General features: G+C 37.6%; 4 protein-coding genes and 1 pseudogene across 5 annotated transcripts; 2 read left to right on the plus strand and 3 right to left on the minus strand.

The window, feature by feature from the left end:
* Positions 1-33,245: 33,245 nt before the first annotated feature.
* LOC308655718 (uncharacterized protein) lies at positions 33,246-86,211 on the minus strand. Its single transcript, XM_081305899.1, has 11 exons — positions 86,066-86,211; positions 83,184-83,380; positions 80,404-80,578; positions 77,622-77,796; positions 74,841-75,015; positions 72,058-72,232; positions 69,277-69,451; positions 66,496-66,670; positions 62,349-62,460; positions 35,221-35,318; positions 33,246-33,462 (listed from the first exon to the last, which is right to left on the minus strand). The coding sequence occupies exons 6-11, from the start codon at positions 72,105-72,107 to the stop codon at positions 33,389-33,391; spliced, it is 684 nt and encodes a 227-aa protein (XP_081162025.1). The 5' UTR covers positions 72,108-72,232; positions 74,841-75,015; positions 77,622-77,796; positions 80,404-80,578; positions 83,184-83,380; positions 86,066-86,211; the 3' UTR covers positions 33,246-33,388.
* Positions 86,212-90,985: 4,774 nt separating this feature from the next.
* LOC308655466 (vomeronasal type-1 receptor 90-like) lies at positions 90,986-91,918 on the plus strand (the record flags this gene model as incomplete). Its single annotated transcript, XM_081305582.1, has 1 exon — positions 90,986-91,918. The coding sequence occupies one exon, from the start codon at positions 90,986-90,988 to the stop codon at positions 91,916-91,918; it is 933 nt and encodes a 310-aa protein (XP_081161708.1).
* Positions 91,919-97,372: 5,454 nt separating this feature from the next.
* LOC308655467 (protein FAM220A-like) lies at positions 97,373-105,386 on the minus strand (annotated as a pseudogene). Its single transcript has one exon. The product of its transcript is annotated as a protein FAM220A-like (transcript).
* LOC308655720 (small integral membrane protein 10-like protein 3) lies at positions 99,700-105,740 on the minus strand. Its single transcript, XM_081305901.1, has one exon. It carries the CDS (start codon positions 105,621-105,623, stop codon positions 105,417-105,419), a length of 207 nt encoding a protein of 68 aa, XP_081162027.1. The 5' UTR covers positions 105,624-105,740; the 3' UTR covers positions 99,700-105,416.
* Positions 105,741-123,029: 17,289 nt separating this feature from the next.
* On the plus strand, positions 123,030-123,968 carry LOC308655468 (putative vomeronasal receptor-like protein 4; the record flags this gene model as incomplete). Its single annotated transcript, XM_081305583.1, has 1 exon — positions 123,030-123,968. The coding sequence occupies one exon, from the start codon at positions 123,030-123,032 to the stop codon at positions 123,966-123,968; it is 939 nt and encodes a 312-aa protein (XP_081161709.1).
* Positions 123,969-144,179: the final 20,211 nt, after the last annotated feature.

Below are 144,179 nucleotides of genomic sequence, written 5' to 3' on the forward strand. Positions count from 1 at the left end.
GCCAAAACTAGAAAATCAGAGTGGAGGTAGGTTGTGCTTTGGGGAAGGAAGAGATAATAAAAATCAAGCAAAATCAAAGGAGAAACAAACACATTATTAAAGAAAGGAAAACTCATCCTAAGGAATTAAAAAGTATGCATAATAATGATATACTTCATGTATACCCATTATACATGATAAAGCACATGTATAAACAATGTGTAATACACACAAGAGGGATCTCTATATTTATCCGATGGACAACTGCTCCTTTGGGCTCTTGATTCCACCTGTGCATGGGAAACTTGCATCTATGATATGTATGGGCTCCCATGTCCACTCAAAGGCCCTTGGGCCTTCTCTGAGGAAGTTGAAAGGAAAAGAGGGTTCAGTAACAATCCCAATTCTTCCTTTGCTAACCACTCCTGGAAAACCCATTTTTTATGTCCCCGCAAATTGACCCAACCTAGCGACCCAGGCACAGTGACAGAAATCATGTGTCCAATGGACATGTCATCTTTTGTACATGTGCCTAGGTATTCTTGGGTGGGTGGTGCCCATACAAAAGTTCCTAAAATAAAGTAATCCAATTGACAAAGAGGGCTTTGAAGTAACAATGTGTTACAGCAGAAGGAGCTACATCCTCATAGAGAAAGCTAAAATGGGAAAGTGCATCCCAGAGCCACAGAAGCTGTCACCACTCTACCTGAAGCTTGAAGTGCTGGGAATCTGCATGCCACTCTCCACTTGCAGAAGAGTTGTTTTCTTTTCATGATCTTCTCTTTCAGGACACTCATGGTATCAGTGAGGACATGCAGCTCACATCCAGGTGTTTTGACAGCCAGGCCCCCAAGGGCATCACCCTCAAGCTTGGGAAGGTTCTGCAGTTCAATGCAAGTATCCAAATTCAGTTCTGAAAATAAAACAGGAACTATTACCCTGTGACATACCTATTGACCCCAAAGAGTCACCTAATCAAGAAAGCAGCCTTGCACAAGAAAGTCTAAGTATGGATGTGTAGCTTATAGAGACTGATACTTTCAGGGCTGGGGTTGTAGCTTGGAGTTAGAGCACTTGCCTCAAATGCATGAGGCCCTGGGTTCTATCCTCACTACCACATAAAAATAAAGACATTGGGACTGATACTTTCATTTTGTTGATGATTCTGGCATATCCAGTATGATAAACTTGACAGGAGGCAAGTGTGCTTCCAATTCTTGAAAATATTCAAGAAATATGGAAGTTATAGACACCTATAGCTCCCCAATATAAAAGGCAATAATAACACACACATGTATTGCTCAGCCATGAAGAAGAATAACTTTATGGTATTTGCCAATATATGGATGAATCTGGAGACTACCATGCTAAGTGAATTAAGTCAATCTCCCCAAATACAAATATGAAATGTTTTCTCTGACATTCGGAAGCTAATCTACACTAAGGAGGGAAGAGGGGAAGAATACAAGTTCCAGGTATTAGACAAAGGGAAATGAAGGAAAAAGAGTACGGTAAGGAAAGGAAATGAATGGTAAGAAAAGGAATGAACCTGACATAATTTTGCTGTGTACATATAGGAACACAATGCAGAGAATGTCACCTTTATGTACATCAAAAGCCTGGGGTCCTAATTAGATTAAGATATATTCCATGCTTCTACATGATATCAAAATGGGCTCTACTCTCACGAATAACTAAAAAGTAATAAAAAACATAATAAAAAATGACACTTTAATTTGCATGTTTAAGTTAACAATCCAGGGGGCTGGGTTTGTGCCTTAGTGGTAGAGCACTCGCCTCGCATGTACAAGACCCTGGGTTCGATCTTCAGCACCACATAAAAATAAATAAGTGAAATAGAGGCATTATGTCCAACTACAACTAAAAAAAATATTAACAAAAGATAACAACCCAGGTTTGAGTTAGACTTGTTCCCTATGAAAACCCCCAGAGAGAGATCCATGTGCTAGTAACTTAGGAAAGACTCATTCCCAGCAGAAAGAGGTATTGAAGTCAAGGAAATCAGGTACAGAAGGCAAAAAAGTCTAGAAAGTATAGAATTTAAGGGAAGGTAGCATGTGTCTGAAAGATGCTCTTCATAAGGTTGGGACCCTAATCTGACTGGGCTTCCCTGTGTCAGTAATCAAGAATATTAGGAGACCAGGTGGGAGAACAGAGCAGAGTTCAGAATGTAAACAGGAAGTGTAGATGGAAGGGCAGGTCAGGGCTACAAGGCCATGGGAAATACAGATAAGACCCAACAGAGGCTCCATCTGCTGTTGGAGACAAGCACAGGTGAAGAGAAATCACTGCAGAAGGATGAGCTCCAGTCTTATAGAGTTAAAAGGAGTCAAGTGCATCCCAGAGCCAACATACCTGAAGCCTGAAGGCCAGGGAATCTGCATGCTAGTTTCCTCTTGCTCATCAGAATTTTTCTTACAATTATCCTTTGTTTGCAGACAACTGTGGCATCATTGAGGACATGCCCTGTAAGTATGTGCAAGAAAGACAGGATTTGTAAAATCCAATAGCACCCAGATATATTTGCCAAAACTAGAAAATCAGAGTGGAGGTAGGTTGTGCTTTGGGGAAGGAAGAGATAATAAAAATCAAGCAAAATCAAAGGAGAAACAAACACATTATTAAAGAAAGGAAAACTCATCCTAAGGAATTAAAAAGTATGCATAATAATGATATACTTCATGTATACCCATTATACATGATAAAGCACATGTATAAACAATGTGTAATACACACAAGAGGGATCTCTATATTTATCCGATGGACAACTGCTCCTTTGGGCTCTTGATTCCACCTGTGCATGGGAAACTTGCATCTATGATATGTATGGGCTCCCATGTCCACTCAAAGGCCCTTGGGCCTTCTCTGAGGAAGTTGAAAGGAAAAGAGGGTTCAGTAACAATCCCAATTCTTCCTTTGCTAACCACTCCTGGAAAACCCATTTTTTATGTCCCCGCAAATTGACCCAACCTAGCGACCCAGGCACAGTGACAGAAATCATGTGTCCAATGGACATGTCATCTTTTGTACATGTGCCTAGGTATTCTTGGGTGGGTGGTGCCCATACAAAAGTTCCTAAAATAAAGTAATCCAATTGACAAAGAGGGCTTTGAAGTAACAATGTGTTACAGCAGAAGGAGCTACATCCTCATAGAGAAAGCTAAAATGGGAAAGTGCATCCCAGAGCCACAGAAGCTGTCACCACTCTACCTGAAGCTTGAAGTGCTGGGAATCTGCATGCCACTCTCCACTTGCAGAAGAGTTGTTTTCTTTTCATGATCTTCTCTTTCAGGACACTCATGGTATCAGAGAGGACATGCAGCTCACATCCAGGTGTTTTGACAGCCAGGCCCCCAAGGGCATCACCCTCAAGCTTGGGAAGGTTCTGCAGTTCAATGCAAGTATCCAAATTCAGTTCTGCAAATAAAACAGGAACTATTACCCTGTGACATACCTATTGACCCCAAAGAGTCACCTAATCAAGAAAGCAGCCTTGCACAAGAAAGTCTAAGTATGGATGTGTAGCTTATAGAGACTGATACTTTCAGGGCTGGGGTTGTAGCTTGGAGTTAGAGCACTTGCCTCAAATGCATGAGGCCCTGGGTTCTATCCTCACTACCACATAAAAATAAAGACATTGGGACTGATACTTTCATTTTGTTGATGATTCTGGCATATCCAGTATGATAAACTTGACAGGAGGCAAGTGTGCTTCCAATTCTTGAAAATATTCAAGAAATATGGAAGTTATAGACACCTATAGCTCCCCAATATAAAAGGCAATAATAACACACACATGTATTGCTCAGCCATGAAGAAGAATAACTTTATGGTATTTGCCAATATATGGATGAATCTGGAGACTACCATGCTAAGTGAATTAAGTCAATCTCCCCAAATACAAATATGAAATGTTTTCTCTGACATTCGGAAGCTAATCTACACTAAGGAGGGAAGAGGGGAAGAATACAAGTTCCAGGTATTAGACAAAGGGAAATGAAGGAAAAAGAGTACGGTAAGGAAAGGAAATGAATGGTAAGAAAAGGAATGAACCTGACATAATTTTGCTGTGTACATATAGGAACACAATGCAGAGAATGTCACCTTTATGTACATCAAAAGCCTGGGGTCCTAATTAGATTAAGATATATTCCATGCTTCTACATGATATCAAAATGGGCTCTACTCTCACGAATAACTAAAAAGTAATAAAAAACATAATAAAAAATGACACTTTAATTTGCATGTTTAAGTTAACAATCCAGGGGGCTGGGTTTGTGCCTTAGTGGTAGAGCACTCGCCTCGCATGTACAAGACCCTGGGTTCGATCTTCAGCACCACATAAAAATAAATAAGTGAAATAGAGGCATTATGTCCAACTACAACTAAAAAAAATATTAAAAAAAGATAACAACCCAGGTTTGAGTTAGACTTGTTCCCTATGAAAACCCCCAGAGAGAGATCCATGTGCTAGTAACTTAGGAAAGACTCATTCCCAGCAGAAAGAGGTAATGAAGTCAAGGAAATCAGGTACAGAAGGCAAAAAAGTCTAGAAAGTATAGAATTTAAGGGAAGGTAGCATGTGTCTGAAAGATGCTCTTCATAAGGTTGGGACCCTAATCTGACTGGGCTTCCCTGTGTCAGTAATCAAGAATATTAGGAGACCAGGTGTGAGAACAGAGCAGAGTTCAGAATGTAAACAGGAAGTGTAGATGGAAGGGCAGGTCAGGGCTACAAGGCCATGGGGAATACAGATAAGACCCAACAGAGGCTCCATCTGCTGTTGGAGACAAGCACAGGTGAAGAGAAATCACTGCAGAAGGATGAGCTCCAGTCTTATAGAGTTAAAAGGAGTCAAGTGCATCCCAGAGCCAACATACCTGAAGCCTGAAGGCCAGGGAATCTGCATGCTAGTTTCCTCTTGCTCATCAGAATTTTTCTTACAATTATCCTTTGTTTGCAGACAACTGTGGCATCATTGAGGACATGCCCTGTAAGTATGTGCAAGAAAGACAGGATTTGTAAAATCCAATAGCACCCAGATATATTTGCCAAAACTAGAAAATCAGAGTGGAGGTAGGTTGTGCTTTGGGGAAGGAAGAGATAATAAAAATCAAGCAAAATCAAAGGAGAAACAAACACATTATTAAAGAAAGGAAAACTCATCCTAAGGAATTAAAAAGTATGCATAATAATGATATACTTCATGTATACCCATTATACATGATAAAGCACATGTATAAACAATGTGTAATACACACAAGAGGGATCTCTATATTTATCCGATGGACAACTGCTCCTTTGGGCTCTTGATTCCACCTGTGCATGGGAAACTTGCATCTATGATATGTATGGGCTCCCATGTCCACTCAAAGGCCCTTGGGCCTTCTCTGAGGAAGTTGAAAGGAAAAGAGGGTTCAGTAACAATCCCAATTCTTCCTTTGCTAACCACTCCTGGAAAACCCATTTTTTATGTCCCCGCAAATTGACCCAACCTAGCGACCCAGGCACAGTGACAGAAATCATGTGTCCAATGGACATGTCATCTTTTGTACATGTGCCTAGGTATTCTTGGGTGGGTGGTGCCCATACAAAAGTTCCTAAAATAAAGTAATCCAATTGACAAAGAGGGCTTTGAAGTAACAATGTGTTACAGCAGAAGGAGCTACATCCTCATAGAGAAAGCTAAAATGGGAAAGTGCATCCCAGAGCCACAGAAGCTGTCACCACTCTACCTGAAGCTTGAAGTGCTGGGAATCTGCATGCCACTCTCCACTTGCAGAAGAGTTGTTTTCTTTTCATGATCTTCTCTTTCAGGACACTCATGGTATCAGTGAGGACATGCAGCTCACATCCAGGTGTTTTGACAGCCAGGCCCCCAAGGGCATCACCCTCAAGCTTGGGAAGGTTCTGCAGTTCAATGCAAGTATCCAAATTCAGTTCTGAAAATAAAACAGGAACTATTACCCTGTGACATACCTATTGACCCCAAAGAGTCACCTAATCAAGAAAGCAGCCTTGCACAAGAAAGTCTAAGTATGGATGTGTAGCTTATAGAGACTGATACTTTCAGGGCTGGGGTTGTAGCTTGGAGTTAGAGCACTTGCCTCAAATGCATGAGGCCCTGGGTTCTATCCTCACTACCACATAAAAATAAAGACATTGGGACTGATACTTTCATTTTGTTGATGATTCTGGCATATCCAGTATGATAAACTTGACAGGAGGCAAGTGTGCTTCCAATTCTTGAAAATATTCAAGAAATATGGAAGTTATAGACACCTATAGCTCCCCAATATAAAAGGCAATAATAACACACACATGTATTGCTCAGCCATGAAGAAGAATAACTTTATGGTATTTGCCAATATATGGATGAATCTGGAGACTACCATGCTAAGTGAATTAAGTCAATCTCCCCAAATACAAATATGAAATGTTTTCTCTGACATTCGGAAGCTAATCTACACTAAGGAGGGAAGAGGGGAAGAATACAAGTTCCAGGTATTAGACAAAGGGAAATGAAGGAAAAAGAGTACGGTAAGGAAAGGAAATGAATGGTAAGAAAAGGAATGAACCTGACATAATTTTGCTGTGTACATATAGGAACACAATGCAGAGAATGTCACCTTTATGTACATCAAAAGCCTGGGGTCCTAATTAGATTAAGATATATTCCATGCTTCTACATGATATCAAAATGGGCTCTACTCTCACGAATAACTAAAAAGTAATAAAAAACATAATAAAAAATGACACTTTAATTTGCATGTTTAAGTTAACAATCCAGGGGGCTGGGTTTGTGCCTTAGTGGTAGAGCACTCGCCTCGCATGTACAAGACCCTGGGTTCGATCTTCAGCACCACATAAAAATAAATAAGTGAAATAGAGGCATTATGTCCAACTACAACTAAAAAAAATATTAACAAAAGATAACAACCCAGGTTTGAGTTAGACTTGTTCCCTATGAAAACCCCCAGAGAGAGATCCATGTGCTAGTAACTTAGGAAAGACTCATTCCCAGCAGAAAGAGGTATTGAAGTCAAGGAAATCAGGTACAGAAGGCAAAAAAGTCTAGAAAGTATAGAATTTAAGGGAAGGTAGCATGTGTCTGAAAGATGCTCTTCATAAGGTTGGGACCCTAATCTGACTGGGCTTCCCTGTGTCAGTAATCAAGAATATTAGGAGACCAGGTGGGAGAACAGAGCAGAGTTCAGAATGTAAACAGGAAGTGTAGATGGAAGGGCAGGTCAGGGCTACAAGGCCATGGGAAATACAGATAAGACCCAACAGAGGCTCCATCTGCTGTTGGAGACAAGCACAGGTGAAGAGAAATCACTGCAGAAGGATGAGCTCCAGTCTTATAGAGTTAAAAGGAGTCAAGTGCATCCCAGAGCCAACATACCTGAAGCCTGAAGGCCAGGGAATCTGCATGCTAGTTTCCTCTTGCTCATCAGAATTTTTCTTACAATTATCCTTTGTTTGCAGACAACTGTGGCATCATTGAGGACATGCCCTGTAAGTATGTGCAAGAAAGACAGGATTTGTAAAATCCAATAGCACCCAGATATATTTGCCAAAACTAGAAAATCAGAGTGGAGGTAGGTTGTGCTTTGGGGAAGGAAGAGATAATAAAAATCAAGCAAAATCAAAGGAGAAACAAACACATTATTAAAGAAAGGAAAACTCATCCTAAGGAATTAAAAAGTATGCATAATAATGATATACTTCATGTATACCCATTATACATGATAAAGCACATGTATAAACAATGTGTAATACACACAAGAGGGATCTCTATATTTATCCGATGGACAACTGCTCCTTTGGGCTCTTGATTCCACCTGTGCATGGGAAACTTGCATCTATGATATGTATGGGCTCCCATGTCCACTCAAAGGCCCTTGGGCCTTCTCTGAGGAAGTTGAAAGGAAAAGAGGGTTCAGTAACAATCCCAATTCTTCCTTTGCTAACCACTCCTGGAAAACCCATTTTTTATGTCCCCGCAAATTGACCCAACCTAGCGACCCAGGCACAGTGACAGAAATCATGTGTCCAATGGACATGTCATCTTTTGTACATGTGCCTAGGTATTCTTGGGTGGGTGGTGCCCATACAAAAGTTCCTAAAATAAAGTAATCCAATTGACAAAGAGGGCTTTGAAGTAACAATGTGTTACAGCAGAAGGAGCTACATCCTCATAGAGAAAGCTAAAATGGGAAAGTGCATCCCAGAGCCACAGAAGCTGTCACCACTCTACCTGAAGCTTGAAGTGCTGGGAATCTGCATGCCACTCTCCACTTGCAGAAGAGTTGTTTTCTTTTCATGATCTTCTCTTTCAGGACACTCATGGTATCAGAGAGGACATGCAGCTCACATCCAGGTGTTTTGACAGCCAGGCCCCCAAGGGCATCACCCTCAAGCTTGGGAAGGTTCTGCAGTTCAATGCAAGTATCCAAATTCAGTTCTGCAAATAAAACAGGAACTATTACCCTGTGACATACCTATTGACCCCAAAGAGTCACCTAATCAAGAAAGCAGCCTTGCACAAGAAAGTCTAAGTATGGATGTGTAGCTTATAGAGACTGATACTTTCAGGGCTGGGGTTGTAGCTTGGAGTTAGAGCACTTGCCTCAAATGCATGAGGCCCTGGGTTCTATCCTCACTACCACATAAAAATAAAGACATTGGGACTGATACTTTCATTTTGTTGATGATTCTGGCATATCCAGTATGATAAACTTGACAGGAGGCAAGTGTGCTTCCAATTCTTGAAAATATTCAAGAAATATGGAAGTTATAGACACCTATAGCTCCCCAATATAAAAGGCAATAATAACACACACATGTATTGCTCAGCCATGAAGAAGAATAACTTTATGGTATTTGCCAATATATGGATGAATCTGGAGACTACCATGCTAAGTGAATTAAGTCAATCTCCCCAAATACAAATATGAAATGTTTTCTCTGACATTCGGAAGCTAATCTACACTAAGGAGGGAAGAGGGGAAGAATACAAGTTCCAGGTATTAGACAAAGGGAAATGAAGGAAAAAGAGTACGGTAAGGAAAGGAAATGAATGGTAAGAAAAGGAATGAACCTGACATAATTTTGCTGTGTACATATAGGAACACAATGCAGAGAATGTCACCTTTATGTACATCAAAAGCCTGGGGTCCTAATTAGATTAAGATATATTCCATGCTTCTACATGATATCAAAATGGGCTCTACTCTCACGAATAACTAAAAAGTAATAAAAAACATAATAAAAAATGACACTTTAATTTGCATGTTTAAGTTAACAATCCAGGGGGCTGGGTTTGTGCCTTAGTGGTAGAGCACTCGCCTCGCATGTACAAGACCCTGGGTTCGATCTTCAGCACCACATAAAAATAAATAAGTGAAATAGAGGCATTATGTCCAACTACAACTAAAAAAAATATTAAAAAAAGATAACAACCCAGGTTTGAGTTAGACTTGTTCCCTATGAAAACCCCCAGAGAGAGATCCATGTGCTAGTAACTTAGGAAAGACTCATTCCCAGCAGAAAGAGGTAATGAAGTCAAGGAAATCAGGTACAGAAGGCAAAAAAGTCTAGAAAGTATAGAATTTAAGGGAAGGTAGCATGTGTCTGAAAGATGCTCTTCATAAGGTTGGGACCCTAATCTGACTGGGCTTCCCTGTGTCAGTAATCAAGAATATTAGGAGACCAGGTGTGAGAACAGAGCAGAGTTCAGAATGTAAACAGGAAGTGTAGATGGAAGGGCAGGTCAGGGCTACAAGGCCATGGGGAATACAGATAAGACCCAACAGAGGCTCCATCTGCTGTTGGAGACAAGCACAGGTGAAGAGAAATCACTGCAGAAGGATGAGCTCCAGTCTTATAGAGTTAAAAGGAGTCAAGTGCATCCCAGAGCCAACATACCTGAAGCCTGAAGGCCAGGGAATCTGCATGCTAGTTTCCTCTTGCTCATCAGAATTTTTCTTACAATTATCCTTTGTTTGCAGACAACTGTGGCATCATTGAGGACATGCCCTGTAAGTATGTGCAAGAAAGACAGGATTTGTAAAATCCAATAGCACCCAGATATATTTGCCAAAACTAGAAAATCAGAGTGGAGGTAGGTTGTGCTTTGGGGAAGGAAGAGATAATAAAAATCAAGCAAAATCAAAGGAGAAACAAACACATTATTAAAGAAAGGAAAACTCATCCTAAGGAATTAAAAAGTATGCATAATAATGATATACTTCATGTATACCCATTATACATGATAAAGCACATGTATAAACAATGTGTAATACACACAAGAGGGATCTCTATATTTATCCGATGGACAACTGCTCCTTTGGGCTCTTGATTCCACCTGTGCATGGGAAACTTGCATCTATGATATGTATGGGCTCCCATGTCCACTCAAAGGCCCTTGGGCCTTCTCTGAGGAAGTTGAAAGGAAAAGAGGGTTCAGTAACAATCCCAATTCTTCCTTTGCTAACCACTCCTGGAAAACCCATTTTTTATGTCCCCGCAAATTGACCCAACCTAGCGACCCAGGCACAGTGACAGAAATCATGTGTCCAATGGACATGTCATCTTTTGTACATGTGCCTAGGTATTCTTGGGTGGGTGGTGCCCATACAAAAGTTCCTAAAATAAAGTAATCCAATTGACAAAGAGGGCTTTGAAGTAACAATGTGTTACAGCAGAAGGAGCTACATCCTCATAGAGAAAGCTAAAATGGGAAAGTGCATCCCAGAGCCACAGAAGCTGTCACCACTCTACCTGAAGCTTGAAGTGCTGGGAATCTGCATGCCACTCTCCACTTGCAGAAGAGTTGTTTTCTTTTCATGATCTTCTCTTTCAGGACACTCATGGTATCAGAGAGGACATGCAGCTCACATCCAGGTGTTTTGACAGCCAGGCCCCCAAGGGCATCACCCTCAAGCTTGGGAAGGTTCTGCAGTTCAATGCAAGTATCCAAATTCAGTTCTGAAAATAAAACAGGAACTATTACCCTGTGACATACCTATTGACCCCAAAGAGTCACCTAATCAAGAAAGCAGCCTTGCACAAGAAAGTCTAAGTATGGATGTGTAGCTTATAGAGACTGATACTTTCAGGGCTGGGGTTGTAGCTTGGAGTTAGAGCACTTGCCTCAAATGCATGAGGCCCTGGGTTCTATCCTCACTACCACATAAAAATAAAGACATTGGGACTGATACTTTCATTTTGTTGATGATTCTGGCATATCCAGTATGATAAACTTGACAGGAGGCAAGTGTGCTTCCAATTCTTGAAAATATTCAAGAAATATGGAAGTTATAGACACCTATAGCTCCCCAATATAAAAGGCAATTATAACACACACATGTATTGCTCAGCCATGAAGAAGAATAACTTTATGGTATTTGCCAATATATGGATGAATCTGGAGACTACCATGCTAAGTGAATTAAGTCAATCTCCCCAAATACAAATATGAAATGTTTTCTCTGACATTCGGAAGCTAATCTACACTAAGGAGGGAAGAGGGGAAGAATACAAGTTCCAGGTATTAGACAAAGGGAAATGAAGGAAAAAGAGTACGGTAAGGAAAGGAAATGAATGGTAAGAAAAGGAATGAACCTGACATAATTTTGCTGTGTACATATAGGAACACAATGCAGAGAATGTCACCTTTATGTACATCAAAAGCCTGGGGTCCTAATTAGATTAAGATATATTCCATGCTTCTACATGATATCAAAATGGGCTCTACTCTCACGAATAACTAAAAAGTAATAAAAAACATAATAAAAAATGACACTTTAATTTGCATGTTTAAGTTAACAATCCAGGGGGCTGGGTTTGTGCCTTAGTGGTAGAGCACTCGCCTCGCATGTACAAGACCCTGGGTTCGATCTTCAGCACCACATAAAAATAAATAAGTGAAATAGAGGCATTATGTCCAACTACAACTAAAAAAAATATTAAAAAAAGATAACAACCCAGGTTTGAGTTAGACTTGTTCCCTATGAAAACCCCCAGAGAGAGATCCATGTGCTAGTAACTTAGGAAAGACTCATTCCCAGCAGAAAGAGGTAATGAAGTCAAGGAAATCAGGTACAGAAGGCAAAAAAGTCTAGAAAGTATAGAATTTAAGGGAAGGTAGCATGTGTCTGAAAGATGCTCTTCATAAGGTTGGGACCCTAATCTGACTGGGCTTCCCTGTGTCAGTAATCAAGAATATTAGGAGACCAGGTGTGAGAACAGAGCAGAGTTCAGAATGTAAACAGGAAGTGTAGATGGAAGGGCAGGTCAGGGCTACAAGGCCATGGGGAATACAGATAAGACCCAACAGAGGCTCCATCTGCTGTTGGAGACAAGCACAGGTGAAGAGAAATCACTGCAGAAGGATGAGCTCCAGTCCTATAGAGTTAAAAGGAGTCAAGTGCATCCCAGAGCCAACATACCTGAAGCCTGAAGGCCAGGGAATCTGCATGCTAGTTTCCTCTTGCTCATCAGAATTTTTCTTACAATTATCCTTTGTTTGCAGACAACTGTGGCATCATTGAGGACATGCCCTGTAAGTATGTGCAAGAAAGACAGGATTTGTAAAATCCAATAGCACCCAGATATATTTGCCAAAACTAGAAAATCAGAGTGGAGGTAGGTTGTGCTTTGGGGAAGGAAGAGATAATAAAAATCAAGCAAAATCAAAGGAGAAACAAACACATTATTAAAGAAAGGAAAACTCATCCTAAGGAATTAAAAAGTATGCATAATAATGATATACTTCATGTATACCCATTATACATGATAAAGCACATGTATAAACAATGTGTAATACACACAAGAGGGATCTCTATATTTATCCGATGGACAACTGCTCCTTTGGGCTCTTGATTCCACCTGTGCATGGGAAACTTGCATCTATGATATGTATGGGCTCCCATGTCCACTCAAAGGCCCTTGGGCCTTCTCTGAGGAAGTTGAAAGGAAAAGAGGGTTCAGTAACAATCCCAATTCTTCCTTTGCTAACCACTCCTGGAAAACCCATTTTTTATGTCCCCGCAAATTGACCCAACCTAGCGACCCAGGCACAGTGACAGAAATCATGTGTCCAATGGACATGTCATCTTTTGTACATGTGCCTAGGTATTCTTGGGTGGGTGGTGCCCATACAAAAGTTCCTAAAATAAAGTAATCCAATTGACAAAGAGGGCTTTGAAGTAACAATGTGTTACAGCAGAAGGAGCTACATCCTCATAGAGAAAGCTAAAATGGGAAAGTGCATCCCAGAGCCACAGAAGCTGTCACCACTCTACCTGAAGCTTGAAGTGCTGGGAATCTGCATGCCACTCTCCACTTGCAGAAGAGTTGTTTTCTTTTCATGATCTTCTCTTTCAGGACACTCATGGTATCAGAGAGGACATGCAGCTCACATCCAGGTGTTTTGACAGCCAGGCCCCCAAGGGCATCACCCTCAAGCTTGGGAAGGTTCTGCAGTTCAATGCAAGTATCCAAATTCAGTTCTGCAAATAAAACAGGAACTATTACCCTGTGACATACCTATTGACCCCAAAGAGTCACCTAATCAAGAAAGCAGCCTTGCACAAGAAAGTCTAAGTATGGATGTGTAGCTTATAGAGACTGATACTTTCAGGGCTGGGGTTGTAGCTTGGAGTTAGAGCACTTGCCTCAAATGCATGAGGCCCTGGGTTCTATCCTCACTACCACATAAAAATAAAGACATTGGGACTGATACTTTCATTTTGTTGATGATTCTGGCATATCCAGTATGATAAACTTGACAGGAGGCAAGTGTGCTTCCAATTCTTGAAAATATTCAAGAAATATGGAAGTTATAGACACCTATAGCTCCCCAATATAAAAGGCAATAATAACACACACATGTATTGCTCAGCCATGAAGAAGAATAACTTTATGGTATTTGCCAATATATGGATGAATCTGGAGACTACCATGCTAAGTGAATTAAGTCAATCTCCCCAAATACAAATATGAAATGTTTTCTCTGACATTCGGAAGCTAATCTACACTAAGGAGGGAAGAGGGGAAGAATACAAGTTCCAGGTATTAGACAAAGGGAAATGAAGGAAAAAGAGTACGGTAAGGAAAGGAAATGAATGGTAAGAAAAGGAATGAACCTGACATAATTTTGCTGTGTACATATAGGAACACAATGCAGAGAATGTCACCTTTATGTACATCAAAAGCCTGGGGTCCTAATTAGATTAAGATATATTCCATGCTTCTACATGATATCAAAATGGGCTCTACTCTCACGAATAACTAAAAAGTAATAAAAAACATAATAAAAAATGACACTTTAATTTGCATGTTTAAGTTAACAATCCAGGGGGCTGGGTTTGTGCCTTAGTGGTAGAGCACTCGCCTCGCATGTACAAGACCCTGGGTTCGATCTTCAGCACCACATAAAAATAAATAAGTGAAATAGAGGCATTATGTCCAACTACAACTAAAAAAAATATTAAAAAAAGATAACAACCCAGGTTTGAGTTAGACTTGTTCCCTATGAAAACCCCCAGAGAGAGATCCATGTGCTAGTAACTTAGGAAAGACTCATTCCCAGCAGAAAGAGGTAATGAAGTCAAGGAAATCAGGTACAGAAGGCAAAAAAGTCTAGAAAGTATAGAATTTAAGGGAAGGTAGCATGTGTCTGAAAGATGCTCTTCATAAGGTTGGGACCCTAATCTGACTGGGCTTCCCTGTGTCAGTAATCAAGAATATTAGGAGACCAGGTGTGAGAACAGAGCAGAGTTCAGAATGTAAACAGGAAGTGTAGATGGAAGGGCAGGTCAGGGCTACAAGGCCATGGGGAATACAGATAAGACCCAACAGAGGCTCCATCTGCTGTTGGAGACAAGCACAGGTGAAGAGAAATCACTGCAGAAGGATGAGCTCCAGTCTTATAGAGTTAAAAGGAGTCAAGTGCATCCCAGAGCCAACATACCTGAAGCCTGAAGGCCAGGGAATCTGCATGCTAGTTTCCTCTTGCTCATCAGAATTTTTCTTACAATTATCCTTTGTTTGCAGACAACTGTGGCATCATTGAGGACATGCCCTGTAAGTATGTGCAAGAAAGACAGGATTTGTAAAATCCAATAGCACCCAGATATATTTGCCAAAACTAGAAAATCAGAGTGGAGGTAGGTTGTGCTTTGGGGAAGGAAGAGATAATAAAAATCAAGCAAAATCAAAGGAGAAACAAACACATTATTAAAGAAAGGAAAACTCATCCTAAGGAATTAAAAAGTATGCATAATAATGATATACTTCATGTATACCCATTATACATGATAAAGCACATGTATAAACAATGTGTAATACACACAAGAGGGATCTCTATATTTATCCGATGGACAACTGCTCCTTTGGGCTCTTGATTCCACCTGTGCATGGGAAACTTGCATCTATGATATGTATGGGCTCCCATGTCCACTCAAAGGCCCTTGGGCCTTCTCTGAGGAAGTTGAAAGGAAAAGAGGGTTCAGTAACAATCCCAATTCTTCCTTTGCTAACCACTCCTGGAAAACCCATTTTTTATGTCCCCGCAAATTGACCCAACCTAGCGACCCAGGCACAGTGACAGAAATCATGTGTCCAATGGACATGTCATCTTTTGTACATGTGCCTAGGTATTCTTGGGTGGGTGGTGCCCATACAAAAGTTCCTAAAATAAAGTAATCCAATTGACAAAGAGGGCTTTGAAGTAACAATGTGTTACAGCAGAAGGAGCTACATCCTCATAGAGAAAGCTAAAATGGGAAAGTGCATCCCAGAGCCACAGAAGCTGTCACCACTCTACCTGAAGCTTGAAGTGCTGGGAATCTGCATGCCACTCTCCACTTGCAGAAGAGTTGTTTTCTTTTCATGATCTTCTCTTTCAGGACACTCATGGTATCAGAGAGGACATGCAGCTCACATCCAGGTGTTTTGACAGCCAGGCCCCCAAGGGCATCACCCTCAAGCTTGGGAAGGTTCTGCAGTTCAATGCAAGTATCCAAATTCAGTTCTGAAAATAAAACAGGAACTATTACCCTGTGACATACCTATTGACCCCAAAGAGTCACCTAATCAAGAAAGCAGCCTTGCACAAGAAAGTCTAAGTATGGATGTGTAGCTTATAGAGACTGATACTTTCAGGGCTGGGGTTGTAGCTTGGAGTTAGAGCACTTGCCTCAAATGCATGAGGCCCTGGGTTCTATCCTCACTACCACATAAAAATAAAGACATTGGGACTGATACTTTCATTTTGTTGATGATTCTGGCATATCCAGTATGATAAACTTGACAGGAGGCAAGTGTGCTTCCAATTCTTGAAAATATTCAAGAAATATGGAAGTTATAGACACCTATAGCTCCCCAATATAAAAGGCAATTATAACACACACATGTATTGCTCAGCCATGAAGAAGAATAACTTTATGGTATTTGCCAATATATGGATGAATCTGGAGACTACCATGCTAAGTGAATTAAGTCAATCTCCCCAAATACAAATATGAAATGTTTTCTCTGACATTCGGAAGCTAATCTACACTAAGGAGGGAAGAGGGGAAGAATACAAGTTCCAGGTATTAGACAAAGGGAAATGAAGGAAAAAGAGTACGGTAAGGAAAGGAAATGAATGGTAAGAAAAGGAATGAACCTGACATAATTTTGCTGTGTACATATAGGAACACAATGCAGAGAATGTCACCTTTATGTACATCAAAAGCCTGGGGTCCTAATTAGATTAAGATATATTCCATGCTTCTACATGATATCAAAATGGGCTCTACTCTCACGAATAACTAAAAAGTAATAAAAAACATAATAAAAAATGACACTTTAATTTGCATGTTTAAGTTAACAATCCAGGGGGCTGGGTTTGTGCCTTAGTGGTAGAGCACTCGCCTCGCATGTACAAGACCCTGGGTTCGATCTTCAGCACCACATAAAAATAAATAAGTGAAATAGAGGCATTATGTCCAACTACAACTAAAAAAAATATTAAAAAAAGATAACAACCCAGGTTTGAGTTAGACTTGTTCCCTATGAAAACCCCCAGAGAGAGATCCATGTGCTAGTAACTTAGGAAAGACTCATTCCCAGCAGAAAGAGGTAATGAAGTCAAGGAAATCAGGTACAGAAGGCAAAAAAGTCTAGAAAGTATAGAATTTAAGGGAAGGTAGCATGTGTCTGAAAGATGCTCTTCATAAGGTTGGGACCCTAATCTGACTGGGCTTCCCTGTGTCAGTAATCAAGAATATTAGGAGACCAGGTGTGAGAACAGAGCAGAGTTCAGAATGTAAACAGGAAGTGTAGATGGAAGGGCAGGTCAGGGCTACAAGGCCATGGGGAATACAGATAAGACCCAACAGAGGCTCCATCTGCTGTTGGAGACAAGCACAGGTGAAGAGAAATCACTGCAGAAGGATGAGCTCCAGTCTTATAGAGTTAAAAGGAGTCAAGTGCATCCCAGAGCCAACATACCTGAAGCCTGAAGGCCAGGGAATCTGCATGCTAGTTTCCTCTTGCTCATCAGAATTTTTCTTACAATTATCCTTTGTTTGCAGACAACTGTGGCATCATTGAGGACATGCCCTGTAAGTATGTGCAAGAAAGACAGGATTTGTAAAATCCAATAGCACCCAGATATATTTGCCAAAACTAGAAAATCAGAGTGGAGGTAGGTTGTGCTTTGGGGAAGGAAGAGATAATAAAAATCAAGCAAAATCAAAGGAGAAACAAACACATTATTAAAGAAAGGAAAACTCATCCTAAGGAATTAAAAAGTATGCATAATAATGATATACTTCATGTATACCCATTATACATGATAAAGCACATGTATAAACAATGTGTAATACACACAAGAGGGATCTCTATATTTATCCGATGGACAACTGCTCCTTTGGGCTCTTGATTCCACCTGTGCATGGGAAACTTGCATCTATGATATGTATGGGCTCCCATGTCCACTCAAAGGCCCTTGGGCCTTCTCTGAGGAAGTTGAAAGGAAAAGAGGGTTCAGTAACAATCCCAATTCTTCCTTTGCTAACCACTCCTGGAAAACCCATTTTTTATGTCCCCGCAAATTGACCCAACCTAGCGACCCAGGCACAGTGACAGAAATCATGTGTCCAATGGACATGTCATCTTTTGTACATGTGCCTAGGTATTCTTGGGTGGGTGGTGCCCATACAAAAGTTCCTAAAATAAAGTAATCCAATTGACAAAGAGGGCTTTGAAGTAACAATGTGTTACAGCAGAAGGAGCTACATCCTCATAGAGAAAGCTAAAATGGGAAAGTGCATCCCAGAGCCACAGAAGCTGTCACCACTCTACCTGAAGCTTGAAGTGCTGGGAATCTGCATGCCACTCTCCACTTGCAGAAGAGTTGTTTTCTTTTCATGATCTTCTCTTTCAGGACACTCATGGTATCAGTGAGGACATGCAGCTCACATCCAGGTGTTTTGACAGCCAGGCCCCCAAGGGCATCACCCTCAAGCTTGGGAAGGTTCTGCAGTTCAATGCAAGTATCCAAATTCAGTTCTGAAAATAAAACAGGAACTATTACCCTGTGACATACCTATTGACCCCAAAGAGTCACCTAATCAAGAAAGCAGCCTTGCACAAGAAAGTCTAAGTATGGATGTGTAGCTTATAGAGACTGATACTTTCAGGGCTGGGGTTGTAGCTTGGAGTTAGAGCACTTGCCTCAAATGCATGAGGCCCTGGGTTCTATCCTCACTACCACATAAAAATAAAGACATTGGGACTGATACTTTCATTTTGTTGATGATTCTGGCATATCCAGTATGATAAACTTGACAGGAGGCAAGTGTGCTTCCAATTCTTGAAAATATTCAAGAAATATGGAAGTTATAGACACCTATAGCTCCCCAATATAAAAGGCAATAATAACACACACATGTATTGCTCAGCCATGAAGAAGAATAACTTTATGGTATTTGCCAATATATGGATGAATCTGGAGACTACCATGCTAAGTGAATTAAGTCAATCTCCCCAAATACAAATATGAAATGTTTTCTCTGACATTCGGAAGCTAATCTACACTAAGGAGGGAAGAGGGGAAGAATACAAGTTCCAGGTATTAGACAAAGGGAAATGAAGGAAAAAGAGTACGGTAAGGAAAGGAAATGAATGGTAAGAAAAGGAATGAACCTGACATAATTTTGCTGTGTACATATAGGAACACAATGCAGAGAATGTCACCTTTATGTACATCAAAAGCCTGGGGTCCTAATTAGATTAAGATATATTCCATGCTTCTACATGATATCAAAATGGGCTCTACTCTCACGAATAACTAAAAAGTAATAAAAAACATAATAAAAAATGACACTTTAATTTGCATGTTTAAGTTAACAATCCAGGGGGCTGGGTTTGTGCCTTAGTGGTAGAGCACTCGCCTCGCATGTACAAGACCCTGGGTTCGATCTTCAGCACCACATAAAAATAAATAAGTGAAATAGAGGCATTATGTCCAACTACAACTAAAAAAAATATTAAAAAAAGATAACAACCCAGGTTTGAGTTAGACTTGTTCCCTATGAAAACCCCCAGAGAGAGATCCATGTGCTAGTAACTTAGGAAAGACTCATTCCCAGCAGAAAGAGGTAATGAAGTCAAGGAAATCAGGTACAGAAGGCAAAAAAGTCTAGAAAGTATAGAATTTAAGGGAAGGTAGCATGTGTCTGAAAGATGCTCTTCATAAGGTTGGGACCCTAATCTGACTGGGCTTCCCTGTGTCAGTAATCAAGAATATTAGGAGACCAGGTGTGAGAACAGAGCAGAGTTCAGAATGTAAACAGGAAGTGTAGATGGAAGGGCAGGTCAGGGCTACAAGGCCATGGGGAATACAGATAAGACCCAACAGAGGCTCCATCTGCTGTTGGAGACAAGCACAGGTGAAGAGAAATCACTGCAGAAGGATGAGCTCCAGTCCTATAGAGTTAAAAGGAGTCAAGTGCATCCCAGAGCCAACATACCTGAAGCCTGAAGGCCAGGGAATCTGCATGCTAGTTTCCTCTTGCTCATCAGAATTTTTCTTACAATTATCCTTTGTTTGCAGACAACTGTGGCATCATTGAGGACATGCCCTGTAAGTATGTGCAAGAAAGACAGGATTTGTAAAATCCAATAGCACCCAGATATATTTGCCAAAACTAGAAAATCAGAGTGGAGGTAGGTTGTGCTTTGGGGAAGGAAGAGATAATAAAAATCAAGCAAAATCAAAGGAGAAACAAACACATTATTAAAGAAAGGAAAACTCATCCTAAGGAATTAAAAAGTATGCATAATAATGATATACTTCATGTATACCCATTATACATGATAAAGCACATGTATAAACAATGTGTAATACACACAAGAGGGATCTCTATATTTATCCGATGGACAACTGCTCCTTTGGGCTCTTGATTCCACCTGTGCATGGGAAACTTGCATCTATGATATGTATGGGCTCCCATGTCCACTCAAAGGCCCTTGGGCCTTCTCTGAGGAAGTTGAAAGGAAAAGAGGGTTCAGTAACAATCCCAATTCTTCCTTTGCTAACCACTCCTGGAAAACCCATTTTTTATGTCCCCGCAAATTGACCCAACCTAGCGACCCAGGCACAGTGACAGAAATCATGTGTCCAATGGACATGTCATCTTTTGTACATGTGCCTAGGTATTCTTGGGTGGGTGGTGCCCATACAAAAGTTCCTAAAATAAAGTAATCCAATTGACAAAGAGGGCTTTGAAGTAACAATGTGTTACAGCAGAAGGAGCTACATCCTCATAGAGAAAGCTAAAATGGGAAAGTGCATCCCAGAGCCACAGAAGCTGTCACCACTCTACCTGAAGCTTGAAGTGCTGGGAATCTGCATGCCACTCTCCACTTGCAGAAGAGTTGTTTTCTTTTCATGATCTTCTCTTTCAGGACACTCATGGTATCAGAGAGGACATGCAGCTCACATCCAGGTGTTTTGACAGCCAGGCCCCCAAGGGCATCACCCTCAAGCTTGGGAAGGTTCTGCAGTTCAATGCAAGTATCCAAATTCAGTTCTGCAAATAAAACAGGAACTATTACCCTGTGACATACCTATTGACCCCAAAGAGTCACCTAATCAAGAAAGCAGCCTTGCACAAGAAAGTCTAAGTATGGATGTGTAGCTTATAGAGACTGATACTTTCAGGGCTGGGGTTGTAGCTTGGAGTTAGAGCACTTGCCTCAAATGCATGAGGCCCTGGGTTCTATCCTCACTACCACATAAAAATAAAGACATTGGGACTGATACTTTCATTTTGTTGATGATTCTGGCATATCCAGTATGATAAACTTGACAGGAGGCAAGTGTGCTTCCAATTCTTGAAAATATTCAAGAAATATGGAAGTTATAGACACCTATAGCTCCCCAATATAAAAGGCAATAATAACACACACATGTATTGCTCAGCCATGAAGAAGAATAACTTTATGGTATTTGCCAATATATGGATGAATCTGGAGACTACCATGCTAAGTGAATTAAGTCAATCTCCCCAAATACAAATATGAAATGTTTTCTCTGACATTCGGAAGCTAATCTACACTAAGGAGGGAAGAGGGGAAGAATACAAGTTCCAGGTATTAGACAAAGGGAAATGAAGGAAAAAGAGTACGGTAAGGAAAGGAAATGAATGGTAAGAAAAGGAATGAACCTGACATAATTTTGCTGTGTACATATAGGAACACAATGCAGAGAATGTCACCTTTATGTACATCAAAAGCCTGGGGTCCTAATTAGATTAAGATATATTCCATGCTTCTACATGATATCAAAATGGGCTCTACTCTCACGAATAACTAAAAAGTAATAAAAAACATAATAAAAAATGACACTTTAATTTGCATGTTTAAGTTAACAATCCAGGGGGCTGGGTTTGTGCCTTAGTGGTAGAGCACTCGCCTCGCATGTACAAGACCCTGGGTTCGATCTTCAGCACCACATAAAAATAAATAAGTGAAATAGAGGCATTATGTCCAACTACAACTAAAAAAAATATTAAAAAAAGATAACAACCCAGGTTTGAGTTAGACTTGTTCCCTATGAAAACCCCCAGAGAGAGATCCATGTGCTAGTAACTTAGGAAAGACTCATTCCCAGCAGAAAGAGGTAATGAAGTCAAGGAAATCAGGTACAGAAGGCAAAAAAGTCTAGAAAGTATAGAATTTAAGGGAAGGTAGCATGTGTCTGAAAGATGCTCTTCATAAGGTTGGGACCCTAATCTGACTGGGCTTCCCTGTGTCAGTAATCAAGAATATTAGGAGACCAGGTGTGAGAACAGAGCAGAGTTCAGAATGTAAACAGGAAGTGTAGATGGAAGGGCAGGTCAGGGCTACAAGGCCATGGGGAATACAGATAAGACCCAACAGAGGCTCCATCTGCTGTTGGAGACAAGCACAGGTGAAGAGAAATCACTGCAGAAGGATGAGCTCCAGTCTTATAGAGTTAAAAGGAGTCAAGTGCATCCCAGAGCCAACATACCTGAAGCCTGAAGGCCAGGGAATCTGCATGCTAGTTTCCTCTTGCTCATCAGAATTTTTCTTACAATTATCCTTTGTTTGCAGACAACTGTGGCATCATTGAGGACATGCCCTGTAAGTATGTGCAAGAAAGACAGGATTTGTAAAATCCAATAGCACCCAGATATATTTGCCAAAACTAGAAAATCAGAGTGGAGGTAGGTTGTGCTTTGGGGAAGGAAGAGATAATAAAAATCAAGCAAAATCAAAGGAGAAACAAACACATTATTAAAGAAAGGAAAACTCATCCTAAGGAATTAAAAAGTATGCATAATAATGATATACTTCATGTATACCCATTATACATGATAAAGCACATGTATAAACAATGTGTAATACACACAAGAGGGATCTCTATATTTATCCGATGGACAACTGCTCCTTTGGGCTCTTGATTCCACCTGTGCATGGGAAACTTGCATCTATGATATGTATGGGCTCCCATGTCCACTCAAAGGCCCTTGGGCCTTCTCTGAGGAAGTTGAAAGGAAAAGAGGGTTCAGTAACAATCCCAATTCTTCCTTTGCTAACCACTCCTGGAAAACCCATTTTTTATGTCCCCGCAAATTGACCCAACCTAGCGACCCAGGCACAGTGACAGAAATCATGTGTCCAATGGACATGTCATCTTTTGTACATGTGCCTAGGTATTCTTGGGTGGGTGGTGCCCATACAAAAGTTCCTAAAATAAAGTAATCCAATTGACAAAGAGGGCTTTGAAGTAACAATGTGTTACAGCAGAAGGAGCTACATCCTCATAGAGAAAGCTAAAATGGGAAAGTGCATCCCAGAGCCACAGAAGCTGTCACCACTCTACCTGAAGCTTGAAGTGCTGGGAATCTGCATGCCACTCTCCACTTGCAGAAGAGTTGTTTTCTTTTCATGATCTTCTCTTTCAGGACACTCATGGTATCAGAGAGGACATGCAGCTCACATCCAGGTGTTTTGACAGCCAGGCCCCCAAGGGCATCACCCTCAAGCTTGGGAAGGTTCTGCAGTTCAATGCAAGTATCCAAATTCAGTTCTGAAAATAAAACAGGAACTATTACCCTGTGACATACCTATTGACCCCAAAGAGTCACCTAATCAAGAAAGCAGCCTTGCACAAGAAAGTCTAAGTATGGATGTGTAGCTTATAGAGACTGATACTTTCAGGGCTGGGGTTGTAGCTTGGAGTTAGAGCACTTGCCTCAAATGCATGAGGCCCTGGGTTCTATCCTCACTACCACATAAAAATAAAGACATTGGGACTGATACTTTCATTTTGTTGATGATTCTGGCATATCCAGTATGATAAACTTGACAGGAGGCAAGTGTGCTTCCAATTCTTGAAAATATTCAAGAAATATGGAAGTTATAGACACCTATAGCTCCCCAATATAAAAGGCAATTATAACACACACATGTATTGCTCAGCCATGAAGAAGAATAACTTTATGGTATTTGCCAATATATGGATGAATCTGGAGACTACCATGCTAAGTGAATTAAGTCAATCTCCCCAAATACAAATATGAAATGTTTTCTCTGACATTCGGAAGCTAATCTACACTAAGGAGGGAAGAGGGGAAGAATACAAGTTCCAGGTATTAGACAAAGGGAAATGAAGGAAAAAGAGTACGGTAAGGAAAGGAAATGAATGGTAAGAAAAGGAATGAACCTGACATAATTTTGCTGTGTACATATAGGAACACAATGCAGAGAATGTCACCTTTATGTACATCAAAAGCCTGGGGTCCTAATTAGATTAAGATATATTCCATGCTTCTACATGATATCAAAATGGGCTCTACTCTCACGAATAACTAAAAAGTAATAAAAAACATAATAAAAAATGACACTTTAATTTGCATGTTTAAGTTAACAATCCAGGGGGCTGGGTTTGTGCCTTAGTGGTAGAGCACTCGCCTCGCATGTACAAGACCCTGGGTTCGATCTTCAGCACCACATAAAAATAAATAAGTGAAATAGAGGCATTATGTCCAACTACAACTAAAAAAAATATTAAAAAAAGATAACAACCCAGGTTTGAGTTAGACTTGTTCCCTATGAAAACCCCCAGAGAGAGATCCATGTGCTAGTAACTTAGGAAAGACTCATTCCCAGCAGAAAGAGGTAATGAAGTCAAGGAAATCAGGTACAGAAGGCAAAAAAGTCTAGAAAGTATAGAATTTAAGGGAAGGTAGCATGTGTCTGAAAGATGCTCTTCATAAGGTTGGGACCCTAATCTGACTGGGCTTCCCTGTGTCAGTAATCAAGAATATTAGGAGACCAGGTGTGAGAACAGAGCAGAGTTCAGAATGTAAACAGGAAGTGTAGATGGAAGGGCAGGTCAGGGCTACAAGGCCATGGGGAATACAGATAAGACCCAACAGAGGCTCCATCTGCTGTTGGAGACAAGCACAGGTGAAGAGAAATCACTGCAGAAGGATGAGCTCCAGTCCTATAGAGTTAAAAGGAGTCAAGTGCATCCCAGAGCCAACATACCTGAAGCCTGAAGGCCAGGGAATCTGCATGCTAGTTTCCTCTTGCTCATCAGAATTTTTCTTACAATTATCCTTTGTTTGCAGACAACTGTGGCATCATTGAGGACATGCCCTGTAAGTATGTGCAAGAAAGACAGGATTTGTAAAATCCAATAGCACCCAGATATATTTGCCAAAACTAGAAAATCAGAGTGGAGGTAGGTTGTGCTTTGGGGAAGGAAGAGATAATAAAAATCAAGCAAAATCAAAGGAGAAACAAACACATTATTAAAGAAAGGAAAACTCATCCTAAGGAATTAAAAAGTATGCATAATAATGATATACTTCATGTATACCCATTATACATGATAAAGCACATGTATAAACAATGTGTAATACACACAAGAGGGATCTCTATATTTATCCGATGGACAACTGCTCCTTTGGGCTCTTGATTCCACCTGTGCATGGGAAACTTGCATCTATGATATGTATGGGCTCCCATGTCCACTCAAAGGCCCTTGGGCCTTCTCTGAGGAAGTTGAAAGGAAAAGAGGGTTCAGTAACAATCCCAATTCTTCCTTTGCTAACCACTCCTGGAAAACCCATTTTTTATGTCCCCGCAAATTGACCCAACCTAGCGACCCAGGCACAGTGACAGAAATCATGTGTCCAATGGACATGTCATCTTTTGTACATGTGCCTAGGTATTCTTGGGTGGGTGGTGCCCATACAAAAGTTCCTAAAATAAAGTAATCCAATTGACAAAGAGGGCTTTGAAGTAACAATGTGTTACAGCAGAAGGAGCTACATCCTCATAGAGAAAGCTAAAATGGGAAAGTGCATCCCAGAGCCACAGAAGCTGTCACCACTCTACCTGAAGCTTGAAGTGCTGGGAATCTGCATGCCACTCTCCACTTGCAGAAGAGTTGTTTTCTTTTCATGATCTTCTCTTTCAGGACACTCATGGTATCAGTGAGGACATGCAGCTCACATCCAGGTGTTTTGACAGCCAGGCCCCCAAGGGCATCACCCTCAAGCTTGGGAAGGTTCTGCAGTTCAATGCAAGTATCCAAATTCAGTTCTGAAAATAAAACAGGAACTATTACCCTGTGACATACCTATTGACCCCAAAGAGTCACCTAATCAAGAAAGCAGCCTTGCACAAGAAAGTCTAAGTATGGATGTGTAGCTTATAGAGACTGATACTTTCAGGGCTGGGGTTGTAGCTTGGAGTTAGAGCACTTGCCTCAAATGCATGAGGCCCTGGGTTCTATCCTCACTACCACATAAAAATAAAGACATTGGGACTGATACTTTCATTTTGTTGATGATTCTGGCATATCCAGTATGATAAACTTGACAGGAGGCAAGTGTGCTTCCAATTCTTGAAAATATTCAAGAAATATGGAAGTTATAGACACCTATAGCTCCCCAATATAAAAGGCAATAATAACACACACATGTATTGCTCAGCCATGAAGAAGAATAACTTTATGGTATTTGCCAATATATGGATGAATCTGGAGACTACCATGCTAAGTGAATTAAGTCAATCTCCCCAAATACAAATATGAAATGTTTTCTCTGACATTCGGAAGCTAATCTACACTAAGGAGGGAAGAGGGGAAGAATACAAGTTCCAGGTATTAGACAAAGGGAAATGAAGGAAAAAGAGTACGGTAAGGAAAGGAAATGAATGGTAAGAAAAGGAATGAACCTGACATAATTTTGCTGTGTACATATAGGAACACAATGCAGAGAATGTCACCTTTATGTACATCAAAAGCCTGGGGTCCTAATTAGATTAAGATATATTCCATGCTTCTACATGATATCAAAATGGGCTCTACTCTCACGAATAACTAAAAAGTAATAAAAAACATAATAAAAAATGACACTTTAATTTGCATGTTTAAGTTAACAATCCAGGGGGCTGGGTTTGTGGCTTAGTGGTAGAGCACTCGCCTCGCATGTACAAGACCCTGGGTTCGATCTTCAGCACCACATAAAAATAAATAAGTGAAACAGAGGCATTATGTCCAACTACAACTAAAAAAAATATTAAAAAAAGATAACAACCCAGGTTTGAGTTAGACTTGTTCCCTATGAAAACCCCCAGAGAGATATCCATGTGCTAGTAACTTAGGAAAGACTCATTCCCAGCAGAAAGAGGTAATGGAGTCAAGGAAATCAGGTACAGAAGGCAAAAAAGTCTAGAAAGTATAGAATTTAAGGGAAGGTAGCATGTGTCTGAAAGATGCTCTTCATAAGGTTGGGACCCTAATCTGACTGGGCTTCCCTGTGTCAGATATCAAGAATATTAGGAGACCAGGTGTGAGAACAGAGCAGCGTTCAGAATGTAAACAGGAAGTGTAGATGGAAGGGCAGGTCAGGGCTACAAGGCCATGGGAAATACAGATAAGACCCAACAGAGGCTCCATCTGCTGTTGGAGACAAGCACAGGTGAAGAGAAATCACTGCAGAAGGATGAGCTCCAGTCCTATAGAGTTAAAAGGAGTCAAGTGCATCCCAGAGCCAACATACCTGAAGCCTGAAGGCCAGGGAATCTGCATGCTAGTTTCCTCTTGCTCATCAGAATTTTTCTTACAATTATCCTTTGTTTGCAGACAACTGTGGCATCATTGAGGACATGCCCTGTAAGTATGTGCAAGAAAGACAGGATTTGTAAAATCCAATAGCACCCAGATATATTTGCCAAAACTAGAAAATCAGAGTGGAGGTAGGTTGTGCTTTGGGGAAGGAAGAGATAATAAAAATCAAGCAAAATCAAAGGAGAAACAAACACATTATTAAAGAAAGGAAAACTCATCCTAAGGAATTAAAAAGTATGCATAATAATGATATACTTCATGTATACCCATTATACATGATAAAGCACATGTATAAACAATGTGTAATACACACAAGAGGGATCTCTATATTTATCCGATGGACAACTGCTCCTTTGGGCTCTTGATTCCACCTGTGCATGGGAAACTTGCATCTATGATATGTATGGGCTCCCATGTCCACTCAAAGGCCCTTGGGCCTTCTCTGAGGAAGTTGAAAGGAAAAGAGGGTTCAGTAACAATCCCAATTCTTCCTTTGCTAACCACTCCTGGAAAACCCATTTTTTATGTCCCCGCAAATTGACCCAACCTAGCGACCCAGGCACAGTGACAGAAATCATGTGTCCAATGGACATGTCATCTTTTGTACATGTGCCTAGGTATTCTTGGGTGGGTGGTGCCCATACAAAAGTTCCTAAAATAAAGTAATCCAATTGACAAAGAGGGCTTTGAAGTAACAATGTGTTACAGCAGAAGGAGCTACATCCTCATAGAGAAAGCTAAAATGGGAAAGTGCATCCCAGAGCCACAGAAGCTGTCACCACTCTACCTGAAGCTTGAAGTGCTGGGAATCTGCATGCCACTCTCCACTTGCAGAAGCGTTGTTTTCTTTTCATGATCTTCTCTTTCAGGACACTCATGGTATCAGAGAGGACATGCAGCTCACATCCAGGTGTTTTGACAGCCAGGCCCCCAAGGGCATCACCCTCAAGCTTGGGAAGGTTCTGCAGTTCAATGCAAGTATCCAAATTCAGTTCTGAAAATAAAACAGGAACTATTACCCTGTGACATACCTATTGACCCCAAAGAGTCACCTAATCAAGAAAGCAGCCTTGCACAAGAAAGTCTAAGTATGGATGTGTAGCTTATAGAGACTGATACTTTCAGGGCTGGGGTTGTAGCTTGGAGTTAGAGCACTTGCCTCAAATGCATGAGGCCCTGGGTTCTATCCTCACTACCACATAAAAATAAAGACATTGGGACTGATACTTTCATTTTGTTGATGATTCTGGCATATCCAGTATGATAAACTTGACAGGAGGCAAGTGTGCTTCCAATTCTTGAAAATATTCAAGAAATATGGAAGTTATAGACACCTATAGCTCCCCAATATAAAAGGCAATAATAACACACACATGTATTGCTCAGCCATGAAGAAGAATAACTTTATGGTATTTGCCAATATATGGATGAATCTGGAGACTACCATGCTAAGTGAATTAAGTCAATCTCCCCAAATACAAATATGAAATGTTTTCTCTGACATTCGGAAGCTAATCTACACTAAGGAGGGAAGAGGGGAAGAATACAAGTTCCAGGTATTAGACAAAGGGAAATGAAGGAAAAAGAGTACGGTAAGGAAAGGAAATGAATGGTAAGAAAAGGAATGAACCTGACATAATTTTGCTGTGTACATATAGGAACACAATGCAGAGAATGTCACCTTTATGTACATCAAAAGCCTGGGGTCCTAATTAGATTAAGATATATTCCATGCTTCTACATGATATCAAAATGGGCTCTACTCTCACGAATAACTAAAAAGTAATAAAAAACATAATAAAAAATGACACTTTAATTTGCATGTTTAAGTTAACAATCCAGGGGGCTGGGTTTGTGGCTTAGTGGTAGAGCACTCGCCTCGCATGTACAAGACCCTGGGTTCGATCTTCAGCACCACATAAAAATAAATAAGTGAAACAGAGGCATTATGTCCAACTACAACTAAAAAAAATATTAAAAAAAGATAACAACCCAGGTTTGAGTTAGACTTGTTCCCTATGAAAACCCCCAGAGAGAGATCCATGTGCTAGTAACTTAGGAAAGACTCATTCCCAGCAGAAAGAGGTAATGGAGTCAAGGAAATCAGGTACAGAAGGCAAAAAAGTCTAGAAAGTATAGAATTTAAGGGAAGGTAGCATGTGTCTGAAAGATGCTCTTCATAAGGTTGGGACCCTAATCTGACTGGGCTTCCCTGTGTCAGATATCAAGAATATTAGGAGACCAGGTGTGAGAACAGAGCAGCGTTCAGAATGTAAACAGGAAATGTAGATGGAAGGGCAGGTCAGGGCTACAAGGCCATGGGAAATACAGATAAGACCCAACAGAGGCTCCATCTGCTGTTGGAGACAAGCACAGGTGAAGAGAAATCACTGCAGAAGGATGAGCTCCAGTCCTATAGAGTTAAAAGGAGTCAAGTGCATCCCAGAGCCAACATACCTGAAGCCTGAAGGCCAGGGAATCTGCATGCTAGTTTCCTCTTGCTCATCAGAATTTTTCTTACAATTATCCTTTGTTTGCAGACAACTGTGGCATCATTGAGGACATGCCCTGTAAGTATGTGCAAGAAAGACAGGATTTGTAAAATCCAATAGCACCCAGATATATTTGCCAAAACTAGAAAATCAGAGTGGAGGTAGGTTGTGCTTTGGGGAAGGAAGAGATAATAAAAATCAAGCAAAATCAAAGGAGAAACAAACACATTATTAAAGAAAGGAAAACTCATCCTAAGGAATTAAAAAGTATGCATAATAATGATATACTTCATGTATACCCATTATACATGATAAAGCACATGTATAAACAATGTGTAATACACACAAGAGGGATCTCTATATTTATCCGATGGACAACTGCTCCTTTGGGCTCTTGATTCCACCTGTGCATGGGAAACTTGCATCTATGATATGTATGGGCTCCCATGTCCACTCAAAGGCCCTTGGGCCTTCTCTGAGGAAGTTGAAAGGAAAAGAGGGTTCAGTAACAATCCCAATTCTTCCTTTGCTAACCACTCCTGGAAAACCCATTTTTTATGTCCCCGCAAATTGACCCAACCTAGCGACCCAGGCACAGTGACAGAAATCATGTGTCCAATGGACATGTCATCTTTTGTACATGTGCCTAGGTATTCTTGGGTGGGTGGTGCCCATACAAAAGTTCCTAAAATAAAGTAATCCAATTGACAAAGAGGGCTTTGAAGTAACAATGTGTTACAGCAGAAGGAGCTACATCCTCATAGAGAAAGCTAAAATGGGAAAGTGCATCCCAGAGCCACAGAAGCTGTCACCACTCTAACTGAAGCTTGAAGTACTGGGAATCTGCATGCCATTCTGCTGTTCACAATATACACATTAGGGTCAGAGAACACACACAGGATGAATATTTGTACAATTAGAATGCTCTTTTTCTTCATTTCAGATTCATGTATAAAGGTGACTGTGTCCAGCTCTATTTGCAGGGAATGGATGAGGCACTGGCTCTTCCCAGGGACAAAGTATACTGATTAATAGCTCAACAACCCATGTGAGAGGCCTTATGAATTCTTTGTTCCAGAGAAGCAATGTCTCTGTTTCTGTTTGAAATTGTCTCAAAAACATTTGTAACATACAGAATTAGGAATGGGTGAACACCCAACCCAGCCTCATCTTTGGAAGAAACAATTTATAGTAGAGGGGGTGGAGAGAGAGAAGGGGAGGGGATGGGAGGGGAGGAGAGGGGGGATAGTGTAGAATGGGATAGACAGCAGAATACATCAGTCACTAGAAAGGCAATTTGTAAATCAATGGAAATGTAACTGATGTGACACAGCAATCTGTATACGGGGTAAAAATGGGAGTTCATAACCCACTTAAATCAATCTGTGAAATATGGTATATTAAGAACTATGTAATGTTTTGAACAACCAACAATAAAATAAAAAAAAAAATAAAATAAAAAAAAAGAGTAAACAAATGGGACTTACTTAAACTAAAAAGTTTTTTCTCAACAAGAGAAACAATAAAAGAGGTAAATACAGAGCCTACATCCTGGGAATAAATTTTTACCCCTCACACCTCAGATAGAGCCCTAATATCCAGAATATACAAAGAACTCAAAAAATTAAACAATAAGATAACAAATAACCCAATCAACAAATGGGCCAAGGACCTGAACAGACACTTCTCAGAGGAGGACATACAATCAATCAACAAGTAAATGAAAAAATGCTCACCATCTCTAGCAATCAGAGAAATGCAAATCAAAACCACCCTAAGATATCATCTCACTCCAGTAAGATTGGCAGCCACTATGAAGTCAAACAACAATAAGTGTTGGCGAGGATGTGGGGAAAAGGGTACACTTGTACACTGCTGGTGGGACTGCAAATTGGTGAGGCCAATTTGGAAAGCAGTATGGAGATTCCTGGGAAAGCTGGGAATGGATCTACCATTTGACCCAGCTATCGCCCTTCTCGGACTATTCCCTGAGGACCTTAAAAGAGCGCACTATAGGGATACGGCCACATCAATGATTATAGCGGCACAATTCACAATAGCTAGACAGTGGAACCAACCTAGATGCCCTTCAATAGATGAATGCATAAAAAAAATGTGGCATCTATACACAATGGAGTATTATGCAGCACTAAGAAATGACAAAATCATAGAATTTGCAGGGAAATGGATGGCATTAGAGCAGATTATGCTAAGTGAAGCTAGCCAAGCCCTAAAAAACAAATGCCAAATGTCTTCTTTGATATAAAGACAGCAACTAAGAACAGAACAGGAAGGAAGAGCATGAGGAAAAGACTAACAGTAAACAAAGACGAATGGGGGGAGAGAAAGGGAGAGAGAAGGGAAAGCATATGGAAATGGTAGGAGACCTTCAATGATACACAAAATTATAAGAGGTTGGGAGGGGCAAGGGGGAGGGAAAAAAAGGGGGGAGAGAATTGAACAACAGCAGAGGAGGTAGAGAGGGAAGATGGGAGGGGAGGGGAGGGGAGGGGGGATAGTAGGGGATAGGAATGGTAGCAGAATACAAGAGTCACTAATATGCCATTATGTGAAAATGTGAGTGTGTAACAGATGTGATTCTGCAATCTGTAATTGGGGTAAAAATGGGAGTTCAAAACCCAATTGAGTCAAATGTATGAAAGATGATATATCATGAGCTCTGTAATGTTTTGAACAATCAATAAAAAAAAATGTGGACCCCCCCCCCCCAAAAAAAAAAAAAAAGAGAATACTGTTAAAAAAGGTTTGAGCTATTCTTGAGGATGAAAAGGCATTTTCATGTCTCCAGTAGAAATCAGTAACTGGGAATTAACCTATGCCCACCCTACACTTCCCTGTAAACTAAAAGTTGCTGTAGTCTTTGTGTTTCATTATTCCATTGTTAGTAAACTGAAGGCAAAATAACAATATCTTTACTTCTGGAAATGATGGATTTCCTTTTGATGAAAGAAAAGAGGAGAAAAAAATTTGGAGACAATCTTTTTCTCAGAGGGGAAACAGACAATCATACCTCACTTTAGTGACCATAAACCTATCTGCAACTTACGATATTTCTGGAACTGGTTGGCAAGGGTATACACGGTAGATTGACATAAGATGAATTTTTCTTCCAGATCTCGGAAATTCAGTTTGTGTTCTTGTAATTCAGCTTGTAGTCCCCGTATGATTTCTTTAAGTTTCATCTGAGGCTCTCCATCAAGGTTCATTTCATCCCCTCCATCAGAGGAAGGGCTGAAGAATACTGCCATGTTTGTACAGTAAATGTACAGCCAGGACCTGCAAAGAAAACCCAAACATGTTTTGGGTTAAAAACAAGAGAATCCAAGAGCTGGCTGCAGTGGCAAACGCCCATAATCTCAGAGGCTCAGAAGGTGAGACAGAAGGATCTAGAGTTAGAAGTCACCTTGAGCAATAGCAAGGTGCTAAGCCACTCAGTGAGATCCTGTCTCTTAATAAAATACAAAAAAGGGCTGCATATGTGGCTAAGTGTTTGAGTGCTTCTGACCCAAATATTTAAAAAAAATAATAAAATAACCCAAGTAGAATTCATCAGGACTAAGGGAAGACAGCAGCTGTCATGATTCACTTACTGTTGAGAAACAAGTACTCAGCAGTCCACAACACTTGAAACTCCTTCACCTTTCAAACAAGGATTCACACACCTGAGTCTACAGCGTGGACTCAAGACAGAAATGAGGAGTTAGGGCTGAGTGCGCTAGGTAACAGTCTAACAGAATTAGAAGGTTGGAGATGTCATGGAATGTGGGAGCCTCTGCCTTCCAATTGGCTCATGATGGCTGATCCACTGGTTTCTTCAGGTCAGTACAGACGTAGACCACCACTCATTGGGCAGTCTCAGTACTTGTGTACCCTCATGCCAATGTTACCAACTTTTCTTTGTTCCCTTCTCCAAACACCATATTTCACATTATCCTATAGGTATATGTTGAGAATCCTTGAAGTAAAAATGGTTTCCCAACAAGTTAAAATTATCTACAGGACTACCCAGTGGTCACCTCATTATTTCCTTAATAATAAAGTGGATCATAAGGTTTTTCCTCAAGGGAACAATGCAAAACTGTCAATGTAATATAGCCATAATGTTCTTCTCTGAATATGTCATTATTTCAAAATCCACTAAAAATACAGAACAAAGAGTAAACCATGAGTGTTTGAAATTGTTTTCTGCACTCTCTCAATATTATTTTGTTATACTCCATTTTTATTGTGGCTTCTTTTCTCTCACTGGGACATCTGTTGGTGTACAGGACTCTGAAGGAATTCCTTACTTATTACAAAAGTTCCAATTGGCTCAGGCAATAGGAACATGGAAAGGAGAATAGAAACATGGAGGGGAGCCATGCTAAGTCTTTGTGAACCCTCAACTGTGGGACGCTCATTGGAAGAAATTTTCCAGATCCCTCTTACTAAGTCCAAAGCAGATAATGTCCAGTGCTGACTCTGCTCTTCATGGCAATCTTCCCTTCACTAGGTCAGGCTACTGGTGTCTGCAATCAATGTTCTCACCTACTGAGAACCATGGCTGAATCTGAAGCAGATACATTAAGCTCTTTTCAGTAAGGATTGGATACCCTTCCTAGCATGCTGCAGGGAAATGAGCCCAGTGCTTTACCTGTCCAAGCTCAGCAAATGCATTCATTTGCTTTAACTCACTTATAATGTAAGTTCTCTATATACATGGAGATTTTACATTTTATACACACCACAGGGTAAACTGAGGAGCAAAGCAGGGGAGTTAGTTTGTTCTGCTTCTATGAACACAAGAGTCATCGACTCTCATCCACTTGAATGTCAGAAAGCCAGGCTTTTAGCCACACCTTCCTCCCTTTGGACTGCAAACCTGAAAATTACTTCAATTATTTACCTGCATTTGAAATGAAGTTTGAGTAAAAACAAGAGTTGAACTTTGAGGAATGACAATATTAGTTTGTTTTGAAGTGGACAGAAAATGCTGAGGTCTAGAGAAAACATCACAATAATCTTCGCAAGGAAGAACTTATGTGTCTTACTTACCCTGCCTCTTTCTCCAGCTGGCCAGAACATACTCAGTATCTATTGATGTCATCAAAATCATCTTCAGATCTTGAGAATATGGATTTCTATGAGCCAAACTGGAGAGCAGGTGTTGGTCTGAGAAGTCATCCATCATTATGCTGGGACCTGTTGGAAACAACTAGTAGGGGGATCAACCTGACTACCAACATTTTTTTGATACAGCACTGGCTACACTCACCAATGAGTCCACTATCAGTTCTTTCACTTGCTGTTTACAAGACTGATAGTTCTGTATAAGCTAAGATCATGTTCGACCCATCTCTGTGTTCACAGTTTCCAGTGAGGCCAAGCACTGAGGCAGGTTACACTCAATGAATGCATAAAAGTGGTCGCATACCACAGTTATTACAATGAAGTCCCTTTACAGTATCATCTAAAGCCTTCTAGTTAGTGTCCCCTTCAATGAGTCCACAAGTGCCACATACAGAGTCCTGCACATGACTCTGCAGATGTGAAGTAAAGAAAACTGTCTTGAGAACAGTTTGTTTCCCACCTATAATCCACATTGCACTCTAGGGTTTGTAATCAGTGCTTCTGTCAGTTTTAATTTGTAAAAAATTTTTAATTTGTATAAAAGTTAAAGGTTGACTGAAGAAAAGACTTACACATTGACTTATGCTTGTCCTAAAAGATAGGTGTTAGAAAAGCATCCATGTGCCAGTGATTTACGAAGACCATGCCTCCCAGGAGAAAGAGGGAGTGGAGCTGAGGGACCTGGGAAGAAAAGGCAAACAGCCTGCAAAGTGTGTGATTTCAGGGACAGCGCCATGTGTTTAAAGGATAATTTTTATAGTATTTGGACACTGAGTTGGCTCTGCGTCAGTGTGGCAGTTACAGAGAAGAGAAAGACAGCAGCTTTGGATACAGAGAAGAGTTCGGAGTGAAAACCATAGAAGTGAGCCAACCTTATGCATAACCAAAGTTGAATTTTACACTCTCCTATCAAGTGAATATAGCTTCCTTCATGTGGAAAGTCCCACAGAACTTGTGCCTTCTAGGCCTCTTCCTGTCAATATTTTTACATCATATGATATATTGGTGTTGTTTGTGTAGCTGCTGTTTTTGCTATGGCAGAACTGTCCAGGATCTTGGGATAACACTGCAGAAAGAAGTTATTCATGTCATTCTCATTGTAGTTCTTTTAAAGGAACAACTGACTTTTTTTTTTAAGGGAGAAAGTCCCCAAGACTTCTCAGACAGATGATAAAAATGCTCAACAGAGGGCTGGGGATATGGCTCAAGTGGTAGCGCGCTCGCCTGGCATGCGTGCGGCCCGGGTTCGATCCTCAGCACCACATACAAACAAAGATGTTGTGTCCCCCAATAACTAAAAAATAAAATATTAAAAAAAATGCTCAACAGAAAACAGGCAATACAGAGTGGTTTAGCAAGGGAAACCAGTGACACCAGCAGATGGTTTTTACCTTTGCAGCTATTTTGGCCTGTTTGTGTGCTCCTTTTTGTCTGACAATTACCCTCCCATGATGATTCCCTGGGGGCCAGTGATTCAAGTGATGCTTTTTCTTCATCATGATGCTCTTCACTATTTCCTACAACTGAATTTATAAAAGCCCCTTTAGATATTAAGCAATTCTACCTCACTCGTTAAAAACACAGTAGCCTATCAAGGCACAGATAAATTATTGGTATGAATTTAGAAAGATCTCATGCATTTCTTTAAAGAAATGGCCTGCCCAGGTATTCTTATCCATGAAACAGAGTAGTCCCTGTAAAATAGATCTCATGAGCAGCATGCTAGTTGTTTAACTGGGCAGAGGGAAAAATGTCTTTTTCTCCCCACATGAACAGAAACTGGAGAAAATTGGTAAACTTTGGGAAGCTCCAGCTGTACCTACCTGCTGTTACATGGTTGCTTCCCAGGCATAGTGATTTACCTCCCAATATGACTTTCATAGAAAACATACTCATTCCTCTTCAGGGACCCTGCCCCATGACACTCCATGCATCTGTGAACTACAGGACCCTCCAGGCCTGCTTTTATCACTTAACAAGGGAAAATTCTCTCCATTTTACCTCTTTAATATTCCAGTGTACCCTACATCCCACCCTCAGATTTTACTACTTCAACTCCCTAAAACAAACCCTGGGAGTGACTTTAGAAAGTACACTCATAAACATTCTCCATTTGAATGCTACAGCTATCATGCAATGTGCATTAAGCAATATTTTTGAGAAGAGGAAACATAAACCAGAAAGGATAAATCTCCCTTGGCCCACAATTAAATCAGCCTGCAAATTCCTTAAAAGTTTTCTTTCTTAGGCCACACTCTTTTCAATTTCACAAACTTGCACCTGTAACACGATCTTTTCTGAAACTATGCTAGGTAGTTGCTGCCTGCTATCTAAAAGGCACATGCCTGGTCTAGACAGGAACAGTGTTGGGATAGTATGACCTCTACCTACTGGAAGAATCTACTGTCCTCCCCCCGAGGCAGTCCTCATCATTCAAGACTACACACAAAATGCAGATACCAGGAAAGCAGGTACAAATATCACTTGCCTAATGGAATCTCTCATGAGCTGGGCACTTTGGAGCAGCTTCCTGTGAGCAGGTCCTCTGGGCACCTTACAAAATGCTCTGCCAGCTTGCACTCCTCAGCCAGTTGCTTTTTCTCTCTCTTTTTTTAATAATTGTAGATGGATAGTTTTATTTGTTTATTTCTTTATGCCTTTTTTTTATGCAGTGCTAAGGATTGAACTAAGTGCCTCACTCATGTTAGTCAAGCACTCTGCCACTGAGCTACAGCCCCATTCCATCACCTTTTTTTGTAAGCAGTGTACTCACTGGCCACATCATCCAGAGTAGAGTAAACCACATGTTTCTCACAGAGGGAGGCTGGACTCTTGCTTGGGAGGCCAACAGAGTGAGACAAGGCATGACAGCTGGAATGAGTCAAAAGCACCCATTCAAGTTGACTTTCATGGGAATTTGAGAAGGAGGGTGGAGGGTGAGAGAGGGCTTCAGGTGCTCAGTTCACTGGTTAGGTAACATTGCTGGTGAGGAAGGAGACTCATCTTTCCCTGCATGGTCCAGGCATGTCATACCACAATGACAGCCATAACAGACAGTACAACCCCAGAGTCTTTTTCTTCCACATTCCTTGAACAAGTTCAAATAAATCAAAGTTCCTGAGGCATGATTGATTCCAAAAAGATGTTCAAGCTTTGTTCTTTAATATTTAGATTTTATATGATTTTGGTGTGGTTTGGTCACATTTCTTGCTATGGAATTCAACAAAGCCAACAAACTCAGGCCAAACCCACAGAAAATGTTGTGTGTCTCCTCCTAATTACCTTTTGCATAGGAGAGCATAGTGCTTCACTGTGAGTGCAGGAAACTTGACTTTAACACCACGGGAAAGACTGTCTCTAGATTGCTAAGGTAAAAACTAATGGAAGGTAGAAATCAAGAAAAGAAACAACGGATCCCCTTCCTGCTTACCAGAATGGATGGAATAAGTACATTCTGTATTTTTGCTCTTCCTTGGGACCTGCAAAGACAGACACAAAGAATAACAACAAAAACTTATCCTTATGTCCTGTTACCAACCTGGTACCAATTTATTCACAGGGTGAGTGTATTCTTTATGTGATGAAAGGAAACTCTGAGGAGTACACTCAAGGAACTCTTGGGGTGTATCTTCTGAGAAATGGAAAGGTGTCCTTTCCTTAGTCACTGGTCAGATATCCCTTGTTTGGTCAATTAATAGCATCATACTCTATTTTTTGAATCTGGTGAACAGCTGAAACTATTCGTTATCACAATGATCAAGAAAAACTTAAAGACTGGCTTGTAGAACACTTTCTTCAAGACTCAGACCTTACTCCAGAAGCTAGTTTCTTTGTAGATTTGAGATTATTTACAGGGACTGAAATAATGTGTGGGATCTATAGACCTTCCTTGAGGAAAGATCTTTTGTGCTACTGAGCAAACAGAATAATTTCTATTAAAGGGAGTGGAGTGTGTCAGGGTCTAGTCCAGGCCTTCAGGAATAATTCTAACACATTCATGAGGGACCATACAAAAATATCTCCCATGATACAATCAAGAGCACTAACCTATTTGTACACTCACCAATCCTCAAAGTAGACTTACTGTTCAGGATCAAAAATTAGCAAGGACATTATAGGAGAGATCACCTGTTACAGCTTGGAGGAAAGAGACCATGCTGATCTCTGCTCCACACATGCATCAGTGGTGCCTGTGGGACTGTTGCAATTTCCACAACCACACCACTCTGGTGATTCCTGTGTTCACCATCCTGAATTTTCACTGGACCCCAACAGAAATCTGACTGATATCAGTATAATTCTCTTTTAATGAACTACTCCCAAGCTGCATCAAGAGAAGTGACTTCATACTCACTAAGAGGTCAACACTGGAGCAGGGATGTTGGTGGATATCACGTAGTTCACAGTAAATGGAGGATGTCTTACGGGTCTCATTAATGAGTCCTTCAGGGCTTCTTCCACTTCCTCCTTTTCCTCCTGTCCCTCTTTTTCACCCTGGTGCGATGAAGGGTATTGTTAAATCAAGAAAGTCAGATGCAAGAGTCCCAGGTGGTTCTCAAAGAGGCCTAAGGGAGTGGTCACAGAAGGTCAGGGGAACTACCTTCTAAAAGAAAGAAACTGGTCCACCTAGGATAATGGCAGAGTGCTGCTGCTTTCATGGCAGATCATAAAAGAAGATGCACTGACTAGAAAATGAGCTGAGGATGATGGATTCTCAATGCTCCCTATTTGATACAAGCATGGCCCACAGCACCGACAGAGAACACAACAGTGGCTCCAACTTTTCTATAAATTGCATTGATTTTTACACACTTCAGAAGTCAATGCACTTGAAGCACTGCAAAATCCAAAAGGTTTTGTGCATTCTAGGATTCTTTCTCTATATATTGTGAATAGATATCATGTTTTTTCTGGTTCCATGGTATGAAATCCCTGCCAATATGCTAAAGCCACCCATGCATAAACCAGATATATATCTCATCCTCAATTTATCCATACAAGAGTGTAGACATAGATTCCGAGTTTAAAAACTTTAATGAAGCTGATTATTTCTACCCTCATGAAGCCCAGCATAGGAGAGTCCCCCCCCCAAAAAAAAAAAAAAACTCTTCTCAAATAAATGGGTGAATTTAGTGCGTTACTTTAAAGCTGAAGAGGATAACTTGGGCTGTAGCCATAAAAAAGACTTGGTGAAACTAATAAGAGCAAAAAAATTACAGCAAATTGTTGGAAATTGTCTCGTAAATTAGAAGCAATAATGCAATACCTTTCTTCCATCAATCACTCAATCAATGTACCTATATTTATACATAGGTGCGAGTGTATACATACATATACACAAATACACAGGTATTATATTTTATATCATATTGTGCACTTAGTTTTCAAAAATGAATTAAAGCCAAATTCTGTTTTATAGATTTTGTTGTTAAAAATGGAAGTGTACTCTTTATTTCTCATTTGAAAAAACAAATAGAACTTAAATCATATTAGATAACACATTATCCTTTACTTACACTTATCCTTATCCTTTACGTACACTTATCCTTATCCTTTACACCAACTATTAGGTAGTAACCAAAACATCTCTATTACACTTAACTAATTTTTCAACCATTATCTGTAAGAAAGACATTACACCGAACATAGCTACAAAAAGGAAGTTATATAAGTGGTGTAATCTTGAATAATTACATTAAGAATGAGATTTATTTATATATACAGTTCTTCAAAACAATTGTTTAATTTTTTTTTTCATTTTATATATGGTTGTCCTTGATGTGTACAGAATGGTTCCTGGAATTTTACAAAAGTACACTGATGCTCAAATCCCTTAAACCATATGGTATAGTATTTCCATATAATATACACACACACTTCCTGGTACTTTCAGTCATCTATGGATTTTGCATAAACCAAATACAATGTAAATGGTATCTAAATAGTTTTCATACTGTATTGTTTATGGAATGGCAAATAAGCCTGTACATATTTAGTACAGCTGCAGCCATGAGAGGCCGGACTACATACATAGTAAACGATCTGCAGTTGATTGCAGCCACAGATGTGGAAACTGCAGATAACGAAGGACTCAAGTTGCTTTAAGACCATTTTATGTATCTGCATTTGCTTTCATAAAAAAAAAAAGCTTTAGCTTAAGATTTTGGGGAAGTTTTACTACTTAATTTTTTTATGTCCAATGAACATGTAAACTTAGTTGCTTGTAAAGTGGGATTTTTTAAAATAATTCTCATTTTTAGAATTAAAAGACACTGATGATTTTACACTGAAATTTCTTAATGCTATTAATTAGGTTTGCTATCCTTATATGCATCCATGAAAAAATCCATAAAATGTGTTTATGTAGGTTAGTTAACAGCTAGATTAACTTTTCATTATTTCTAATGTTTACAAAGTGAATTATATAAGAATCTGTATGATTTAGTATGAATTTCCTATATTTGGTTTCTGGCAGTTATATAATCTCTCATATTTCTTTGAAGGACTCATATACATATACTACACAGTATTCACACCAAACTAGAATGCACTGAATGCAAAGATTATTGTTTTTTGAAGAACTGAAAATTCAGTTTGTCAACAAAACATTGTTCTATGTGTGAATGCATATTTTATCTATAAAAGTACACAGCACCACTTTTATTAAAACATGCCTGCCGCAAACTAATTAATCTATTTTAGTGCTCCACACCAATCTTATCAAAGTCTTTGTTTAACACTATCTTCTTTCCTTGGTAAAGTTACTAGATCAATTGGATTCAGTGTTCCAAATAATCAACTAACATTATGACAAATCAAATTTTTACAGTAATTTGAAAAGAATTAAGTGTGGACTGTATCCATTCTTGTATTTTTTTTTTTTGGTCTCGTCTTGACAATGAGTCTCTGAATATTATTTAATGACATTAGCAATCATGTTATATCTAGAATGAAACAGTCTGGGCTTAAGCCACTTCATGAAGGTTAAAAAGAGAATTTTAAAATAACAACTTGAATAAAATGGATACTAAGATAACTTAAAAATAGTGTAGGCAGATTTTAGAAAACTTATGGAATATTCATGAACTATATGCAATTATAGTATATAAAACCAATTTACATGGCATAAAATTCAGGCCATGATAAACAGTAGGTAATGTGATTGCTCCCCAAGGGAGAAATAGGAATGAAGTTTAGCATCATAATAATTGACTGCAACAGAAGATATTTTGAGACTCATAATACTATTTCCATTGTGAAAATAGAATTGAACTATTTTATTGGGGGAGATTAATTAAGCATTGTGAAGTATATAGAGCACCTGTACTTAGTTTTAATTAAGTATTATTGATTTGATGTTTACCTGGTGAACTTCCAAGTACAAACTCCAGGAAAATGAGGAATTTAGCAATACAATCTTAAACAACTTAGTGTACACAATGTGGGAGAAATGGTGAAATAAAATCTAATGGGCTAATTGACAATTTTGGTTATTGCACTGATAAAATATTTAGAAATTGTTTGGCTCAATTTAAAATAATTTGGCAAATAGTAGAGCAGAGGTCAAAACAAATTGCTTTACAAGTCCTCAATCAATGCTTGTGACTCTGAGCCAATAGAAATCAGGGACATAAATTCTAAATAAATGTCAAAGATGACTTTTTAAGTTTGCCAGAAATTGTAATTGTAGGTCAAGAGTTTGGAACATTTTTCTTCTGCTACACACAACTAATTAGATATCCTTAACAAACAGTTTGCTATAAATGCTTTGGGCAGGGCACTATGCATAGGAGTAAAAAGAGGAGAATTAATGATGGTAAATGATTTATATTTCAGACAGAAAACCTGTCACTTCTGTTGTTACTAAAAGATAAATAGCATAAAGTTTTTAAATTATGAATTTGGAATGCACCTTAAGAGGAGTTTAGGCTTAACTGTTGCCCATTTTAGGAAACTGCCAAAAACTTTTGCTCCCTCTGAAACAAACATTTTTATAGTTCTATAAAAGTAAAAATGTGTAACTTGATGATTGATCAAATAGAACGTTAATCTGGTTTAACTTAACTGCTTTAAATACTAAGATGAAAACAAATAATTGTCATTCCGTCAGAGATATGCTCCTTTTTGTAAAGAATTGTTTTACTATGTAAATAGATGTGTATATGTGTGACAATATGTATATGTGTGTGAGTGTGTGTGTGTGTATATATATATATATATATGCATGCATGTAGGCATATATAAATATTTACCTAATTATCACACTAGTAATATATTCACTTATAGATATTGTATCTGTAATGGCTCTGCACTGGCTCTGATCTGTCTTTCATCTTTCATTCACTGTTGTATTGAGATGTACAGGATATCTGGGCAGGATTAGTCCAATGTTTGTCAGGAAGAGAGTCAAAGTAAACTCCCTGAATCACAAAGAACACAATCCTATGATCCTAGCTATTTTATCTTGCTGCTGGAATGAACTCAGAGAAGAAACTTTACATACATTTATCAAGTACATGATATTTTGCCTTCAGTCCTTTATTGAATTAATTACAGCTTGTCTAACAATTTTATCTTTTGTTTAAACTATGAAATTTAGAAAGCCAAATTATTTTTCAGTAAAAATTATTGGAAATTTCCATTATATTTAGAAAAGAAAAAATGTAGCTACCTGGAAATCCTTTCAGAGTCTGTACATTATTCTAATAGCTTGTTTCAACTCTTAACATTCTAAGTTTTATGTCAGAAATTTGAAAAAATTGAGAAAAAAGTTTGGGCTCCAATCAATCAGGTCAATTTAATGTTCAGCATTCATTAGTGACCTAGATTGTATATCCATGTATTTGAAAGACTGAAAGCTCTTGAGAAAGATTTCACCTGTGATAACTTTAAATGCTTTAGAAATGAGGTCACTTTCAGTCATAATTTAAGAATTTCTAGTTGATACCACTACTGAGAAGCAATAATATGAAAAGAACAAAGAAGGAGCAGAATCAGAAAGTGGGAATTAAAATTTCTTTATATGATCATTCCAATTATATCTGTCAATTCAAAAGTGGTTTAATAAATTAATGACAAAGGTTTCCTTTATATGGCATGAAATCCTAACTTTCTTAGTTTGAGGGGTACAACCTGGACTTGACTCAAATTATTCTTTCCCATCTAAGTCTTTCTGATGTGCAGGTTTGAAAAAAAAATGCAATCATTGAGTTACTGCTGAGACGGATAGCTACTAATCTGTGGAGAAATATACAATTTGTTCCTTTAGATGATGCAAAATTGATTTAGGGAATAATAAACCTTAGCAGGAGAGGCAAGCCTGGATGAGGGGTGAAAACAGAATGTAGAGAAGGGAGCTTTAGGGCCGACTTTTTCTTCTATTAGGTGCAGGGTCTCTGGTTTAATTCCTAGGTCCTTGATCCATTTTGAGTTGTGTTTTGTGCATGGTGAGAGAGAGGGGTTTAATTTCACTTTGTTGCATATGGAGTTCCAGTTTTCCCAGCACCATTTGTTGAACAGCCTATCTTTTCTCCAATGCATGTTTTCAGCACCTTTGTCTAATATAAAAATTATAATTGTGTGGGTTAGTTTCTGTGTCTTCTATTCTGTACCATTGGTCTACCAGCCTGTTTTGGTGCCAATACCATGTTGTTGTTTTTTTAACTATTGCTCTGCAGTATAGTTTAAGTGGTCTGGTATAGTGATGCCACCTGCTGCACTCTTCCTGCTAAGGACTGCTTAACTATTCTGGGTCTGTTATTTTTCCAGATGAATTTTATGACTGCTATCTGTTTCTATGAGGAATGTCATTAGAGTTTTGGTTAGAATTGCATTAAATCTGTATAGTGCTTTTGGTAGTATGGTGATGTTGATAATATTAATTCTGCCTATCCAAGAGCAAGGTAGATCTTTTTATATTCTAAGTCTTTGATTTCTTTCTTTAGGGTTCTGCAATTTTTATTATATAGATCTTTTTCGTCTTTCATTAGGTTGATTCCCAGGTATTTTATTTTTTTAGAGGCTATTGTAAATGGATTTACCCTGACTAAATTCAATCCCTAGTAACTCCTCCCCGCCAAAAATAAAGTATTTAACTTGCATTTGGGCACAAAGTGTGATTGTGGCTGATTTAGACAAATGTTCCAGACACTGTTCTGAGCATAGAACTAAGAGGCTCCAAGAGGAGTGAAGGCACATGAGAAATGCATTTTATTAATGGAGCATTTTAACTTGGTGCTGCTCAAAGCAAAGTGATCTGGTGTTAGCATTTTTTTCAGGAATTAAATTAAGAAACTAAATTTTTGCTCTGGATGTTTCTCTTTATCAATTGCATTATTCTAGACAAAGGTAATGATCAGTTGAGTGGTATAGGGAATGAAACTATAGAAATTTAGCTATTCTTCATTTAAAAGTTAACCAGACTTTTAATTGACCTTACATTTGCAATCATTATTTTTTTTTTCAAATCAGAAATAGCTAAATGCATATCAAAAGGACCTGCTAGTTGACACCCATCAGGATACAGGTAATAAGTGGAGTTTTCACTGAAACTGGTTTGAATGTGGCTTTGAAATAAGAATTACAGCATACAAAAAATAAAAAAGTCAGAATATCAAGGTAAATAAACAAAACGGAGACATTAAGAAAAACAAAGAGAAAAATGGAAAACTAACAAATGAAAAGTGTTAACTTTTTTAAGATATGGAAAACTGAACAAGAATAAGGTATATAAAAAACATATTCCTGCGATGATTACTTTTGGATTTGTAATCACAACCACTTTTGTAAAGTATCTTTTGATTTTTTTCTGAAAAACTATTTCTTAGACTTAATTCATATTTTTATGAATTCCATGAATTCTCATTTTTCTTAAGTACTTTATAAAATTTCATATTGCTCACATTATACTGTAATAGTCTTCAAACTTAATATCTCAATAATTTTGTTTGTTTCCTATGGCCCTTTGGTTTTATGTATGTGAACAGGACAGAGGTAACATAAACATTAAAGCATATAATCATATACTAATAAGGGCTACAGTGCATGACAAGTTGAATCACAGCATATATAGTGAATGCGCTGGGGCAGAAGGAGACTTTGTTTCAATAAGCTAGTCAAGAACAGCCTCTTTTTAGAGGTAAATATTGAGCACAGCATACAGTAAATCAGGTAGCAAAAAAAACAAAAAAAACAAAAAAAACAAAAAAAAAACCCACTAGAGGAACTAGCAAGTTGAAAGCCACTGAAGTAGGAACATTCTGGAAGGCTTGAGGCACATCCAAGTGGATAGCCTTACTAGAATGGAACAGGAAGGAGGAGAGGAGGAGATTGAGAATGTAATGGTAGGGCATTGTAGGTACACAGCATAATCTAATTGATGTTTTTAAAAGACACATGGTATGAATGGAAAGAGAAAAGCTAGGAGATTCTCCCAGTTGTCCACTGATGTAAGATGAAGGCCTGCATGAGCTGGCCTGCAATGCAGACTTAGAAGGTGACTAGAGATATATTGGCAAACAAACTTGATGATGGATTGTGTTTGGAATGCAGGGGGAAGTGAAGAATCAGGGTTGAAAGTGAAGATTTTATAAGAACAGTGAAGTAAAAGGGATCCCAAATATAATGAGAGAGAAGTTTGGGGTAAAACAGGGTGGGGTGTGGAAAATTGAGAATTTTGTTCTGACATGCCTGTTGGATATCAAGAGTACATGTTGTGTAATAATCAGTTTGAGATGTGAATCTGGACAGCAAGAGATGTTTGGGACTCACTGATATATTGATTGTATTTTTCCATATGGGGAAAACATCTAAGGATTATCTAATTTTTATTCTTTCTCATACATTATTTATGAAATATTTTCTCCTGTCTTGCAATTTGACTTCAGACTATATTATTCTCTCTGAAAAAATACAACTTTATTCCTTGGACATTAGGCACATATCTGATTATTGTACATGATTGAGCACTTGTGATATATAAGATTTCTATATATATAGAAATGAATGAGTTACAACATGCCTTTTCCAGTTCTACAAAGTTTGCTTCCTTTTACTATATTCTACTTCTTCCTTCCCAAAAATAAAAACTGGAGATTAAAAAAAAATAGCTACTCGGAGCAAATATTATAATATGAAAAGTTATTTTACTTAGTCTATAGTTTCCTGGAAAATACCATTTTAAGGAAAATAATGTTACATGTAATGCAAATTTATTATTTGCCTGGTTCTGCTAAGATTGGTAGAAGTAACACATATTTCAAAGGAGCCTTGATATAGAGTTTATAAGTTTGCACAGAAAATATGATACCTACATGCAAAACAATGAGAACAAGAAAACAACATAACTATATATATTCAAGCAACATGATTGGTTAAAAAAAAAGATATTATGGTGGTTCTGGGTTTTCAAAGAGGACACTATATGAAGATGTGTGCAGAGAAAACCTACTGTGCAATCTGAAAGTGAACATGGCTTACTGAGCGGTTGACCCTGGATGATCCTGGCATTTTCCCCAGCCACTTCAGCTCTTGCATGCTGCACACTCCTCATGTACTGTACAAAAGCATAACCTCTGTGAACTGAGCATCCAACTTTTTGAAAAAAAATGGCTTCAATGTAAAATTTCTTGACAATGGCTGAGTTTAAATTGCCAATGAAAACACCGGAATTGATGGACCTGAGGTCATTATTGTTGGTGATGCTACTAGCCTGTGTGTTGCCAGTCATGGTTAGCTCACTTAGTTTTAATCCTTAAACAAAGAAACAAAAGAACACAGTCATAAAGGAAACAAGTAAATACACAGGTATCACTGGCATTTTTAGCTTTTCTATATTATACTTAGGAAAGCTCAAATCACAAATTTAGTAATATAAAAGGTATACATTGCATGGCTCAATGTAACAAAAATACTCAACATATAAGTTGATAACTGATTCACTTATCCAAAATTTATTTCCGAAAAATGACCATTTTTTTCTTTTTCAGTTAGCCCATTCTTTGATCACTTATTCTATATTTAATTCTATATTTAATTGACTTTAAATTGTTTTCATAGGTAGAAAACAATAAAGCTCTGTGTACCTTCTTTTGCAATTTCCAATCATTATCAAATGCAGAAAATGGAGAATAGAATACAAAGCAAGATGTACATGTACAAACAACTTGTCAATTCACTTGAAAAATTACCCAAGCTTTTGGTTTTACTTTGATATGTAAATTAATACAGGATTTTTTTCTTCTTTCCTACTGTAGGATACATTGCTATGTAGGTAAAATAGACATAACATAGAGAATAAGAAAGAATGGAGGAAAAGAGGAAGAGAAAGAAATTTCATTAATTTGAAATTACATGTGGAAATTGTCATCTATTTATTTTTTTCTTCCAAACAAGTAATAATACTTCCATTGTTGTAGATATTTACCAACTAAAAATATATATCCTCAGAACTTGCAAGAAACAGTACAATCTTTCCAAGCTTGAGAAAACATAGCCAGTTTTTCTTCTACATTTGCTATCATGTAATTAATATTATGAAGAGGTGGTCAAACATAAAGATGGTGGAATAAGATGGACATCATTACCCTAAGTACATGTATGAAGACCTGAATGGTGTGACTTTTCTTTCTATACAATCAGAGAAATGAAAAATGTGCTCTGTATATGTAGAATATGAATCATAATGAATTCTGCTGTCATATAAAAAATTAAAATTTAAAAATATTTTTTAAAGAATGTGAAAGTATAAAAAAAAAGAAAATACTACTGTAAGGTTAGGCTCCACTTAAAGGTCTTTGTTTTCAAGTAGAAATTTGTATGACATAATCCTACCTGAAAGTGTCAATGGTGCCAATCTTTTATTACACTCTTCCTTTAACTTGCATGTTTACAAAGAGTTTCCTTTTTGTATAAATTTAAGGGCTAAAGGAAAGGTTCAGTGATACACAGACAGATAATTATTATAGTCCTTATGGGCAAGGAGAATATCTCTACTACAAATCTTCTACTATAATTTGCCTAGGCATTTCCTTCTGGTAAGAGTACACAATTTATCCAGCATTTTTCTTCTACCACAACTTTTAGTCTCATTTCAGAGCCACTTCAGTCTATAACTTAGATATCTCCACTTTAGATCCACATTGATTTACTGATAAACACAAGAGCTCTTGTATCCTAAGAAATATGGGAGGTATTGCCCTTTATCAGGATGCCAAAGCAAATTTAGCCCATATTTGCTACAAGAATTTCAGAAATAAACTGCCTTTTTGTGTGAATGAAAAACAACTTCCATAACAGATAAAATATGATGAAATATGTAACATAGCAATGTAACCTCCAATTACTCCTTGAGAACATGCATTTTTATTTCTCCATTTTCTAAAACAGGTATACATGTTATCTATTTCAATATCAAAACCTATTATCAGAATCCAACAGTTAATTATATTAAAGGCTCTGGAAGCAAAAAATAAAAGGTATTAAAATCAGAAGTTCAATTTGAAAGTTTAACATAAAAAGAATAATTTTGAAAATAAGAGATTTAATTAGAATTAATTCTATACATGTTATTTAATTAAACCAATAGCATATGTCAATTACAAAGAAGCATATGTAGTCAGTGTTCTTAATAATCAGCAGATTAACAGACTTGGTAACTGTTGACATTTTATTCTCAACCTCACTTTTTATTCCTTAAATAAGAGGCCTCTATGTTGCCTGAGGACTGCTAATATTTTTAAAGATTGTTTTCTGAGCTTGGGAGAAGGCTTAATTGTGTTTAATCAAACTCAATTAAACTTCTATTTCAAAGTACTGTACAACTTACAGTTTTAGTTTTAAGGTCTTAAAAGCTCATTTAACTCCTATATTTATTAAGCACATATATTCTGCCAGACGTCTTCTACAGTACCTACTGATTTAAAAAAATCCTTATGTTAAAAATGAAATGTTGACAAACACACTCTCTGACACTGATGATCACTGTTGAACATTAGCTAATTGATATACTTAATCAGCAATGAAGACATATTTATATGAAGATTATTAAAATACAACAGCTAACAAATTAATAAGTGCATGTGATCTTTAAGAACCATTTTGAATGACATTTCTAAATTAAGCATTAAGGTAAAAGAAGTCTTAAAAGCATGTAAATTGGATATGCCTAAAAACTTATCCACTATGCATTTAATCCAGGTACTCCCAAATCAAAAGCATACAACCTAAAAATGTTTTGAATAAAACTGTTAATTATTATTTCTGTGGTTATTAAAGCTTTACGTCAAACTACACCCCTCAACATTATGTTTGTCTATAATGAAGGCCTATTTACTAAACAAAATATTAAGCCATTTACATAAAAATTAAGAGTAAGACACCATTAGAAACAAAAAGTATTCTACAGCCTTGTATTGTATCAATATAGCTACATTTAAATGGCTTCTTTTAAACTAATCAAGCTAGGACTAAAGAAAGAAAAGATAATAATTTTTTGAAATTTTGGAGTTTGAGCTATTGTAATCCTCAAGAGAAATGATCCAAGAATCAAGTGAAACAACAACAACAAAAAAAATCAAAATATGTGTATATAAAAATGTTAGCTGTGTCACCTAGTGTCAGGTTCCATTTCTTACCAGTAGAGGTCAAAGTCAGTAAGATAATCCATGGATATCATATTACTTTCTTTTTCCTGATATTTGATAAATATTTTTTAAATATCATAGTTATTTTCTAGACTAAATATATTTTATGGTTGACATTTTATTTCCTGGAAAGCGACATAGGGTTAAAATGTAAACACAAGAAATGTTAGATTATATTGGACCCATGGTTTACACAGCCCTGTGTTCTGGATTAGACAGTGATCCTCATTCAGATTTATTAAGAAGGTACATTGGTACTTTAGAGTTCTCACTTTAAATGTCAACATGTGACCTTTGACAGGATCCTTTTACCATATGAGTATGACTCCCTGGTGACCTCCCAACTGTAGATTGTGTAATTGTAATCAATGACTACTAGGTACCCTAAAGTCTATATGCATCTAATCTCTCTCACAAAGACTCACTAGCCAGTTTCTGTCAGCACTGAGGAGAATGAATGATTTTTTGTGGTGTTGTGTAAATTGGATATGCCTAAAAACTTATCCACTATGCATTTAATCCAGGTACTCCCAAATCAAAAGCATACAACCTAAAAATGTTTTGAATAAAACTGTTAATTATTAATTCTGTGGTTATTAAACATTCTCTGAAAATCAAGCCTCAAGTCTGTTACTATTGTGCAAATACTTGATTATTAGTCTACTGATTGGCTTGTACATTGAATCAATACGAACGTATTACATGAATTTTCAATTAGTTGAGGAAGGACTTCCACTTTCAGTCATGATAAAATGACAGGGACTAAACTAATCCACCTGACTCAAACAACTAGAAAACCCAGGCAAACACAGATGAAGCAACTGTTTTTCAGACATTAAACTACAAGCAGTACAAAGCCAAGTCATCTAAGAGAATACAAATTAAGTCCTAGGGTAGCGCCAGCTTTCTGCCTAGAAAGCATATTTTAGATCACAGAAAATAAAGAGGGGCGGGGGGAGGTTTTGCAAATACAGACAGTGACCTGAGTTGAGGAGCTGAAGAACAGAGCTCAGAGTGTCTAAGAAGGCAGGATTTTGTGATGGAGTGTGTATGTGTGTGTGTGTGTGTGTGTGTGTTACTGAGGATTGAACCCAGGGCCTTGTGCATGTTAGGTAAGCACTCTACTAACTGAGCTATAGACTCAGCCCTGTGAGGCAGTTTTCAGGAGAGAAAAGAGCTATGGAGGAAAGGAACTCCAGAAATCTGCTTCAGGGTGTCCCTTGAGTCAATGCTCATCTCTATGACATGCACACAATGAGGAAAATTGCATGTGTCTGCTTAAAAAGCTATTGGAAAGTGGTGAACTATTAATCACAAGATCCACAGTGGGTCTATGAGCAAAAGTGAAGAGTCCAAACTGATTCCTGAGAGCATCAAATTTATCATCAGAAGAAGTGGACCTTAGTTAATGGGGATACATGATACCTAGGCCAATCCTGGTAAAACATGAAAACCAGATGATAAAACTGAAGAAATCAAAATGACTATCAGAGAAAAGCATGATATTTCTTTTTAAAAATAGCAACAGGAAACACACCATCTCCAGCATATGATCGAAATCTCCTAGTCATCTGAGGCATTTGAAAAATATGACAAGAGGAAAATGAAAGATACACAAATGAATCAAGTGGAATTTTTAAAAAGAAAAATTTAAATATATAAACATTTTTTTTAAAAAAAATCACTGGATAGACAACACAGGTGATAAAGCTTTGCAGAACAGGGAAGAAAATCTGAAGCTGTTCCAATACAGAATAACCAAACTGTAAATGAAAAGCAAACAGCCTCACAGATCAGTGAAGAATATCAAGTTATTTAAAATGTCTCTAGAGTCCCAGAGAAACTAACACAAAAATATTCAGGAACAGAATGCAAAAAACTTCTAACTATGACAAAAATGATACTCCTAGAAGCTCAATGAATAAATACAAGAAGAATAAATACATAGAAAACCATATGAGATACATCAGAATCAAATTATTGAAAAGCAGTGATAAAGAGGAAAACTGGGGCTGTTAGGCCTTAGGAAAATGATTACATTCTGACAGAAAAATGGGAGTAAGAGTCAAATGCTGCAACTACAAAACAAATGACAAGGGAAATATGATTTTTTTTTTCAGTAAAACAGCTTATTTTTAATTCAGAAGGTTGGATGAGCTAAATTGTCCATATGAAAGCCACCAAAACAGAGAAGCTGTAAACTACTGTTGCCTCAAGGAATTTTCAGGGATGATGTGAATATTCTGTATCTGTACTATCAAGAAAGTATCTAATAATCATGCATGGTTTTTGAAATGCAGCTACTATTATAGCTAAGGAACTGATTTTTAAATTTTATTTCATTAAAATAAGATCATTTTCTAAGGGCTTGCTGTACCCAAAAGGTTAACAGGGTTTCAGCCCCCTAAAATACAGTCAATCAGAAAAAAATCTATTTATATCTAATAGAGAATAGATATATTTTCGTCCTTAAGACTTAGCAAAGATCTGATTGTGTTATGTTTAAGAACACAAAATAAGTTTAAGTAGCTGCCATATGAGAACTAATTTTAAAGATTAAGGTTTATATTCTGAAAATATCAGCAGAGATGGTGAATCCTCTGTAAAATCATAGAGAATGTGTTTAGAATGAAAGAACCTTTTCATTTTTACTCAAGGGAGATTTTTATCCTTGAATCCAAATAGAATATATTAACTATGAATTAAAGGCATCTCTAAAGTGTACTTTAGACGAAATATTTTGTGGAGCATATAAAATTAACAGACAATAAATTCCAGCCTTATCCCAGATTTGGTGGTCCTAAATTTCCAATGTAAATATTAGAGGCATTCAGACTCAAATAAAGAGTAAATGACAGAATAAAGAGTAAACAGAAACAATAAAAATGCCCAGATATTCCAGAGAATCAATCAACAATATTATTACATACCATATTTAAGACCTCAGAATAATATTTAAAGGGATACAGAAAAACATATATTATATCCTGAAAACAGTATTCAAATAAAGATCATAATGTTAATTAAAACATAGCAAATATGCTAAGATATAAAAGATGCAAGATATAAAGTCTAAAGTTGTCCTCTCTGAGAGAGCGTGCACATAATGGAGGGAGATGATGTCCAGCTGAGAAGACCACAGAAACCTTCTTAAAAAGGTAATATTTGAATTAATTACTGAAAGATGTAGGAATTCAACAGACATAGAGTAGTTTTCCAAATCTTTTTTAATTTACCTCCTGGTAACAGAATAATTTTCTTAAACATGTTTTGGGCATATATATGGATAATTATAAACAGGGGAAAACAGAAGACAAACTAATGTATTTAAGCCTCTTTTCTTGGAAAAAGTAAGTCAAAAGAATGCCATAAAAAGTCTGAATTTATTCTTCAAAAAGCATCAATAATTTAGAAAAATATAACTTATATCTACCACAACAGTGACAAATTTTCAATGGATTTTAAAAAAAACTACCTGTCAAAAATTTTAAAAATCGGGGCTAGGACTGTGGCTCAGCAGTTGAGTGCTCGCCTGGCATGGACGGGACCCGGGTTCGATCCTCAGCACCACATAAAAGTAAAAGGCATGGTGTTGTGTCCATCTACACCTAAAATTTAAATATTTTTAAAAATTTAAAAAATCCATTTGTAGAACTATTTTGTGAAAAATGTAATTTTCATTTTGTAATGTAAAAAATCACCACAGTATATTTGTTATTATCCTGTTTATTTAAAATTATGATGAAGATTGAAGTCTTGAGCATTGAACTGCTTTCTGAAATAAGCTAAATGTAAGTTTTTGAAAGTTAAAATTGGGGAAATACATAAATTTGAAAAATCTGAAGGGTCATATATACAGATTTAAGAAAAAATATAATCCCAACCTGAAGACATTTTGCAATTAAAATTATATTTTTTCATCTTTTTTTAATACTTACAAACTAAGTTATAATTTAGAAACAAAAATTTTATCACTATCTACACACCAAGTATCACTACTTATTATTTGAACATCCATTTTATTATATTGTTAAATAACTTGCTACACACAATTTAAATTCCTTCACACTAATAAAGTTACACCATCATATTCTTTGTGTGCATGATGCACATTTGTCTTAATTCCAATTTTCTTAGGTCACAAATTACCTTGAGATGAACTCTGAAAATTTATTAATGACAAATCCCAGCATTGAAATTCCTTGGTCAAACAGGATGGGGAATATTAGCTATCAATGCTCAACTATATTCCTGAAAGACTGAACAGTTTCCAACTAGCACCAGCAGGGTAGAAACTGCCTCTTTGAAAAGCATGCTCAAGGCAGATTTGTCACCTGCTAGCTCTTCCCTAAGAGAAATTTCAGATTCATTAGGCTGAGTAGGAGGAATGGATGGATCATACAGATCCTAACAGGGCTTGGAGCTTCCCAGGCATATATTCATTATTATTTATAAATACAAAAAAGTTATTTGGATTTTGTTTGTTCAAAGTATGCTTTGTTAAAACTGCAGATTACCTTTCCAATAAGTTGGTTTTACAATAGAATGTGTGAATGATTACTGAACAATTCAATACCTGATTATAAAGAAAGAAAAACACAGCTGTAAAAAAAAAAAATTGAAAAAAAGAAATTACACAACTAAATAATACAATCAACAATTTATACTGAATATAAATATATGGAGTATTTCATCCATCAATGAGTAAATATACTTTCTTAACAACAACAAAATTCAAAGAGCTAAAACCACATTATAGTGTCAATCAGAAGTATTCACTTCAAAAAGATTAAAGAACATTCATATTCTCTGTAATCAAACTGTATTCTTCTAGGAAATTTGTGCATGTGATAGTCTTGAACAATTTCTCCTCTGCAAATGGAACTTTCTGTAGCAAATCAGCTGTCAAAGATGCTGATTATAGTTATGTCTTTATGATAATTTGCCATTGCTTAACATGACCTAGTCAGAAAATTGTTTTGAGTTATATAAAGAAGTCCAACCAACAATCATGGGACTCTCTTACCTGACTGGGGCAAATGGGTCAATCAGGGTCAGTATACACTTTTGATAAAAGGGTCTTAGAAAATGAAACTAATAAAAAAAACAGGCTTCCTCTGAATCATTGAAGATTTTGTGATTGGCACTATATCTCCACTATCAGGGATTGTGCATTAAGAGCAGACACAACCCTAGGGCACTGACTACTGTTTGAACCATTATTTATCTGAGAGTCATGAACCATGAGACACCATTATCTCAGTTTATGACTATCAACAACATCCAGTATAAATGACAACCTAGTGAAAAGCCCCTTTCCTAGGCTGGGAATAGGCACTCAGCAGAAGTGCAGAAGAAGTAATCAATGGTACATTCATTCTTTGTTCATATCACATTTTAAAATGCCTGTTGTAGAAAATGCTTGAAATGGTTCCAAGTAGGAGATTATTAATCTTAAAAAGACTATCTATAAGTCTTTAAAACTATCTTAAAAATGTTGTACAACAATTTCTATTTAATAACCAAAGAGCACTTATTATTACCCACCACTGAGCTAGGTACTTATTAAGTATTCATTTGCTGACACTAGTTTTTCCTTTTTTCCCCACTTATTTCCTCTGGGATCTGGAGTATTTCTAGGAAGGTGTTCCAAGTTGCTTAATGAAGGTATCAATCAATCACTATAATGCACAAGAACTACACATGGAGAGGCCTTGTCACCACCATGACTAATGTCAACTTGAGGGGAATAGCCACAAGCTGCCAGGACATACTTTATAATTTATATTGAGAAAAAATGCTTGATAAAGTATCTGAAGAATTCCCAGAGATTGTTCTTCTAATTTTTACCAATAAATTATAAGATCTACCAAACAGTAGACCCTGAAATCATATAAAATAAAGTAGAAATCATGTACGTTTGTATTCAACTTTTTCTTAGTCACTTGATAATAAATACTATAACATAGTTCATCTTAACAAAGTTCAATAAGACAAATATGGAGAATCAAGGCAGACACACAATATTCACTTCTAAGTGCATATTATTAGTAAGAGGATTACCCTGTGTACACACTGAAATAAAATTTGCTTTATTCACCATATTTGATTACTGAATAAAACATCTTTCTCTTTTAAAAACCGTTAAGTCATTTAAAACTAAAATTCCAAAGGTAAACTTTACTATGTCCACAGGAGAAATTCACTCTTAGTTAACAGGTGCATTCCATTATTGTTCTCCTTTTCAAGCTGGAATTAAATTTAGACCACTAAGTGACTTCATGTAGGCTACTAAATGGCCCACAGAGACAAATAACTGTCAATCATGATTGATGTGGCTTTGGCAGACTGGTTCCAGAGTGAAAGGTCTTAAATCCCACAACCACTGCCCTGAAATTTCCTGTACTCCCCTAAAATATAAATAAATGTTCCACAAGAGGTGCTGTGGTACATTTCCTTCAGTAAACTGAAAAGTCTTAGGTTGCAATAAATAGCAAATAAAAATGGTACAGTGAAAATTCCTTTTGTATGTATACATCAGATAAAATCCTATTTACAAATTTCTTAAATTCAACTGCTATGAATGTAGATGTGGTGTCATATATGATACCATCTAGCAATGCAGGTGATGCAAATAACTGACACAGAACATAATTTCTCAGTGGAAAAGATTCTATTCTTGTGGATGCAATAGTTCATTATGAAATAAAGACTTTCCACATCTTCCCTCACCTTCACATAAGGCAGAATCTGTAAAACATTGGAAAATTCTAAGAAATGAAGAAATTAAAAATTGCATATGCCCTCCTCTGGATAAGAACTACAGTGTTGCCATTAATGTTTATCCCTTCCTTTGCTTAGTCAAGTTTAAGAACTGATAAGATCTTACTTTAGAAATAATAGCAAGGAGAGTGACTATAGGTATGAAATAATTAAGCCATTTAAGTGTCTTCATTCACTGGACATTTGTAGTCCCTACACACACTTTGTAATAATTTTGACATAAGCATAAATAGTATAACATAGACGATTTTCCAACTTGGAAAGAAAAATCTACCTTCATTTTTAAAAAGGGATGTCAATCAAGGTTATGCAAACAAGGATTCCAATTCCAGCTCTGCCCTTCTCTTGCCAAGTAATTTTGGGCAGTTATGTAGCCTCTCTGATTGTTTTCTATATATAATTTATAAATGGCAATAGGAACTGCTGATATGACTTTGAGAGGTTTAAATGAGATGTAGTATAACATTATGCAAAGTATTTGGCGTATAGGAAGTGATTAAATCTCTTAGCGTAGTTATTATTTAGAATATATGCACAAGTTAGAAATTCATGCCCTAGATTGTTTTTCATCAACAAAAATGATATTTACCTACTTTCAGGGATAATGAGTTGATTCAAATATGATTTACATTTCACCATTGACAATTTCCACATTCTCAGGCAGTTATCTGATACTCTTATGACTTCTATGAAACTAGATTTAGATAATGATTCTTGGTGTTTTACATCTGTATCTTTCTAAAAGGGTTAGTGGGGTTCTTTGGAGATGTGGCACACAACCTCCTATAATATTTTGTCTGAGGTCATTGTAATACTGAAGTTAGCACATTGATCTCAAGAGAAATTTTGTAAACCAACATTACCAGAGGATGTTTAATTCATGAATATGTATCACAGCACTGGTTGATATTGACCTTGTGCTCATGAGCAGGTAGGACTCTACAGGTGACTCACTTTGGTGTTATGCCCTTGCCCTTGGACAACACTGACATATACATAGGAAGGACATGATGTTACAGAAGCTCTGATGTTTGGCCTCATACATATATTCTCAGGGATGACTTTCACATTCCTGTGCATCTTTGATTTTACATACAAGGCCTTTTATAGCCTCTCCAGGTGCCACAGTGGTTATATAGCTAGCTCTAAGCTTCATCTGGAGTGTACATATTATGTTCTCAGGCAACAGTGTTGGTCATGGCTCTTTTTTTAAAATATTTTATTTTTTGTAGTTATCGGCGGACACAACATCTTTGTGTGTATGTGGTGCTGAGGATCGAACCTGGGCCGCACGCATGCCAGGCGAGTGCGCTACCACTTGAGCCACATCCCCAGCCCCCATGGCTCTTTTTAAACAATTGATATACCTAGCCTAATTATCTAAAAAAATAATAATATTTTTGTGTAAAAATATTAGGATTTCTGTACAGCCTGGCCATAAGTTGATGTTGGAAAGCTGTTTGGAATGCCTGCCGGGCCTTGAACTCACCCATGCCCAGTTTTCCCTGACCAGATAATAACCCTTTCCTAAACCTTAGTGATGCCTCATGAATCCTGACCTTCCCTGGCCAGATAACAACCCTCTCTGAGACTCTAACAACCTTCATAAATTTTGATGTCAGGGCCATCAAAAATGTAAACTTCTGTTATGCTCCTCAATGTTTTCTTATCTGTAACCCCCCCCCCCCTTTGTGTAACTTTTTGGGCTATAAACTGGGCTGCAAGGAAGCTTCGCTGCTGTCCTTGTCTCCCATGATTTTGATGGGAAAGGAAGCCCAGCCATTCGAAGTAATAAGCTTGCTTTAATTTGATTTTAATTGGAGTCATTGGTCTTTTCTTGCATCGTGGTCTAACATTTTTGGAGGCCCCAGTGAGATCAAACTGCAGGACGAGACTGCAATATCAGACTGTTGGAAATTCTGAAGCTAGCCTCTGTCCTACCCCTCCCCATACCCAACAGGGTCGCACTTATGGAAGGTCTGACTCAATCCATTCCCCAGGCAGACCCTCAGGCACTGTTTCTATTTCTATCCCAGAGGAAGAGGTGACTCCCACCCCTGTCCTTCCTCTCCATCAGGTTCCAGAAGGTCCTTATATATAGTTTTCCACAAGGGATCTCTACAACTGGAAAAACCAGAATCCCCCATTTAGCGTGGATCGGAGTTCCCTGATTTCCCTGGTTGATTCTGTCTTTTTTAATCATCTCCCCACCTGGGATGACTGCCAACAGATTCTCCATACCCTTTTCACTACGGAGGAAAGGAAGCCAATCCTGGCAGAAGCAGCTAAAGCCTGCCTGGAATAAACTCTCTTACGAAAGATGAGAAAACAGAAGTAATCAACTTGGCTTTACCTAAAAGAAACCAGACTGGGATCATGGAACGGCTGAAGGTAGGAGAGCACTCAGTGATTACCACCAGGCTCTATTAGAGGGTCTGAGGAGGGCAGCTCGTAAGCCCACCAATCTTTCTAAAGTAGCAGAGGTGAAACAAAACCCAGAAGAATCACCTTAAGCGTTTCTCGAATGGCTCCTAGAGGCATTCTGTCTATATACTCCTATAGACCCTGAGGACCCGACAAATCTGAAGGCGATTAACCTGGCTTTTGTAGCTCAGTCAGCCCCAGACATCCCTAAAAAGATTCAAAAGACAGATGGCTTTGCTGGGAAGAACAGGTCAGAATTATTGGAGATAGCCCAAAGGTGTTTGAAAACAGAGGCAGCCGGGAAGATCTACTGATAAGGAAAGTAAATCGGGCTACAGTAGCTGCACTAAGGTCTCCCGAAGTTTTCAATTCCAGACAGATGCAGGCTGCACATGGCAGAGGCAAAAGATAAACTCCCCTCCGAATAGATCAGTGTGCTTATTGCCGGGAATATGGACACTGGAAAAATCAATGCCCCCAACAAAATCGAAAAGACTTTCTCCAGCTGCAGACTGGAGCCCCTCAGCCAAAATCAGCTCTAACTTTAGAAGAATAGGGGGACTATGGCTCTTTCAAACTAGGCTCCTGAGAGCCAATGGTAACCTTCACAATTGGGAGCCAACCTGCAAATTTCTTAGTGGATACAGGGGCTTTATATTCGGTGTTACAGAAGCCCCTAGGACCTCTCACTAATGAAACTATGGAAGTACAAGGGGCAACAGGAGAAATTAAAAATTATAGATGGACCACAGATCGGATTGTTGATGTAGAACAAGGAGCGGTGACTCACTCTTTCATTGTTATCCCTGAATGCCCTTTCCCATTGCTGGGGCGGGACCTTCTAAGCAAACTTCAGGCAACTAGATCATTTTCAGGGGAGATGCCTACACTACAATTGGGGAGTCCTACAAGAGCCCTAACTATAACATGCCCATTAAGTGAGGAATATCTGCTCTCTCAAAATCCTATCCAAGCTTCAGAGGGAAAATGGAAAAAAATATTAATCCAAGAAATTCCTACAGTTTGGGCTGAGGATAACCCTCCGGGGTTAGCTAAACATGTGCCACCAGTCATAGTTCAACTAACCTCTGGGGCTATACCCATTTGGTTAGACAATACCCCATAAGCTCTGAAGCCAGAGAAGGCATCAAAACTCAGATCAGACATCTCCTAGAAGAGGGAATTCTAATTAGATGCCAGCCTGAAACACCCCTTTGCTGCCAGTCCAAAAGCCTGAAACTCATGATTACAGACTGGTACAGGACTTAAGAGAAGTAAACAAATGGGTAGAAACCATACACCCAACCATTGCAAACCCTTATACCTTGCTTAGTATGTTGCCACAGGAACATAGAGTCTACACTGCATTAGATCTGAAAGATGCATTTTTCTCCATTCCATTGTCAAAACTGAGTCAGCCCATCTTTGCATTTGAATGGACTGACCCAGAACAGGGGATATCAGGACAACTAACCTGGACTTGACTACCTCAAGGATTTAAGAACTCCCCCACCATCCTTGATGAAGCACTCAACAAAGATTTGAGCCTCTTCCGCAGTGAGTACCCCGAGATAAACTTGCTCCAATATGTGGATGATCTTTTACTAGCAGCAAGGGATGAAAGGGACTGTTTAAGGGCCATCCAGGGTTTACTGAGAACCTTGGCTCAATTGGGGTACCGAGACTCCAAAAAGAAAGCACAAATCTGTTCTCCTCGAGTTACTTATCTAGGATATGAACTGAGGGAAGGGAAAAGGCTGCTATCCCAAGCCCGCATAGAGGCCATAATGAAGATCCCAATCCCAACTACTAAAAGGAAAGTTAGGGAATTCCTGGGGGCAGTTGGGTATTACTGCCTTTGGATACCTGAATTTGCTGAGATTGTCAAACCTTTATAAACTGCAACTACAGGGGGTAACTCACCTGTAGTTTGGACTGAAGAAAATGAATTAGCCTTTAAAAATCTAAAAAAGGCCCTGGTACAGGCTCCAACCCTAACCCTCCCTGATATCTGTAAGCCCTTCCATCTGTATATTCATCAGAGAAAGGGCATTGCAAAGGGGGTTCTTACCCAAAATCTAGGGCCATGGAAAAGGCCAACTGCCTACATTTCAAAAAGCTGGATCCAGTAGCATCAGGATGGCCCCCTTGTTTATGAGCCATAGCGGCTACTGCACTTCTGGTGAAGGAAACAGACAAGCTTACCCTAGGGCAGACTCTAACTGTGACTGCCCCTCATACAGTGGAAGCTCTATGGAGGGATGCCACAAATCACTGGATGTCAAATGCCCGTCGCACTCAATATCAAGCTCTCCTCCTAGACAAAGACAGATTAACCTTCAATAAATCCCTGGCGATCAATCCAGCAACAGTATCCACCGGGCTCCCTTTTTAAGCTTAACACAAGAATATTGCCCTGAATCTCTCGTGGGTGAGCTGAGTATTTATAGATTCTCTACCTACTGGACTACCAAACTACATCTCTGTGTTCTTTAGATCAAAGAAAACTTCCAAATACATAGCAATTCTGGATGTTGAGAAACTTAAAAAAGGAATGTCCAAAAGAATATCATTTCAACAAAACACAGAAGTCAAGGGAATAGATAAAAGACAAATAGCCAATAGTAGCTAGTGACATCTAATATTATGATGATAAGATGAAGACAAAATAGTCTTTATGCTAATTTTTGTAAGTGTTCAACTATTGAATCATTTATGTTGATGGATGTGAGCTCATTCTTGTCGGTGATGCTGCTGGCCTGTGTGCTGCCAGTCATGGTTGGCTCATTTAATTTTAATCCTTAGACAAAAATGAAGAAATCAATAAATAATAAAAATAAATAAACAATTAGATACACAGGTATCACTGGCTTTTTTAGCTTTTCAATATTATACTAAGGAAAGCTCAAATCCCAAAGTATTGCTAATTTTCTTGGGGAAAAAATTTAGTAATATAAAATGTATAAACTGCATGGCTAAATGCAACAAAAATATTCAACATATAATTTGGAATAAATACCTGATTAATTTATCCAAAATATGAACAAATGTTTTTTTTCTTTTTTTGAGTTAGCATAATTTTTGATCCCGTATTCTATATTTCATTGACTTCAAATTATTTCCATAGCAAGAAAACAATAAAGCTCCGTGGTACCTTCTCTTTCAATTTCCAATCATTATTAAATACAGAAAATGGAGTACAGAATATAAAGCAGGGTATACATGTACAAACAACTTGACAATTCTCTTGAAAAAATTACCCAAGCTTTTTGTTTTACTTGATATGTAATTAATAAAGGATTTTTTTCTTCTTTCCTACTGTAGGTTACTTTGCTATGTAGGTAAAATAGACATAATACGGAGAATAAGAATGAATGGAGGAAAAAAGGGAGAGATGGAAATTTCATTAATTTGAAATTACATATGGAAAGGTCATCTATTTTATTTATTCTTTTCTCCCAAACAATAATACTTGCATTGTTGTAGATATTTAGCAACTAAAAATATATATCCTCAAAACTTGACAGAGAAACAGTAGTCTTTGAAAGCTTAAGAAAACATAGCCAATTTTTCTTCTGCATTTGCCGTCATGTAATTAATATTCTCAAGAAGAGGACAAACATAAAGACTGTGGAATGAGGTGGACATCATTATCATAAGTACATGTATGAAGACACAAATGGTGTGACTCTATACTTTGTGTACAACCATAGGTATGAAAATTTGTGCTCTATATGTGGAATATGAGTCATAATGCATTCTGCTGCCATATATAACAAATTAAAATTTAAAAAATACAAAAAAAGAACGTGAAAGTAAAAAAAAAAAAAACTACTGTAAATCTAGGCCCCATCTAAGAGTCTTCAATTTCAAGTAGCAATTTGTATGACATAATTCTAGCTGAAAGTGCCAATGGTGCCAATCATTTATTAGTCTTCCTTTAACTTGCATGGTTTCAAGAAAGCAATGGTTCAATGATACCAGACAGATAATTATTAGAGTCCTTATGGGCAAGGAGAATCTCTCTACTACAAATCTTCTACTATAATTTGCCTAGGCTTTTCCTTTTGATAAGATACACAATTTTTCCAGCATTTTTCTTCTACTACAACGTTTAGTCTCATTTCAGACCTATACCATAGATAACTCTAAAACATAGATACCTTCACTTTAGATCCACATTGGTTTCCTGATAAACACAAGATGTCTGTATTCTAAGAAATATGGGAAGTATTGCCCTTTATCATGATGTCAAGTCAAAGTCAACCCATTTTTGTTAAAAAGTTTTTGAGGAATAAACTTCCTTTGCATGTGAGTGAAAAATCAAATTCCAAAACAGATAAAGTCTGATGAAATATGGAACATAGCAATGTAACCTCCAATTACTCTTTAAGTACATGCACTTTTACTTCTCCATTTTCTACAACAGGTACACATGTTATCTATTTCAATATCAAAACTCTATTATCAGAATCCAACAGTTAATTCCTTTAAAGGCTATGGAACCAAGAAAAAAAAGGTATTAAAATCAGAAGTTCAATTAGAAAATTTAACATGAAAAAATCATAATTTTGAGAATAAGAGATTTAATTAGATTTAATTCTCTAAGATTTAATTAGAATTAATTCTGTACATGTTATTTAATTAAAACAATAGCATATGTCAATTACAAAAAAGCATATGTAGTCAATGTTCATAATAATCAGAAAATTAGTAGACTTAGTAATTTTGAAAATTTTATTGTCAACCTTATTTTTTATTCCTTTAATAAGAGACCTCTATGTTGCCGGAGGACTGCTAATATTTTTAAAGATTGTTCTCTGAGGTTGGAAAAAGGCTTAAATTTTGTTTACCCAAATTCAATTAAACTTTTATTTCTAAGTACTGTAGCACTTACAGACTTAGTTGTAAAGTCTTAGAAACTCAAATTTAACTCCTGTATTTATTAGGCACATCATCTTCTACAGTATCTATTGATTTAAAGAAATCTTTACAGTGAAAATGAAATGTTCACAAACACACTCTCTGATACTGATGATCACTGTTGAACATCAGCTAATTGATACTCTTAGCAACAAATACATAGGAGGATTCTTAAAATATCACAGCTACCAAAATAATGAGTGCATTTAAGTTTGCATATATTTTATTTTCATTTCATTCTCACAAAAGTCTTATAAAATAAGTAGAACAGGTAGTTGAAAGTTGAGTTTACCAAATTAACAATCAAGATCCAGATAATTTAAATCCCTCTTGTCACAGCTAGTAAAGTGAGGAGTCCTATATTCAAACCTAGAGTTTCTAATAATGGGACCAGTCGGTCTCAGAGTATGGCACTCAACTAACAGAATCTGGGACTTTTTATTTTTTTCTAGTATGAGTGCATTTGATCTTTAAGAACCATTTTAAATGACATTTCTAAATTAAGTATTAAAGTAGAAGAAGTCTTAAAGGCAAGTAAATTGGATATGCCTGAAAATTTACCCACTATGCACTTAAAGCATGTACTCCCAAATCAAAAACAAACAACTTAACATAAAAATATTTTGAATAAAACTGATAATTATTACTTATATGGTTATTAAACCTTTACTTCAAACTACACCACTTAACATTAAATTTGTCTTTACAATGGAGGCCAATTTAATAAACAAAATAGTAACAAAATATTAAGCTTTTACATAAAAAGTAAGAGTAATACACAATTAGAAACAAAGAATATACCACAGCCTTGTATTGTTTTTAGTGTCTGGAGCTTCCAAAGCATATCATCAGTCATTATAACTTAGAAATGCAACAATAAAAAGTTACTTGGATTTTTTTTGTTCAAAGCATGCTTTGTTAAAGCTGCAGTTTACCTTTTCAATACGTTGGTGTTACAACAGTATATGTGAATGATTAATTAAAAGTTCAATACCTGAATACAAAGAAAGAAAAACACAGCTTTAAAAAAATTGAATAAAAGACACTATGGGGTTAGAAATGATGGTAGAGGGGCTGGGGTTGTGGCACAGTGGTAGAGCACTCGCCTCACATGTGCGAAGCCCTGGGTTCGATGCTAAGAACCACACATAAATAAATAAATAAAGATATTGTGTCCAACTATAACCAAAAAATAAATATTTACAAAAAAAGAAAAAGAAACAATGGTAGAATGATTTGGCCATTACTAATGCATGGGCCCACATGATTACATGAGTTTTGTAAATCTACTTCATGGACAACCAGATGAAGGAGAAATTACACTTCACTGATTTGGGATGTGTCAAAGCGCATTCCACTGTCATGTGTAACTGATCAGAACAAATGAAGAATATATTTGAACAAATTAAAAAGCAGAAAGCAAGCTTACCAAAGTTCTGGGGCTGGTGTAAGTAGCAGATGCTCCTCTGCTGTCTGCATGTGTGGAAATTCTGGCTGGTGCGTGGGTCCTGGTCACAGGTGCTTGTGTCTTGATGCCAACAGCAATCCTTGTGAGCACGCAGGCATGTGTGTGAACACAGACAGCAGCTTCCACTTCGAGGGTCCTGAGGGCCATAAGGCACCTTGCTGGGAGATGTACATCAACGAGTGTCATTCAGAGCCCTGCCACATATATGTTCCCCATGATAAACAAAAACTAAATAATTTACAACTAGAATGCCCACACCACACAACATTCTCAACAAAATATTTCATGAGGATGAATTGAAAACAAAACAGGAAAGGGAGGATCTACACTAAATACACAGTCAACCAAACTAGAAACTAAGTCACATTAGTAAGCAGATATAAGCCAAAATGAGTGGGAACCCAGATCATATCTCAGTAATAAACTTGAATATTAACAGCCTGAACTCATCAATCAGAATATGCAGACTGGCAGATTCATTTCATGGGGAAAGACATCCACAGGCTGAGGGTGAAAGGATGGGAAAAAACGTCACATTAATTGTGTAAACAAGCTGGGGTTTCCACGCTCATCTCAGATAAAGTAGACTTCAAGCCAAATTTAATTGGAAGAGACCAAGAAGGATATTTCATACTTCTTAAGGGGAAGTATGTATGAGGAGGACATAACAATTATAAACATTTGTGTCCCAAACAATGGACGTCTGCATGTATCAAACAAATCCTTCTCAATTTCAATAGTAAAAGAGATCATAACACAATAATACTGGGTGACTTTAACACACCTCTCTCGCTACTAGACAGTCATTCTAAAGAAAAACGAAATGAAAAAAACTATAGAGGGGCTTGGGTTGTGGCTCCATGGCAGAGCACTTGCCTAGCATGTATGAGGCACTGGGATCAATTCTCAGCACAGCATATAAAATAAAATAAATAAAATAAAGTTCTAAGAAGTAAAAATAAATATTTTTTGAAAAGAAACCATACAATTATACAATCAATAATTTATACTTAATAGAAATATATAGAATATTTCATCCATTAACGAGTACATATACTTTTTTTTTCAGCAGCACTTGTCTTCTGCTCTAAAATAGGCCATATCTTACACTGAAAAGCAATTCTTAGTAAATACAAAAAAAGCAAAGAAATGACCCAGCATTATATCATATTAAAATGGAAGAAATGAGGAATCAGCGCTCAAGTAAAAAACAGAAGCCACTCTACCAAAGGGAGACTACATTATACATTATTTAATGAGGAATGGGTAGTCAAATAAATCAAGGATGAAATAAAAAAAAAAATTGTTAGAGGTAAATGAAAACACTGATAATGACATATCAAAATCTCTGGGACACTAGGAAGGCAGTACTAAGAGGAAAGTTTACTGCACTGTGCATGAATAAAGGACCTAACACTACATCTCAAAGCCTGAGAAAAAGAAGAACAAATCAATACCAAAAGCAATAGAAGACAGAAACTAATGAAAATCAGGAAAGGCAGCAGAATACAACAGACACTAGTATGGAAGTATGTATAAACGTGGATGTATAACCAATGTGATCCTGCAATCTGTACAAGTGGTAAAAATAAGAACTCACAACCCACTTGAATCAAATGTATGAAATATGATGTCAAGATCGTTGTAGTGTTTTGAGCAAGCAATAAAAAAATAAAATAAAATCAGAGCTGAAATCAATGAACTCTAAAGGAAAAAAAATGGAAAAAACACAAAGTTGGTTCTTTGAAACAATAAATAAAATACATAAATCCTTGGCCATGCTAACGAAGAGAAAAAGAAAACTAAGATTACTAAAAAAGAAGATGAAGCAAGTAATATCACAAGGGACATGTCTAAAATGCAGAAAGAAATTAGAAACTACTTTGACAATCTGTACTCCAAAAAAATAGAAAATATAGAATACATAAACAAATTCCTAGAGTCATAAGACCTACTCAAACTGAATGAGGAGGTCATACACAATTTAAATAGATTAATTGCAAGTAATGAAATAGAAAACACCATCTAAAGCCTACCAACCAGTCTGGGGTTGTGTGGTAGAGTGCTTGCCTGGCATGTGTGAGGCACTGGGTTTGATTATTAGCATCACATAAAAAATAAACTAAAGGCATTGTGCCTATCTAAAACTAATAAAAATATATTTAAAAAAGCCTACCAACCAAGAAAAGTCCAGGACCAGACGGATTCTCTGCTAAATTCAATGAGACTTTCAAAGAAGAATTAACACCATACTTTTCATAGTATTCCATGAAACAGGAAAAGAGGGAAGCCCTCTAAACTCATTCTGAGACTAACATCAATACCAAAACCAGACAAAGACCCTTTAAGAAAAGAAAACTTCAGACCAATATCCCTGATGAACATACATGTAAAAATTCTCAATAAAATTCTGACAAATTACACACAAAAAATATTAAAAACATAGTTCACCATGATCAAGTGGGGTTCATCCCAAGGACCCAAGGTTGGTTTAACATGCAGAAATCAATAAATGTAAATCATCATATGAATAGACTTGAAAACAAGAATCATATGATCTCAATAGATGCAAAAAACAGCATTTGACAAAATACGGCACACTCTCATGTTCAAAACACGAGAAAAATTAGGAATAGCAGGAACATATCTCAACATTGTAAAAGCTATCCACTGTCATGTGTAACTGATCAGAACAAATGAAGAATATATTTGAACAAATTAAAAAGCAGAAAGCAAGCTTACCAAAGTTCTGGGGCTGGTGTAAGTAGCAGATGCTCCTCTGCTGTCTGCATGTGTGGAAATTCTGGCTGGTGCGTGGGTCCTGGTCACAGGTGCTTGTGTCTTGATGCCAACAGCAATCCTTGTGAGCACGCAGGCATGTGTGTGAACACAGACAGCAGCTTCCACTTCGAGGGTCCTGAGGGCCATAAGGCACCTTGCTGGGAGATGTACATCAACGAGTGTCATTCAGAGCCCTGCCACATATATGTTCCCCATGATAAACAAAAACTAAATAATTTACAACTAGAATGCCCACACCACACAACATTCTCAACAAAATATTTCATGAGGATGAATTGAAAACAAAACAGGAAAGGGAGGATCTACACTAAATACACAGTCAACCAAACTAGAAACTAAGTCACATTAGTAAGCAGATATAAGCCAAAATGAGTGGGAACCCAGATCATATCTCAGTAATAAACTTGAATATTAACAGCCTGAACTCATCAATCAGAATATGCAGACTGGCAGATTCATTTCATGGGGAAAGACATCCACAGGCTGAGGGTGAAAGGATGGGAAAAAACGTCACATTAATTGTGTAAACAAGCTGGGGTTTCCACGCTCATCTCAGATAAAGTAGACTTCAAGCCAAATTTAATTGGAAGAGACCAAGAAGGATATTTCATACTTCTTAAGGGAAGTATGTATGAGGAGGACATAACAATTATAAACATTTGTGTCCCAAACAATGGACGTCTGCATGTATCAAACAAATCCTTCTCAATTTCAATAGTAAAAGAGATCATAACACAATAATACTGGGTGACTTTAACACACCTCTCTCGCTACTAGACAGTCATTCTAAAGAAAAACGAAATGAAAAAAACTATAGAGGGGCTTGGGTTGTGGCTCCATGGCACAGCACTTGCCTAGCATGTATGAGGCACTGGGATCAATTCTCAGCACAGCATATAAAATAAAATAAATAAAATAAAGTTCTAAGAAGTAAAAATAAATATTTTTTGAAAAGAAACCATACAATTATACAATCAATAATTTATACTTAATAGAAATATATAGAATATTTCATCCATTAACGAGTACATATACTTTTTTTTTTCAGCAGCACTTGTCTTCTGCTCTAAAATAGGCCATATCTTACACTGAAAAGCAATTCTTAGTAAATACAAAAAAAGCAAAGAAATGACCCAGCATTATATCATATTAAAATGGAAGAAATGAGGAATCAGCGCTCAAGTAAAAAACAGAAGCCACTCTACCAAAGGGAGACTACATTATACATTATTTAATGAGGAATGGGTAGTCAAATAAATCAAGGATGAAATAAAAAAAAAAATTGTTAGAGGTAAATGAAAACACTGATAATGACATATCAAAATCTCTGGGACACTAGGAAGGCAGTACTAAGAGGAAAGTTTACTGCACTGTGCATGAATAAAGGACCTAACACTACATCTCAAAGCCTGAGAAAAAGAAGAACAAATCAATACCAAAAGCAATAGAAGACAGAAACTAATGAAAATCAGGAAAGGCAGCAGAATACAACAGACACTAGTATGGAAGTATGTATAAACGTGGATGTATAACCAATGTGATCCTGCAATCTGTACAAGTGGTAAAAATAAGAACTCACAACCCACTTGAATCAAATGTATGAAATATGATGTCAAGATCGTTGTAGTGTTTTGAGCAAGCAATAAAAAAATAAAATAAAATCAGAGCTGAAATCAATGAACTCTAAAGGAAAAAAAATGGAAAAAACACAAAGTTGGTTCTTTGAAACAATAAATAAAATACATAAATCCTTGGCCATGCTAACGAAGAGAAAAAGAAAACTAAGATTACTAAAAAAGAAGATGAAGCAAGTAATATCACAAGGGACATGTCTAAAATGCAGAAAGAAATTAGAAACTACTTTGACAATCTGTACTCCAAAAAAATAGAAAATATAGAATACATAAACAAATTCCTAGAGTCGTAAGACCTACTCAAACTGAATGAGGAGGTCATACACAATTTAAATAGATTAATTGCAAGTAATGAAATAGAAAACACCATCTAAAGCCTACCAACCAGTCTGGGGTTGTGTGGTAGAGTGCTTGCCTGGCATGTGTGAGGCACTGGGTTTGATTATTAGCATCACATAAAAAATAAACTAAAGGCATTGTGCCTATCTAAAACTAATAAAAATATATTTAAAAAAGCCTACCAACCAAGAAAAGTCCAGGACCAGACGGATTCTCTGCTAAATTCAATGAGACTTTCAAAGAAGAATTAACACCATACTTTTCATAGTATTCCATGAAACAGGAAAAGAGGGAAGCCCTCTAAACTCATTCTGAGACTAACATCAATACCAAAACCAGACAAAGACCCTTTAAGAAAAGAAAACTTCAGACCAATATCCCTGATGAACATACATGTAAAAATTCTCAATAAAATTCTGACAAATTACACACAAAAAATATTAAAAACATAGTTCACCATGATCAAGTGGGGTTCATCCCAAGGACCCAAGGTTGGTTTAACATGCAGAAATCAATAAATGTAAATCATCATATGAATAGACTTGAAAACAAGAATCATATGATCTCAATAGATGCAAAAAACAGCATTTGACAAAATACGGCACACTCTCATGTTCAAAACACGAGAAAAATTAGGAATAGCAGGAACATATCTCAACATTGTAAAAGCTATCCACTGTCATGTGTAACTGATCAGAACAAATGAAGAATATATTTGAACAAATTAAAAAGCAGAAAGCAAGCTTACCAAAGTTCTGGGGCTGGTGTAAGTAGCAGATGCTCCTCTGCTGTCTGCATGTGTGGAAATTCTGGCTGGTGCGTGGGTCCTGGTCACAGGTGCTTGTGTCTTGATGCCAACAGCAATCCTTGTGAGCACGCAGGCATGTGTGTGAACACAGACAGCAGCTTCCACTTCGAGGGTCCTGAGGGCCATAAGGCACCTTGCTGGGAGATGTACATCAACGAGTGTCATTCAGAGCCCTGCCACATATATGTTCCCCATGATAAACAAAAACTAAATAATTTACAACTAGAATGCCCACACCACACAACATTCTCAACAAAATATTTCATGAGGATGAATTGAAAACAAAACAGGAAAGGGAGGATCTACACTAAATACACAGTCAACCAAACTAGAAACTAAGTCACATTAGTAAGCAGATATAAGCCAAAATGAGTGGGAACCCAGATCATATCTCAGTAATAAACTTGAATATTAACAGCCTGAACTCATCAATCAGAATATGCAGACTGGCAGATTCATTTCATGGGGAAAGACATCCACAGGCTGAGGGTGAAAGGATGGGAAAAAACGTCACATTAATTGTGTAAACAAGCTGGGGTTTCCACGCTCATCTCAGATAAAGTAGACTTCAAGCCAAATTTAATTGGAAGAGACCAAGAAGGATATTTCATACTTCTTAAGGGAAGTATGTATGAGGAGGACATAACAATTATAAACATTTGTGTCCCAAACAATGGACGTCTGCATGTATCAAACAAATCCTTCTCAATTTCAATAGTAAAAGAGATCATAACACAATAATACTGGGTGACTTTAACACACCTCTCTCGCTACTAGACAGTCATTCTAAAGAAAAACGAAATGAAAAAAACTATAGAGGGGCTTGGGTTGTGGCTCCATGGCAGAGCACTTGCCTAGCATGTATGAGGCACTGGGATCAATTCTCAGCACAGCATATAAAATAAAATAAATAAAATAAAGTTCTAAGAAGTAAAAATAAATATTTTTTGAAAAGAAACCATACAATTATACAATCAATAATTTATACTTAATAGAAATATATAGAATATTTCATCCATTAACGAGTACATATACTTTTTTTTTTTCAGCAGCACTTGTCTTCTGCTCTAAAATAGGCCATATCTTACACTGAAAAGCAATTCTTAGTAAATACAAAAAAAGCAAAGAAATGACCCAGCATTATATCATATTAAAATGGAAGAAATGAGGAATCAGCGCTCAAGTAAAAAACAGAAGCCACTCTACCAAAGGGAGACTACATTATACATTATTTAATGAGGAATGGGTAGTCAAATAAATCAAGGATGAAATAAAAAAAAAAAATTGTTAGAGGTAAATGAAAACACTGATAATGACATATCAAAATCTCTGGGACACTAGGAAGGCAGTACTAAGAGGAAAGTTTACTGCACTGTGCATGAATAAAGGACCTAACACTACATCTCAAAGCCTGAGAAAAAGAAGAACAAATCAATACCAAAAGCAATAGAAGACAGAAACTAATGAAAATCAGGAAAGGCAGCAGAATACAACAGACACTAGTATGGAAGTATGTATAAACGTGGATGTATAACCAATGTGATCCTGCAATCTGTACAAGTGGTAAAAATAAGAACTCACAACCCACTTGAATCAAATGTATGAAATATGATGTCAAGATCGTTGTAGTGTTTTGAGCAACCAATAAAAAAATAAAATAAAATCAGAGCTGAAATCAATGAACTCTAAAGGAAAAAAAATGGAAAAAACACAAAGTTGGTTCTTTGAAACAATAAATAAAATACATAAATCCTTGGCCATGCTAACGAAGAGAAAAAGAAAACTAAGATTACTAAAAAAGAAGATGAAGCAAGTAATATCACAAGGGACATGTCTAAAATGCAGAAAGAAATTAGAAACTACTTTGACAATCTGTACTCCAAAAAAATAGAAAATATAGAATACATAAACAAATTCCTAGAGTCGTAAGACCTACTCAAACTGAATGAGGAGGTCATACACAATTTAAATAGATTAATTGCAAGTAATGAAATAGAAAACACCATCTAAAGCCTACCAACCAGTCTGGGGTTGTGTGGTAGAGTGCTTGCCTGGCATGTGTGAGGCACTGGGTTTGATTATTAGCATCACATAAAAAATAAACTAAAGGCATTGTGCCTATCTAAAACTAATAAAAATATATTTAAAAAAGCCTACCAACCAAGAAAAGTCCAGGACCAGACGGATTCTCTGCTAAATTCAATGAGACTTTCAAAGAAGAATTAACACCATACTTTTCATAGTATTCCATGAAACAGGAAAAGAGGGAAGCCCTCTAAACTCATTCTGAGACTAACATCAATACCAAAACCAGACAAAGACCCTTTAAGAAAAGAAAACTTCAGACCAATATCCCTGATGAACATACATGTAAAAATTCTCAATAAAATTCTGACAAATTACACACAAAAAATATTAAAAACATAGTTCACCATGATCAAGTGGGGTTCATCCCAAGGACCCAAGGTTGGTTTAACATGCAGAAATCAATAAATGTAAATCATCATATGAATAGACTTGAAAACAAGAATCATATGATCTCAATAGATGCAAAAAACAGCATTTGACAAAATACGGCACACTCTCATGTTCAAAACACGAGAAAAATTAGGAATAGCAGGAACATATCTCAACATTGTAAAAGCTATCCACTGTCATGTGTAACTGATCAGAACAAATGAAGAATATATTTGAACAAATTAAAAAGCAGAAAGCAAGCTTACCAAAGTTCTGGGGCTGGTGTAAGTAGCAGATGCTCCTCTGCTGTCTGCATGTGTGGAAATTCTGGCTGGTGCGTGGGTCCTGGTCACAGGTGCTTGTGTCTTGATGCCAACAGCAATCCTTGTGAGCACGCAGGCATGTGTGTGAACACAGACAGCAGCTTCCACTTCGAGGGTCCTGAGGGCCATAAGGCACCTTGCTGGGAGATGTACATCAACGAGTGTCATTCAGAGCCCTGCCACATATATGTTCCCCATGATAAACAAAAACTAAATAATTTACAACTAGAATGCCCACACCACACAACATTCTCAACAAAATATTTCATGAGGATGAATTGAAAACAAAACAGGAAAGGGAGGATCTACACTAAATACACAGTCAACCAAACTAGAAACTAAGTCACATTAATAAGCAGATATAAGCCAAAATGAGTGGGAACCCAGATCATATCTCAGTAATAAACTTGAATATTAACAGCCTGAACTCATCAATCAGAATATGCAGACTGGCAGATTCATTTCATGGGGAAAGACATCCACAGGCTGAGGGTGAAAGGATGGGAAAAAACGTCACATTAATTGTGTAAACAAGCTGGGGTTTCCACGCTCATCTCAGATAAAGTAGACTTCAAGCCAAATTTAATTGGAAGAGACCAAGAAGGATATTTCATACTTCTTAAGGGAAGTATGTATGAGGAGGACATAACAATTATAAACATTTGTGTCCCAAACAATGGACGTCTGCATGTATCAAACAAATCCTTCTCAATTTCAATAGTAAAAGAGATCATAACACAATAATACTGGGTGACTTTAACACACCTCTCTCGCTACTAGACAGTCATTCTAAAGAAAAACGAAATGAAAAAAACTATAGAGGGGCTTGGGTTGTGGCTCCATGGCAGAGCACTTGCCTAGCATGTATGAGGCACTGGGATCAATTCTCAGCACAGCATATAAAATAAAATAAATAAAATAAAGTTCTAAGAAGTAAAAATAAATATTTTTTGAAAAGAAACCATACAATTATACAATCAATAATTTATACCTAATAGAAATATATAGAATATTTCATCCATTAACGAGTACATATACTTTTTTTTTTCAGCAGCACTTGTCTTCTGCTCTAAAATAGGCCATATCTTACACTGAAAAGCAATTCTTAGTAAATACAAAAAAAGCAAAGAAATGACCCAGCATTATATCATATTAAAATGGAAGAAATGAGGAATCAGCGCTCAAGTAAAAAACAGAAGCCACTCTACCAAAGGGAGACTACATTATACATTATTTAATGAGGAATGGGTAGTCAAATAAATCAAGGATGAAATAAAAAAAAAAATTGTTAGAGGTAAATGAAAACACTGATAATGACATATCAAAATCTCTGGGACACTAGGAAGGCAGTACTAAGAGGAAAGTTTACTGCACTGTGCATGAATAAAGGACCTAACACTACATCTCAAAGCCTGAGAAAAAGAAGAACAAATCAATACCAAAAGCAATAGAAGACAGAAACTAATGAAAATCAGGAAAGGCAGCAGAATACAACAGACACTAGTATGGAAGTATGTATAAACGTGGATGTATAACCAATGTGATCCTGCAATCTGTACAAGTGGTAAAAATAAGAACTCACAACCCACTTGAATCAAATGTATGAAATATGATGTCAAGATCGTTGTAGTGTTTTGAGCAAGCAATAAAAAAATAAAATAAAATCAGAGCTGAAATCAATGAACTCTAAAGGAAAAAAAATGGAAAAAACACAAAGTTGGTTCTTTGAAACAATAAATAAAATACATAAATCCTTGGCCATGCTAACGAAGAGAAAAAGAAAACTAAGATTACTAAAAAAGAAGATGAAGCAAGTAATATCACAAGGGACATGTCTAAAATGCAGAAAGAAATTAGAAACTACTTTGACAATCTGTACTCCAAAAAAATAGAAAATATAGAATACATAAACAAATTCCTAGAGTCGTAAGACCTACTCAAACTGAATGAGGAGGTCATACACAATTTAAATAGATTAATTGCAAGTAATGAAATAGAAAACACCATCTAAAGCCTACCAACCAGTCTGGGGTTGTGTGTTAGAGTGCTTGCCTGGCATGTGTGAGGCACTGGGTTTGATTATTAGCATCACATAAAAAATAAACTAAAGGCATTGTGCCTATCTAAAACTAATAAAAATATATTTAAAAAAGCCTACCAACCAAGAAAAGTCCAGGACCAGACGGATTCTCTGCTAAATTCAATGAGACTTTCAAAGAAGAATTAACACCATACTTTTCATAGTATTCCATGAAACAGGAAAAGAGGGAAGCCCTCTAAACTCATTCTGAGACTAACATCAATACCAAAACCAGACAAAGACCCTTTAAGAAAAGAAAACTTCAGACCAATATCCCTGATGAACATACATGTAAAAATTCTCAATAAAATTCTGACAAATTACACACAAAAAATATTAAAAACATAGTTCACCATGATCAAGTGGGGTTCATCCCAAGGACCCAAGGTTGGTTTAACATGCAGAAATCAATAAATGTAAATCATCATATGAATAGACTTGAAAACAAGAATCATATGATCTCAATAGATGCAAAAAACAGCATTTGACAAAATACGGCACACTCTCATGTTCAAAACACGAGAAAAATTAGGAATAGCAGGAACATATCTCAACATTGTAAAAGCTATCCACTGTCATGTGTAACTGATCAGAACAAATGAAGAATATATTTGAACAAATTAAAAAGCAGAAAGCAAGCTTACCAAAGTTCTGGGGCTGGTGTAAGTAGCAGATGCTCCTCTGCTGTCTGCATGTGTGGAAATTCTGGCTGGTGCGTGGGTCCTGGTCACAGGTGCTTGTGTCTTGATGCCAACAGCAATCCTTGTGAGCACGCAGGCATGTGTGTGAACACAGACAGCAGCTTCCACTTCGAGGGTCCTGAGGGCCATAAGGCACCTTGCTGGGAGATGTACATCAACGAGTGTCATTCAGAGCCCTGCCACATATATGTTCCCCATGATAAACAAAAACTAAATAATTTACAACTAGAATGCCCACACCACACAACATTCTCAACAAAATATTTCATGAGGATGAATTGAAAACAAAACAGGAAAGGGAGGATCTACACTAAATACACAGTCAACCAAACTAGAAACTAAGTCACATTAATAAGCAGATATAAGCCAAAATGAGTGGGAACCCAGATCATATCTCAGTAATAAACTTGAATATTAACAGCCTGAACTCATCAATCAGAATATGCAGACTGGCAGATTCATTTCATGGGGAAAGACATCCACAGGCTGAGGGTGAAAGGATGGGAAAAAACGTCACATTAATTGTGTAAACAAGCTGGGGTTTCCACGCTCATCTCAGATAAAGTAGACTTCAAGCCAAATTTAATTGGAAGAGACCAAGAAGGATATTTCATACTTCTTAAGGGAAGTATGTATGAGGAGGACATAACAATTATAAACATTTGTGTCCCAAACAATGGACGTCTGCATGTATCAAACAAATCCTTCTCAATTTCAATAGTAAAAGAGATCATAACACAATAATACTGGGTGACTTTAACACACCTCTCTCGCTACTAGACAGTCATTCTAAAGAAAAACGAAATGAAAAAAACTATAGAGGGGCTTGGGTTGTGGCTCCATGGCAGAGCACTTGCCTAGCATGTATGAGGCACTGGGATCAATTCTCAGCACAGCATATAAAATAAAATAAATAAAATAAAGTTCTAAGAAGTAAAAATAAATATTTTTTGAAAAGAAACCATACAATTATACAATCAATAATTTATACTTAATAGAAATATATAGAATATTTCATCCATTAACGAGTACATATACTTTTTTTTTTTCAGCAGCACTTGTCTTCTGCTCTAAAATAGGCCATATCTTACACTGAAAAGCAATTCTTAGTAAATACAAAAAAAGCAAAGAAATGACCCAGCATTATATCATATTAAAATGGAAGAAATGAGGAATCAGCGCTCAAGTAAAAAACAGAAGCCACTCTACCAAAGGGAGACTACATTATACATTATTTAATGAGGAATGGGTAGTCAAATAAATCAAGGATGAAATAAAAAAAAAAATTGTTAGAGGTAAATGAAAACACTGATAATGACATATCAAAATCTCTGGGACACTAGGAAGGCAGTACTAAGAGGAAAGTTTACTGCACTGTGCATGAATAAAGGACCTAACACTACATCTCAAAGCCTGAGAAAAAGAAGAACAAATCAATACCAAAAGCAATAGAAGACAGAAACTAATGAAAATCAGGAAAGGCAGCAGAATACAACAGACACTAGTATGGAAGTATGTATAAACGTGGATGTATAACCAATGTGATCCTGCAATCTGTACAAGTGGTAAAAATAAGAACTCACAACCCACTTGAATCAAATGTATGAAATATGATGTCAAGATCGTTGTAGTGTTTTGAGCAACCAATAAAAAAATAAAATAAAATCAGAGCTGAAATCAATGAACTCTAAAGGAAAAAAAATGGAAAAAACACAAAGTTGGTTCTTTGAAACAATAAATAAAATACATAAATCCTTGGCCATGCTAACGAAGAGAAAAAGAAAACTAAGATTACTAAAAAAGAAGATGAAGCAAGTAATATCACAAGGGACATGTCTAAAATGCAGAAAGAAATTAGAAACTACTTTGACAATCTGTACTCCAAAAAAATAGAAAATATAGAATACATAAACAAATTCCTAGAGTCGTAAGACCTACTCAAACTGAATGAGGAGGTCATACACAATTTAAATAGATTAATTGCAAGTAATGAAATAGAAAACACCATCTAAAGCCTACCAACCAGTCTGGGGTTGTGTGGTAGAGTGCTTGCCTGGCATGTGTGAGGCACTGGGTTTGATTATTAGCATCACATAAAAAATAAACTAAAGGCATTGTGCCTATCTAAAACTAATAAAAATATATTTAAAAAAGCCTACCAACCAAGAAAAGTCCAGGACCAGACGGATTCTCTGCTAAATTCAATGAGACTTTCAAAGAAGAATTAACACCATACTTTTCATAGTATTCCATGAAACAGGAAAAGAGGGAAGCCCTCTAAACTCATTCTGAGACTAACATCAATACCAAAACCAGACAAAGACCCTTTAAGAAAAGAAAACTTCAGACCAATATCCCTGATGAACATACATGTAAAAATTCTCAATAAAATTCTGACAAATTACACACAAAAAATATTAAAAACATAGTTCACCATGATCAAGTGGGGTTCATCCCAAGGACCCAAGGTTGGTTTAACATGCAGAAATCAATAAATGTAAATCATCATATGAATAGACTTGAAAACAAGAATCATATGATCTCAATAGATGCAAAAAACAGCATTTGACAAAATACGGCACACTCTCATGTTCAAAACACGAGAAAAATTAGGAATAGCAGGAACATATCTCAACATTGTAAAAGCTATCCACTGTCATGTGTAACTGATCAGAACAAATGAAGAATATATTTGAACAAATTAAAAAGCAGAAAGCAAGCTTACCAAAGTTCTGGGGCTGGTGTAAGTAGCAGATGCTCCTCTGCTGTCTGCATGTGTGGAAATTCTGGCTGGTGCGTGGGTCCTGGTCACAGGTGCTTGTGTCTTGATGCCAACAGCAATCCTTGTGAGCACGCAGGCATGTGTGTGAACACAGACAGCAGCTTCCACTTCGAGGGTCCTGAGGGCCATAAGGCACCTTGCTGGGAGATGTACATCAACGAGTGTCATTCAGAGCCCTGCCACATATATGTTCCCCATGATAAACAAAAACTAAATAATTTACAACTAGAATGCCCACACCACACAACATTCTCAACAAAATATTTCATGAGGATGAATTGAAAACAAAACAGGAAAGGGAGGATCTACACTAAATACACAGTCAACCAAACTAGAAACTAAGTCACATTAATAAGCAGATATAAGCCAAAATGAGTGGGAACCCAGATCATATCTCAGTAATAAACTTGAATATTAACAGCCTGAACTCATCAATCAGAATATGCAGACTGGCAGATTCATTTCATGGGGAAAGACATCCACAGGCTGAGGGTGAAAGGATGGGAAAAAACGTCACATTAATTGTGTAAACAAGCTGGGGTTTCCACGCTCATCTCAGATAAAGTAGACTTCAAGCCAAATTTAATTGGAAGAGACCAAGAAGGATATTTCATACTTCTTAAGGGAAGTATGTATGAGGAGGACATAACAATTATAAACATTTGTGTCCCAAACAATGGACGTCTGCATGTATCAAACAAATCCTTCTCAATTTCAATAGTAAAAGAGATCATAACACAATAATACTGGGTGACTTTAACACACCTCTCTCGCTACTAGACAGTCATTCTAAAGAAAAACGAAATGAAAAAAACTATAGAGGGGCTTGGGTTGTGGCTCCATGGCAGAGCACTTGCCTAGCATGTATGAGGCACTGGGATCAATTCTCAGCACAGCATATAAAATAAAATAAATAAAATAAAGTTCTAAGAAGTAAAAATAAATATTTTTTGAAAAGAAACCATACAATTATACAATCAATAATTTATACTTAATAGAAATATATAGAATATTTCATCCATTAACGAGTACATATACTTTTTTTTTTCAGCAGCACTTGTCTTCTGCTCTAAAATAGGCCATATCTTACACTGAAAAGCAATTCTTAGTAAATACAAAAAAAGCAAAGAAATGACCCAGCATTATATCATATTAAAATGGAAGAAATGAGGAATCAGCGCTCAAGTAAAAAACAGAAGCCACTCTACCAAAGGGAGACTACATTATACATTATTTAATGAGGAATGGGTAGTCAAATAAATCAAGGATGAAATAAAAAAAAAATTGTTAGAGGTAAATGAAAACACTGATAATGACATATCAAAATCTCTGGGACACTAGGAAGGCAGTACTAAGAGGAAAGTTTACTGCACTGTGCATGAATAAAGGACCTAACACTACATCTCAAAGCCTGAGAAAAAGAAGAACAAATCAATACCAAAAGCAATAGAAGACAGAAACTAATGAAAATCAGGAAAGGCAGCAGAATACAACAGACACTAGTATGGAAGTATGTATAAACGTGGATGTATAACCAATGTGATCCTGCAATCTGTACAAGTGGTAAAAATAAGAACTCACAACCCACTTGAATCAAATGTATGAAATATGATGTCAAGATCGTTGTAGTGTTTTGAGCAAGCAATAAAAAAATAAAATAAAATCAGAGCTGAAATCAATGAACTCTAAAGGAAAAAAAATGGAAAAAACACAAAGTTGGTTCTTTGAAACAATAAATAAAATACATAAATCCTTGGCCATGCTAACGAAGAGAAAAAGAAAACTAAGATTACTAAAAAAGAAGATGAAGCAAGTAATATCACAAGGGACATGTCTAAAATGCAGAAAGAAATTAGAAACTACTTTGACAATCTGTACTCCAAAAAAATAGAAAATATAGAATACATAAACAAATTCCTAGAGTCGTAAGACCTACTCAAACTGAATGAGGAGGTCATACACAATTTAAATAGATTAATTGCAAGTAATGAAATAGAAAACACCATCTAAAGCCTACCAACCAGTCTGGGGTTGTGTGGTAGAGTGCTTGCCTGGCATGTGTGAGGCACTGGGTTTGATTATTAGCATCACATAAAAAATAAACTAAAGGCATTGTGCCTATCTAAAACTAATAAAAATATATTTAAAAAAGCCTACCAACCAAGAAAAGTCCAGGACCAGACGGATTCTCTGCTAAATTCAATGAGACTTTCAAAGAAGAATTAACACCATACTTTTCATAGTATTCCATGAAACAGGAAAAGAGGGAAGCCCTCTAAACTCATTCTGAGACTAACATCAATACCAAAACCAGACAAAGACCCTTTAAGAAAAGAAAACTTCAGACCAATATCCCTGATGAACATACATGTAAAAATTCTCAATAAAATTCTGACAAATTACACACAAAAAATATTAAAAACATAGTTCACCATGATCAAGTGGGGTTCATCCCAAGGACCCAAGGTTGGTTTAACATGCAGAAATCAATAAATGTAAATCATCATATGAATAGACTTGAAAACAAGAATCATATGATCTCAATAGATGCAAAAAACAGCATTTGACAAAATACGGCACACTCTCATGTTCAAAACACGAGAAAAATTAGGAATAGCAGGAACATATCTCAACATTGTAAAAGCTATCCACTGTCATGTGTAACTGATCAGAACAAATGAAGAATATATTTGAACAAATTAAAAAGCAGAAAGCAAGCTTACCAAAGTTCTGGGGCTGGTGTAAGTAGCAGATGCTCCTCTGCTGTCTGCATGTGTGGAAATTCTGGCTGGTGCGTGGGTCCTGGTCACAGGTGCTTGTGTCTTGATGCCAACAGCAATCCTTGTGAGCACGCAGGCATGTGTGTGAACACAGACAGCAGCTTCCACTTCGAGGGTCCTGAGGGCCATAAGGCACCTTGCTGGGAGATGTACATCAACGAGTGTCATTCAGAGCCCTGCCACATATATGTTCCCCATGATAAACAAAAACTAAATAATTTACAACTAGAATGCCCACACCACACAACATTCTCAACAAAATATTTCATGAGGATGAATTGAAAACAAAACAGGAAAGGGAGGATCTACACTAAATACACAGTCAACCAAACTAGAAACTAAGTCACATTAATAAGCAGATATAAGCCAAAATGAGTGGGAACCCAGATCATATCTCAGTAATAAACTTGAATATTAACAGCCTGAACTCATCAATCAGAATATGCAGACTGGCAGATTCATTTCATGGGGAAAGACATCCACAGGCTGAGGGTGAAAGGATGGGAAAAAACGTCACATTAATTGTGTAAACAAGCTGGGGTTTCCACGCTCATCTCAGATAAAGTAGACTTCAAGCCAAATTTAATTGGAAGAGACCAAGAAGGATATTTCATACTTCTTAAGGGAAGTATGTATGAGGAGGACATAACAATTATAAACATTTGTGTCCCAAACAATGGACGTCTGCATGTATCAAACAAATCCTTCTCAATTTCAATAGTAAAAGAGATCATAACACAATAATACTGGGTGACTTTAACACACCTCTCTCGCTACTAGACAGTCATTCTAAAGAAAAACGAAATGAAAAAAACTATAGAGGGGCTTGGGTTGTGGCTCCATGGCACAGCACTTGCCTAGCATGTATGAGGCACTGGGATCAATTCTCAGCACAGCATATAAAATAAAATAAATAAAATAAAGTTCTAAGAAGTAAAAATAAATATTTTTTGAAAAGAAACCATACAATTATACAATCAATAATTTATACTTAATAGAAATATATAGAATATTTCATCCATTAACGAGTACATATACTTTTTTTTTTCAGCAGCACTTGTCTTCTGCTCTAAAATAGGCCATATCTTACACTGAAAAGCAATTCTTAGTAAATACAAAAAAAGCAAAGAAATGACCCAGCATTATATCATATTAAAATGGAAGAAATGAGGAATCAGCGCTCAAGTAAAAAACAGAAGCCACTCTACCAAAGGGAGACTACATTATACATTATTTAATGAGGAATGGGTAGTCAAATAAATCAAGGATGAAATAAAAAAAAAAATTGTTAGAGGTAAATGAAAACACTGATAATGACATATCAAAATCTCTGGGACACTAGGAAGGCAGTACTAAGAGGAAAGTTTACTGCACTGTGCATGAATAAAGGACCTAACACTACATCTCAAAGCCTGAGAAAAAGAAGAACAAATCAATACCAAAAGCAATAGAAGACAGAAACTAATGAAAATCAGGAAAGGCAGCAGAATACAACAGACACTAGTATGGAAGTATGTATAAACGTGGATGTATAACCAATGTGATCCTGCAATCTGTACAAGTGGTAAAAATAAGAACTCACAACCCACTTGAATCAAATGTATGAAATATGATGTCAAGATCGTTGTAGTGTTTTGAGCAAGCAATAAAAAAATAAAATAAAATCAGAGCTGAAATCAATGAACTCTAAAGGAAAAAAAATGGAAAAAACACAAAGTTGGTTCTTTGAAACAATAAATAAAATACATAAATCCTTGGCCATGCTAACGAAGAGAAAAAGAAAACTAAGATTACTAAAAAAGAAGATGAAGCAAGTAATATCACAAGGGACATGTCTAAAATGCAGAAAGAAATTAGAAACTACTTTGACAATCTGTACTCCAAAAAAATAGAAAATATAGAATACATAAACAAATTCCTAGAGTCGTAAGACCTACTCAAACTGAATGAGGAGGTCATACACAATTTAAATAGATTAATTGCAAGTAATGAAATAGAAAACACCATCTAAAGCCTACCAACCAGTCTGGGGTTGTGTGGTAGAGTGCTTGCCTGGCATGTGTGAGGCACTGGGTTTGATTATTAGCATCACATAAAAAATAAACTAAAGGCATTGTGCCTATCTAAAACTAATAAAAATATATTTAAAAAAGCCTACCAACCAAGAAAAGTCCAGGACCAGACGGATTCTCTGCTAAATTCAATGAGACTTTCAAAGAAGAATTAACACCATACTTTTCATAGTATTCCATGAAACAGGAAAAGAGGGAAGCCCTCTAAACTCATTCTGAGACTAACATCAATACCAAAACCAGACAAAGACCCTTTAAGAAAAGAAAACTTCAGACCAATATCCCTGATGAACATACATGTAAAAATTCTCAATAAAATTTTGACAAATTACACACAAAAAATACTAAAAACATAGTTCACCATGATCAAGTGGGGTTCATCCCAAGGACCCAAGGTTGGTTTAACACGCAGAAATCAATAAATGTAAATCATCATATTTTGTTGTTATTATAATATTTGTGTTAGTGGTATACTACATCATGAAATCACTCAAAACCCATGTTGAGTCCCCCTTAACACACTGGTTCCATCTACTCCCCATAGTTTCCTTGAAACCTCCTTGGGGGCATTCAGTCTTTGGTCATTTCAACTCACTAACATTCAGAAGCTTTCTCCTGGCCTACGGCTAACAGGGAAAGGTCAGGGGATTTCAGGGTCTAACCCAATTCATCACTAGAGTCAACAGAATTGAGCTGGACTCCTGAGAACAGAGTAGCCATTCCAGGACTCTACCCAAGAATTCCCGGACTCACCTGGAGGATGACACCCAGCTGCAGCTCCCAGCAGAAGTCCTCTCAGCAGGAGCCACCTAGCAGCTGTGCGGCACTCCCAGGTCTTCTGTGGCACTCCCAGGATCCTGCGAGGCGCTCCCAGGGTCCTCCATGGCGCTGCCACTGTCCTCTGCAGCACACAGGAGAGGCTGTGTACCCAGGGTGCGCGGGGCGGAGGCTCTGGCCGCCACAGGAAGGGCGACCTGTTGGGCTTCTTACCAGCTCTCCAGGTGAGCAGCAGACCCTCAGAGGTATGGACGCGGGAACTGCCCTTTGGAGCCGGTCTTGAGGGTTGTGTTCCCCACAGGCGCCTGGGCCTTCCGGCGTCCTGGAGAGTGCGGAGCACGTGCGTGTGCGTGGGGGGCGGAGCTAGGCGTGGGCCACATCCGGGGTAGGCAGGCGGGTGGGCGGGGAAACTTTCAAATTTGGGCGGGAAGCACAAGGCTTCAGAACCAGCAGGATGTGGTGCCCGAGGGTGTGCAAGAAGGTTAAGTACCAAATGTGGAAGTGTTTTTTAACACATAATGACCTTAAGAAATATTGGCCATTATTTTTAATTATGCAACTCCTCAGTCAAACTCTGAAACTCATCTCCCCCACAGAAGGTAGTGGTGCAGCAACTGAGTGACCGAATAGCGCTTAATAATATCTTCGGAGCTGGAGTTGTGGCTCAGTGGTAGAGTGCTTGAAGCAGGACTAATCTCACCTGCCTCATCTCCTTTTTCCATTTTTACCTTAATGAATAGAAGGGAGGATGGGAAGGATTGCAACAGTGAAGTGGAGCTGTGTGATCATGAAAATTCATGCAATCTTTAGAGGTGAGTAAGTAAAAGGATTCCTCTGTCATCTCATCCCTGAGAGAGAGACAGGATGATGCTTACACTGCAGAGGAGAGAACAGATGTGTGCTCCCTTCACTCCTTCACCCTGGAATTTGAACATCCTAAGAAGGCAAACTTGAAGTGAGTTTTGCAGAGGGGTATTCTCCTCCTGTAATTCTCTCACTTCTGTCTTGACCTCCAGCTCATATCCACCGCCTGAGCAGTTCTCACCAGTTTGAGGGAACATGTATGATGATGTATGTATCATGAGTCACCCATGGTATTGTTGACTACCCATTGCCTAACAGGACTGCTTCAATGATCTAGATGTTAAAGGGAGTCTTCACCTGAGGGTCCCCAAGTCTTTACTATGAGCACTAACAAATGAAAGTTCTGAAATTTGTGGACATTTCTTTTTTTAAAATGTGTAATGTGCTCTACTCATCTACTTACTTAGATTTTCCTTCCACTTACCAGATGTGGATTCATCAAGGGTGACCTATTTCAGAAATTCAAGTTATAGTCACTGTGATTTATACATCCATCCCCAGAGAATGTCGAGTCTGGGGGCATCTTGATTTCTCAAATGCATAAAGTACAATATTAGTGCTGATAGAAGAGGGCATCAAGATACCAAATTGGCAGCATCAACCCTAAGACCCTTATTGAGGAGGGGTTCTTTAATCACCTCAATGATGGCACAAAGCTTGTGTTCTGTCCCCTGATCACCTAAGGTATGCTGTGCCAGGTGTGATTGAGATGGACCAAAGAAGGGAAGGTTGGTGCCACAGGATTTTCCTTAGCTCCCCTTTATGAATGGTTCTCATTCCCCAGGATGATTTCCCACAACAATGGTTCATCAGCGTGGACAATACTACAGAATGTTTACAATACCACTGTGATATACTTACATAATTTTAATCATATAGACTTGACATTGCAGCATTTGCTGAAATGATTGTGGTTCAAAACTAGAGAAAGCAGAATGACTAGAAAAGCATTTTTCTGGGGTTTCTCTGGGCACTACATGGAGAAAGAATAATTGTGCTTTGAATTACAGCAAATTGCGTCCCTTGATTTCATGCAGACATCAGGAAAGAGTCTAAGCTTTCTTGTTACTAATACAGAAATTCACTTACAGAAAACAAGTTTCCACTGCTTTTAAGGCAATGAACAAACAAATCCATGCATTCTTAGTATGATTGCAAACTCATGGCACTCACTATACACTCCTGCTTTTCATTATTTCTGTTTGGAGGACTGCAGATTTCTCAGTAACACTGAACTTAAAGTCACCCAATGGCCTTGAGACACAGGTGATTAAAACATTTCATTCAATGGGTGTTTTCATGCTTGTTTTTTACAAGGTTCAAGTGTTTAAAAAAATTTTTAAAGCAGATCCTGTATGTCACATAATGCATTTTTTTGTTTTGTTTCATAATACACTCTTTTATTGTTGAAAGAGGGCAATTTAAATTTTTTTCTGTACCAGTAATTGAACTCACATTAATGTTAAACACTGAGCCACAACACCAATCATTTTTTATCTTGAGGCAGGGTCTTGTTTAGTTGCTTAAAGCCTTGCTAAGCTACTGTGGCTGGGTTTAACTTGGAAATCTCCTGTCTCAGACTACTCTCCCTGGCCTAAAACATTTTAAAAGTTATTTATCACGTGTTAATGTAAATATATTTAAACTAAATGATAAAATACCAATAAGTATTTGATTTATATGAAATAAATTTATAAGAATCAGCATATACCATTTGTATATACATTAATGTCACAAAATAAAACAATGTAGTACTGATGATCAAATGTAATTCAGAAAAGCTTGGAAACATATGGACATTTTATTTCTATATTCTAATCTTTTTTCTGGACTTATTATGAGAACAACCCTAAAACACTGAATGAGTGATGCAGAAAATTTTGTCATTTTAACTGATCATTACCTGGGGAAAATATTGTCCTTTATTAATGGTAGTAGAGAGTTTTTTTTTTCACAAATATTGCATGCTGAAACTCATGCACTGCACCTGAAAAGGTTGATCACACAGAAGCTGTGAAGAGAAAAGCTTCCTAGATCTATGATTAGAAAATGAGATAGATGGTGGCTGTGGAGTGCCAAAAACAGTTAAGAGAGAAAAGTGTCCCAAGTCTTGTAGCACAATAGGGTGATTACAGTCCATAATAGTTACTTATAAAACTTAAAGTAACCAGAGAAGTGTTTGCAAGTTTCCAACATAAAAATGAGAACATTGGGGAAGATGGAAATTGACCTACTTTGATCCCAACATGCTATATACACATGGTGAATTGTAATACTGGGCCCCATATCCAAGTACAAAGGGTATATTCCAATTAAAAATTAAAACAAATAAGAGCATGCAGGTTTTAACCAATTATGTACATAACCTTGGATTAATACTTGGCATCCTATGTTCATGAATGTTTACCTTTTGTTGTTTCTTAGTATTTTTCTTTTCTTAGTACTGGGAATTGAACTCAGGTGAATTTAACCACTAAGCAACATCTCCAGCCATATTTTATATTTTATTTAGAGATAGAGTCTTACTGAGTTGGTTAGCACATCACTACTGTTTAAGCTGGATTTGAACTTAAAATTTTCCTTTCTCAGCCTCTCAAGCCCCTGGATTTAGAGTCGTGCCCCAGTGCACCCATGTTTAGTATACTGACTTATACATTAACATATTCTAAAGAGTCATGAAATGATTTAGCCTCACATGCATAATTTTCTAATGATATTTACTTTTTAAAATATGACTGGAAATGATTTGAAATATTTACCTACAATTTTAGACACTTGAAATAAAATACAAACATGCCTCATATAGGAAATATTCCATGGGTAGATCAACATCAAATTTTCTGTCTCAAGTTTATGCTTGGCCTCTGAATTGAAATTTCTTACTTCTAGGAGATGACAAATGGGACTCTTTTGAAGGTCCATCTTTCAGACTAAGTTCAACTTCTTGTTGAAAATTTTACAATGGAATGACACAGAATCACTTTCACTGTGACTTTAATTACCACCCTGATTCCAGATGACTGAGTAGAAAAAAATTAGAATATATTTGTAAGAACACTTGATAACTGGACATGGAACACTTAGGACAATTATTCTTGTAATGATAATAATATGTATATAAGACTTATAGGTACACTGGTGATTCAAAAACAGTCTTAAAATATCATCAAAGAAATTTCTATAGATAGTGATAAAATGTTCCAAAATTATGGAACACTTTTGAGGCAGCAACAGAGGTAGTTATTATTAAAATAAAACTGAAATGTCCCCCCAGTCACATGTGAGGAGTTGCATAATTAAAAATAATGGCCAATATTTCTTAAGGTCATTATGTGTTAAAAAACACTTCCACATTTGGTACTTAACCTTCTTGCACACACAATAGCTCTTGAATTCAGGTAATATTCCTGCCCATATTTATAGGTGAGATGATAAGAGTTAAAAGCATCACAGACTGCTCAAGATCACACTAGAAATAAATGGCAGATTTTAAATGCATATCCAAACAACATATCTTAGAGTGTGTAGTTGTTAATGTTGGCTTGGTTGATGTATTAAAGATATTAGGTCTGATAATAAACCAAACTAAAGATAAAACTCCAATAACATAACTAGGTATACAACTATTCCATCACGATTCATTTCTTGAGAGAGTTGGAATTCTCGATTATTAGGCAAGCCTCCCATTTAAATTCATCAAAAATTGTACAATTTTCAATATGTACTTGAGGCTGAATTGAGAAACTAAAGAGAGAATCAATTAAGGCACTATGCCAAAAACTTCAAGATGATACTATAAACTAGAACTATTTTCAGTAGCACATACATGATTTGGTAATAATAGGAAAATGGCACCCGGAAAGTGTCAGAGAGACTTGAATGCTAAAGTGAGAAAAGGGGGTGTTGGGGTGAATCTTCACATGTCCCAATGGTAACAGGATAGGCTGAGATTAATGGGTGTTATACTATTCAACATAAAGTCTTTTCTTCATTTTTCCTAAGATATATATTATGTGATTCATTGCTCAAAAGATGAATACCACCAACAAACTCTATGATTATATTGGCATTAAAAATGCATTTTTCTCTGAAGTTGGCCTTGGGATCTCAGCCAACTCAATCCACCTTCTCTTCCACATCTTCATATTCCTCCTCCACAACAGGCTCAAGCCCACTGACCTGATCATTGGTCTCTTGGCCCTAGTCCACATAGGAATGATGACAATTTTGGGGTACATAGCTACAGATGTTGCTCTTTCTCAGGATTTTTGGGATGACATCAAGTGTAAATCGGTCATCTACGTGCACAGGTTTCTGAGGGGCTTCCCCATTTGTGCCACCTGCCTGCTGAGTGTTCTCCAGGCCATCACCCTCAGCCCCAGAAGCTCCTGCTTGGCCAAGTTCAAACATAAATCCCCACAGCAGACCCTGTGTGTCCTTGTTTTCCTGTGGGCCTTCTACATGTCCTTGAGTGCTCACTTCTCCTTGTCCTCTACTGCCATTCACAATGTGACCTCAAATGTCATTGTGTTTATTACTGAACCCTGCAAAATTGTTCAAATGAGTTACTTCTTCAGGCATTTATTTTCTGTATTAGGTGTATTCCGGGATGTTTTTCTCATAGGGTTAATGGCCCTCTCGAGTGGGTACATGGTGGCCCTTCTGTGCAGGCATAGGAGGCACGTCCAGCACCTTCACAACACCAGGCTTTCTCCAAAGGCATCCCCCGTGCAGAGGGCCACCTGGACCATCCTGCTGCTCATGAGTTTATTTGTGCTCATGTACTGTTTGGACAACATCTTCTCCTCCTCAAGAACTACGGGGAACAATGACCCAGTTTATTATCATATCCATATGATGGTGGCCAATGGCTATGCCACAACCAGTCCTATGCTGCTGATCTGCACTGAAAAACAAATCATTGAATTTTTGAAATCTTTGTGGGTGAAGATAGCGCATACTTAACTAGTGATGATAGATAAGTTTTCCTAATATGCCAATAAACTGGCTTATGAACAGTAAATTATAGCCTAGAATAGATGCCCTCTGGAGGAAGTTAATATGGAGATATGCATGTTTGTTAAATCTATTACTTTAGAAAAAGTGAATAACAAATTTATATAAATGTCAATTCTTTAATTTTTGAGTTAACACAAGGGCCCAATATATCTGCTTGGTGTCAGCAAGTGATTGTTATGAAATGGGACCTTCATGGCCTGGTTGAGTCATTGAAAACACATTGAGTGTATACATCAGGTTTTAATAAGTGCTTAAATGAGCTGTATTCTTCCCAATAAATATGTCACAAATTACCCCTGATCCATCAATTGTCCTCTTATTGATCTTTTAAAAAGAACGGAATGTAAGGACTCAAGTTACCATATTTACACTAGTGCTCAAAGTAGCATTATTAATGATAGCCCATGTTGGAAATACTTCAATGCCCAAAAGCATATGAATGTATAAGCAAAACATGTCCTTGGCATAAATGGAATATTATTCAGCTGGAAACAAAAATAAATAAATTCTTGAGAAAATAAATCTGATCTGCACTCTTAGAAAGGATCTAATTGTTCAACCAGAGAATGGGACCAAAATTGTATAGGTTGCAACCCAGGTATGTATAATATGTCAAAATACTACCAACTGTCATGAAAATGCAAAACATACAAATAAAACAAAGCTGTTGGAATTAAAAAAAGGATAAAGTGGTAAATTTCTTGTTACGTGCATCTTACCATAACAAAAAGTGGCCCATGACTTTCTTTATGTTAAGAGAAACATGCCTGGTTCTGAAGGACAAACAGCACATGTTCCCACTCTTTTGTAGAAAGAAGAAAGTAAATATAGTAGAACAGAATGGAATGGTGTTCAGCATGGAATGGGAAGAGCAGGCAAAGGACACATGGAATGAGTTCAGTGAAGGGCACCAAAAACAGAATGGAGGAATCACTTCTGGTACTTCTCTGACCCAGTAGAGGAACTATTAGTTAAAACAACCTAAATTGTGTTTTAAAATGAAATTCCCAATATTAAAAACCATTATCAGCTGAAAAGATGAAAATCCTTATTACGATGTTCTGATTACTACAATTTATATACATGTACTGACTTACCATAATGTACTCCATAAAAATACGTATGTAATAATGTTTTTTAAATGAGGTTTCCAATAACCTTATAAACTACTATGAAAAAAAATCTCTAAAATAAAAAGAATTTTACATGCTGTGATTCTAAAGATGCCAAAATATAATTTTTAGAATATTCAAACACTTTTAAGGCATTTTAGTGAATTGGATCCAAAATTTTACCTTTCTTAATATTTTTAGCTGTACATGGAGACATTTTCTTTATTTCATTTATTTATTTTTATGGAGTGCTGAGGATCAAAAACCCAGTGCCTCACATGTGGTAGGCAAATGCTCTACCACTAAGCCATAACCACAGTCCACAAATCTTTTTTCATTTGTTTGTTTTGGCCAAGGATTGAACGCAGCAGTGATTAACCACTGAGCCATATCCCTAGCCCTTTTTATTTTATTTTATTTTTTTTGAAACAAGTTGCTTAGGCCCTTGCTAAGCTAGACTGGCCTCAAACTTGTGGTCCTCTTGCCTCAACCTCCCAAGTAGCTGAGATTATAAGTGTGCACCACCTTGAAATTTTTCCAAAGAAGGAGGAGGAGCTCTTGTTATGAATTCAGTTAAGCAGCGCACTGTGCTTTGCAATCTTTCAAGGGTATGTTGCCTTAGGTGGCAACAGTTTCTTTATTTTCTTGGTGACATGTTTTATATTAGGTCAAAATGTCAAATACAAATTGTAGAGGAACACAGGGAAAATTACTGGCCTTGATAATGTGTCATGGAAATTCTGGAATTGAAATATTGTTTTAATCAGAAAAAAAGAAAAAAATCAGAGTTTCTTTTTTAAATAGATGTACTTTATGCCACTGAATATTTAAAAAGATGAACTGTAGGAAATGTTGCAATGATATATTTTACTGTCTCATATTATCATTACTCCTATCTGGTAATTTTGGCTTTAAAATTATGACCTAAGAAACAACTGAAAATTGAAGACTTGCTCAGGTAACTTGTGAAAATGCTGTACATGTATATTTCCTAAATAATAAAATATTCAAAATGCACAATAACTAATGCCTTAGTTAACAAACACATCCAACAAATTAAAATGATGGTCTCCTGTGCCACAGGAGTTGCAGAAAATGACAAATGGAGAAGAAGAAAGGAAACATGAAAAGACCTTTCACAAAATAAGCTCTAGAGACAGCAGGAAGGTGTATGAAAAGATGCTCAACAACACATGTCATTGGAAAAATAAAATAAAACTACAAGATCCCAATAAGCACTCAGAATGGCACACACTCACTCAAAATAATACTAACAAATACTGTTTGGTGGCATAGCACAGGAAGGACCCTTGATTGTTGCTGGGATGCCACATACAGTCTCTGGGAAGGAGTGCTGTGGTTTTCTTTTTCCATAATAAAGTTGCCTTATGATCCATGAATCACACTTCCAAATTTTACCCACATTATTTGTAAACTGATGCCCACAGGAATGGTGTATGTTACTAAAGGCTGCACCTTGTCCCTCATGCCAATTGAACAAGGATGACGTGGTTTTGACAAAAAGGAAAAGCATGAACATTATTGTTTTGCTATCAATGGAGAAGCACAGGGGGCTCCAGTCCCAGAGGATGTAATTCTGCTCATCCATGGAACAGAGTTTGTTTTTGTTGTTGTTTTTTGTTTATTTTGGGTATTGGGAACTGGACTCAGGGGCCCTTGACCACTGAGCCCCATCCTCAGCCCTGTTTGTATTTTATTTAAAGACAAGATCTCACTGAGTTGTTTTGGGCCTCACTTTGGCTGAGGCTGGCTTTGAACTCTTGATCTTCCTGCCTCAGCCTCCTGAGACAAGGGGATTACAGGCATGAGCCACTGTGCCCAGCAGAGCAAGGTTTTTAAAGAAGCCATTCAAAGGCTGCCTGTCAAGAAGTCCCTCTAGAGGAATTTAACTCACTTGTTAATTTGGGAGACAGCAGTTTCTTAGGTCTTTTGGTGCCATCCCTGAAGTCTAATTCCTTGGTTCCTGTGGTTGGTGTGTGCTCAAAGGCATCTGGTCTAGGATAGGTAAGGGTGATCTTATTCCCCACTGCCAGGTTGTGGAGGAGGGTAAGAAAAGAGAGGAAAAGAAAACATGTCCTTTTTAAAAGAAGCCTTAATGGCAAAGCGGCAAAGCATGAGGTGAACGACTTGTACATATGCAAGTGTGGACAGCAGCTTCCTTCACTATCACTGTATACTGGAAGGAATACACACATTCTTTTGCAAATTTATATAGAAGAACATATGCTTTTATAAAATTTCCATTAAAAAATAGTAGCCTTTTCCTTAGCTCAACAATGGAAATGAAAGTTAAATGTATTTTACTAAATAAAAGAAATCACGATGCAAAGGATACTTCTTTCATTCCATTTAAATCCCATTCTCTATGGAGCTTTAATTTAATAGTCTCACAGCCTTAATAATATCTTAGGAATTAAAATTATTGCTCATAAACTAGAAATTTTGGTTGGGGTGACCTCGGAGTACAAATTAACCTCCGAATGATAATAATCTAGACACAACATGTCCAAATTATAATTAATTAATTGACCCAAGTCATTGATCAACAGAACAAGTTACCCTAGGGATAACAGCGCAATCCTACTCAAGAGTCCATATCGACAGTTAGGGTTTACGACCTCAATGTTGGATCAGGACATCCAAATGGTGTAACCACTATTAATGGTTCGTTTGTTCAAGATTAAAGTCCTACGTGATCTGAGTTCAGACCGGAGAAATCCAGGTCGGTTTCTATCTATTACTATATTTCTCCCAGTACGAAAGGACAAGAGAAATAAGGCCAATTAAACATCTATGCCTTAAATTAATGGATGAAACAATCTTAATCCAGTAAAATATTTTAAACGACCCTCCCTAGAACAGGGCTTGTTAAGATGGCAGAGCCTGGTAATTGCGTAAAACTTAAAACTTTATTTCAGAGGTTCAACTCCTCTTCTTAACATTAATGTTTATAATCAATCTTCTATTTTTAATTGTTCCAATCTTAGTAGCTATAGCTCTTCTTACCCTAATCGAACGAAAAATACTAGGGTATATACAACTCCGCAAAGGCCCTAATGTTGTTGGACCTTACGGCCTACTTCAACCATTTGCTGACGCAATAAAGCTATTTATTAAAGAACCCATAAAGCCCTTAACATCATCAATTATATTATTCATTATTGCTCCAACCCTAGCCCTAACACTAGCATTTACCATATGGATCCCCCTACCCATACCCATACCTCTTATTAATATAAATATAGGAGTCCTATTTATCTTAGCCACCTCAAGTTTAGCTGTATATGCAATTTTATGATCTGGATGAGCTTCCAACTCTAAATATACTTTAATTGGAGCTCTACGAGCCGTAGCACAAACTATTTCATACGAAGTAATGCTAGCAATCATTCTTCTCTCAGTACTTCTAATAAATGGATCCTTTACTTTATCTACACTTATCACCACCCAACAATTTACATGACTTCTATTTCCAACATGACCTCTAGCAAGAATATGATTCATTTCAACATTAGCAGAAACTAATCAAGCTCCATTTGATCTAACAGAAGGAGAATCAGAACTTGTATCAGGATTTAATGTTGAATATGCAGCCGGTCCCTTCGCCTTATTCTTTATAGCTGAATACACTAATATTATCACAATAAACGCATTAACAGTAACCCTTTTTATAGGAGCACTACTAAACCCCATTTTTCCTGAAACTTTTACATTAAACTTCACCCTAAAAACACTTATCTTAACTTCCACTTTTCTATGAATCCGAGCATCCTACCCTCGGTTCCGTTATGACCAACTTATGCATCTTTTATGAAAAAACTTTCTACCTCTAACTCTAGCCCTATGCATATGGCATATCTCTCTTCCAATTATAACTGCATGTGTACCACCCCAAATCTAAGAAATATGTCTGATAAGAGTTACTTTGATAGAGTAAATTATAGAGGTTTAAACCCTCTTATTTCTAGAACTATAGGGATTGAACCTAATCCTAAGAATTCAAAATTCTTCATGCTACCTTTTACACCACGTTCTAAATAGTAAGGTCAGCTAAATAAGCTATCGGGCCCATACCCCGAAAATGTTGGTTTATATCCTTCCCGAACTAATTAACCCCCTAACTTCCTCCGCAATCTACTTCACTCTCTTTTCTGGAACTATAATTACACTTTTTAGTTCACATTGACTTCTAACTTGAGTAGGTCTAGAAATAAGTATGCTAGCTATTACCCCTATTCTAATTGATAAAGGAAATCCTCCATCCACAGAAGCTGCATGCAAATATTTCCTCATTCAAGCCACCGCATCAATAATTTTAATAATAGGCACAATAATTAACTTCATAGACTCAGGTCAATGAACCCTATCCAACTCATATAATCAAATTTCATCATTCATATTTACAATCGCACTCTCAATAAACATAGGACTTGCTCCATTTCACCTATGAGTCCCAGAAGTCACCCAAGGAATTCCACTTAAATCAGGCCTAATCATGTTAACATGACAAAAAATTGCCCCAATCTCTATCATGTACCAAATTGCATCCTCTATAAACCCCACCCTCATATTATTTATAGGGACCCTATCAATCATATTAGGAGGCTGAGGAGGACTTAACCAAACCCAACTGCGAAAGATCCTAGCATACTCATCAATCGCCCATATAAGATGAATAATAGCAATTGTTACATATAATCCAACCTTAACAATATTTAACCTAATCATCTACATTATACTTACTATTAATATATTATACTTCTCCTTTTCCATAAAAACTACTCCCCTTTCCCTATCTAATTTATGAAATAAATTCCCCCTTTTAACTCCTACAATTTTAATTGTACTAATATCACTAAGAGGATTACCCCCTCTAACAGGATTTACACCAAAATGAATTATCCTCAAAGAACTTATTTCAAATAACAACATTATTTTCTCTACACTAATAGCAATACTAGCACTCCTAAATTTATATTTCTATACACGACTTATCTATTCAACATCTCTAACCCTATTTCCATCATTTAACAACACCAAAATAAAATGACAATTCGAAAACATAAAACTTATACCTTTTCTACCCATCCTTATCATTACTTCTACCCTCTCCCTTCCATTAATACCCCTCTTCTCACTCCTGAACTAGGAATTTAGCTTAATTTAGACCAAGGACCTTCAAAGTCCTAAGCAAGTACCCAATACTTAATTCCTGCACTAAGGACTGTAAGCCTTTATTTTATATCAATTGAATGCAAACCACTCACTTTAATTAAGCTAAGCCCTTCATTGCTAGACTGATGGGATTTAAACCCATAAGATCTTAGTTAACAGCTAAACGCCTTACTCAACTGGCTTCAATCTACTTCTCCCGCTGTAAGTAAAAAAGGCGGGAGAAGCCCCGGCAGAGTTGAAGCTGCTCCTTTGAATTTGCAATTCAATATGACTATTCACCTCGGGACTTGGTAAAAAGAGGACTCAACCTCTGTCTTTAGATTTACAGTCTAATGCTTACTCAGCCATTTTACCACCTACCTATGTTCATCAACCATTGATTCTTCTCAACTAATCATAAAGATATTGGTACACTTTACCTTCTATTTGGCACTTGAGCTGGTATAGTAGGAACTGCGCTTAGTCTACTAATCCGAGCTGAACTAGGTCAACCTGGAGCTCTATTAGGTGATGATCAAATTTACAATGTTATTGTTACCGCTCATGCATTTGTTATAATCTTCTTTATAGTTATGCCAATCATAATTGGTGGATTTGGGAACTGACTAGTACCCCTAATAATCGGAGCCCCTGATATAGCATTTCCACATATAAATAATATAAGCTTCTGACTTCTTCCCCCTTCTTTTCTCCTCTTGCTCGCTTCTTCTATAGTTGAAGCAGGTGCAGGGACTGGTTGAACTGTATATCCTCCACTAGCTGGAAATCTTGCCCATGCAGGAACTTCAGTAGACCTAACCATCTTTTCCCTTCACTTAGCAGGGGTATCATCAATTCTAGGTGCAATTAACTTTATTACAACAATTATCAACATAAAACCACCTGCCATATCTCAATATCAAACCCCTCTATTCCTGTGATCCGTACTAATTACAGCAGTACTATTACTCCTGTCTCTTCCAGTTCTTGCAGCAGGAATTACTATACTGCTTACAGACTATAATCTTAATACTACATTTTTTGACCCTGCTGGAGGTGGAGATCCTATCCTCTATCAACACTTATTCTGATTTTTTGGACATCCTGAAGTTTATATTCTTATCCTTCCAGGATTCGGTATAATTTCTCATATCATAACATATTACTCAGGAAAAAAGGAACCATTCGGTTATATAGGAATAGTATGGGCTATAATATCTATTGGTTTCCTTGGATTTATTGTATGAGCCCATCATATATTTACCGTTGGAATAGATGTAGATACTCGAGCTTACTTTACATCCACAACCATAATTATTGCTATTCCTACAGGAGTAAAAGTTTTTAGCTGACTAGCAACCCTGCAAGGAGGAAATATTAAATGATCACCAGCAATACTATGAGCACTTGGCTTTATTTTTCTATTCACTGTAGGAGGCCTAACAGGAATTGTCTTAGCTAATTCTTCATTAGATATTGTTTTACACGACACATATTATGTTGTAGCCCATTTCCACTATGTATTATCAATGGGAGCTGTGTTTGCTATTATAGGAGGATTTGTTCACTTATTCCCCCTTTTTTCTGGTTATACACTAAATGACCTATGAGATAAAATTCATTTTACTGTAATGTTTGTCGGAGTAAATTTAACTTTCTTCCCTCAACATTTCTTAGGATTGTCAGGTATGCCACGTCGATACTCTGACTACCCAGATGCATACACAGCATGAAATACTGTATCCTCAATAGGTTCATTTATTCCCCTTACAGCTGTTATAATTATAATCTTTATAATTTGAGAAGCATTTGCATCAAAACGAGAAGTCCTCACCGTAGAACTAACACCAACTAACTTAGAATGACTACATGGGTGCCCTCCACCCTATCACACATTTGAAGAACCTACTTACATTAAAGCCTAAATCAAGAAAGGAAAGAATTGAACTTCCTAAAACTAGTTTCAAGCTAGCCTCATAACCATTATGACTTTCTTCATGAGATATTAGTAAAATAATTACATAACTTTGTCAAAGTTAATTTATAGGTTAAATTCCTATATATCTCTATGGCATACCCACTCGAATTAGGATTTCAAGACACCACATCTCCCATTATAGAAGAACTTTTACACTTTCATGACCATACTCTTATAATTGTTTTCTTAATTAGCTCTCTAGTCCTTTATATTATCTCATTAATATTAACTACAAAATTGACTCATACAAGCACTATAGATGCTCAAGAAGTAGAAACTATTTGAACCATTCTCCCCACTATTATTCTTATTCTAATTGCTCTTCCCTCTCTACGTATTCTGTATAATAACCCATCCTTAACAGTAAAAACAATAGGCCACCAATGATATTGAAGCTACGAATATACAGATTATGAAGACCTTAATTTTGATTCTTATATAATTCCAACTTCAGATTTAGCCCCAGGAGACCTACGACTTCTAGAAGTTGATAATCGAGTCGTACTTCCAATGGAATTACCTGTACGAATGCTAATCTCATCTGAAGATGTACTTCACTCCTGAGCAGTCCCATCCCTTGGATTAAAAACAGATGCAATCCCAGGCCGACTTAATCAAGCTACACTTACATCAACACGACCAGGACTTTATTATGGACAATGCTCTGAAATTTGTGGATCAAATCATAGCTTTATACCAATCGTTCTTGAACTAGTTCCGTTAAAACACTTTGAAAACTGATCCTCATCAATACTATAAATTCATTATGAAGCTATAGTAGCATCAACCTTTTAAGTTGAAGATTAGGAGCCAAATCTCCTCATAATGAAATGCCCCAACTAGATACATCTACATGATTTATTACAATTTTATTGATAATTCTAGCTCTTTTCTTTATATTTCAACTTAAAATCTCAAATCACTCTTATCCATCTAATCCTTCCCCTAAAGATACTAAACTAATTGAGCATAAAACTCCTTGAGAAGAAAAATGAACGAAAATCTATTTGCCTCTTTCATTACCCCTACATTAATAGGTCTTCCTATTGTCCTTTTTATTATTATATTTCCCAATTTACTTTTTCCTTCACCTACTCGACTAGTAAATAACCTCCTAGTATCATTTCAACAATGACTAATCCAACTTGTATTAAAATAATGGCTATGCACAACCCAAAAGGACGTACCTGATCCCTAATATTAATCTCGTTAATTATATTTATTGGCTCAACTAATCTTCTAGGTGTATTACCTCACTCTTTTACACCAACAACCCAACTATCAATAAATTTAGGAATAGCTATCCCTCTATGAGCAGGAGCAGTAATTACCGGATTTCGTCATAAGACTAAAGCATCATTAGCCCACTTCCTCCCACAAGGAACCCCAATTCCACTTATCCCTATACTTATTATCATCGAGACAATCAGCCTTTTCATTCAACCTATAGCATTAGCTGTACGACTAACAGCTAACATTACAGCGGTCATCTTCTTATACATTTAATTGGAGGAGCAACCCTTGTATTAACATCTATTAGCCCTCCTACAGCTATCCTAACTTTCATCATTCTTGTACTATTAACAATGCTCGAATTTGCAGTTGCACTAATTCAAGCTTATGTCTTCACTCTCTTAGTAAGCTTATATTTACATGATAATACTTAATGACCCACCAAACCCACGCCTACCATATAGTTAATCCCAGCCCCTGACCCTTAACAGGGGCCCTCTCCGCCTTACTCCTAACATCTGGCTTAGTAATATGATTCCACTTCAATTCCTCTTTTCTCCTCACACTAGGCTTAACAGCTAATACCCTAACAATATATCAATGATGACGAGACATTGTGCGAGAAGGCACATTTCAAGGTCACGATACATCAATTGTCCAAAAAGGCTTACGATATGGTATAGTACTATTTATTATTTCAGAAGTATTCTTCTTTGCCGGGTTTTTCTGAGCATTCTACCATTCTAGTCTAGCCCCAACTCAGCAGCTGCTGACCTCCAGTAGGAATTAATCCACTTAACCCCTTAGAAGTACCACTATTAAATACCTCTGTTCTTCTAGCTTCGGGAGTCTCAATTACTTGAGCTCATCACAGCCTAATAGAAGGGGACCGAAAACATATAGTTCAAGCACTATCAATTACAATTGCTTTAGGACTTTACTTCACCCTTCTCCAAGCCTCTGAATACCTAGAGACATCCTTTACAATTTCAGATGGTGTATACGGCTCAACATTTTTTATAGCCACAGGCTTCCATGGTCTCCACGTCATTATTGGATCAACCTTTCTCCTAGTATGCCTCATTCGTCAACTAAACTTCCACTTTACATCAAATCATCATTTTGGATTTGAAGCAGCCGCATGATACTGACATTTTGTAGATGTCGTATGACTCTTCCTTTACGTGTCTATTTATTGATGAGGCTCATATTCTCTTAGTATTAATTAGTACAATTGACTTCCAATCAATTAGTTCTGGAACTAACCCAGAAGAGAATAACAAACCTTATTGTATCCCTCTTTGTAAATTCTTCTATCGCTCTACTATTAATCTCCTTAGCATTTTGATTACCCCAACTAAACGTATATGCTGAAAAGACAAGCCCTTAGGAATGTGGCTTTGACCCCATAGGATCTGCTCGCCTACCATTCTGAATAAAATTTTTCCTTGTTGCAATTACATTTCTTCTATTTGACTTAGAAATTGTTCTTCTTCTTCCCCTCCCCTGAGCCTCCCAAACAAATAATCTTAATCTTATATTAACTATAGCCTTACTCTTAATCTTAATTCTTACCCTCGGACTAGCCTACGAGTGAATTCAAAAGGGTTTAGAATGAATTGAATATGATAATTAGTTTAAAAATAAAACAAGCGATTTCGACTCACTAAATTATGGATTACCATAATTATCAAAATGCCTATTATTATTCTTAATACTATTTTAGCTTATTCTGCATCCCTACTAGGAATATTTATCTACTGATCCCACCTAATATCATCACCTCTATGCTTAGAGGGTATAATACTATCAATATTTGTCTTATGCTCCCTCCTAATTATAAACTTCCACTTCTCCTTATCATTCATAATTCCCATTACTTTGCTAGTATTTGCTGCATGTGAAGCAGCTGTAGGTTTAGCCCTTCTCGTGATAGTATCTAACACATATGGCCTGGACTACGTCCAAAACTTAAACATTCTTCAATGCTAAAAATTATTATTCCCACAATCCTACTCGCTCCCCTTGTATGATTCTCAAAACCTTCTATAATCTGAATTAATCCCTCAATCCATAGTCTGATAATTAGCCTAATTGTTCTCCTCACATTAAATCGTCCTACAAATATAGATTTAATTTTTTACACACGTAAAATAAGACATTTATTATGCTAAAGAACAGATTTTATTCTGCATTTTCCCCAAACACCAAAATAGCACATGGCATAGTAATTTAGCACACAATATAAATTGATATATGCAATCAGTTATCCCCCAAATAGCTGTTTTAAGTATCATTTTGGGAGTCCTTAAAAACTTACACTTTTAAATGACCTTTATTAATAAAATTATCAATGAACAACAAAAGGAGTCACTTCAGAAAAATCTTAAAAGACATCAACTCTTAGGACTTTTGTAAAGGAGGTTCTTGATTTGCCTCTCTACATCTGAGCCAGAGCAAAGAGTCTGAAGTTCCTTTTTACTTAGGGTAACACTGCTAGGGTTCCTAGTTTGAGATGATTAAATTTAATATTGCAACTTTCACCATAGGGCCTCCATTTAAACAGCATTTCAAGTGGAAGGAGTATGAGAAAAGAAGTCAGATTTTGCTGCAGACCAAAATTATTCTATGAGATGCAGAAATGGCAACAGCTCGCCATGAGCTTAGCAAGGTTTAATAAAAATACAGTAGGTAGACTTTACAAATATTCACTTCCAGGAGGTGATCAGAGACGAGTTGAGGAGATAAGATGATGTCTGGGACAATAGCCCTTTAAAATGGATAGAGATCTCGAGATACATAAAGAATTTCATGTTAAATCACCATGTGCTTATCTGATATTAAACTGGATATATCAATAATCACTTGAAAGGGTTTTACCAATTCTGAGTGTCTTTTAAGCACAATTTAAAACATGCTAAAAATTCCTTCTGCATTGATCAGTTTTTGGTGAGTGAACTTGACTTCCTCTGTCTGGTCAAAGCAGGATCTGTGCAGCTAAGCTGTCTGCATCCAGACTTAATGGGAAAGAAATCATTCTAGGACAACTTGTAAAATTAATCTACTATTTTATTGTTCTGCTTGTACCTTAACTATGGCATAAGGGATTTGCTAATTGAAAAGGCTGTAGAGCCAGTAACCCCAGTGAGATCTCCAGACCATTTGAGGTACTTTTTACACATGAAAGCATTTTCTTATACTCTGTTGTTTGCTCTGAAAACATGGGCTTTAAATGGTCAAGGAAAACACATCTTGTCTTGTCCTCTAGAAGTACTTCAGGACAGGAGTGTAGTGTCGCAAGCAGCACAGAACGCAGGCGAGACAGTTATGACTCAGAGCCTAGGCCCTCGTGAAGAGCACTTGGTGGTTCACCCTTAAAAACTACCATTTCCCACAGTTTCGGATGGACTGTCTGTCCTGACACCCAGGGCTCTCCTTTGGGGCACTGTCCTCTCTGGCTGTCCATGGCTCTGGGCCCGCTTCTTAGCCAGTCCCTCCCCAGAGTGTCCCCAACACCGAGGAACACCCCAGCAAGATGCTCTTCTGCAGGAGCAAAGGACAGACCCATGGCCTTGGTTGGAGCAGCTACAGGAGCTAAATTTCTTCCCATTGATTTCTTCAAATATGGAAGCTCTTTGTTGCCATTGTGAAGCAAGAGATCAGTGTCACTCAGATCGTTTTTCATTTCCAATGATAACAACTCATTCTGTGAATTTCCATTTACATCAACTGCAGACTTATCCATCCACAAAGGTATATCTGCTGGGCAAGGGCTCTCCTTCTGTGCTCTTTTCTTAAGGCTACATAATTGTTTGTACCAGTCATCTCCTCCCTTCCCCTTTGCTTCTATCAGGCAGGTGCCAAGGGTCCCTCCTCCTCCCTCATGTTTTGTATTCTTTGATGCAATGAGCCTGGGGTAACACCTTTGTCAATCAGGGGAGGGCCTTCAGTGGATCTCAATATGAACCTGCAGGCGCACGTTAAGCATCATGGAAGCCACGATGTAGAGGTAGGGGAAGTTGATACGCAGCCGCCAGGCCAGGTCCAAGAAGATAAGCAGTGTGCGGGTCAGCCCCTTGCAGAAGACCCCATAGGAGCGGGCGGCAGCCGAGCGCAAGAGGAGGACAGCCAGGCCCGACAGAGCCGCCGCCATATAGAGACCTGCGCTCCCACTGCCCGCCCGCCCGCCGTCCCTCTCCGCGCGGCGTAGTCCCGGGCCTTCGCCCCGGCCGCTGGCCTGCGATCGGCGCGCTCAGGGAGCGAGGGAGGCAGCGGCAGCGGGGCCGTCGGCGGCGGCCGCCAGCGGCCGGCGGCGCCACTGGGCGGGCGGGCGGCGGGGCCGGGCGGGCGGCGGCGCCACTGGGCAGCCGAGGCCGCGGGTCACGCTAGGGAAGCGCCTCCAGATTTAATTTTTTCACTAGCTTTCTTTACTGAACCTTTATCCTCTCCTTTATTAATTCTAACAGCATGACTCCTACCCCTCATAATTATAGCAAGCCAAAGCCACCTAACCCAAGAACCATTAATCCGAAAGAAACAATGCATTCTTATATTAATCTCACTACAATCCTTTTTAATTATGACTTTCTCTGCTAATGAATTAATTATACTTTACATTCTATTTGAGGCCACCTTAATCCCCACCCTAATTATTATCACTCGATGAGGAAACCAGACTGAACGATTAAATGCAGGGTTATATTTTCTATTTTATACCCTGGTAGGTTCTTTACCCTTACTAGTAGCATTAATTTATATTCAAAAATCTACAGGATCTTTAAATTTTGTTATTTCAATATATCAGTCATCTAATCTTCCTATATCCTGAACAAATGATATTCTATGATTAGCATGTATTATAGCTTTTATAGTTAAAATACGTCTATACGGCCTCCACCTTTGATTACCAAAAGCCCACGTGGAAGCTCCCATTGCTGGTTCTATAGTTTTAGCTGCTATCCTACTAAAACTTGGTGGATTATGGGGTAATTCGAATTTCAACTTAACTACATCCTATCACATGTAATATAGCGTACCCCTTTATTATACTATCATTATGAGGCATAATCATAACAAGCTCAATCTGCTTACGACAAACAGACCTAAAATCCCTCATCGCTTACTTGTCAGTAAGTCACATAGCACTAGTAATTGTAGCAATTATGATTCAAACCCCCTGAAGTTTTATAGGAGCTACAGCACTAATAATTGCCCATGGATTAACATCTTCTATATTATTCTGTCTAGCAAACACTAATTACGAACGAATTCATAGTCGAACTATAACACTAGCCCGAGGCTTACAGTCTATTCTTCCCCTTATAGCAACATGGTGAGTTCTAGCTGCCCTAACCAATCTAGCTCTCCAACCTTCTATTAACTTAATTGGTGAATTATTCATTATTATAGCATCATTCACTTGATCAAATGTTACAATTATCTTAACCTGACTAAATATATTAATTACGGCCCTTTACTCATTATATATACTAATTATAACACAACTAGGAAAATTTGCGTACCATACATTAAATATTAATCCTTCCTTCACACGAGAAAGTACACTTATATTTCTTCATCTTTTTCCACTTGCCATTCTATCAACAAACTCTACCATTATTCTGGGTCATTTATACTGTAAATATAGTTTAAGCAAAACTTTAGATTGTGAATCTAACAATAGAGAATGGTAATCTCTTATTTACCAAGAAAGCATGTAAGAACTGCTAATTCATGCTCCCCATGATTACATCCACGGCTTTCTTAACTTTTATAGGATAGTAGTAATCCATTGGTCTTAGGAACCAAAAAATTGGTGCAACTCCAAATAGAAGTAATTAATATATTCTCTTCACTTATCCTCACATCACTTGTAACTCTTTCATTTCCTATTTTCCTCACCATAACTGACCACTATAAACACATTAATTACCCAAACTACGTAAACATCTCTATTATTTGTGCATTATCACTCTGCATTGTACCAACACTAATATTTATTAACTCAAATTATGAACTCATTATCTCAAACTGACACTGAATGACTATTCAAACATTCACCCTTTCCATAAGCTTTAAGCTAGATTATTTTTCTATATTATTTATTCCCGTAGCATTATTCGTCACATGATCAATCATAGAATTCTCAATATGATACATGCACTCTGGCCCCTTTATTAACCATTTCTTCAAATATCTCCTCTTATTCCTCATCACTATGATAATCCCAGTTACATCCAACAACCTATTTCAACTATTCATCCATCGGCTGAGAAGGAGTAGGTATTATATCTTTTTCACTAATCGGTTGATGATATGGTCGAACAGATGCTAATACAGCAGCCCTCCAAGCCATCCTATATAACCGAATTGGAGACATCGGATTTGTTCTAGCTATAGCATGATTTTTACTCAACTCAAACTCATGAGAACTACAACAGCTCTTCATAATAGATGTATCCCTACTTCCCCTACTAGGACTACTCTTGGCCGCCACAGGAAAATCTGCCCAATTCGGCCTTCATCCTTGATTACCTTCTGCTATAGAAGGTCCAACCCCTGTATCAGCTGACAATAGAGACCAGACATGAGAGGACTTGTTTTCAGGAATAGACAAAAGAGCAGCCCTGGGGTAATAAGTGGATGTGGTCTGGCACACTGTGCCTGCTGTCCTAGCTGCTCAGGAGGCTGAGGCAGGACAATAAGCCCACAAGTGTGAGACCAGGGTGGGCATCACAGCAAGATGGTCTCATAAACAAATGAACAACAACAACAACAAAAAAAAAAAAACCCAGAAACAACAACAGCAAACAAAACAATTCCAAGGTCACTTTTCAGGTGAAGAGATTTTCTGTACTTTACGCATTAAATGGATGCCTGCCATTGTTCAAAACCATGGAATTCATTTTACAAAGACTGAACTCTAATGTGAGTAAATTAAAAGAAAGACTTTAAGAAGGAAGTAAACTGAGAAATTTTGACAAATGTGTTCTATCCTCAGCACCACATAAAAATAAATAAATAAAAATAAAGGGATTGTGTTCATTAAAAAAAAATGGTTATACCAGTTTTACTTACCATTTAACCTCTGCTGGATCTCTAACTTGCCTAGCCTTATATTTAAAATGTGAATTAAAAAACCTACAAGATTCACTAGGCTTATGTAAAAACAGGTAAGACACATAAGAAAGCATCTCTTTTCAATCCAAGCTGCTTGGCTGGCTGTCTTACCTGTTTTCAGCCATGTTTTTTACCCAGTTCCTCCCTAATGTTTCAACACAGAAAAAAAAAAAAAGGAGAAAAATTTTAAATGTCCAAGCTTTCTTTTTTTAAAAGGAAAAAAAAGTTTTTCTTAAAAATTTCACAAGCTTCCACTGGCTCTTATCTGAGCTAAAACTACACTCTGGCCTGATTTTTTTTAAAAAAAAGTTACTATTACAGCAATGCAAGTTTTAAAATATTTTGTATAAGTTGATGTGTTTTTCTGGTCAGTCTTGTTTTATCTAACTATAAAAGGTTTTACATTCTCTCTTTATCCAAAGGCTAATTTCCCCAGAGTTAACTCTCAAATACATCCAAAAATTTCTTTAACACATCCTCAAGAGGATATGAATATGGTTATGCTGAAAATAAGTGTGGTAAGTATCAAGGACAAAAAGGTCAGCTAGCCTGAAACTTTTGATTCAGTTTCCAGGATATCTAGTGGATTACTGTACCTGGCATTTCCAATTGTACAGGCCTGCTTTATATCTCTATATTATGTAGTTGATATCAAAATTTACTTTTAGATAATGAGTGCTCATAAATAAAAAAATTTTTTAAAATTACATGGATTCAAATAATTTAATTCAAATCAAATAATTAAATAATATATAAATGTCTTTAAGGTTAAGGCTCTTGGGGTTTTCTAGGTGGCCAAATAATAGTTTTAATTTCTAAAAATTATCAAAGATACAATATCTATAATTTCCAAAAATTTTCTTCAACTAAAAAGTGATGATTAATGATATTGATCATGTTTCTCTTATGTTTTTATGTTACAATTCAAATAAGTAAATTAAATTTTACATAAAAGGGACTAATCCTCATGAGTATAGTTTCTTTTTTTTTAAAGAGAGAGTGAGAGAGGAGAGAGAGAGAGAGAGAGAGAGAGAGAGAGAGAGAGAGAGAGAGAATTTTTAATATTTATTTTTTAGTTCTCGGCGGACACAACATCTTTGTTGGTATGTGGTGCCGAGGATCGAACCTGGGCCGCATGCATGCCAGGCGAGCTCGCTACCGCTTGAGCCACATCCCAGCCCATGAGTATAGTTTCTTAAATACATGAATTAAAAATTACAGCTGATGCCAAACTGATCTCTCATTTTTTTTCCAGTTATTCAAGAAACAGGATGCTGCCTCCTTCCTTACTGCTTCCTTCTTTAAAACAGGATTTACAAAAAATAATAAAAAGGTGTGAACAATAATTGTAAATCAATTTTCCACATTTATTATGTCATTGTTATTAATATTTTTTGTTAAAACACCTTATATTTTTACAACAATAGTTGTTAATTGTAATAAAAATATATGTATTATAATAATGATATTGTCCTCATTTTTGGGGGCTGTGATATATTGCCTTTTGCTGACATGAATGCTCAGTTAATTACTAATGATTATAACAAAATTTTATTTTTGACAGACATTGACATTCATGTTTTATATCTTACTTATAAAAAAAGACTCCACATCTTCAATATTTACAGTTTTCATCCTACTATCAAGCTGTATAACTAAATTTATACCACCTGTTATTTTTCACATACCTCATAATGGATGACTATCTTTGCTATCTCAGGTAACACATTCTCCTTCTTTCTTGATTTCTACTGTTCCTTCTATAGATGAAATAATAATGTATACAGATGGAGGTAAACAAACAAAAATAATATCTGTGTTTACTGATAATAACTGGACTATTATTCTCGATCCCAAGTCTCTCCACAACAAGCTGAGTTCACTACATTGTCCTGGCACTAAGACTTTTGTCTGCTACTTTAAACAAGACTACAGATTCTCAATATGTAACTAAACTTCTTCCTCATATTTTCATAGCTGTGTTATGGCCTTGTTTGGATTCCAATTTACTATCTCTTTTTTTTTAGCACTTTAAACTCTTTTGCAGCATCATGTGTCTTCTATCTTTCTGTCTCATATATTCAGCCACACCAAAATTCCTGAACCTTTGATGAAAGGTAACGCTCATGCAGATAAAGCTATAAAATTTCATTTATTTTCAGAGGCTATAAAATCCCATGGATATTTTTATCAAGATGCTCAATCATTAATAAAGATGTTTTCTCTCTTCACAACAGGATCATGCTCTAGTTAACAACTGTTCTTATTGTGTACGCTTTTGGGCCTCTATGTGGGAGTCTGTAAATCCATGAGGCCTACATTCTAATATGCTTTAAAAATTAATGTTACCCATTTTCCTCCTTTTTAGCCTTACTCCTTTTCTTTATGTTTCCATTGACACTCATTCTGGGTTCACCTGGGCTGGTGCCTCTAGGTCTAAAAAGCTATCTACTTGCATTTTTCACTTATTGCTTTGTTTTGCCACCATGGGAAAGCCTGCTAATTTAAAACTGGACAATGTCCCCCACATATACATCTCATGCTTTTGCACGATTTTATAATCAAAGTAATATAATTTTTAATCATAATATTCCTAATAATCCTACTGGACAGACTTTGGTTAAGTGAGCACATTGTACTCTTAAAACTTAACTTTTTAAACAAAAACAAAAAAGAAATCTCTCATATTAATAATGCTTTAGATATTGTTTTATAATTGGTGCAATCTATATGCAATAAAAATAGTCACAATTTGTCATCTGCTTTGGATAGACATTTTATTCCCAAACAGCCATTACAAAAATTTTATGTAAAATACAAGGTTCCACCAAACCCAGAAAGACAAGCCCCTATGCCTCTGATCACATGGGAAATGATTGACTGGAATACTTACACCAACAGGTCCAGTTTAGATTCCAGCTCAGTGTGCGAGTCCTACCAAATACATCACAACCTGATCCTCAAGTTTCATTTGATTGTGGATGAGGAGAATCTCACCAAACAAAAGGAAAAGGATCACTCTCCTCAAAAGAGAAGGTACTCTGAAAGAGGATTCCAAGCTACTAGACTTCCAGTGACTTGGGAAGATATGAAATCATTAACAACCTCAGCTCAACAGCTGTTGGCTCAAATAGGGTTAAAATATACTCCAGAAAACTTAGTTACTGCTTTGAGTACTACACTCACACAAACTTTGTAAATTTTTCTGTCTTAACAATGCTGTTGTTCTGTCGTTGGACCCCAGCTATGGAAGTTCAGTATAGTCTGACTCCTTTACTTCTAAAATCCATTATAATATCTGGGTTTGCTTGGCTGAAATTGTCATAAACCTGCAAAAATGTCTCATGGTACCCGTTGTCCTCATAGCAGGCTGTGTTCTTACCATCCCCACAGGATTTGATAGTCCACCATCCTGCATAATGCATCCATAAAAGGTCTCTTCCCCTTGATGAAAACTGTGATGATTCAGTAAACTTCTCTCTAAGGCAGAATTGAAAGCCTTGTGATTTTCCTTAGTGAGTATCCCTGGACTAGGTGTCAGGGCTTACAAAACAACTATGAAATGGGCGTGTGCTGTGGTAAAAAATATTAATGTTACCTCTTTGGCAATCCAAATGCTTAATGAAGAACAAAACAACATTACTGAGTTATTCTAAACAATTGGGCCACAATTGATTATTTATGGTTACATAATAAAGGATCTCAGGAGCTTAATAATATGTGTTGCTTTAACTTAAGTGATAACAGTAATTCTATTTCAAAGACGTTAGATTACTTTAAAGACATCATTGATAAGGTATGACAAGATGATGGAGGTTTAGACTTAATGGATTGACTAACTTCATGGTTATCCAACTTTATATGGGTCAAACAATTATTCCTAAGTGGATGTTTACTGATACTGAGATTGTTTTGTGTTGGTTTCTGTTGTCAATGCCTACCCTAATTTTGCCTCCACCAGCATTAAGAAGGAAACAAATATTATTTATCCAAAAGGCCTTAAAAAAACAAGAAATGGGAGCTGTAGTGGTTCTGTGCTTAAGATGATTTTTTTCTGATGAATTTTGTGATTGTGACATTGCTGGCTAGGAAGTTTCTGTGCAAAGGTACAGAATGTCTGGCTGCTGGGGAACTTCCATGTAAAAGACACAGGATGCCTGGCTGCTGTAGCAGTGTTCTTTAAGAGGGTTTTGACCTTGATCTTAGGCACTTAACTTCTGTAAAAAAGGAACTTGCTTGCTTGGTAATTACAATGTCTCACCAAGCTTTGGGATTCCTGGATCTGCCTGCTAACAGTAACTTCAGACAATGAACTTTCTTGAAAACTGCATAAACCTAACATTGCATAATATAACTGTGAAATGTTGCGGTAAAATAAGCAACCTTATTTATATCCTAAACAATAATGTAGTTAAGGTACTAATGACCTAATGTAACCTGTTGATATAAATAAAGCTTAGTATCTGGCCTCTCAGCCACTCTGCCACTTTCCTGCCTTTACTCATTGTCTCTGTGTCACCCTTTATTATTATTTCTTACACTACTCTAAGATTTCATTTTACTCCTGTCAGCATGGCAGCTATTATGAAGACAAACAACAATAAGTGTTGGTGAGGATGTGGGGGAAAAGGCAAACTCATACATTGCTGGTGGGACTGCAAATTGATGCAGCCAATCTAGAAAGCAGTATGGAGATACCTTGGAAAACTGGGAATGGAACCTTCATCTGACCCAGCTATCCCACTCTTTGGTGTATACCCAAAGGAATTAAAAACAGCATACTAAAGGGACACAGCCATATCAATGTTTATAGTAGCACAATTCATAAAAGCTAACCGAGTAACTAACTTAGATGTCCTTCAGTAGATGCATGCTTAAAGAAAAGGTGGTATATATACACAATGGAATATTACTCAGCATTGAAATAGAATAAAATCATGGCATTTTCAAGTAAATGGATGGAATTGCATAATATGATGGTAATTGAAGTTTGCCAATCCCCCCCAAAAATGCTGAATGTCTTCTCTGATATAAGGATGCTGATTCATAATGGGGATGGTGGGGAACATGGGAGGATTAGATAAGCTTTAGATAGTGCAAAGGGTTGGGAGGAGAAGTGAGTGGGCAAAGGAGTAAGAAAGATGGTGGACTGAAATGGACATCATCACCCTAAGTATATGTAAGAAAACACACACACACACACACACACACACAAACAATGGTCCATTCCTCTTTGTAACTTCAGGTTTTCTCCAAGAACCTCCTAGAACAATGGTCCACTCACTATTCTTCTGCTCATCAGTTGCTTTGCCTTCCTGTACTGTGCAGACTCAATCATGTCATTGTTCATAACTATGACATGGAGAAATGACCTCATCCTAGTGTGCAGCCACATGCTGTGGGAAATGGCTATGGCACAATCTGTCCTTTGGTGCAGATCAGTGCAGACACTCAAATAATAAAATTTTGCAATTTAAACGGAGAAACAAAATGAGATTCTGACAAAACTGTCCTAAGACAACTTTGCCCCTCTCATTAATACAATTTTCTATACTTTATAGAATTATCCTTCTGAATGAAAAACAATTAATGTAACATATTCAATTTTAGATCAGTAAAAGTAATCTATATCACTATGAAGGCCTTGTGTATAATTCTACCCCATATCTGCAGGACAGTCTTGATTTACACCCACGGATTTTTAAAGTTTCTTGTTATTCTGTATCTCAGACTTTTATAATATGTATATTTCTTTGTCCTGCATTTTATTTCTTAAAAATCCTCTTAATGAAGTTCCACTTGAGGTATATTGTTCCTTTTTCTCTTAAGTAGCTGTGCTGTAATTGCTCCACAATCACAAGCAGGCATGTGGAGAAGAGCTGTAAGCCAAGCCACTCAGTAGGTGAAGCAGCAGCTTTTAAGTCTGAGGCCACTCTGGGTAACTTGGTGAGACCCTGACCCAAGGCAAAAACAAAAGGAAAAAAAAGGCTGGTAATGCACTTGAGTGTTCAACCCTCTCTAGATTCATTTTCCTGTACAGATAATAATAATAATAATAATAATAATAATAATAATAATAATAATAATAATAATGTATCAACATCTTTTTTCTGAACAAGATAACCTCTATGGCTGGCGAGAAGCTTGTGTGTTCTTTCTCCCTATCCCCTTGTCATTATCTTCCACGCATGCTCATGAATTTCTTTAATTTCCACTTATTTTGTATCTCAGACCCTTATTCTGGGGTTGTTTTATTTCTTCCTGCATTATCTTTCTTGATAAGTTTTTATTTCTTGAGAATTAGTTTTTATGTGTACCATAAAAACCAAGCAATGCTGATACATCCTACAACATGGGATATTAAACTAAGTAAACAAAACAAGAAAGAGCAAATCATATGTTTTACAATTCCATTCATGTGAAGTATCAGCAGTTAATTAGTAAACTCACAGATGGAAAGGGAACTGGTGGTCACAAGGGCTGAAAGGATGGTGGGGAGAGTTTTATTAATGATTCATGGTTTTCTTTTGTAGTCAATAAAAGATTAGAAAGAAAATAAAGGTGGTGATTACACAGAAATATTGGGATGGTCACTAAATTTTAAAGGTAAAACTATCACTATTAGCAGAATTTCACCTTGAATAAACAAAACAAAAAAAAATACAAGTCATTAGAAGTCTACCTCGTTGCTAGAGATACTATCACTTGAAGAAAACAGCCACTGGGAAGCTATGGGCTCCCCCATGTCCTCTGGATCCCTCACTCAAACCTTGAGTGGTAATTCTGGCTTCCAGGAGTTTGTACCCTAGTATGTGTCAGGGCCTATTCCAGGTTCTTTATATACTTTAATACTTACCTTTCTCCAAGGTCTTACAGCATGCTTGGAGGAATCCTTTTTTTATTTTATTTTACTTTTATTTTTTTACTGGGGATTTACCCAGTGGTGTTTAGTCACTGAGCCACATCAGCAGAACTTTTTATTTTTTTTTATTTTTGAGATATGGTCTTCCTAAGTTGTTTTAGCCTCAATATGTTGATGAGGCTCACTTTGAATTTGTGATACTCCTGCCTCAACCTCCCAGGCCACTGTGATTGCAGGTCTGAGCCACCACACCATGCAGAATCCTAATTTTACATATGATTAAATTAAGACTGAGAGACAAACTGAATGTTTCAATGTAACCCAACCTGCAAACTATGGATATGACTACTCATATAAATTCTAAATTAATTATTTGCATATGAGAATAAAAGACCTATAAGTAGTTTTTGTTCTAAATGAAGGAGGCAAAATGAAGGTATTTCACAGGGGCACCAGGAACCTGTTGAGTGCGATGTCAGTGTTCACTGTCATGATTGTGGCGATGTTTCATATAGACACTAATATATCACAACTCAATGCAGTGTTCACTCAATGTGTGTAGTTCATTGTGTATCAGTTTTACCTGTATAATTTTTTTAATTAATGAAAGATCTGAGCATACAACTGAATAACGGGGATTTATAGATGCAAAAAAAGACAGGAAAAGATGCTCAATATTATGGGTCATAGTGAACTTCAATTAACACACCCATAGTATGGCTAAAATTCAAAATTCTGACAATGGCAACTGCTGGTAAAGGCAGATGACAAGAGGAACAGTCATCCATGGCTAGTGGGGTCACAACACTGTGCAGCCCACCTGGGGAGAGAGTCTGGCAATTTATTATTAAGCTGTAGTCTTACCATATCTTTTTTGTGGGGAGAGGGTACTGGAGAATGAACTCAGGGGCACTCATCCAGTGAGCCACACCCCCAGCCCTCATCTTACTATATATCTAATGACCACATCCTAGGTGTTTGTCTAATAGAGTTGAAAGTGGATGCCCATACAAAATCCTGCATGCAAATGTGTGCAACTTCTTGGACTAGATATGTGGCTCTGTGGTAGAGCACTTGTCGAGAGAGAATAAGGTCTCAGATTCCATCCCCAGCATCACACACACACACACACACACACACACACACACACACACACAATCTAATTTCTTTATTGATAATTGCCAAGAACAGGAAGCAACAAAGGTATACTTCAGCAAGTTTACATATTATTTGTCAAAAAATGGACACATCCATTAAATGGACTATGCTTCAGCCATGAGACAGTAATGGGCTGACCAACATGGAAAGACCAGGAGGGGACTTAAGAGGCTAAACCACAGACAACAACAAGGTTAGGGGTTCCCTGGGATTTGGGGGGAATAGAAGAGGATGACAAGAAAAATACTGGGGCCTTTGGATGTGGAATGCATTGTGTAAGATACCAATGTGATGCCTATTCACGACTGTGCTTCTCCCAATAGTTAAACAACTGCAAAGTCAGGCAGGGTAAGCAGACTGTAATCCCAGAGGCATGGGAGAGAAAAAAACTAAAAGTTCAAAGACAGGCTCAGCCATTTCTTGAGGACTTAATCAACTTAGCCAGACCTTGTCTTTAAAGAAAATATAAGAAGGGGATTTCTGGGGATGTCATGCAGTGGTTAAGCACCCCTGGGTTCAATCCCCAGAATGAAGGAAATAAAAGAAGGGAAGGGAAGGGAAGGGAAGGAGGGAAGGAAGGCAGAGAGGGAGGGAGGGAGGAAGGGAAGGAGGGAGGGAGGGAGGAAGGGAGGGAGCGAGGGAAAGAACAACTGCACAAATAGGTGAATAAATACAAACATATCTATACTGATATAATTATACAGTTTTGGTAATTATATCAAATGCATCAAAGAAATGCAAGATGTAAAAACTAGGAGAAACCATGAGTGGGGAGCAGCACCCAGGTACATGGTCCAGGCTCATGGGTTTCATTATTCTGAGAACCTAAAACTGTTCTAAAAGACAAAGTTCATTAATTACAACAAACTGAATGAGCTTAGGGTTTTTCCATCTCAGCCAAACCCTAGTCCACAACTCCCTCTTGATGATCAACAAATGTGTATTTTTACTGAGAATTCAGGAGTTGTAGCAGCCTTGTCTTCCTTGGACTCTATTTCCCTGTGACGTTTTGCTGGTTCTTTCCTCTCAGTTGCTCAACCAAGTCCATGTTCACAACTTTTATTTTCTTTACAAAGAAAAGTGAACAAAGGACTTCAGAAGGACACTACAACAGTTTATGTACATAGTGTTCAGATTTCTTTCCATCAGACAACAGTGAATCAGTATCCCTCTGTTCCATAATGTGTGATTCCTAAGGAACATTTGCTCCCAAGTGACCTTCTTACACTAATTATTGAAAAGAAAATTATCTGAGAAACTTTTTTTAAAGTCTGCCTCATGTCCACCAGGTGACATTTAAACTGAAAATGCTGTCCATTTTACTAATGAACAAGGTTTGACAGGAATTCAAGATAATGGAGGTAAAGAGTTGTGCTCATACACATGAAAGGACAAATAAACAGTGGCTCCTGTTATTATGAAGACAAAGTTGTTGGTCAGAGTTTGGGCAGATATTTGCTTTTGGACAGCCCCACACTGTTACTTTATTTTTCTAATGATGTTATACTCTGCTCATATGGACAATCCATTTCTGGACTTTGCACATGACAGTGAGCTGCTGGAAGCAGGGATTAGGGCCTGTGAATCAGTTCTGACCAGCACAAGGTCCTCACTCTCCTCACTACTGTGTTTAGTGGAGGTGGACACAATCAGGGCTGGTCAGGAGCTTCCCTGACATTTCTTAGCAAGAGTTAGCAGGAAAATGTTCTCATTTTGGGTGCTAGAATGACAAGGAAAGAGTTCCAGGTGATTGACCTTCAAGGTCCTCATGCTGTGACTAATCTGAAATCTGCCAAAGCTGAAGAAATTACCTCCAGACACAAATGTGGCTCATGGGCCTCTGGGATGGGTTTTGTCTTTAATGAAGGCAATATACTGCTGCATATTTTGTATGGCTTAGGTGAGAGAGGCGGAGACAGGGACTACAATAGGGGACAATTTGAGGACCTACAGCTATTAATGGCAGTAAAAATCACCACAATGAAGAGAAAACTGGCTCCTTCATCGAGGAGGCCTTGAACCTGTCTTCATGCCCAACCAGAGAATCTCCTCTGTCATGAATTCTCCCTTCCCTCATTTCCCTTCCTTCTTCCTAATTACCTCCCACCTTTTATCCCTTCCTGGATTTCTTGCTAGGAGAATATGACCCACATTACTCTCCATATTTTCTTCTCAAGTTTAAGGCATTTAGAAATTAAAACTGCCTCCGGGGCATATTCATTGTATAGGGGTGTCATTACTCAGAGCTGACATATCTGAGAATGTAAATATGACATTAGTTATTTTTGTTTGGTCACTTTATTTTATTCCAGGCCAGGACTCTTTGGCATCAGTAGAAGAGCCCTTCAACTTGTTTGCTATGAATTCTATGCAAATAATAACCAAGTATACTCTGACCTTGGAAAATGAGAGCTATATGTAAAAAGTTTTCATCCAGATGATGCTTGTTTACCATTGCCTGGTAATGGAAGAATGTATTTTTTTTTTCCCTCTGGGGACTCCCTCCCTGCCTACTGCAAGACAGGTGCTGTCAGATTTCAGATGCAACACCAAGATTATCAGTCCACCGAGAGATGAGCTAAAGCTGTCCGTCCCATAAAACCTCATCTTGGAAGCCTCAGCTCTGTGGAAAGAGGAGGCAGAGGAGACTGCGTTGTCGGCACTGGAGCGATGCATTTTGAAGTCTGCCTCTTACTACTTCAAATCCAGGCACAGGTATTTATTACTAATGTGCTACAGCACTTCTTTGAATTTGTAGTATGATTTATCTGAATTTTCATTCTATCATTTTAAAATTCATAATATTGTTATTATTTATAAAATTACAAATATTATTATCTTACATGAGTGACTTTTTAACCATAAAGACTCACAATTTATAATAATTTTAAAGGCCAGCAATTTCTAGTGTTACATTATTTTCCAGAACTTAAAATGTCTCTAAACCTCATTTGATAATTTATAAGCTCACAGACTCACCTGCTAAAAATATTTCTAATATATCTTATTTTGAGTAACAACTTCCAAAAAATGTGTAGTGTATATTTACATGAAAAAAAAGACACTGTATTCTTTCAAATGTCCTTGGTACATTACATCAGAATTACTTTATCTTCCTCTTTATTGCACATAGATATTTACTGTAGGTGCATTTATGCTTTTTAAATTGTCCTAAAGATGCAGGGAGACAGGAAAATAATAGAATAAACAAGTTTATAATAAAATAAAACATACTATACTATATGCTACATATAGTAATACTATACTAAGGGTTGGCATATTGAAAAATTTCTAGAATTTTTCTTTTCTCCCAGCTATTCTATGAACTGTAGTTATTCTTTACTAATGATAATCATTAACAAAGTGAATAGAATTTGAGAAAATTTTCAATCAGCAGAATGAATTGTGCATAACTTTCCTATGCATATATACAGGAACAAACCAGTGAATCTTAACATCAAGTACATCCACAAGAATGGGTTTCTAATAGAATAAGCTATATTCCATGCTTCTATAATTATATTAAAATGGATTCTACTGTCATGTATATAACTAAAATGAACCAATAAAAAATTTTTACTTATATTAAATATATTAATGCATCTAGAATTAAAATGACAAATTCCTTTGTTATAATTGCACTGAATTTCTTGCAGTAAAGAGAGCAGATTACAATAATTTACAGAAAAATGTCTTTTATCTTTCAAGACAATTTTTTTCTCTTCTAAAATATTTTCCACCACTCCTTCCACCCAAATCTTGACTAATCATATTCTGAATTGAAAAATTCCTTCACAAAACACTTTCTAATTAGTTTTGTTCCAGTCACTGAATTACTGAAGACCACATTTGCATGTTCATTAAAGTAAATTAAGCAAAATCTTCAGCAATTCATGATTTAGAAGAAGGAAATGGTGACTGGATCATAATAGCGGAGACCGTGTACATCCTGGTGTGCACATATCTAACTATGGCCACTGATAGGAGCATGACTTCAATTTGGAAACTTGTTGGTATTTCTTGAAGGAGACAAAAGGCCTGGTGTTTCAGGGCCTGAGTGAATATGCTGTAAGAGGAGCCACAGAAGGAATGCTCTATAAGGAATATTACAGAAGAGTTCTAGCTGTTCTTAACCTTGTTCATGGGGGCAGTCCTTTATTCTTTTTGACGATGGGTATTCTAACTGCAGTGTGACAGGCTGAATTGACAGGTCCTGATATCTAAGCATTGGCTATAGGTTACCTTGAAGTTGAACCTTTCATTGCATTTAATATGAGTGCATATGTAATCTATTCCCTTGGTTACCTCCTGAGAGGTTAAAAAAACTGGTTATTTTCTAGGTTAAAGTCATTTTGCTGCTTTCTGCACAAATAGCCGTAGGCTTCCCACTGGGTCTCCAGGTCAGGTAAGCCTGGTTTTGTGACAGCACTGCTCCTGTTCTCTCCTCTCCTAACCCTCCAATGCTATCTTCTGTTCTACTTTAGAAAAAACACAAATAACTTGTAGAGTAAATATACCAACAGCCAAAATTAGTGTGAACTCCTCTTTTCTTTGGAGTCAGCTTTAAGATTTTTTTCATGATAGTTGGATATAATACCTTTATTTTACTTATTTATTTTTATGTGGTGCTGAAGATCAAACCCAGTGTCTTGCACATGGTAGGCAAGCACTCTCTTGCTAATCACAACCCCAGCCCTGGATTCAGCTTTTAAATTAAAAGTATCTGAAGAGCCTCATCCTGATGCTATTTTATTGGGACACTCCAAGATGGTCTCTTTGCCTTGCCATGACTAAAACTCTTGTGTTTCTGTATTAGTGTTTATGTGTTTTGCCTGTATTTCATAAGCATTATGTCAAGGATATGGACTCTCAATAACTCTGCCTTCCTTTATAAAGTCATTTGGATAAAATTTGAGAGTATAATAAAAATTACATTATGTATTCCATCATTCTCACTGCTTATATGAAGACTCTGGAAGGAGTTATAACTACTTTCACAATGTCACACAGATCAAAAACTTTAAGTCCTGAGATTAACGATTAATGAGATTGAGTGAGATACCAGAATTAGAGTCATGGTCCTGCTATTCAATGTGATGTTTACCATGTACATCTGAAAAATCAAGTGAAAGACAATTGATGTCAGTTCCCACTTCTGAGCAACTAAACTTCTCTTAGTACCTGACTGAATAATTTGTACAGGATATTCCTAGTAAGGCATCCCTCATTACTCTTGAGATAGCAGGGCTATTTTCTCTAATACAAAAGACTTATGAGAATGAAAACATACTGTGGTATTACTTACCAGAGATGAGAACTGTAAAGGAGACCCCACCAGCTGTGTCCCTGTTTTCCTGGAATAGATATGGAATGTGAAAACATCTATATTCATTGCATGTAGTAATTTGAAAGTTTGAAGAAATAACTGTACAATACTAACAGAATCCAAGGACCAAAGTTTGTCAAAGAAAACCAATCATGCATAGGCATTTCTTAAATATGGTAGGAAATCCTTAATATATCACATTTACACTCCACACTAAGATTAGAGACAAAAAATTATGAACAGTATTACAGTGCTTCATATGTGTCAGACACCTATCTAATTACTCACTCCAAAAATGCTACAAGGAAAGTATAAGCTGGTTGCCATTTGCCCATGAAATCAATTGAAACCTATGTGAAGTGAAAGCATTCCCCCAGCTAATAAATGCTGGGACTTGAGATAAGTAACGGTCATGGGAGAAGAGGACAGAAATTACTAAATCCCTTAAAATTCTGCACTTGAATAATCCATGGGAACAGGCTTGTTGGTATTATTTTCCTGAAGGATTCTGATTTCTGCTTATAAAAACTTTACATCCACAGCTTATGGTAAATAAATTTTATGTAAGCCACAGTGTTTCAGATATGGCACCTGCAAACCAGAGAAGGCAGCATCTTCACATAGAGAAAGCTGCAGGGAAGATTGAAAAGCAAACAAAAGCTCACCACTAAATAACATGATTTATGCTACATCAGAAAACATGGTGTATACAGGCTCAAAGAGAGGGGTGAAATCTCATCACTTCCAAGTGATGAATGGGAGGTATGCAAAATCATTCTTCAGAAGAATGCATGATGCTTAAGGTGAAATTTATTCTTTACTTATTTTTTACTTACTTTTTCTTTTCTCTTTCAGTGATTTGCATGGAACCAGGGCTTTATTCATGCTAAGCCAGCCCTCTACCACGGAGCCACCACGAACCATTGATTTGAAATTAACATTAAGACTAAGAGCCTACCCTACTCACAAAGATTTTTGTTGTTTTGTTAAATGATAATTCTAGAGATTGTAAGGGAAGGTAGAACTGGAAGCATGGCAATGAAAAAGGTGTTGCTCTCCCTGCCCATGTTTTTCTCCCCAGATTCCCCATGAAGATGGACCAACATTTCAGTCATGTTGCCCTAAGAAAAGCCTTCTATCCCCAGGCTGGCATTGGGATCGCAGCTAACAACTTTCTGCTTTGCCTTCACATTGCCACAGTCTTTATGGGCCACAAGCCCAGGCTCACCGACCTCCCTGTCACCCACTTGGCCCTAACCCATATCCTCATGCTCCTCACCATGGGCCTTTTAGTGTCTACAGACATTTGGGAAACACAGAATATTCCAGGAGACTTCAAATGCAAAGTACTTGTCTTCCTGCACAAGGTCATGAGGGGGCTGTCCATCTGCACCACCTGTGTCCTGAGTGTGCTTCAGGCCATCACCATCAGCCCCAGTGGCTCCTGGTTGGCCCACTTCAAACTGAAATCCACAAATCCCATTGTGGGGCTATTTGTCTTCTTATGGGCCCTCACCATGTCCCTCTCCAGCAACCTGCTCCTATGCACTGTGGCCACACCCAATAAGACCCAGCCTGGTCTTCTGTTTCTCACTGACCACTGTTCCCTTCTGCTCATGAGCTACAGACACAGGAGCCTCTTTCTTGCCTTGGTGGCATTGAGAGATCTCTTATTTCTGGGTATTATGGTTCTTTCAAGTGCATACATGATAAATCTTTTGCATAGACATAAAAAACGAGCCATGTCTCTTTGTACCTCCAGGTTTTCTCCACGAAGATCCCCAGAAGAAAGGGCCACTTACACTATTCTGTTGCTAATCAGCTGTTTTGAGCTCTTGTACTTTGTGGACTCCATCTTTTCACTGTTTGTAGGCATGACATGGACTGGTGACTCCATCCTGTTGTGTCTTCAAATGCTTGTGGCCAATGGCTATGGCACCATCAGTCCTTTGGTGCTGATAAGTGCTGACACACACATAATAAAAGTTATGCAAACCAAATGGAGAGAGAAAGTTCAGCTCTGGCTAAACTGATGTGAAGCTGCTTTGCCAACCTTATTAAAACAGTTTTCTTTAGTTCATAAAATTTTCCCTCTGAAGAAAAATTATTAACAAAGGAATATTCTTTTGTTAGAACAAAGTAATCTAAATACTTAGCAAATATATTGGGAATAATATTCTGTTGTGTGTGCATCTGGTTTTAAGTTATTTACATTAATTGTCACTATACCTGGCCTCCATAGCATATTATAAACTATTATAGTTTCCTTTTACTTTGGATCTCACAGATTTACACTGGATCTATTTTCTTTCTTCCTGCATTGCTGTTCTTAAAGTTTCTTTCAGTGAAATTCTATTAGAAGCAGCCTGATGCCTTTCTATCTTTTTTGTGTGTAATAATATGTGCATGCTTATATCCGAGTTACTCAGGAGCCTAAAGCAGGAGAAATGCAATTTCAAGGGCACCCAGGGTGACTGAGTGAGATCCTGTCTCTAAGTAAAGATTAAAAGGGCAGGAGATGAAGCTCAGAGGTGTGACCACCCAGGTGTTCATTCTCTATACCAAAACCACAACAACAATAAAAAAAAAAAACCCACAAAACACCATGAGACTGCACTTCTTGACCAACAGAAAGGCTCCACTAAAAAAAAAAAAAATAGAAATAATTGTTGGAAACCATGTGAAGAATTTGAAAGCCCCATACACTTACAGTAAGGATATAAGGTGATTACGTGAGTATTGAAAAGAATATGATGATTGCTAAAAATGCGAAAATAAAATTACCATATGACCTACCAATTCTATTCTTAGCTCTATTCCATGACGAATTAAAAACAGATATTCAAATACTTGTGCATATATGTTAATAGCAGTACCATTTACACTAGGAAATAGATGAAAATCCAAATGTTCATCAAGAGAAAAATAGATAAACACATATGTCTGTATGTATTTATATATCCATATCTGAATAAGCACATATACTATATATATATATATATAAATGGATGTATAAGAATATATAACATCCATATACATGTTTGAATATTACTGTGTCATAACAAATGAAATACTGATACAGAGTACAATGTGAATATATATCTCAAAAATATTAAGCAAAGTAACCAAAATCGGATATGAAAAGTCACATATGCTGTAACTACATTTACATAAATATCCAAAGATTGGAAGTCACAGAATCAGAAAAGAGAAAGGTGGTTGCCAGTGGTTGGGAGGGCATAAGAGGGTGAGCATTTGCTAACAGATACATGTTTTTTTTTTCCTCCAGTGATTGAAATGTTTAGAACAAGGTAAATCTAGCAATTCTACCACAGCATCCTATGAGAATTTAACCTCAATACAACGTAAGAAAAATCCCTGAAGACACAAAAGTCTATTCAACTAAATCTCAAGGTGATAGAGAGGAACTATGGAGTTACTGGCTCCCACAGAACTCTTCATCTCCAACCTGAAGCACAGAGAGTAACACTGGGTTCCAGAAATCGAGACCCAACTATGTGTCAGGCACTCTCTTTGCTCATTAGTTACTTTGCCTTATATTTCCAGTATCTTGGGTTCTGTTTGGAAGAATCCTGATCTTACAGATGAGTGAACTGAGTCTGAGAGATGAGTGATTGTTCCAAGGTCACCCGCCATGTGGACCAAGGCTCTGATGATTTATATGTGTGACTTCCCATCTGCTGTATTATTTATCACAATATAAAGCCAGTCAGTGGTTGTTTCTGGAAGAAAGAGGAAAAAAGAAGAAGAAATTACACAGGGCTCCCAGAATCCTTCTGGGTGTATATCAATGTTAACTATCTTGATTGTGGTGTTTGTTACATTGGTAAATAGTTATACCAAAACTTAAAAAATATGCATTAAATATGTATAGTTTATTGTACTTTAGTATTACCTAAATAAGGTTGTTAAAAAAATGAATGAAAAAAAATAAATAAGCTCCTTAACAAATAAAAAATATGGGATATACATTTGGCAAGTAAACATAGGAAAAGATGCTCAACATTTTATATCATTAAGGAATTACAAATTAAACACACCTCTAAGAATTTACAATATTTAAAGCCTGACAATATCAAGAGCTGTCAAGGTTGAAGAACAAGAGGAACTCTCATACATTGCTGGTGGAGTCACAGAAATGGACCACCACTCTGGTAGACAGTTTGATGGCTTCTTAAAAATCAAAATATAGAGTTCATGTGGCCCAGGAGTCATATTCCTAGCTGTTAAACCAATGGAGCTGAAAGCTTCTATCCACACAAGAACCTATATGTAGATACCCATAGCTTCTACATGTAGATACCGATAGCTTCCCCATTCACGATTGCCAAGAACTGGAAGCAACTAAGATCACCTATAGTAGCTACTTGCCTAATATTAATGAAAACACTGACACATCCACACATTGGAGTGTCATTCAGAAATTCAAAATAGAGGGCTGGGGTTGTGGCTCAGCAGTAGAGCACTCACCTAGCACATGCAAGGCCCTGGGTTTGATCCTCAGCACCATATAAAAATAAATAAATAAAATAAAGGTATAAAGAAGAAATTCAAAATAGAAGAAAGAAAGAAATGCACTACTAAACATGAAAAGACATGGAATCACCAGGGGAAACATCCTACCTAAAATCCTACATCTGTCTTCTTCCAACTCTATGACATTCTGGAAAATTCAAAACAGTAGAAATAAAAACATTAAAGGTTGCCAGGAATACAGAGGGAGTAGAAGAGGATGAAGGGGCAAGTACAGGGACATTTGGGGTGGTAAATCTATTCTGTAAGATGCCATCATGGTGAAAACTAACATTATACTTTGTAGTGTTCACAGAACAGTAAAACAAGTATTTTAATACATAATTAAATATTAAAATCAATAATTACTTTATACTATCAATATTTGTAAAATGTTTTGATTCTGTGATTACATCAAATATTTTTCAGTAATGTAAGATGTAAATCCTAGGGGAAACTCTGAATGGGGTGGGTCAGCAAAATGTGAACATAATACTATATGCTTTGTTTTTCTGTGAATCTGTAACTCTTCCTAAAAATAAAGGCTATTGATTAAAACAATCAGAATAGCTGTGGGGTTTTCCTAAAGCCTACTATCCCCTGCCCTAGGATTGGTCCTTGACAATGAACAAAGGGGCCTTTGTACTGAGAATTAGTGAGTTACAACAACCTTGCCTTTTTAGTATATTTCCCTGTGAGGTTTTGCTTGTCCTTTTTTGTTTACTAAGTCAAGAAAATCTATTTTTGCAATTTTTATTCTCTTTATTATATAACAGTGAACCAGTACCTTACATCTATAAGATACTCATCCATCAATCAATAAGGGTTATGTATCCCTCTGCTCCATAAGTGATTCTTTTTTTGTGTGTGTGTGTGTGTGGAATCTCCACTTTATTAGTTATCATTATGAACACATACAAAGAGATATGTGTGTATTCATGCTGTGCATACAGAAAAGAAGCAATAAGTTCAGGATAAAGTAGCAATTACAACTTTTCACAAAAATAAAACAAAATTAAAATAACCATGCCAGAAATTTAAGATTTAGCTAGAAAGACTTGTCATTTTTACGTTGTTAGGAAAAAAAAAAAAACAATTGCTTATCATCCACTTAGAATATTTTAGACACTCAATTGAAAAGAGAATCAAAATTTAAATTTTGTAACTGTGACACCCATAAATTTTCCCATAGACAACACATACAATCATAGTTTCTTCCATATAAAGATGTTCAAACATTGCTTATTTTAAATGCTTTACTTTATATCTACTTCCCTCAGTATCATTTAATTTTAAGGACATGTTAAAATATTGTCCTTTCAAGTGTGATTACTATTTAATGCTTTTGAAAAATAGTATTTTCCAAATTATATGAGCAATAGGAGAAAAAAAATATATAGTCATTGCTCCCACATAATAAAACCTCCTATTTTTCTGGGCCAAAAACTTTAAAAGACATGTCATACTGCAAAAGCTACCAAGATCTGGTTTTCTTTATACAGCAAAGATTCATGAGAAATTCACTTAAGAATTTCAGAAAAACTTCAATGAAACTCACAAGAACAACTCATCAGAGACATGCTTATCAGTCACCCAGACTTCAATGTGGGAGTAAAGATTTCTTCATTCAAACTAGAAAAACTGCCACTAGGACACAAGTTGGACCAAAACACATTAAATTTGAAAAAATAACTACAGATTAACAGAGTTGATTGTATGATTACTTTTCCACCTTCACCTAAAACCTCAAGTTGGCAAAAAAATTAATTCCCCTGATTTAATTCTGCAATGTGAACTTTAAATAAAATTTCTTATGACTAAGAACTCAATTCTTCAAACCAGAGGAGAAAAATGATGCAAACTACTTATAAAAGTCAAATACAATAACCAGGATCTACAGCTTCCTAATTTAATACCAGTCAAGTCTTTAGCCAAAAGAGAAATACTACATTAGTTACTCTGTAAAGAATTTGATCTGGTACTGAAAAAAGACTGAGAAGGAATTCAGATCAGATGTGAAGATACAGTAACCATTTCAATTCTTATTGCAAGCCTTATTTCAAGTTCTACTGCAATATATAAAGACTGGAAGAAACAGGCAAAAAAATTCTTGATTTTTTTTTCCAGGAGTCAAACTTGTAATGGAAATTGAAAAAAAGCTTTAAAAAAACAAAAGTGCTGGGAGAAAATATCACTAAAAACGAGGATCACATCTGTCAAGTGGCCAGCAAGGACTCCAAGGGGAAATAAGTGTGGCAGAGGGTGAAACACACAAGGGCATCAGTTGGCAAGGAATGAGCTCACGGGGGCATGGGGCTGTACTTAACAGTCTATGAAAGGTAACAGGCGGACAGTCAAATGTAGGGAAGGTGCTTTGGAGCACTTCTGCTGGTCATTTCCCTCGGTTGGTGTAATGTCCACGTGAGAGTTGCCTGCATAGAAGCGAATGAGACAGCCAACCTCCGAGTCCATGCCTTCCTCCTGCACCCTCCACAGCTCCCCAAATCCCAGTTGGAAGAGGTAGTCATTTTGAATCTGCAAAGGCTTCTCGTCCGCCTCCAGGCGCCGGGTGGTCTCTCCGTGGAGCTGCAGGTACAGGGTGGGCGGCGAAGGTGCCTTCTCCGCGGTCACCCCACTTCTCCTGGGGGTCGCGGGGGGGCCGCTCCGGGCCGCCGCCGCCTCCTCCTGAGACCCCTCGCGGGCCGCCCCTCCCAGGACGTCGACACCCCTTGGGGCTTTCTGCTGCGGCCGCGGCGGGGAAGCTGACGGGGAGGGCTGCCGGGGATGCGCGGGGCGGCCGGGACGGCGAGGCTGGCCAGTGGCCACCGTCGGGGCCGGCGCGGGGTCGGCCTCCAGCTCCTCCGACGACGAGGAGCCTCCGCCGCTGCTGTATGGGTCCAGCCGGTCGGACACGCTCTCGGCGCTGGGGCTCAGGCTGAAGCTCTCCGTGTCGGAGGCCGGGCCCGCGGTCCCGCCGTCTAGACGCCGCGGGCCACACAGCTCTCCGGGGCTAAAGTCCGAAGGCGCAGGGCTGGCACCCGAGGGGCACCGGATCCAGCCGCCCGGGCCGCCGGGGGGCAGCGGCAGATCGGCGGGAGGCGCGCGCTGAGGGCCCCCGACGGCACCCGGCGCGCTCCTCGCGGGCGGAGGCTCCTGGTCCCGCGGCTCAGGGGGCGCAAGCCGGGACCCGGCATCCAGAGGCGGCTCGGCGCGGGCCGGGGTGACTGCCGGTGCCGGCCCCTGGCCCAACACCTTCACCACGCCGCCGCCTTTGTGGCCCAGCTGCAGCAGGCGGGCGGCCACCTCGCCGGCCGTGGTGTCCAGTGTGCAGAGCACCGGGCGCAGGTAAGTCGAGGCCATGTGGCGATCGAAGATGTGCACGCAGCCCCGCTGGAGCTGGTGCCTCACCCAGTCCCGATCCGACGGCTGCAGCTGCAGCATCTGCCGGTGTTTCAGAAGCAGCGTCTTCCTGTCCAGGCTCCGGGTACACAGCGACTCCGAGGCCGAGCAGGAGGCGGGGAGGCCGGCGGCGCCGGGGGAGTGCGAGGCGGCAGCGGCCGAGGACGAAGACGACGAGGACGACGACGAGGACGACGAGGCGGTGGCGGCCGCGGACAGATTCCTCTTCAGCCGCCCTCTCCTCAGCAGTAGGGAGTTGGCGCCGCTGCCGGCCCCGGGCCCCGGGGCAGCCCCACCAGCGGTGGGTTGGGGCGCCCCGCGCCGCCTCCTGCGTGCCGTGCCTCCCGCCCTACCGGGCAGCGGCCCCGGCTGCGCCTCGCCGGGGGCCTCTTCCCGCGCGCCGCCGCCGCCGCCGATCCCGCTCGCAATCGCCGGGGTCAACACGGGCTCCGGGCTCCAGCCACCCCCGGCCGCCGCCGCCAGAGCCGCCGCCGCCGCTGCTGCCGCCGCCGCCGCCGCCGCCGCCGCTGCAGCGGCAGCCGCCGGAGCCGAAGCTCGGTCCTCCCTGCTAGTGTCGGGGAGTCGCTGCGCCGCCGCGGCGGGCTCCATTGCAGTGGGGCTTCGCGTTTCCCCCCCAGCTCCGGAGGCAGCGGACAGAAAGGGAGGAGGTGAGGCGAAGGTGGGAGACGGCGGCGGCGCGCCGACAAGGGAGAAGCCAATGGCGTTCGGGGCCGCCGTTCCAAGGGATTATGTGGCAATTCGGAGCATTCCGTCGGTGTCTTGGTGTTCCATCCCGCGCTCCCGCCTCGCCACCACCGCCCCCCCACACGCGCCCTCCCCGCCCGGGTCGCGGGCTCCCTAGCGCCAGGCCCCGCCCGCTCCCCCTCGAGCCAGCCGCGGAGCCCGGCTCATTGAATATTAATCAAGCGCTGGGAGCGGGCCATAAGTGATTCTTTAACTACTAAGGTAAAGATGCTCTAAAGAAATTTTGCTACACCAATGCTTGAAAAAAAATGATCTAAGATAGTTTTGTTTAAAAAGTTAACCTCACTTTTCTTTCAGAGAAGAAAATCTAGTAACTTTAAATCAGAAAGTGGAACATCAATTTAAATTAAAAACAATGATATTCAAAAAGATAAAACCACATGATAGTGTCAATCAGAAGTATTCACTTCAAGTGTTTAAAGTACATTCATATTCTCTGTAACATTATCAAATTGATATACTTCTAGGAAGTTTAGTGCATGGGATAGTCTTGAACACATTCCCCTCTGAAAAAGGAACTTTCAGTAGCAAATCAGCTGTGAAAGATGCTGATTGTAATTATATCTTTATGATAACTTTTCATTGGTCAACATGATGTAGTCAGAGAATTGTTTTAAATTATATAAAGAAGTCAAACCAACAATCATGACACTCTCTTACTAGATTAGGGTAAATAGGTCAATCAGGGCCAGTACTCAATGGTGATAAAAGGGTCTTAAAAAGTGGAACAATTAAGAAACAAGGTTGCTCTGAATCACTGAAAATTTTGTGATTGCACTCTCTCTACACTATCAGGGATTGTACAGTAAAAGCAGACACAACTCTGTAGAACTGAATGCTGTTTGAATCATTATTTGTCAGAGAGCCATGAACCATGAGACACCATTACCTTGGTTTGTGACTGTCAACAACATCCAGTAAGAATGAAAACCTGTTGAAAATCCCCCTTCCTGTGCTGGGAATAGGCAGTCAATAGAAGTGGGGAAGAAGTAATCAGTGGTATATTCATTCTTTGTTCATATCATATTTTTAAAATGCCTGTTGTAGAAAATGCTTGAAATGGTTCTAAGTAGGAGATTATGAATTTTTAAAAGACTTCTCATAAGTCATTAAAACTATCTTTAAAAAGTGTACAACAATTTTATTTAATAACCAGAGAGCACTACTATTGTTATCTGCCATTGAGCTAGGGGCTTATTAAATATTTATGTGCTGACACTAGTTCCCTCCTCCCACTTATTTCCCCTGGAATTTGGAGTACTTCTTGGAAAGTGTGCTGAGTTAATTAAGGAAGGTATTCATCATTAATAACACACAAGAACTACACACTGAGCAACCTTGTCACCACCATAACTAATGTTACCTTGAGTAGAATAGCCACAAACAGCTAGGACACAATTTATAATTTATATTGAAAAAAATATCTGATAAAATATTTGCAGAAAGCCCACAGATTGTTTTTCTAATTTTTCCTAATAAATTATAAGATCCAAACAGTAGACTCCTGAAATAATATAAAATAAAGTTGAAATCTCTTAAGTTTGTATTCAACTTCTTCTGACTTACCTGATAATAAAGAGTATGACCATAGTTCACCTTAATGAAGTTCAATAAGACAAACATGGAGAATAAAGACAGAAACATGATATTCATTTCTAAATGCACATTATTATAAGAGGATTACCCTTGTGTGCACACTGGGAAAAACACTGCTTTATTCACTATAATTGTTCACTGCATAAAACATCTTTCTCTTCCATGAAACTTGAAGGTTGCTTAAAACTAAGTTTCAGGAGGTAAACTTTGCTAAGTTCACAGAAGAAAGTCACTGTTTGTTAACAGTTCCATTCCACTCTTGTTCTGTCTTTCAAACTGGAATTAAATTTAGACCACTAAGTGATTTCACATAGGCCACTAAAAGGCCCCCAAAGATGAATAACTGTCAATCATTATTGATGTGGCTTTGGAAGACTGGTCCCTGAGTGAAAGGTCTTAATCCCACAACCACAGTGCTGAAATTTCAAGCAGTGTCTGGAAAGTATGTATTGACTAAATGTCATGCTAGAATCTGTTTGCACTCATGAGAACAAAAAGAAAATGGCATGAGATTGGCACCAAAATGGATATGAAGACCAGTGGTGCACAAGAGAGGACACAGAGACAATCTCACATAAATACAGTTATTTCACACTAGACAAAGGCACCAAAAACATTCACTGGAGAAAAGAGAGCCTCTTCCAACAAACAGTGCCAGGAAACCTGAAAATCCATAACTACCAAGAAAAAATAGAAAGCCTCTCTCTCACCATACACAAAAATCAACTCAAAGTAGATCAAAGACGCAGGCACTAGGACAGAGATGCTGTGCCTAACCCTGGTCAATGTAGGCCCAAATCTCCACTGTGTCAGCTTAGGAACGCACTTCCTTAATGGGCCTGCTAAAACACATGAAGTAAAATCAAGAGTCAATAAATGGGATGGATTCAAACCACAAAGCTTTTTCATGGCAAATGACACAATCAAGAAGATGAAGAGACAGCTTTCAGAAAGGGAAGCCATCCTTACTACATACACCTCAGATTGTGCTTTATTGTCCAGGATACATTAAAAACTCACAATACTTAATATTGTATCTACATATCTGTTGCGGTGACAGTATTGTTTCTGATTCATTCTACTATGCTCTGAACCACTTGTCCCTTCCCCTCCCTTAGCTCACTTCTGTCTAATCCAAAAATACCTCTATTCTCCCCCACCCCAATTTGGAGTATTTGGCCAACTGTGTTAGTTTTTATCTGATATTACTTGAATATTGGATAACATTCAGCCTTTTGATCTTTGGAATTGGCTTAGTTTCCTTAGTCTAATATTCTCAAGTTCCATTCACATACTGGCAAGTGCCATAACTTGACTATTCTTTAAGGGTCAATAATTCTCCTTCTGCATATATTCATCTATTCAAGGGCACCTACTTTGCCTCATGGTTTGGAAATTGTAAACTGAGCTGCTATAAACACTAATGAGGCTGTGTCACTGCAGTATATTGATTTTTTTGTCGTATAAACCAAGCAGCACACTGACTGGGTCAAATGGTGGTTCCATTCAAAGTTTTCTTTGGAATATCTATACTGTTTTCCATAGTGCTTGCACCAATTTGCAGTCCCACCAGCAATATATGTGTGTACCCTTTCCCCATCCTCAACAACATTTACTGTTGCTTTTATCCTGATGATTGCCATTCTGACCAAAGTGAGATGGAATTTCAGGGTCGTTTTAATTTGCATTTCTCTAATGGATATTTTTTCATATACCTGGTAATCAATTTTATTTCTTCTTCTGTGAAGCATCTGTTCATCTTTTCCTATTTATTGATTCAGCTATTTGTTTTGTGTGTGACTGGATTTCAAATGTAGAATAAACTGTTACTAAAAACAAACTAACTGGTTTTTCACCCCTTATCTAAGATTGATTATGCTAAAGGCAAAGGGATTTGCTAAGGGGATCCATTGTAGATCTAACTAAGATTATTGTCAGTAGAATTAGTTCCTGAAATGGAGCCCAAATACAATATTTCTGTTCAACTACAAAATATCATAATGCCACTTTTGAGTGGTTGGCCAACTGTGTTAGTTTTTATGATGTGAAATATAACTGAGGCCCCTAAATTCCATTTACCAGCTCAAAAAGTGAGCTAAAAAACAAAACCAAATTACACATCAATGAAGGTGACTGATATTTTTTGGCACCTAAAAGCATGAATGTTATAGGTAATATTTTAAATGGTTACTAACATATTGCAGGGTTGGATGTTCATGTTAAAACAATTTAACTTTAAAACTAAATGTATGGAAGAACAAGAAAACCCAGTTGCAGGTGCCCTCTGCCCTGTTGGGGTAGACAAAGGACTTTGAACTTCTCAATGCAAGAAATCTGAAACAAACAACTAACACAGTTGGCCAACTACTCATATTTCATATTTTCTTCAAGGACTAGAATCATCAGAGAAATACCTGGATTTGTTTTAGTAGAAAAATTAAGGATGAAGATTGAAGCGGGGGGGGGGTGTTCCTGGAAAGAGTTGTTACCAGGTAATTCTACCTCATTTACCTTGAGGATATCAGAAGCAACCACTGTACATTTTCTCACCTTATGTGCTTTTCTAATGAATGTGGTTTTGTTACTCATCCTCCCTTCCTCTCCAGATTGTTTCCCCACTTCTGAAACACAGCAAAACTAATGGAATGAAATGTTCTCTGTGGTTTTCATAGACAGTATAAATAGAATCAGTCTCATATCTGTGTGGCATTTTGCAACCAACAGAAGGAAAGTCAAACCCTCATAAAAGGTGGGGTGGGGGGCTGTTAAGAAGTCAACAGGCAGAATTCTATCAGGTTTAGTCACTATCAAGCTCTCATATTAACTAACATGAGATGAAATATTGAATGCACCCAGATGCATGGAGGGATTCAATTATTTAAGGGACAGGAGACATACCTAATACCTCCAGAGCTCTCCAATGTCATCAGTTATTTCAAAGCAAACGGTTTCTAAGTCTTCATCCAGGCAGCAATTGACAGAACAGAGCCCACAGGCTCCACCTAATCAAAGATTCTTTTCTTGTTCATGGTCTTCAGGAATTGTCACCTGGCTAGGGAATGTCACTTGTCCTAAAGGAAGAGCAAGAGACAGAAATCACAAATCGGTCAACAGTTCTTAAGAATGACAGCTGCCATGACACTCAAATAAATTCTCTAACAAGAGCTGACTTTTGGGAAGCCAGATTTGGTTGCCCTCTTTAGAAGGAATCTCCTCCACAGGATGGGGCAGCACTGTGCCTGCAAGACCCAGAGCTGAGGAGCACCCTGGTGTCATCTTCCTCTCTTTCCAGAAGCACATGCCTGATCCTTCAGCTGCAATATGGAAGTTACTCTGACTTTCTGCTGTAATAAAAGATATATAAATTATGAAAGTACAAGCAACACAACAGCTCATAGGCAGGCAGAGTTTGTCCCCACCTCCTGTTATTCAACACCCTGACCAACTCATTGGCACCAATTCTCCCTCTTTAACTGGAAGAAAACATGGGTTGAATGTTCTTTGGGCAGAAAGGAAAAATCATCTAAAACTTCTATACTTTTCAGGTGTTACTGTGGGCAGTGTCCTTTTACTCCCTCTGGAGACAGAATAGTCTTCTGATCTCCTGTGCTCCTCTGCTCTCTGCATTCAATTTTAACTTCCTGCTTTTCCCTTAAAGGGAAAAACTTCTACTACTGTTGCAAAACTGTCAACAACTCCCAAGCAAGCTTGTTACAAATGCCTAAATGCAATGCCTACATTTCAGGGATCTGTTTAAACAGCTGATCCTATGCCCTTCTCTACCTCCTTCCCACCTCATGTACTGGATACTTGGATCTACATTACTGGCAAAAATTTACTTTAAAATCCCCATGCATGTTTTAAACTGCTTTTAGCTGAACTACAGCTGGCTTCACTTTAATTACCTTTAAATATAGTTAAAAATATAGCTTTCTTTTAGAAAATCACTTTACTCCATCAGGTAGATACCTGTACAATATAGGGTCTGAATTATATAAAAATATAGTAAGCACACAATGGAGAACCTATGATCTCCACATCTCCTAATTGGAGAATGAAAGAAAAGAGAATAAAAGGTAAAGTCCTATGTTTATATGTTTGTGTGTATGTGTGTGTGTGTTTCCTTTCAGTAATGAAAAGGAACTTTGGGGGGGATTGGTACCAGGGATTTAACTCAGGGCACTTAACCACTGAGCCACATCTCATTATTATTTATTTTTTTATCTTCATAAAGGACCTCACTAAGTTTCTTAGGGCTTCACTAAGTTCCTGAAGCTGGCTTTCAACTTGTGATTCTTTTGCCTCAACATCCTGAGCCACTGGGATTATAGGTGAGGGGCACAGCACTGAGGAGAATGTTTTTACTTTTTGATGTGGTTCTGTCAAAGTTATTCATCAAAATATTACTAATCTTTCAACAAACACATCAAGATGACCTACTCAAGTAGTTGTTATTTTAAAGAGTTGCTATTTAATTTTGCTCTGAATTCTCTTCTCATTTTCCTCTTGCAGCACTTAACTAAAACCTTTATTTAACTAGTGTCTGTACTCACAGATTACCACCCAAAAGAAGTCCTTTTGTCACGAAGTACTTTTCCTTTTGTCTAATGTTATCTTCTCCTAGAGAGAGAAGCAGTGTTCTTTTTTCAGTTACCTAAATGTATCTTCTTTCAGATTTCAAAAGAATTAGTTTCGCATTCTATCCCTCCAAAAACTTTGGTAATGGAAGGACCCTTTGGCCCTTGATGGTTATGAACAGGGCATCTCATATACAACCATCCAGTTTCTTCTAAACCATTGTTTACTGGGTGTTGGAGAAGGCAGGCAGGTGTTTTTCAGTTAATGAGTCACTGGACCACAAGGAGCTACATCTGAATCAGAGAGACAACTTCATTACATCCAGGCATACAATTTAAGTTGGGTGCAGTAGCCAGATGGGTCTGTGGTCATCTTCATTGGGGTGGAAATAAGCATATCAATTCAAGAGAAGAATTAACATGGAATTTAAATGGCTAGACAAGTAGCAAACACTACCAGATACTCATTAAAATGTTTTCTCCTCCTCCATAATACCATACATATATCTCTTTGGAATAGGGCTTCCTAAAGAGGAACTGTATTTTTCTGGTTGTTCTTGAAGCTATGTTTGTAAATTTATGATTAAGTTTTCATAAGAAGAGCGAATGTGAGCAACAACTATCTAACATTTTAAAATAAAATGGCTTGATCTGGTCTTCCACTCTTTCTCCTTTTATTTGTAGTTTGGAATTTTGATAACCAGATAGAATTCCAGAAGCCATGTATTGAAGTTGGCAAGTTTGACATAGTCAGAGACGTCCATGAAAAACAGGACCCTTTTGGACCTAGCAATAAATACCTCTCAAGTAAAATAAAACAACTAGCTGTTAGTCTAATGGGGTTAACAGTTGTACTAAAAAATTTGGAGTTAAAAGTACACCAGTCCTCAAGTCTATGGGAGTGAATAATACCAGGGGATCAAAAGCTAGGAAAGTCAGCTCAGCCTCCTGAGACTATGGAGTCAGCATAATAGTCCAGCTAAGGCTAGACAAAGCTAGGTCTGCACTATTTTAAAAATATTAATATTAGATTAAAAAAATCATGAAAAAATATTCAACATCTCTAGCAATTAGAGAAATGCAAATTAAAGCCTCACTGAGAGTTCATCTTACTCCAGTCATAATATTAATTATCACAAATACAAGTAACAGTAAACGTTGGCAAGGATGCGGAACAAAAATGTGCACTCATACAATGCCGGTGGGACTGCAAATGGGTAGAAAGCAGGAATCTGGAGATTCCTAAGAAAAAGAAAGCAGGAATCTGGAGATTCCACTCTGGAAAGCAGGAATCTGGAGATTCCTAAGAAAAGTTGGAATGGAACCACCATTGGACCCTGTCATTCCACTACTCAGCTTATACCCAAAGGACTTAAATTAAGCACACTACAGTGACACAGCCCCATCAATGTTTATTGCAGCTCAATTCATGCTAGCTCAGCTATGGAAACAACTAGGTGCCCTTCACCAGATGAATGGATAAAGAAACTGTGGTGTATATACACAGTGGAATATTACTCAGCCATAAAGAAGAATGAAATTATGGCATTTGCTGGTAAATGGATGGAACTTGATACTATCATGCTGTGTGAAATAGGCCAATCCCCCCAAACGAAAGGCACAATGTTCTCTCTGATATAAGGATACTAACACAAAATAAGACATGGGGAGGGAAAAACAGAAGTAATTTAATTCAACAAAGGGGAATGAAGCAAAAGGAAAGTGATGAGAATAGGTAAGACAGTAAATGAAATGGACATGACCTTCCTATGTTCATATATAAATACATGACTTGTGTAACTCAACATCATGTACAACCACAAGATTGGGAATTATACTCCATGTATGTATAATATGACAAAATACATTCTACTATCATTTATAACTATAAAAAACAAATAAAAATTAAATTAAAAAATATTCATAGCAGTGACTTTCCCAGATAATAAGTGCAACTCTAGGTGGTGATGGGCAAACACTTGTGCAGAATAGTCATTTAATTAATCGACAGTTATATTTACCTTATTTGCATAGTAAAATGCACACCACAGCAGAAGAACTAAGGTAGAGGCTTAAGCTGGAAATGAGATATGAAATATGGGGACACATGAAGAGACATGATGAAGAAGGATGCAGAGACATTGAAGTTCCACCTCTACAGGTGATGACATTAAGAGACACACACATAAATCTATATGCATACAGATGTTTTTTGAAAATGATATGAATTAATACTTACATGGAGGTTTAGGAAAGATTTTAATCACCATGAAACTTAATTGGTTTGTACAGGTTTCATGGAAGGGGGTAGGAACAGTGTAAGCAGGCACATTTAAAGCTTCAACTCATACATCATATGTATTTGCATTCAAAAACAAAGCACATGGGCACTTCCCATTCAGAGACACAGAAAGTCACATAACTAAGGGTCAGGATGCACAGTAATCCCATAGGGGAGAAAGTGGATAGCTGGGAATAGAAATGCAATCTACCAAAGTCAGCTATCCATGACCTATAATTGAGAAGATACAGCACAGTCTTTTCTGTTTTCTTTCAAATAGTATATCTATGGGCCATGCCAATGGGGAAATCAGTTTGCCTGTGGACTTCTCAAGCTAATGAGATTACCATGGAACCTCAACCATGAAGGATGACTCTTGATCTTTGGAGTCATTACTGGTGAGACACAGACAGTTGGGTGATTTCCATGTTCATTTCCATCTAATGTGTTTTGGTCCTCCACAATATCCTGGAAATTCAAATTTGTTTTTAAGTTTTTTATTTTAAAAAAAGTGGTTTAATTTAGTGTTCATAAGCCAGCTACCAATGTCCTCACTATGAATTACAATGCATCATGGGCCTTTCAGAAGAACTCTCAGATTGTTTAAGCCTTCTGATGTTGAAGAGCATTTTTGAGCATTTGGGGGTACCAAAATAGGAAACATCCTTGGCTTAATGTTGTAACTCTACTTCAGCAATGGAGATATATGTGCAATAGCCATGTTCATTTTTAAAACCTAATCCCAGGCTTTGCCAAGTTAGGGTATAAGATGGCTTTGAATTTTTATCAACCCAGAAGCTGAAGTTCACAGAGAGTTCTTTGGATTTCAGTGTAGGCTGAATCATAAGGATCACTGAGGCTTCATGTAATTATAGTATTGAAATAACATGCTTCCTATGTGAAAATTTGTCAGAAAAGTTAAGCACTAGTAATCTCAAAAGTTTCAGGGACTAGCTAGATGGCTTGCATAAAGGTTTTTGGGAAGGACAGAGAATAAAAAGTAAAATTGCTTGTGACTAATTTACAAAAGTATTCAATTATAAAGGAAAAAAAGAAACTGGGCATGATGGCACATGCTTGTTATCATAGCTACTCAGGAGACTAATGCAGGAGGATCATGAATTTAAGGTCAGCTTTGGCAACTTAGCCAGATTCCCCCACTTCCAAGTAAAATAAAATACAAAGAGATGGGGGTGTAGCTCAGTAGGAGAGTACTTGCCTAACATCTTCAAGACCTTGGGTTCAATCCCAGTACCAAAAACAAACAAAAAAAAAAAGGAAAATAAGATCTGTTCTGTCAGACAAGATACATAGGAAAATTTCAGGGCAGAGCTATCTACAATCTCTGACCTGTGTCCTCAAAGATTTATTTGATAATATTTCATTGTGTGCCCTTACCTTTGGAATTGAAAGAGAATAAAAATTCTCAGAGGTGACTGGGCAAGAGTTCTGTGAAGCACTTCTTGCTATAACTGGAAGAAAAAGAACATACGTTATGCATCTTAACTGGTTGTCTGTTTTAACTTCTCGGTGCCTCAATATCTTTATATGACTCAGGGAGGAAACAATTTAAATCACAATCTCTGAAGTACCACATTTTATGTATAAAAATTTAAAAATATGGCAAAAGAAATAATTAAAATCTAGTAAATGAGAAAATGAAGTAATGAAGAATGAGCAAAATGATCAATAAATGAAAAAGAAAAAAATAAAGAAAAATAGACTAATTAAATGCTGGTTCTTGGGCTGGGGTATAGCTCAGTATTACAGTGTGTGTTTAGCATGTGTAAGGCCCTGGCTTGATCCCAAGCACCAAAAATAAATAAATAAATAAAAACACTGGTTCTTTGAGGAGACAGACAAAAGTGGTAAAACTCCAGTTGGGCTGATGAGGAAAAAAGAGAGAATATACATATTACCAATATCAGTAAAGAAAAGATGATATCACCATAGTTTGTAGAGATATGAAAAGAACATATAGTGAATATATAATTTTGACTATTTTATAGATGAATTGAAACCAGAATAATGTAATAACACTTCTCTTGTCCATGTTAGACAGTTGAATATCTCTTCAATCTAAATCAAGGTAATATATTTAGGGATTTAAAAAAATATATAACAGCTGTTTGCTGAGAAGCACTCCTGTGGCCAGTGGTCGATTGTAGGCAAGAAACTAAAGGAAAAATAAAGGTGTTATTTTTCCCTGGACATGAGAGCAATGAGTTGTGTTTATTATGCTACATTTTCATTTAAAAAAAATATGGTGGGAAAAACAAGCTACTCCTTCGAAAGCTTAATTCTCAATATTAAGAAAATTCAATCCCTGAATTTGTAGAGAAAAAAGAACAATGTGGTATGGCAAGCAACTAGTTTGTGGTCATGGCAGGGAAAGGACCCAGACTTGAATTAGGAAACTGATTCTGACAACCTGCTCAACCAGGGGCTTACCTTGCATCATTCACCTGTAAAAAATAAATGGTAATGGTACTTTTCTTATGATTGTAGGTTAAATGAGAATCTATGAGTTATTATTCAGTATATATTTGATAATATTATGCACAGGGAATCATTTTCTCCATTTTAAGAACTCAAGGAAATGATTAAGGTTCATATGCAGATAAGAAGCTACTTAAAGGTTTTGCATTTCTAAAGTGAGTCTAACTTGCCCACTCCATCTTCTTTGAGAATTACAAATATTTTTTTTTCCTCATTAGACAAATTCAAGTGAATTTCCCTGCATTCATAATTCTTTTAAAGCTGTTAGCTTTTCAGTGCTAACGGTTGGCTTTTCAGTTTTGTTCGGTTTTAAACTTTCTAATGATGTGTTGGGTAAACAATATATGAATAAATAATATTAACTCATGTTAAATGCCTTGAAATTTGCACAGTGTTTTCATGGTGTGTGCACACTGTTTTCCCTGTTATGACAGGTATTGTGGAATGTGCAGTTTGCTCTTGTTGGAGGCTTCTTGTTGCTTTAGCTTTAAGGTTATAGGAGGATAATGAGATGCAGAAAGTTGAGTGGTATAAAGTTCTGTAATAGAGACCACTGGTATATCAGCTTCCTCTTCCTGGAGTATCCTCTCCTCCCAGCCTCTCAATCCATTATCCATCTTATTCATTAGGACTTAGCTCCAGCACTTATGTCCTCTGGAATCCAGCATTGTTGCCCTTGCCCAATGTAATGCTCATCCCTACACCCCCTGCTTTCATAGTATTTTGCTTGGCTAATATGCTTTACATGCTATGTCATGGTTGTCTGTCTTCTGTCTTTCTAACCAATTATAGAATGAGAAAACATGTCTTACTCATATCCATACCCAGTCCCCAGAAAAACTCCCAGATGAAGGTGCTCAGGGAAATTGTGTTCGATAGGAAGGCTTTGAGTTCAATGCATTAAGTTTAGAGAATGAGAATATATGGTTTATCCTAACAAAGGTATTTTTCTTTCACACTCCAGCCTCTTCCAGGTGTGTGTGTGTGTGTGTGTGTGTGTGTGTGTGTGTATGTGTCTCCACTACAGAAACATTTGAAGCACAAGAATGAGTTCAGTGGATTCCTTAGTGCTCTTGACACTGTTTGCAGCTTTGCTTGGAGCTGCTTAAATCCAGAAGTTTTGTGGAACCTTGGAATACACCATATATTTCCATTTCCACTGCCCAAATCAGGAGAAATAAAAGCTTGCACTTTTGTGTTACACATACTGACCAAGTGGCTACAAACACAGTTCAATTTGAATGTCTTCACAAAGCCAATCCAGCAAAGCTACAATAAATTAGATGTTGAAATAGCAGGTTTTTTTTTTTAATTAAGAGTAGTATTTTTAAAGGAGCAACTGTCTTCTTTCCTTATCTTTACTGTAGAAGAGCATGGAAAATTTAGGCTCTGCTGCAGTGTGTTAGGCACCTCTGTGATTTCCTGCTTTCTAGCTACTGGGCTTAAGTTGGTATTGGCTCATATTGAGGAAAAAATAAGAAAATCACATAATAAGACATATATATCAAAGTATAATCTACCTGATCAATAGATGACAATTTCTTTTCATGAAGTACTCTTGAACCTGAATGTAAAATCTTATAGAAGACAAATAATGAATGTATTTTGATGTCCTGTAAAAGGTATTGAGTAAAGAGCATATTTAAGTATGAGACCCAGAGCTGAAGCTTAGCTGTAAAGACCAGATTCTGTGTATTTATTCAGATAGAAAAGACCTACAAAGGCCTGGAGTTTTTGAATGTCTGGGCTGGGCATGTTTGTTCATTCTCCCTGTCCACATCTCTTAGCCTATGATAGAGCCATTAGAGAGCAAGGTGACATAGCCCGTCTCCTCATTAATTCCTGAAATTCAAGTGCATCAGATGCTGCTGCAAAGCAGCAGAAGTGCTGATGTGTAAACTTAATAAGGGAAGCTCCTAAACTAGATTGATGTTTGCAGAATTCATAAAAGGACAGGATAACAGTGAAGAACCATTTCTCTATTTATCTAGCTGAATCTCAGCTTTAAATTGCATTGTCTGTCTCATTATTTAACTCTCATTATCAAAATTGTAAATCAAAAGGTATTCCATTCATCATAAATAATCAGAAGCTTTGTCACTGTTGTGACTAAAAGGTCTGACCAGAACAATTTTAGAGAAGGAATAGTTTATTTAGGGGCTCATTGATTCAGAGACCTCAATCCATAGGTAGCCGGCTCCATTACCTGGGGTTCAAGGTAAGGCTGAACATATTGGTGGAAGAGTGTGGCAGAAGAGAGCAGAGATAGACTTGCAACTTAATAATTTTTATATTATCACATGATAATCAGGAAGCATAGAGAGACTTCACTCACCAGATGCAAAATATATACCCAAAAGTCACACCCCAAATAACCCAGCTCTTCCATCCACACCCTACCCAACTTCTATTGCCACTCAGTTAATTCTCATCAGGGGATTAATTCACCCATTGGGTTTAGGCTTTCATAACCCAGTCATTTCTCCTGTAAACCTTCTTGCATTGTCTCACATATAGAATTTTGGGAAACACCTCACATCCAAACTATAACATCTCCTTTGTTCTAAGACTTTGGGGCCTTAAAATGCCATCAG

This window comes from Spermophilus citellus (assembly GCF_964194105.1).
Source record: "Spermophilus citellus genome assembly, chromosome: 9".
Lineage (NCBI taxonomy): Eukaryota > Metazoa > Chordata > Mammalia > Rodentia > Sciuridae > Spermophilus > Spermophilus citellus.

Bases quoted from the DNA above. Each gene is read 5' to 3' on its own strand.
- LOC308655718 (XM_081305899.1), bottom strand. From the start codon at position 72,107: ATGCAGACAGCAGAGGAGCATCTGCTACTTACACCAGCCCCAGAACTT. The intron at 69,452-72,057 runs GTAAGCTTGCTT...TATGGCCCTCAG, and splicing joins ACACCAGCCCCAGAACTTTG to GACCCTCGAAGTGGAAGCTG. The intron at 35,319-62,348 runs GTAAGCTTGTCT...CCTGCTCTCCAG, and splicing joins CAGTTAGAGTCTGCCCTAGG to TTTGGCTCATAGAAATCCAT.
- LOC308655720 (XM_081305901.1), bottom strand. From the start codon at position 105,623: ATGGCGGCGGCTCTGTCGGGCCTGGCTGTCCTCCTCTTGCGCTCGGCT.